Below are 144,179 nucleotides of genomic sequence, written 5' to 3' on the forward strand. Positions count from 1 at the left end.
TGGTTTGAAAGCGCTAGAAGAAAAGACTGCTAAGTTACCAACTCCTTCTTTCGCGAAAGTGCCCATTACGCGGGGAGCTTATATAATTGGAACAATTGATGAATGTAGAAATGCAAACTTTATCAGGGGCAAACGTATTGTCATTATTTTTCTCGTTAAACACTCGTCAATTCACTTTTGTCAAAATGATTGGAGTATTTTTTTTTGTCTCCCGATAATTTGCTGAACTGCGCAACTATAACTGCAGTTTTTATGTCGGAAAAAGTGCGTAAACTTGCTCCGGTATTGTCTTATTTTTTCTCCCGGATATGCGAGGATTTAGCAGCTGTCGTCAGTAGCCCTACGCAAAATATCGCAAGACACTGGAAAGAGTAGAATCGGATCAGAAATCAAGAAAATAAATAAGTCATGAGTATTATTTTATTGATGGCTTAATCGCCGTATCGAGCATAACTCCATTTGAAACATTCTTTTTGATGAGTGCCTATTATAGGACAAACAGTGCTTCCATATAATTATTGTGAATTGGTAACAGCTGACATTCGTTAACAGAAATATAGTGACCCTACGCAAAATTACTGCGTTGCAGAATCAAGCACAAGAACCAAGGGCTGTTAGTGTGGGAAGGTGAGCATTCCGTACACCGCTTTTATTAGCAAAAGATGACGTACTAAATAATAGAGGTAAGTAGAAAAAAAAGCAGTATGGCGATTATTACAGGACTTTAGTCTGTATATCATGCTTGAAGAGAAGAGCCGCATTAAACTTTTTCAGTACTATTAGTCTCAAGCACTGTAGCATGTATTTAGCATTAATATTCTTGAAAACATCTCAGTTACCGCAAGAAATAACAACCGGCTTCTGTCTACATACCAAAGGAAAATAGTTCCAAGGAGCTTTTACGTTGCGCTCGCTAACTGCGTAGTTCAGCTACAGCACAGCATTCCAGATAAGATTATAGCTATTGACCCTATTCTTTTAAAATAATTACAGCTAGTGAAGCGTTTCTAGATTTACTAGCACACACAAATTAATCACGAAGCGTACGGATAATTGGGTTCGGAACTAACACTTATTTAACAGGTATTTTCAGGCATCTTCAACTCAGTATAATAAATCAATACTTACTTTTCTTGCCTTCTTCTCGCATGAAAAAAAATCTTGAAATTCATTTTGATTAAATGTGCAGAAACATTGTGTAGGAAGAGTGAAATACTGCTCATAGCAAGAGCTCTCAAATGTGAGCTCCTACTATAATTCCAGTGCGTGAGTTCACAATAAACTCTTGTCAGCCAGCAGGATTCTTTACTCCATATGTCCATACAGAGATGAATAACGCGTTTCGTCGTTGCCACATTTAGCCAATTATTAGGTCTTTGTTGTACAATGTACCTCAAAAGCAAGGTAACATCAGTACTCCATTAGTAGCGACCAACATAGCACATGACCATAATATATACTTGCGGAATCGACGGGTCAATGCACATTATGGTGTAAAGTTGGCCTATAATGACGCAAATTAGCCGTGACGTCAAATTCATTTGTAAACAAGTGGTGATGCATAGGATATAGATGCATCGCTGTCAAAAATTTAACAGCCCTGACCTAACTGCACACTGCTGTTTTCTCTAGGTCCAAAAAGGGCGAAAAAGCATGATATTTATGTTTCAAGAGCTCGCATAAAAGAAATGATGAGGGCGCAGCATGCTGACTTGGACGCCTTTTTTTTTAATTTTCTAGTATTTTGCAGTTCGCTAAGCAAGCCCAGTAAGGAAAAATGTAGAAGGGCTAGTTTGCTTCTAGGCAAATTACGCACGAAAATAATAATATTATAAAACGTGCATGCGTTGCACACTGTGCCCACGAAGTTACTTGACTAGTTCGAGTTGAAGTGGACCGGGCTAAGATACAGCCATATATCCCTAGCGCCATAGCTGGGGACGCAGACGCAAACTGTGAGCCACATGGCGGCCACGGTGCCTTCAGCACCACGGTTCCTACCACCTAGCCCAAATTGGCCGCCGGTCATTTATGATGGGTTGGTTGCTTTGTGCCATTAAATTCCGTATATATGTTTATAAGCGCCATATTTCAACTAAATCCTGAATTAATCAGCGGAGAGTCGATACTCTCTAAGAGAACAAAAATTTCTTATAAAACAACAGCTTTAAATAACGGGTTTATGTGTCATTGAAATATATCTTCGAAGATATCTCCCTAATATTACCAATTCATCTAAACATTTATAATGGTTCTTTTAATCGTTCGCACATCTTAGGCACACCTTTTCGAGCCTGTCAATAATTTACGGTATAGGAACTGAAGCGCATTCGAATAAGAGCCGAAGCTGCAGAGTCAGTGAACTTTCTTGCTCAACATTGACAGAGACAAGCTGCAGGCAGGTCTTTTTTTAGGCGTTTGATGCGTGACAGGGGAACAGAGACAGCGCGCAAATCCTCTCCCTTTCACTGAGATTTCATGGCTGGCGGATTTGGGATCCGCGAGAACGAAAAAAAAAACAGAGATTCCAAATAACTTTATCAACAGGCAAAATACGAGACAGAAAAGGGGAAAAAAGGGACTGCAGAGGCTCAGCAGTTGCGGGGGAATACACATTAAACAGAAGTCTTCTAAACGTTTTGACCTCAGATCAGATTAAGCTCTTTCAACCGTACTTGTCTTGAGAGTTTGGCTGTACTTGCAACTATATTAGCTACTACATTGGAGCACCTGCCAGAAAAGCTTATTCTTATTTTGTGTGCAGAAGAAAACGAAGAAAACTGACATGGAATTAGGTTCGAAGCCCGACAATTTGATTTTTCTGCTTTTGCTTGTAGTTCAGCCTAAACACCTCATTTTGTAGATTGGTTAGTTGAACACCGGTTCTCTTCGTGAGCTTTGCCTGTCTCGCTTGTTATTGTTCGCCGGAGTGCGACCATCGGCCAAAGAGTGGCCTTAAAGATAGGTGTTCACCATGTAGGGCGAGCAATGGCGCATATTCTAGCTTAAATAAACGTCAGCAAGCGACAGTACGACTTCATCTGTAACAGAAGTTTACAAGTTGCGCCACCGGTTTCGCAAATATCGTTGAGAGCAAATACGCTTTCAAAAAAAAAAGGTTCAGGGGAGAGAGTGAATAACATTTATTCACTCTTCTAGCTTTTTAACTTGCAGTCTGGTGGAAATGAGCATCGCATGTTTATAAAGCGAAAGCTTGTACTAATTCCCTTTGTAGCTTCTTCGACGTGTGTGCGTGTTTGACATTGAACGGAGGAAAAACCACGTGGCAGCTACCACGTGATGCAATGGAAATCGAATGCAATCGACTGCAATGGAAATTATTAAAGTTACAGGAAAATGGAAGGGCACTGCGGCGCGAACGGTGCAGCGACATGCGTTTTTGTGACAGTGCTGGGGCGGATACTTCATGTTTTCATGATAATTGCCAAGAAAATCTAAATATGTATTATTACTGGACTTAGATCCGTTAGTGAAAGGAATGCACTCTTAATTATTGCACAAGCAGAGAAAGCATAGCATTTATGCTTATCTTCCCATAATTGTTCGTCAAACGAAGACGTGCAATTAGCTTGACAGCTCTTGTGCTACCTTCAACTGTTGCACTCAAACATTTCAGCATTTATAACTTACTGTAGTTTACTTGCCATAAAATAAAGCCGTTAGGATTTTCCTGAGGCCTTCCAGCGTGGTGTCCAATCTAGATACAGGTAGTGACGCTCTCAAAACATGAACTAGAAAACTGGGGTGTTTCCGCTGGCACCCCTGTGATTAAGTTCAACATCAATTATTATCCGTCTCCACATACCACATGGTTCTTGGCATCTCGGCCACTGCCAGAAGAAAGCGGATTTTGGCTAACTTCTTAGACAGTGGGTGGTGCGGCGTATTATATTTACGAAAAATAGCATTTCCGTCATGGGGTTCTAGACCAACGCAGATGACTCAAGTATGGAAATAAATATAACTAAATACAGCGAAGTTCAGATCTGGACAAAGAGAGACAAACCGGAAGATGAAGAGTGGATAAAATGTAGATGTGCTGTGGCACTAACTCGAGCTTTTTGTCGAGCATATCATCTTCCGATTTACTCGCATATAATTATTTGGCGGTCTGGGTACATGAGGGAGTACTGCTGGGCGGGAATCGGACAAAGTGGAGCTTTCCCAGGACTGCAAGCCAGACACAAGTGCGACATTACGCAAACATTAACCTGGTGAGTTTGGGTGAGATCCCAGTGTGTTTAAGCATATAATAGAACCTACAAACAGAAATCGTGAAATCTCGACTTACACCAGTTATTTTGGCTGTATTTAAGGGCCAGTGGTGTTATCTTGTAACCTGGCTCAGATGAGGAAGAAATTCATTATGAGATCAACGAGTCAAAACGTTTTCCGCATCAATATTCAAAAGAAATAAACAGTAATAGTCTCTATATTTTCTGCGTCATTACAGCTGTGAACGATTCAATTTAATCATTATGGCTTAAATGCCCAATCCTAAGGTACATTTAATTTTATTTCATGTGGCGAAAAACATTGAAAGTGCTAGGGCAACCAAAAAGCATAGGTGCATGAACACGACGCAAAAGAGAAAAACATGAAAATCAGCATTGAAAGCTGCTAAAAGAAGGAACGAGTGCTTCCTACGATCTCTATTATTGCATGGAATAAAACATTACCAGAAAGAATGAAGATCGCAAATAAAAAGAAAGCAATGCAAAAATTACTGCACATCAAGGGAGCTATAATCCATGAAGAGAAAAAGCTTTCCAAATGTGAAAGCCAAAGATTATCAGAACGAAATAAGAAGCTGAGTAAAAATTACAAGTGAAAAACCGATCAAAATGCAGCAACGGATGAAAAAATGTAAAGAGAGCTCATCCGTCAAGCGATAAAGAAAGAAATGCAATCATCTTATCCGACAGGACAGTGTTTAGTCTACAGTGAAAAAAATAAATAAAATAAAAACTGATCAAGCAGTTCAGAGGAGAGAGCACGAACCGTAATTCCTGGAGAGGCTGTGCGCACCTGTGTGCCCAGGCTGGGCCGCCGTAATTATGGGCTCAGTCCCAGCGCCAACCGTGGCTTTCCAGCCAGCCTTGCTCCCTTCCAATGGGCTCGCGTTCTCACAACGTATGCCATAGTGTTAGCTCTCCTTCAGACCCCGAGACCCAGACCTCCACTTCCCGCAGTCTTCTATCAAGTCATTCTTCAGTTTCCTTCCTTCCTTCCAATTTTTTCATTAGAGTTCTAGTTTTTCTTTAGTAGTTTTCTTCGCTTTTATTGACAGTGCTGTTTGCTGCCGCCGCTTTTCCCCCACCTGTCAAACATTACTGTTTTCCTAATAACCCTCTGACACGTTCACTACAGGAAAGTAGTTTATTTTTTCTCTATGGAACCTTAATCATCAGTTTAAATGACATAATGTGAAAATTAGCGCGTAACGCATAATTTTTTTAATATGTGCACTTTTTTTTCTTGCCGACAAAGGCACGTTCGAACTAAGTTCGTCAAAGCATGAAATTGGGCTAGTTCATGATTTCTCAGTGCTCATGTTGTGTTTGGTTATTCTGTACTGTTTTCCGCGCGAATTACTGTTAATTCGATTTTTTTACTGGATCTAAGTTTTCCTGGCTTGTTAGAAAAGTGCGTGACAACACGTTTCCTAACTGTGCTTCAGATTCCATAGTTGCTGCCATTTTAATAATCTCCGCTGTGCCACAACTTGGCTTCACGTAATTAGCCTATTTCCTTACAAAACAAACTTAGGAGGACAAGCCAGGAGATCAGTTCTTCTCAAGAAAAATTATGAGTTGTTTCCTGTTTACGTAAGCGGCATTAAATCAGCAGTAATGCTATGAGGTTGGTATGCTTCAGGCAAACCTATTCTTCATGTATCCTTTCTTTTTTTATCTTTTTTTTTTGTTTGGAGGGGGGGGGTGGAGGTTCGATGACAGCGTCAGAAATAGGGATGAGTGCGCCATTGAACTCCCAGCTGACCAGTATGACGTCATTGTTGGTGACACAGGTTTAGATTGTAATGATGCCTCCCTGACACACCAAGTGCCACCTGCAGGACCCAAGGCATGCGGGTTGAGCCCTGAAGTAGTCAATTTGTCCCATCGAACAGCAAGGATCTCCATCATAACCTATTTTCAAAGGTGCTTACAGTGCTAAGCATTACACGGAGTACACTCTGAGCCATAGGGTAGCTGACATCTGTCCAGAGCCATCGGTCAAAGCGGTCGAAACAAAAGATAAGAAGAGATAAGAAGACGCGTCGGCAGCCCTCGTTGTAACAGCCGCCAGAGAAGCATAATTCAACGAATATAAGCAATCAAGATATGCACAAATGCTTATTTGCACTTCTTTATGAACTAGTCCTTAAAAGTCCAAATTATTTTTTTTAGTTTATCTATCAAGACTACGCACACTTTGTTAAACTACGTCGAAATGATCGGGTAGCATTATTTTCAACTGACGGCAAACTCCGGTTGTTTATGTGGGTTGTTGTCTAGTTTAACTGATGTTTTCCTCAATATTGACTGCTATATTGGAAACTAAAGCAATGTGTTGCTAGTCTTCCGCACAACAATTTTAAGGAATAAAATACACTTCATATTTGCGTTAAGAATAAAGCGATATCGGACTTTGTTCTTTCCTATTCATTCAATCCTTGACAAGATGTCGCTGAGCACTGGAGCGACACATGAGCCGATGCTCACCCCGGACTTCTGACTAAAAGCGTTTCCTTCACATTCAACCTAAGTCGAGACGACATGGAATGCGAGCAGTTCCAAAGAAAACATCGATGGAGATACTGCATTTTGTCATGAATGCAACCTCGTCATTGTTTGCTGATATGTGACCTATCGAAGCACATGAGCTCGGGATGGGAAAGCGAATAAAATAAATCATAAACATCGATACTGAGGGCGCTGCAACCGCTTGGGTTCTTGTGCCTAAAATTCCAATTTTAACTGAGAATTCTCAGCCAGGAAATGGTCTGAAAGAGGTAATGTTGATAGGTGCTTTTTTAGGTACGATGAGAAAACCATCTGTTAAGAATTTCTGTAATTCCCGTTGCAGGGAAAAGCATTTTCCGGTTTGTGTGTCTTGGCAGCAAAGAACACTTACAGCCTTTCTGTTGTAGCATTTGTAAGACGTGTCAGATTGAGGTCGTTCAGGCGGGCAATAGCCTGGTTATCCGCCTTTTTCAGTTGGACGAGATGTTTTGCGGAATTCTTGCTTACCGCTTATAAGGATTTCTGAAAAATGAGATCCTTGCCCATGGTTAAAACCTGAACCTCTTTGTCGGAATGAAAAATTCGTAAATTGTTTGAAAGCAGGTTGTAGACAACAGGTTTCATAAGGCCCAGCTTGGCCTTCCTTGACTCCGAATGATGGTATCAACACACTTCGACGCCCTCGACATGTCGCATGATCGACGTTACCAAAACCAATTTTCAGGAGCACACAGGGACGGCTGGCAGCAAAACGTGGGTCAATACACCCACTGAGCAGACGGTAGCAGATCGCAGCGCAGTGCCAAACATTTTCTTCCGGCGAGGATGGCTTATTCCTTTTGGGAAGGCTTGAGAGAAGACTATTCCAACGAAATTCCAAACCTGCTCTTTTGTTTACCAGCCGTCCCGGTTTTGACGTCGTTGCCGACAATATCCAGCACCCTCGCAGACAGCTAGGGAGCATATCATTATCTTTTATAATCCACAACCATCACAACTGTTCCGTAACATCTAGCTTACTGAAGACTTGTTCTCTGCATCCTCTTCGCTTCCGCATTAGTAGCATGTTCCTAGATCACGCGTCTTGTTAGTGACTTCAAATTGCCACCAGCATTCCTGATACATTTTCAACGCCTTCTTCCGTGCACCATTCGGCGCAAGTAGTAATTTTCAGGAGAGTCAGGACCCGCTCAAGCAATCAAGATACACTTTACTTTTGCATCCTCTAGATTAGATTAATCTTTCGCTTCGATGATTACAGACTGTTCTCAAGAGCCACAGCGAAGCTAATCATCCAAAGATTTGCTTGGCGAGCATCTTTGTGTATAAGCTTGAATCACTTATCATATTCCATCAACATAGCTTGATTCTCGTTCAGCGCACCCTAAACTGTTACAGCTGAACATAGAAACTACTTACTTCGTGGTGTTGATAATGATGTTACATTACGAATGGCGCCATATGTCAACAGACTCACATAAGCCATAAAGCTGTCTCTTCCGTGGAAAATACACTAGGAAGTCAGCAACGATTAATGACGCTCATGCATATCCTTGTATGCGCGAGTAGCAGTAAAAATGATTACAAACCCATTTGTTGCTTTAGAAAAGCTAGAGAAATTAACCACATGCCTCGACATCTTTCTTGCTGTGTAACCCTAAATTAACAGAAAACCCACAGCCAGGTTCGGGTACTTGACCAGATAAATTATTAAGGCTTGCTGAGGCATAAATACGTCTTGCGCCCGTTCTATGTCCCTGAGATCTTTTAGAAACCTGCTCAATTCACGGTAAGCAGCTGAAGGACTCTTTCACGAGTGGCAGTCATCCTAGATGTGTTATAAAGCTTCCGCATTTTTCCCCAGCTTTTCTCTTCTTCTTTCGGTTCAGCAGCGTAAAAATTGCAGTTTCCTACCCTTTTTTAAAGCGATATATTCAGTTTTATTTCAGCTGGCTTTGCAAGAAATTTTATTGGACGCTCATGTGCAGCTTTGTTTTATCTTCAATTTGTCTAATTTGGAACAACACCATGTTCTCTTCGAAGAATGAAATTACTTCTTTATTGCGACGTTTCGATACAGCGCCAGATGAAATACAGCGCAAGAAGATGAAATAAAGAAGCCCAATAAAACCAGCATACAACACACTTGCCGTCAGCGAAATAAGCTCGGAACGCTGAGCAATGACTTTCCAAAGTGTGGAAACTATCAGTCGGCCAACCTAATCTAAAATAGAATCGCCTACTGGGTTTTCTTCGAGCGGCAGTGGAAGACAACCGCAACCATCCATCATTTTTTTTGGCAAGAAGCATGCCTTCATAAATCTAATAATGTTGCTCGAGCCACTAGAGCAATTACTTACTTGCTGCACCCGTTTGATGTATGTTACAAGCGGTGGAATGGCTGTGAAAGAAGGAACTGCTATGGCATTTTCGTTTTGGGTATCTGCAAAGAAAGTTGTGAAAAAAGCATTCACTGAGGGGCTGATGGAGTTATCCGATTAGGTACACAAATGTCGCTTATCAAAATCGCAGAAACTGAACAGAGCAAGAGCCATAATAGAGCCATTTTTCATGCGATGGATGATCATGATGAAAACATTCATTGACATTGGCTTAGATTAAGGGAAGGCTGCGATGGAGAAATAAAAACCACATTATTCGCACCTAGTACAGAATTGATCGCAGCTTTGCTGTTAATAGGCAAAAGCTCGAAAGAATTTGATTTCATATTTTCACTTTTTAGCCTGTTCCTATCCTCCCTTACAGCGCCGTACTTTGCATCGGGAGGATTTGTAAATATTAACCTGGCAATATATATACTTTCAATATGAATGACGCCATACTCAAGTTGGATTCTACGTTATGCAAGGCCACCCTCAAAATTTCCATTCACATCCAATCAGCGCCTACACTCCATGGCGCTCTTGTTCTTGAAAGCTATTTTACAAGAGCATCGCTGGTAACACGAGTATCGCTCTCCAGCTCTTAACAGGGGCAGTCGATCGTTCGTCGTGTCGCTCCTAATCGCACTGATTTCCTCGCAAACAGATCCCTCTCTCCACTCACAGATGATCTACGCATCGCTCTACGTTGGAATTGATGCGGTGTTATGTTGGAAAAGTTAGCGATTGTGGATTGTTTGTCGAAAAAGCCGCTGTTGCTAGGAGTGGAATTCTCATCTGCACTAATGTCGTGCAGAACTACAGTAGGGGCTGGCTACCGGATTCAAAATTACAGAATGTACAGACTTGACACTCAGGACAAGAATATAAGTACTGGCATTTAGGACAGTTCGAGTTAAGGCACAAGGCAGGAAGAAACAGTTATTTAAATATGTAGCTAGTTTTTTCGTTTCATTGAACCAGGGTGGTGACATTAGTCGAAAGCAAATAAGGAAAAAAATTGTAATTCTGCATTGTGACGGTTGTCTGTAATGTTTCCGCCAGCATTTGAGTAGGATCCCTTTATGTAGACCATCTTTATGTGGAAAGAAGAACAAATGAGCAAATTTGGCTTCAGTGCTTCTTGGACGAGGGTCAGGAAGGAGGTTTTCCGAAAACGAAATAAAGCCGTAGAAACAATAAACCTACAAAACGACGAGAGGATAGGTTCGTAAAAATCTGAATGAATGCAACTACAGGAAGTGGCAGAGAAAAACACAAACATTGTCGAGAATGCAAGAAAAACAAAACGCGCTTCGGAAGGCGGACGGAATTCCAGGAAACATCATTGTTCGGTTTTGTTCTCTTTGACAGTGAATGAATACCAGCAGTTGCCTACTCGGGCTTTACAAACCGTCCGTTCTGGTAGTTTGAAAAAAAAAAGTTAGCTGCATTTTTTTCTTGTCTTTTAGCTATGCCTGGCTCATGCATTCTGTGAATGAGATGAGTAGTGCAGCGGGAATTGTTCGCATGGCTGTCGGTCCATGAAGTGTTACGCGTGCTTACTTCGACTTTTAAGCATTCAAGCAGCGTCTTTAAACTGTAAAATGCCCTTTGAGAGGAAATGAAGCGCTCACAGTGAAGAAGAGGCAGTCCGGCATGCGGTCTTTTTATTGTTGCCGCACTATTGTACATTTTTACGGCTATATTGCTCTGTTTAAGGAATGCAAGAAAAGCCAAGGCATGCAGGAGAGGAAAGCTCCAAAAAAGAAACCAATACTGCAGAGGGTCATGATTCTTTTCACTCTATTCGCAATGTGTTTTTCGTTTCCATGATGCGGCTAAGTAGAAGACAAAAAAGTGCTGTTCCTTGCAATTCGTTCAGCCAGCACTGCCACTGGTGCTACAGGAGGGATTGAAGTACTTCCACGACGTTCGCGATAGGTGGGCGCTAGAGCACGTGTAACCTCTTTGTGTACAAAACTGAAGACATGTTTTGGCTGCTCGAAGGATATGAAGTCGAAGACAAACCAACCCCAACGGCGTTGAAGAATAGCCTTCTAAACGCGGACGGTTTTCTAGGTTTACAGGCGGCATTTTCAGCCACTGGTGCATCATTTGCAGGAGAGCTCTGTATTGTATTACAATAAAATATAAAATACGTGGTGATGCGCGACAAGACAAAATACTTCATCCCCGACCCTCCACATCCCTTCCCACGCCTAATCCACCTCATCTTCATTGGAATCGTTTGCTAGAAATATATTTTCTTTACAGAACTGTTTTTAAATTACCGACGATTCCATCTAAAATGACAATAGTGGCGTGGTGGTTATATAAACCAGACCATTGAAATAGGCCAACGTCAGTTTCACTACGCCGGCACCCTTTCAATATAACGCAAACACAAAACTTTAAAGACTAGTGAAAGGAAGCACACTGTGCAAACAAAAGTTATTTATTTCTTCCTTCTTCAGACCTGGTAGCACCTCTGGTGTATTTCCGCGAAGACACAATCACAAATTCAGTGTGCTCTCGCTGTGCTTACCAAAGACAGGGTCGAAGTGAAATCATGACGTCCGCGCTATTTTATCACTAGAGCTCAGTATAACGGGAAGCTAATAACAAAGCGATAACCTCTTGTGTCGTTCATTCACAGTTACCGAGGATTAACGCACGGACGCAATCAGGTTCCAAATCAGGTGGACTCTGTTCTATGCGCACTGCCGAACTTCGTGATGCTATCAGCATAATTAATGAGAAGTTGTTTTTGGGTAAAAAAAAATACTCTTGCTGCTAGACACGATGGCGTGCATTACCCTGCATGAGTGTTTCTTACGATTAGAATGATAAAATTTATATACAAAAATAAGTTTGCGACTGACATACATTCTCAGATAAGAAAACAAATTAAAGGCAGTTTCACACACTTAAATTTTACCGACTAAAGTTGCCGAAAAGCAGCTTCGCCTAGGCTTAAAGCTAAATCGCCCATTCTTTAAAATGAAAGCGCTCATATTGGTACCCTCATTCCACGACACATGAAGTAATTTTTGACGTAGAAATTGAGACACACTTTCTCGACAATTAGGGTCAATATTAGGCAATATGCAATACTTTTTTAGTAGTAATAGATGGATATCCTTCAAAACCGACATGTAATAACTTGGTGCATGGTTTCCACTATAAGTTCGGGTATTTAGTTGGTAGTGCTTACATAAAATTACATACTGGAAGCCATGTTTTGTACATCTTGTTCCAATTGTGTCGCAATACATTTCGCTCTATAAACAGCTACACCTTTCACGTACTCTTACTCTCATCTGCACACGTCTGCTTTCTGAAAGTCGTAGGGCACCCAATATGGGATGACAATTCGTTCTTTCTCGAACAGGCCTCGTTTTCTAGTTTACCAGCAACAGACAGAAAGGTGCTCCCTTCGATTTATTGCGTAGAATATTTCCGCTACAGGGATTTCTTTGAGTGAGCACGATTCGAATTTTTTCGATGTATTATCACTGTACTTAAGGAGGGTTTGCGGTGAAAGCGGAACCACTCAAAACTGCGATTCTGCAAGCGTCATAGGAAGGTAGTGATATTTACGCTGGCTGCAGCCCCTCCACAAATCTAAAGATAAAACCAATACCACCGGTGTGTTACCCAAGAAAGCACGACTGCAACGCTGGCATCGCGGACGGCTATCCATTTCCAACCGGCTCATTAGGCGCTCGCTTTCCCTTTCTACCTCTGGTGACCTATGCCTTTCCACGCTTTTCCGCGTCCCAGACCACACGACCAGCCGCGTGCGGGCGTAGGGCTGAGACAGCAGTTCCGTGTTAGCTCTCAGTTGACCGTGATGAGTACAGATGCACTTTTGTTGTTTGACACGATGCCAGGAACAGCGAGTCTGGTAAAGCGAGTCGCGCCTTGAGCTATACCGCTCCAGTTCATGCAGCTTTGTGGGAATGTTCCTTGCGGTATTCTGTTCGTAAATGGAAGCAACAATGCCGAAATAGGAAGCAAAACAGGTTAACCTCAAAGGCCGCAGAAAGCTGAGCCGGATGACGGAAGTATATGCTATGTAAACTGAGTCAAAAGAAAAACAAAACCGCAGGTGTAGCCTTCAACTCAAGAGCTCAGCGTCAATGGGTTGTTACATAAATATAGTTAACTTAGCATGCGGAAATAGCGCAATAATATTCCCTGAATCACTGGAGCATGATAAATATTGAAAAACGAGCTCTTAGAAATGGATATGCATGTCTACTTTTTCAAGGGTTTTCTTTTAATCCCGAGAATCTGACAAACATTAGGGGTGCTGACCGTCTTTTTGGCGTAAGGTTTTTTTGGCTTCACAGCAAGCATCTCGGCTCCTATGTTCAACGCTATGATACCAGCACAACACTAACGGTTAATTTTGAAGTGTTTTTCATATATTAAAAGCTTTTAGTTTGTCATTGGCATCTGGTACGTTTTAGCATCTTATCGGAACCGCATTAAGTCGATGCAGAAACTGGCGTTGTAATCTATTGCATCCAAAGAATATATTTTTTTCCAAAAGGTAACGAGTAGAGCGAAGAAATTCTCCAGCGCTCCAAAAAGGACTTGAACCGGTGCCGGGGCAAACAGTGCGGCTTTGACCTTCGATCATTCTGAGCACACGGCCTTAGCAACAATAATGTGCACGGAGTGCTCGATATGCTTACCACAAAGGGCAAAACGTATTAGCGAATAAATCGCCGTGGGTGCAATGACTTCCCCCATTTTTACTGCGCTGCCAATTGCTGCGTGAAATACCAGCTGGCGCCAGCGACCATGCTTGCTCGAAAGGGTAGAACATAAATTATTTTCCCCTGTCGTCCCGATTTTTTCGTCCTTTTCGTCTGCTCAAAACCACCGGCGTGAATGGATCTGGTCACAGCCATGTAATCTAGCCCAATAAGTGGAGATAAAGGAAACCTCTGCGATGCGGAAGGCAATTTCCCGTGGCTCCCCATGAACTGGAGAAAGCAGAAAAAAAGAACAGAGTTCATCGCAAAGACCGAAGATGAATTGGCAATAGCCGCAAAATATATGCAGGGAAAGCGCGAAGGACGACGTAAGAATTGTAAAGCAAAGAAAAGGAACACATAAAAACGCTTTACAGGAATATTGCATCAAGACATGGAGGCATTCAGGGACATCGATCGCAGTGGCCGACTGAACAGAACAGAAATATTTGAAGGTTGTTACGCGCCCTTCACCCAAAAGGACCATGTCCAGTGGCATTGAGAGCGTTGAGCTAGCATCATTTATAAGACGTCCTGCAATGTACCAAGGAAGTACTGAAATGCATTTATGATTTCGTTTACTATAGGTTAGTCGTTTTCATGACTCTATAAGCCAGCTTTTATGCGCCACGCATCATAGGAATGTCGACAGATAGATGGAAACGGAAGTATATAAAGTGAAGGAAAAGTACTGCCATACTGAACGTATGAACATTCTGAATATTGTGAGTTGGTTGGCAAGACAACCTTCGCACTAAAATGCAACGCGAGTGCATGCTTTGATTCATTCGCAATGTTCTGTTTTCGTATTCAGCGAGGGTTAGCATTTGGTCTCTCGTGCGTGGCTTTTTTCGTTTCGTGTGCAGTTCAATTGCACGACGCTATTTTTCGTGGCAGTTAATGTACAGTCTTTATCAAAAGTTTACAGCCCAGGGGGTCTACTTCCGAGCGACACTATGTGGCTCGTAATGCATTCCAAGTTTCCTATACTTGCTGAAGGCATACATCATATTGTTTGATGGAACTGTCTAGTTTCCATGCTCAATGTGGGAACCATAAAAGCAATCAAGTCAAACATCATCAGCGAACGGGCATGTGGAGAGGATTCCGTGTGCGTTTAGTGAGCACAGTTTTGGTTCCTTCCGTAAAAACTGCCGTATTTTCTCGTGCAGCCTTAAGTCCTCCTTCACGTTATCCTTCCTGCTATGCTAATAAAAACGTTCATTGCTGCATTTACGCGCATGTAATTTTGATGTAACTGACGTCCACTGTGGCAGTCATTGTTTTTTTTTTTAAATCCATAATATTGAGAGAGCTCGGGACCTCATCCAATAAATAAAACTTTGAACTGTTTGAAAGATATACAATGAAACATACTGCGAGAAATGAGCTGCGATAACTTTCTGTTTTGTATCACCACTCTCTAATGAACATTATGTACGCTTCCCCTTCGCAAATAAGCTTCTGTATCAATTCGGATGGCTTTTTTTTTATCGTCATCAATTCATAATAATGGTTTCTTAAGACCATTTCTTATCGCTGCTAGTAATTTCTTATTCTGCGCAGCGAGAAACGGCACCCTTGGCACAGCTTAAGATACCGCGAACCCTCGTGATTCTTCCTGCCATTTTAAAAGCAGGGAAAATAATTAGAAACTTTGAGCAAACAAAAATCACGCAGCGAAAAGCAATTAACGACATTGTCACGCTGGCGGCGTCCGGTGGAAATGTCATCCTGTCGTTTGAAAGCCCGGAGGTGGGCGGTGTAATGAGGAGCGATAGCCTCAACTTCTCGTGAAGTCCATGCGCAGAGTCAAAAGAAGAGTGCTATCTTGGTTCGACGACATCGCACCCTTCCTGCGTTTCCAGTCTGGTGCCACGAATGAAAGCGGCAAGAGTTTCCAGACAAAATGAAATAAACAACTCAACGTGCGAGGCATTATCTTGGAAAGGGCTCTGGGAGCATGGTACTAAATATGGAGAGGGATCGACGTACTGATTGCTAAATTATATTTTAAAATAATGGCTCAAAAGCTAAGTTATATTATTTCTAATAATTGATTCTCCAATAAACGTGCGGGATATGCCTTCAGAAATAAGGGAACACGAGAAAAAAAATAAATACCGAAAGTAATGATTTCAGTTGCAATGATATAGATGAGACAGCATAAAACTGTAATCACGAGATTTGAAGGTATAAAAGAAATCGGGTTAGAAAATATTAGTTAAAGATAAATAATTAGCAGATAATGATGAAGCAGAGATTCAGATACAAATTTTCTTTGAAAACTTAGAAAAACTTTCAAATTATTGGATGTGTATAGAGTATACGACATTAAGAATAATATTTTGTCTCCATAGCCTCTAACTATAAATAGGTGCCAATTTTCGATTAACCCAGTTTGCTCGAAGTTAAATGTTAAAACCCGCCGTAAAACAGGAGCTAAAGGGACCTGTATTGGAGGAAATATTTTTTACTTATGAGCAAATATTTTTAATATTCGTTTCACTATCAGCAAAGAGGTTCTCAAGGCGTTTCAAACAGTCAACTTAGCTGCTGGTATCGGAGGCCCAGGCGAATAGAATTTATGACCAATAAGATGCAGTGATTGCGAGCTATTTACAGAGTTTTAAACGGACCAGGATAATACTAGGAATGTGATACCGCTGCAATATTCAAAATCCATTCGTCATTTCGCTTTAATAACAAGCTGTAGCATAAAAAAGAAATAAATGTGGCCTGAAGCGGCCCTAAATTATTGAAGAACGATCCTACACCTTTTCAATAAGTGGTCCCTGGGCGCCGCCATAGTACTCACTGGTTCCGCTGCGGCTTCCACTGTGGTAACGACAAGCGAAAAATGCAGTCCAGCGAGCAAAATGGCGGCGCCCAGTGACCACTTATTGAAAAAGTGTATAGCCTAAAAAGCAAGGCCACCCCAAGTGAACATGAAGACATTGTTGAGAGACGGAAAACAATATAAGTAGTGTGGTTCTGACGCCCTTTTCGGGGCTGGTTTGTTGTTACAGTCTAACCCGAATACATATACTCGAAATAGATCGAGAAATCATTTGTTATATCAGTTATCCGGCTTATAATGTACAGAAAAAAAGTCAGCTTATCCTTAACGCAGTAGAAAAAATTTAGAGGCTAAAATATCCTTGAACCAAGTCAAGAGGGTTACCCATCGGCTGGCGTCGCATTTGCTGCTGCTTCGATCTTGGTTCGATTCCGCGCTTAGTAAGCTTCTTGGCAACAGGCTAGTCGTTGTTCGATATGCTCTCGGCATCCTGTTTGGCACGGCTGCAGTGTGTGTCTTTAACGAGAGTGGCTTCCTCTTCGCCGCGCCGACTCTTTTTGTCACGCCACCGGTTGGATCTGCCCGACACTACGCTCGCTGTCTCAGCCACATTCGCCCCGATGATGTACACGTCATGGCGTATCTGCCTAGCTTAAATTAAGGAGTGGCACCGACGAAAATTCACAAAGACGATAATGTCCACTGCATAGCGTGACCATTCGTTGCAGGTTTACACGAGGCGTGATGGTTTCAGTGCATTAAATATCATGTTGAAAAGAAAAAAAAATGCGAGAGCATATTTCTCTCGTGCGACTAAAAAGATGACGACAAAAAAAGCTAGAAACTGCCAGAGCTAGGGCCTCTCAATACTTGCTTCTGCCGCGGTGTGAAATCTGTTTTTTATTAGCAAGGTTTGGTATGTCCTACACGTATTTTTATGTTCCGAACAAATGTGCACAAAATGCATCGGGTGTCTTTAACAATCATATGGGGATAAACTTGGGAGACAGTCAGCCGTGCCAATCTTTACCATTCAGTTCGGGATGGAAAACTCGGCCTTTTTCATTTCTTTTAGCAAGATAGTGCCAACGTCCTTTTTTATGCGTGACCAAAGTTATGGGTTTCTGTGTAAAGCTATGCAAGTCCGACTGATGAAAGTGCTTCTTCAATTTATTGTCACCAGTGATATGACGTGCCACTGAGTGACTGGCTACTTTCATGAACTTGTTGTTTCCTTCCGCGTGTTGCAGGAGCAGTTCACTATGGAATACTTATGTTCTGTGACGAAGAAAAGAGTGTACTCAGATTTTCTTAGTAAACTTTCACTAATTCCATTGCACAGGACAGTTTACTATGAAGGCCAGGAAAAGATGTGTTAACAAGAGTTAAGAGAATGCCAGTAAGTGCTTGGGTGGTACCCGTTTTCTTTAGGTTACATACGAATACACTTCCAATAAAAGTTTTGTTGCATCAGAAAGACACATTTGTACCCTGGAGCATAATTGCTCGCTTATAAAAAGTAGAAACGATCGATTATGTATCGAACACACTGCTGGAATGCAGTATTCTATGGGTACATTTTACAGCGAACCTTAAAACAACAAGGTTGACGACTGGGCAAGTTGGTAAGGGTTCATATCTAACCAGCCAAATGACGAGACACCGGGAAGAAGAGGACAGGACAAGGCTGGACTAGCAACTGCATGTTTATTGAACGGAAGAAAACAACGAAGACTCCTTTCGAAAAGCACGCGCATAACCCAACCGGTGGAATGGCAGGAAACTGAGAGGAAGATGAAAAAAAATTCAAAGCCAATTCAAAGTCAAGGCCTAACTAACGACTTTTCTAATAGAGCGAATTCCTTACGATGAAGGCTAACCGATGCCTTAGCCACACACTGGTCCTCAGCCTTAGCAATGTAATATGGTTCAAAACTCTCGACAGAATTGTTTACCATTGCTGATATTACTGAAATCGGGCACACAAAGGGACGGGTCATGCTCCGACTTACACTCTCGTGATTGCACATGTAGCGCCAGATTAGAACTCGCCTTCCCTCCCAGAGAATTAGAGTGCTCCGTCAGGCGCACATTTAGACATCTGCCTGTCTGCCCGTAGTAGCACCGGCCACAATTGAGCGGAATGCGATAAACCACATTCATTCTGCAGGTGGTGAACCTTTTCGTATGTGACACTGCACAACGAAAACTATCACGAGCTACACTGTCGAGCCCCTTTGTAACTCTGGCGCACAAGCCTCCTATCTTGTTTCTCACTGTAAATACAACGTCAACGTCGTACCTTGCCGCCAGTTTCTTGAGTCGGTGCCAGGCGAGCGAGATGGACAGTTGAAAAGCCTGCCGCCAACAACTTTGAAATTTGTTGTGAAAATGCTTCTTCAACACGGTGATGGCAAGATTTACGTAATGCGGACTTGATGCATGCGACCGCCAACCCATCATTTACCAACCTCGAGTGGTGCGATTCAAAGCTAAGCAAAGGCTTCCCTGACCTGGGGCTGTAGCTCCAACACACGTGATTGTCTTCAAAGCACAGGTCCAAATCCAAGAAACTGTATATGTTGATCTTTAGGAAACTCATACGTAAAAGACAGGCCCTGACCTTGCTCTTTGAATATTCGTAACACATCTTGCGCCAAACTATCGAAACCATCCTTATCCAAGAAATCTTAAAACAACAGTTGCTCATTACGTAACATGGGATCAGATTTGTTTCCTTTTGATAGCAATGATGACGTGCCCTTAACATGTTTATCATCCCGAACCTTCACAGTCTCTGGCAGACCAGAATGACAGTGCGCCGTGCAGTACTAAGCATGCCCCAGAGTTAAAGCAATCGGTAATGTTCTTTACTCGAAGAGCATCCAGCACCTGATAAAATATATGTCACCTTGTTGTTTTACCGTGCGCCTACAATATGAAGCATTAAATAATTTTGATTCCAACGCCTTGTTGTCGTCCTAAAACCGTGTAGTCAAGTTGTTCCGTTTATTCGCGTTATTTGCGCTAAGCACCCGGTCTCGGTAAGCTCGGCCTCATCACTTTGTCTGCTGCGGCAGATAAAATTAACGTGGCTCAGACAGCAGCACGGACGCTTGTTGTGGCAGAAGTTTGCAGACGGTAAAGAGGAGACTGCTTGCGGCATAAATTGTTTAGTGGGTGATTTCGCAACTAGATGGCGCTGATAGCAGAAAGTGAACTGCGGTCGCTGGGAAGAAACCGACCATTATTATTGGCTCCACTAAGTTTATATCTAACAGCGAAAGTTGGAAGATAAGGCTCTGCGGCAGTTTTTGCGTCTTTTTCTGCGTCTCATAGAAATATTTGCGCATGACCACAATCATACCGGTGGAACGGAGAGAAATGGGAGAAAACCACGGGGGGTTAGCCTTGTTTAAAAAGACACATTTAATAAGCAAACAGAGAAAAATATTTTCGCTACTACGTTGCTTTCACATGGCAAAAACAGGCAAATTATTCCGCGTAATCGACTCTTAGACGAACACAAAGAGGACGAATTTGAATTAAATTACAAAATGAACACCGCAGAGACAATTTCCAAGAACGCTGTTGTCTCGAAACAAAGCCTTATGTTTTGTTTGCAAGTACAAGCTTACAATCAGAAGAGTTAGTCTGAAGAAAGACGCATAATGCTCATTGTACGGTAATTACAGTTCAAACGTTCGTAAGCAAGGCTTTCGTATACAGATGAACGGAGTGTGCCTAGTGCGTTAACATTGCACAAATACGCAAATGAAGATCACTTGCAGAGCCCTCAGGAAGGGACAAGTATTCATCGCATTGTACCGCAGCTAGGGCAGCACTGTACGAAAAAAAAAAGTAAGGAGTGAATAAAAAAACAGATACGTTTAAGCTGCCTTTTTTGTTGTACTGAATGGTAGAAAGAAAGGAAGCACCTCGCGTTTTTGACAGGCTACGGCCAGTGCCCCAGTCTTGCAGCAACTCACAACACTAGCAACAAAATTTGCTGTCGAACGCAGTTGTGGTCAACAGCACCCTCTTCCTTTTACCAGATCCAGATCAATATGTACGGTCACGGATCCGCGGCGGTGCCTGCGCGGTGAGAGACACCGCACCTCCGTTCAGCACATCCGCTCCGGCTGCTTCTAGAGCAGACGTGCCGCTATGCGGAGCTGGTACTGTTTCCGAATGTTTCAACATGAACGCGGATGCGAGCGGCTCAGCAGGCACAGAACCCAATTTCCCTGTTTCGTTCGCTATACCCTCTTGTGACGTAGCAGCATCGCAGGGGTTACTGTCTGCAAAAATGAAAAGGAAAAGAACCAGAAGAAAATATCTTTATTTTCATCCACATCCACAGAGACCGTATTTGAGAAAGCCTCAAGAGTAAAATTGGAAAACTTGACTCACAAGGAATTCAGCATGGGCTGCATGGTTTTCATTCCCGCCTCAAAATTCTAGGAAACAAAAAAGAAGCAAAAAAAAAACACGGGATTCGTACATCGAAGGTCACGGAGCATAATGAAAAGAAAATATGTCGATAAATTTTGTGCATCAAAACAAAGAAGTGTTAAGGCTAGCTTATTCGCTTTCACCACTACTTTGTTGTCAAGACATACATCGACGGTCGCACGAACCCGCTCGTGAATGAAAACTGCCGGGCTTGGTCAAGGAAAGACAGGCTTGCCTTGAATAATGCTGAACACCGTTGTTGTTTTCGTTAATTTTTGCTACGTAGATAAGCAGTCTAGCTCAATTCTGAATGCTCTGCATGATTCGCACGTACGATTTATACAGTGTCAGCAGTTATGGTGCAGTTTTTTCTTGTACTCTCCCCCTTCCTATTTTTTCCCCGTCTTTCACTCAAACATATTTCCTGTTCATTCTCATAATTCCTTGTGTTTTATTGGATGCAATTTCTGGATATGTTCTTTCCAATCTTCTTTCGCACCTTGTGACTTCAGAACAAGCGCAAGCTATTGCGACTACGGCGTGCCATCCCATGCGCCATTATATTAGCCAAGAGCGCATTGGAGCAGTCAAGCCCCTGTGCTAAATCACCAATTTAGCAGCTTTCTTTTTATGTGTAGCCTTGATACTAGTTTGAGTCTAAAGTAAAAATAACAAAAAACACGAGTCATATAAACGAAAATAATATTTGAAGAATTTATTTTTTCGCTAAAGGCCCCTTAAATGCTCTGAATGTAGCAGCACTCTTAGCCCACACTAATAACTGTCTGTCGGGAAATGTCGACGTATGGGCATGCATGCGTATTGACAGCTCGCTTGACTACTTAGGTCTCGCCTTGCTACATAATTTAGATAACTGTAATAGTCCATTGTCGTGCGTGAGTATAACGGCCCCTACAATCGGATCAGCCACAGTAAATAGGAGAGATTTTATTGAAAAATGGGATCAATTTACTCAGAAAAGCTCCATCTAATGTGACATTATAAGTCAGAATTGTAGGAAGCAAGGAATGGAAGAATGCCCTTTTATTACATTTCTTGGGCGCCAAAAACCGTGGGTGTTATCGTTCTCCGTCTGCACCAAGTACATTTTAGATTTCTTTTGTCGTAGAAAAGCGTCGCTCCCTAAAACACCCGCACCCCCCCCCCCCCCCCTCCCCCCTGGGCCTGCGCGTCGGTTTCCGAGAATTTGACAAGCGCTGGCGGTCACCAGTGGTAATGATGGTGGAAGACGCCTGCACCAGTCACAAACATCCGCGGTGAAACGAGAGGAAGGATCCCCCAGGAGCCTGGAGAGGAGGATTTTGAGGGAGAGCGCGACATTGAAGCGAGCCGATCGACGCAACAAAAAAGAAGAGACTGGTGTCGGGTGCTATGTCGAGAGGCTGCACCCTGACAGAGGAGCAGTCGTGCTGCAATGTGTATATAGCTGTAAATAAATTCTGTATTCTGAATTGAAGTGAAATGTCCAGATTAATCGGGAGAGGGAGTGAATTTGAAGAGAAGAAGGAAACGAAAAGAAAATTCTTTTGTAACTCACTTCTTTGACCATAAAAGTATTATATATGAGTCCATTTAGCTCGAAACTTTCAACTGAAAAAAATGCTGATGGCTAAAAGACATCCCAAAAAGACAGGCTGCTTTGCCGTCCTACAAGCTGCCCCTTGCTGGCGTGCGGTATAGATGACAAATCCTTTTCTTTGCACCTGTAAATATAGGGTGCAACCAAATACTCATGCGGCGCAATGCTCTAAGGTGCGAAACGCGGCAACAGGAGTATTGTCTGTTTGCTCCCACACATAGGTGTCTCAATGACTTTATCAGATAGTAGCCCTCTAAAAAAGCAACATTGAGAACTTGTGAGTACCGGATTCTGGAGCACGAAAAATGACAGCACCAAGCGAAAAAAATGAAGGCGAGAGAGCAACTTATCAATTAAGATTCATAAACAACTATTTAACAGCATCAGATTTCCCGGTAATGCTTGATGAGGCTCAAAGAACACATACTTGTGGACCCGCTGGTTTAGGGTTATCATGAGAGGTTGCGGCCAGTTACTGCACCAGGGTGGCCAACTCCTGTTCTGGTGAGAGAGTGCGTTGCCGGAGGTGTTCACTGGCATCACGTCGCACCCCGGTCCTTTTTATGCAATTGCATCGACGCGCGGATTTTTTTTTCTTTTTTGTTTTTTAAATCTGGTGGAGAATTGCGCGGCAACGGGATTTGAACCCTGGTCCTCTTGCACGCGAGGCGGATGTTCTACCGCTACGCTACGGTAGCGCGGGCGTTGAAACCTCGGCGGTGACGCAGGCATTGCGAAATCAGGGGGTAGACGAGCCGTACGTGAAAGTGCTGGAAGATATATATAGTGGCTGCACAGCCACCACAGTTCTGAATAAAGAAAGTAACAAAATTCCCCATAAAGAAAGGTGTTAGGCAAGGAGACACAATCTCCCCAGTACTATTCACAGCTTGTTTAGAAGAAGTATTCAGAGACTTGGAATGGGGGCAGTTAGGGATAAGGGTAGATGGAGAATACCTCAGTAATCTGCGATTCGCTGATGACATTGCCTTGCTAAGCAACTCGGGGGATGAACTGCAAATAATGATTGATCACCTAGACAGGAAAAGTGGAAAGGTAGGCTTGAAAATCAATATGCAGAAGGCTAAGGTAATGTTCTACAGCCTCGGGAAGGAACAGCAGTTTACATTAGGTAGCGAAGTACTGGAAGTAGTAGGCGAATATGTCTACTTAGTACAGGTAGTAACCGCAGATCCGAACCACGAAAAGGAAATAACAAGACGAATAAGATTGGGATGGAGCGCATTTAGCAAGCACTCGCCGATTATGACTAGCAGCTTACCGGTATCGCTCAAGAGGAAAGTATACAACAGTTGCATCTTACATGTACTCACCTATGGGGCTGAAACGTGGAGGCTAACCAAGAGAGTTCTACTCAAGTTGAGGACAACCCAGAGGGCTATGGAACGAAAAATGGTAGGGGTAACATTAAGAGATAGGAAGCGTGCAGAGTGAGTCAGAGAAATAACTCAAGTTACCGACATTCTAGGGGAAATTAAGAAGAAGAAATGGGCATGGGCAGGACATATAGTGCGAAGAGAGGATAACCGATGGTTGCTTAGGGTAACAAACTGGATTCCAAGGGAATGAAAGCATAGCTGGAGGCGGCAGAAAGTTAGGTGGGCGGATGATGTTAAGGAGTTCGCAGGGGTCAAGTGGATGCAGCTAGCACAGAACCGGGTTAATTGGAGAAATATGGGAGAGGCCTTCGCCTTGCAGTGGGTATAGGCAGCCTGCTGCTGCTGCTGCTGCTGCTGATGATGGTTTAGGGTTTTCTATAATATGCATATTTTATTTATTGTCCCCATGCTGTCGCCCTAGCGGCCATGAATATCTTTCAGAGGCGAAGAAAAAAAGGCGTTAACGGTTCCAGAATCCAAAAGAAGCACTACATATGCTTTTTCTTTGAAGAGGCAAATGGTTTTGCAAAGACAATGAGCAGCGATGAAATTACATCTGACGAAAAAAGTGCCCAAAAACGTTTTTATCACATGTAGCCACGTTTTTATTGTGAACGGCGCAAGATTTGTCATTTAGTTCTTTCTTAATAAAGAACGGTTAAGCATGATTTAAAGAATTGACAGTGAACGTGTTAGGAACTGCAAAACGACAGCTAGTGAGGAATACTTGACGTTCTTTTCTTTTTGTGGACCCGGCCGTTCGTCATAGTTTCTGAGATTCATTGAAACAAATGTCACCAAAATCTTTATTCTCTCAAATTAATATGTATCTTTGATCTTCCCCTCCTTTCATTATTTGAAACATCGCTCGGCAGCGTGTTGCTATGGCGATGAAACACAAATGGCCATATTTATGCTATATGGGCGCTGGTTAAGAGCCGAAGGCGGCCGAAATTATTCCTGCAGGGCTTCCAGTTACCAGAATATGCTCTGAGTGGAACTCGTTAAATATATGTTGTAAGTAAACATGTGACAAAAGGAATGGATAATACGCTCCCGCCGGAAATAGCTACCACTTATGCGCATGAAAGTGTAATGAACGTTTCTGTGATGTTACCAATGCCTCATCATGGCTTTCTCTTTTTTGTCAGAGCACTGTTGCAGCTCTGTTTCATTTGATACTTTATGCTTCGCAGGCCTGAAACAATGTTAAGGTAAAATAAATATCACAGGAAAGCAGCATTGCAGGAAGTTATTACGCTGAAAGCTGCCGCCGCGGCCACTTTTTCAACGAGAGGACACTCATGATAACAAGTAATAAGGCAGTGGAGAACAAGAACGTGTTTCGGGGATCACTATGGCCAACTTTGTGCATAACTTACCGTTGAGATTGAACGATAGCAGTCTTTTTTGAACTCGAAGCCAGTTCATTAGCGATGTGTAGCGCACCTTGTTACGCAGACAAGCTCATCGCCTTCTTAGCAAATGCATTTTCCAGCGCTTCTTTATTGTATTTATTTTTTTATAGTTTAGCTACAAAGGAAGCAAGTCAAAGTGCATCAGGTATCAACTTGGTTCTTAGGCAGACACTACTTCAGTGTGTTACTGCCATTAGGCTTATGCTAAAATGATACAGGAACCTTTGGAATAACGACTATTGCATGTCCAAGAGCGGCTGGAAAATCGTACGTAACGCTCAAAGGAACCTGCGCTTTTTTTATCCTTCCTTTTCGTGAGAACAAAGTGGCAGCCATTTATTTGAACAAGAGATAAATAGGCTACTTTTTTTATTCAATCTACAACAGTTTAGTTTCACAAGCACGTAATTCTATATATTTGTGTTAGCGAGTGGATCTTAACTTCAGATGATGGAAATTTTCTGCTCTGCCCACGCGAAATTGATAGCATAGGCGAATATTGATAGGCTTTTGTTTTTCATGACAACTGATCGCTCTCGTTTATTGCTTTCGCGTTAATCTATTCCCTTCGATGTAAAGCCCTAGAGAAAAAGTAGGGAATACTTAGACTCCTTTAAGGTATGACAATACAGCGTTAGCGGCTCCCGACTGCGACTTTGTCTTGCGGATCTTCGTTCGCCTTCATGCAATTTACTGGCATAATAATTACTTCATCACAGCTTCCTTCATGTCACAACCAGTCATTATCCAACAGTCGTACCCTACCAGATTATGTGAGACCACGTGCAATAGGTATAAGGCCCGGCCCTTATACCTATGTCGGCGCTTCGCTTTAACGAAGCCGTGTGAAGTGCCTGCGGGGCCTAGGATAATAGCCTACCTTACATTATCCAAGCGCCCTGTAAGTTTAGATTCCCACCTCATTTTCCAATGTAATGAAATACCCAACTTGGCAGCTCCTGCCAACTCGGCCATGACGTGGAGTGTTGATCGAAACCCGACGTCATCACCACCGAGTATTGTCTGGGAACTGTGATCTAATAGCTGCCACCGGTCGGAGACGCTTCCTTGACGTTTTGCTCGAAAAGGTCGCACTGGGGACGCGCACGGCAAGACTTCCGAAGCACCAACATCAGGTTTTCTGTAGAGAGAAACATTTCAGTTCTTAAGTGAAGAATGCGCTCCCTACGATTGCTTGTTCGCAAGTGTTCTACTGGTAAGAGCAAAAACCCATGAAAAGTTATCAGGGCGCATTCTATAAGAATTAATTACCCATTCGGTCTTCTAGGATTGGTCGCTCTTGTTGGGCTACCTAGCTGCTGCGTTCAAATGGGATATAAACGAACTGATATTTGTCAATCACACATCACCATTGGCTCCATATTGTAGCCCATGGCATATGGCAAACCGGGACAATGGTCAACCGGGACTTTCGGCTAGTGGAGAAAGCTTTTGTCGAGGTAGCGACCAGGTACTTTGTGATTTTCGTGTTTCACCGCTTGCTTCTTTTTTTGTACAATATTTTACCATTCCGCTCGGGCCCACCAAAATTTCTTTGTAAAACACGGCCCCTGATTGTCTGTATTGTTTGAAAACATACCTCATCACGGGCCCTGTTTTTGATCCTGTTTGAGAGTAACCAACATTTAATGAAATCCACGGACAGTTGCTGGTTAGACGTCAGTATCTCCTGGTACGAGAGGTAGAGTTAAATGGGTGTGCTATTAGCGATCTTGCGCTGTTTTCGAAAGCGAGCAAGTTCCGTTTCCTTTCATATATTGAAAGGTGGGTGATGAACACCAATATACTGTTGGTGGTAAGGAATTTTTCCCCTGCGGAAAATAACATATAGGCCACTAATACTTCAGGTTCTATTAGAAATAACCGTAGCGGTTCCCATTAATGCTTAAGGTACCTTCATCAGTAGATTTCTAAGTGTTTTACTCCTTACTAATCTCGATATAAATACAGACTTCTCTTATTTGTACCGTTGGCATTAAGCAAGGTATGAGGCCATCCCCGCCGTGTTTTATTATCGCAATCTCGTGTCTTGCCAGTAAATATTTAGAAACCCACATCGGATGCAGCAATCCCTTACAATTTTTACTAAAATATAGGTCCATAACATAGATTCGATTGAGCACATTAATATATACGAACGCTCGATATCAACTACTTGTTCAAGTCCTAGTTTGGCTTCTATCGTAACTTCAGAGTGTTTCTGTTCATGCCGTCTTGTATACACACCCTACTGTGCAGGGTGCTGGCAAGAATATGCGAGGCTAGGCTGTCAACGTGGTCCAGTCAACACTGCATATAGGTTTTATTTTAGCTTCCTCTCTAGATTATTACAAATAACTTTCTTAAATAAAGTTACAAAAATATTAGTACTATTGAAGGTAGAAACATTTAAACTTCATTCCAGTAATACAATTACAGCACATCTCGATTAAAATTATGCTCTGCAAGTTTACAACTGCCACATTAAGCTGAAAGTTCTTTTCTTTGTTGGCAATCTGCGCGATTTCTACATGTGATTTGCGCGTTTTCACCTCAAAGCTTGTTCCTAACCAAAACATACTCGTCGCCAGCCTTTTGAAAACAGCATGAAGTCTTACACAGCCTTTGTTAAGGGAAAGCGAGCTGCATTCCAACGCTGAAAATAACTGCAGCTGGCATTTATGCTGAAAATAAAAAGATTCACAGTACCAGTCAACCCTATGTAGACTCGTTATCACAAAAAAGGGAAAAAAGCGAAGCCCTGTTTTGAAAATAATTTACCAATGCCGTCCCAAAAAATTTGCCTCAACCGGGACGTTATTCATTTCCGATCGCGCTTGCGTTCATGCAACAGAAAGCGATAACCACACCAGTGTTTCGCAGAGAGGTACGAGTCATTTGTACACGGAGTCGCCGGCGTAACTTGACAGAGACACCGCTGCAAAGGCAGGCTATGCCAGCGTTTTTTTTTTATATATCCTATATGTTCGGCTTTCATTTCACAATAACGCTGGGTGTGCAAAATGACTTGAAAGGCATGAATCACATTGTAACTTTTCGTTACGCGGCAAATACGAAGTTCCGCTATCCACTTAACCAGATCATTACCAATAATATTTTTTTTGTTCGATTCCCTGGGGCAGTTCTCTTGCCACTCCTCTGTGAAAGTATTCGCTTCGCTTATGGTTTCCAGTGTGAATATATTTATTCGCTTGAAGAACTCGTATCAACCAGTGGAGAAGCTTGCGAAACTAACCCAGAGAAGCGAAGTGCTGCTTTATCTTATTATCCAAAGCCGCCAGAAGAATTCCTGAGCATCTGAGATTGAAACTACTCTTGCACGCAAACAGAAAAGCTAGTCGGCTCGGTCGTTTATCACAGTATCTAGGTATAAAATGATATTATCAATAGCCTTTTATTTATAAACCATTTTATTGTACACTTTTAGAGTTTTTGTCACGTTCAATTTTTAAAACTGGCGCGACTAACATACCGCAATGTACGCCACCCACAAGCCTGTCTGGAGAATTCGTACTCTAACAAACCATACCACAAAACGAAATGTAATAGAAAAAAAAATACAACGCTAAAAGAAAAGCATGTAACGAAGTACATAATAAAGCGAAGACGTTACACGGCAGAGATGCTATATGACCACTAATGGTGCGGACAGGGGCAATAGGAAGCTAACTTGAATAATTGTGCTACGTAAATAAAATATAGATACTAGGAACTTATCTTACCATTTCATAATCAGCGTATAGTATACCGCCGATTGGTGTCACAGGGTAAAATGTATTACAAATACTAATAGGAAAAGTGCTTAACTGTAGTTAATCGACATGGTGCACATTACACATACATCGGGCAAGTCCCAATATGGCACGTGGTAACCCATAAAATCTCATAATTCTCGAAATAACAAGTCTACTGCGAATGAAATGCATTTACCAGCAGTGAACCGAAAATACAAGCACGCTGTATAAATATTCGTCGTTTTTTATTTCTCTCAAAGAGTGTCGGTTTGCAGTACTGACGTCGTGAAGCAACACCCACACGACCCAGCAAGGAGCCCCTTTAGGGAAAATAGAAAAGCTCATTAGTGCCAGAAATGGAAGGCAGCATGGGAAAAGAGTTCGCAGTTCACTCCCACCTCCCTTAACAGAGAAAAATCGTTTCTTTGCATACAAATAGGCTGCGCAATGCGTGAACGCACCAATGAAAAGAAGATCTAACCCTTCACGCGTAAAAATCAAACCAAAGGAAAACTTAGTGTTTACTTTTTTTCTTTTCTGAAAAAGTTTACTAGCATCCTTTTGACGTGTAGCTGCGAAACATTCTTTCTATAAAGCAGTCCGTTAGGTTAATCTCCATATTTAAGGCGTTCAATTTAATATAACGAAATGTAAACAACTTGCTGAGATCGCCATTCGTCTAAGGAAGAAAGTTTCTGATAGATCGCAAATGAAGAAAATTCGATGTTTGAATCCGTTGCGTAAATCATCCACCTACCTCTTCACTCCGGAAATATCCGGGCCAGTGCTCGACAAAATTTAATTGGCAAAGAACATAGGATTTCCGCCGCCGTTGTTTTATGCAATGCTTACTATTTTTACAAACGTGCAATGGATAACCTGATGCAATAGGATGGCAGCTGCGATTAATTTGCAAAGGGCGGCTTGTTTCCCTTTGCTGCTCGAAGCTATAGCAGCCGTTGCGACAGTTCTGCTTTCACTATGTCAGTATTTCATGTAAGCGCGTCAGATTCGCTGATGTCGATGGGTTATTTATTCTTGTGCTTCAAGTGCCTTTTTAACAAGAAATAAAGCAATTGGTCGAGAATTGTTTGATGTTGTGGAGCCGCTGAAATTGTGATGTCAGTTTAGCACCATCGTGAGACTGAAAACGGTCAAGCTGCCAAGCTGCCTCTCATTCCACATCATCCTTCACCAGAGGTGGCCCTAGATTACGGGGAGCCCCTACTCACCAGTACCTCCGAGCAGGACCAGCGCAATATTATCACCGCTCTCGCTAGGATAGCCCTCCAACGGCTTTCTCTGCTTTGTAAGAGGACTCTCCGTACATTGATGGGGCTCTGAGTTGCCGCCTTAGGGGGCTGGGTCCACACCCTAATATTGGCAATAAATGTTTCCGCCATCGCTACCGCCCTTGTCACGCGCTACTAGCTGCGCGCGACTTCAGTTTATTGCTGTTGTACATGCAAGCGAGAACGCGAATTTTGACGCGGTGACACAGATCTGTTTTGAGCTGTCGTGAGGCACGATCGGCGAGAGCAACTCAGTTCCAACAAGTTAGAAATTTTTTGCTCTGTCGCTGCCGCTAGTTGCCGAGTTTGCTCAACCGCTTGTATGTGAAGCGGACATTAGGCTCTAAGGATAGTGACGCTTGCTGCAATAGATGTTTTACCTAACAAAAAGACACAATTAGGACTTAGTGTTAAAAACACTTGCTCAGATTATGCAGATTCAGAGTCACAATCCATTTTGTGAAACGCTTCGGTATCGGTGAAGATCTCTTTTTTGCTCGAGCGCAACAACAACGCTGAATGTGCTCGCCACCACCTCACCTTAATTGACGTTAGCGATATTGTAGTGGTGACCATTTCCCCCGTGCTTACGTGTAAAGTTTCCGCCATTGAAAATTGTAATTTGGATGTCATTAATAGAAGAAGTGTGGCAGTTTCCTGGTGCTGATTTCATTCCACACATAATTAAAAAGGCGGCCGAGCCCGCTTTCCTAGGACCATACTACAGTCGGGTCTCTTCACACAAACATTTGTACTACCAATGAGAAGCATTTTCATTACTGTGAACAAAATTAGGTTTTACACATCTCTGTCTAGTCGCTCGCCATGCCCTCAATTGTTGCAATTTCGCACCAAACGCTTAAAGTAGACGATAGGATGCCCCACAAAAACAGTTACCAAGGTGACCAAATAAATTTTGCAGCAATCAGAAGATGCAGGAGTAAACTAATTAAGTGTTATCCACCCGAGGAGGTAGATTACGAGCTGGGGCAGTCCCACCGCTGATTTCAGGTAAGCACTTTGTTTGTACGCGAAGTTTCAGTCACGGTTCTTGACTAAAAAGGCACAGCATTCCCGGAGGCTCTCATGCTAATCACAGTTTTTGTCTCCTTTTTTGTTTTTTCATCGCCAGCTTGCAGCCATCACACTGGTCCCCCTCTTGCAGTCACTGGCGTCCAGTTTCTCAGAACATGAGCATCGTGGGAACGGAGACGCTATCGGTGACGGTTGTCAGCGACGTAGTCGTGGTGGTCACGACGGGCGTGGTGACGACAGGGACAACGGGGACCACCGGCACCACTGGAATAACCGGTACCACCTCTACGACTGGCACAACGGGAACTACGACCGTGGGCGGAGGAGGCGGTGGCTGGATAGTTTCGACTGTGCGAACTGTTTTCACGGTCTCTACGACCACCGGAGGTGGCGCAGGTTCTTCTACAACGGTCACCACGGGCACCGTAGTGACCGAGACGGTAGAGGGCACGCTGGTCACCACCGTGCGAGACGAGGACCGCACGAGTGGAGGGGTGCTCCCGCGAGTACACTCCACTATGAGCAAATCAGGGTTCGACATGATGCTAGCTGTAAAAAAGGCAGGAGCGAATAAAGAAAGGCCTTTCCTAGTTCAACAAGGCGTTAAGATTACGGTCTACACTCAAACCAGAGTAAGAAGCGGAAGAGTAGCACCTGTGTTGTCGGCAGCTAGACAGACAAACACACTATCAGCTTTTCCTTGTCTTCACCTCCGGTTGGCTTCAGATGGGGCAATGAACGGGGCCGCCTAATGTTCAGCTGCGGAGTGTGAAAGATTCACGGCCACCCAAGAAACAAAAAAAAAAATGCATTTTCAGATTACAGCGGCAATGTTTTAAGTACAAGTCTAGATGTAAAAAACTTGGGTAGTGTAAAAGAATAATTCGAGCTAACGCTAACTGGGACTGTGGAAAGAGCACGTTCTAATGAGTGGTTCTAATGCTGGACTCACGGTTTTCACACTCATCATGGTAAGCAAGCCCCATCGATAATACTTTGTAAAATACAGCCTGCTAGCATTAGTAACGGCTCAACCAAAAGTCATTCCTGCTCTTTACTCCGTTAGCGGTGCTGACCCAGGTAGTAAACACCTAATAAGTCTATATGGAGTCTTTTTAGGTCGACTTGGAAGTGACCCACACACAGACACGCCTTCATCAGAACTTTAGAGATGACGAAGACTTGCTCTTCGTTGTCGCTCTTCTGCATTACTATCCTATTCCATCGGCATCAACCAGTATTCACCCTTGCGATAGTTCATAACGTCGACGTCTTACACGCCGGCGCATCGATTTATACATAATTAGCAAAAGTGACAGATGAAGTAGCAATCGCGTTGGCTATGTCTCCTCACACCGATCCAAAACACATCTTCACCGAATGCAAGTCAGCAATGAGTTCGTACAACGTCGCGTCTTCCCCAGCGAAAAATGAATTCATACGTCTAAACCCCAACCGTCGCGACTCAATTTATATGGCCTCAGACGTGTCTTATTGCCGGGAAATGAGGCATCTCATGTCAGACCCCAGCGTTTCGCAGAAAGGCCGTGGCCCTCGACATGTGCAGCCTGCATCCCTTTGCCGCTAGAGAGACGCTCTTCTTGGTAAAAAAGATCTCATGGCTGCGCAATCACTGACTACTTTAAGGGATTCCAGAAAAGATATCTCCCGACCCACGAGGGCAAGAGATAACCTGAAAGTTACTCCAAATTAACATGTGCGCAAAGCCCGCATACATATCGCACCTCTACCTTGCTGTAGATAAGAACATATATAATCATTTTTGGCAAATGCTAAGCGAGCACACTTGTCAAATAATTAATAACGAATATCATTTGGTACCATACTGCTCAGTCCTTAGCCTGAATTCCTTGCAAGGATAATCTGCTGGGCAGAGGATACTGCTGGAGGCTCACGGGCCCGGCCGGGCTCTTGTAGTTCTGACCTTTTTGCGGTGCCTAAGATCGGCCCAGCCCTACTAGCATGCCCTCCTTTCCTCTAACATTCTACTTGGTAGGCAGGGGAAATAAGAGAGGGGTTGCACGAGACAAGATAAGCTCAAGGGAAATACAGTGTAAAGGTTACGGAGTCTAAGACCAAAAATAGGAAGTCAGTGTCAGATAACGGTTTACAAACCGAACAACGCCGCAATGAATGTGGTGAAGACACACCATAAGGGGAAGATCTGACGTTTACCAGCTGGCTTTATTTACCATAGAGTAAAATAACACTACATGAGAGATCTTTGAATGTTTTACCTCACTTCAAGCGTTAGCCACCAGAGCCGGGTTGTGCGGCGAGCCGTAGCACGCATAATTTTCCCCGAGATGCGAATCTCGCTATCGGTGCTAGCTTGATTTCCTCCGAATTCTACACAGTAGCTCAATTAGAGATCTCGGAATAATAATAATAATTGATACCCAGAAATGTGGCGCAACAAACACAAACACAAGCGAAGAGACATAACGCGCACACTACTAACTGTAATATGGACCTGACACACTTCCTCTTCACCACTCTTCTTCTTCCACATCCAAGTTCCCAAGGACGCGGGATCGAATCCCTGCCTCGGCGGCAGCTTTTCGCTGGAGGCGAAAAGCAAGGCGCCCGTGTGCTGTGCGATGTCAGTGCACGTTAAAGAACCCCAGGTGGTCGAAATTTTGCGGAGTCCTCTACTACGGCGTCTCTCATAGCCTGAGTTGCTTTGGGACGTTAAATCCCACAAACCAAACCAAACCAAGTACATCTTCTCATCACCCTCTTCTTTGCCAAGGAGTAGTGGCACTTTCTTCTCCGCAGGCAAAGAGGAGGATGATGAGAAGATGTACTTGGGTGTAGAAGAGTGGTGAAGAGAAAGTGTGTTCAGATTCATATTACAGTTGGTAGTGTGCGCGTGTGTTGTGTCTCTTCGCTTGTGTTTGTGTTTGTTGCGCCACATTTCTGGGTGTTATGCAGCACCAACAAGCCATTCAAGCTATTTTTTAATAATAATTGGTTCACAGGAAGGGAAAGGCGCGGTATCTGTCACACACGTGTCTGTGGACACCTGAACAACGCCGTAAGGGAAGGAAGGAAGGTGGGAGTGAAAGTGGATAGAGAGAAAGGAGAGCCGTAGTGGAGCGCTACGGAGTAAAGGAGAGCCGTAGTGGAGGGCTACGGAGTACTTTCGACCACCTGGGGGTCTTTAACGTGCGCTGACATCGCACAGCACACGGACGCCTCTTCGTTTCGCCTCCATCGAAATGCAGCCGCCGTTAGAGATCTCGGAAAGAGAAAATGGTGCCGTAATGGGGGGCAGTGGAATCATTTATACCACCTGGGGATGTTTAAACTGCAATAACATCGCGGAGTACATTGATGCTTTTGTGTGTCTCCATCGAAACGTGGCTGCCGCGATCGGGTTCGAACGTGAGTGATGATGACGTGATCATAGCAGCATAAAGAACCCTAGGGTCAGTATTCAAAATGGTTGGTTTGGTTGGTTTGTGGGGTTTAACGTCCCAAAGCGACTCTGGCTATGAGAGACGCCGTAGTGGAGGACGCCAGAAATTTCGACCCCCTGGGGTTCTTTAACGTGCACTGACATCGCACAGCACACGCTCGCCTCGCTTTTCGCCTCCATCGAGAAACGGGCCGCCGAGGCCGGGATTCGATCCTGCGTCCTTGGGAACAGTAGTCGAGCGCCGTAACCACTGAGTCACCCTGGCATAATGGCAGGGTGGTCTGTATTCAGAGTTCGCTTAGCGACGCTATGGCACCATATAGCGACACTTTCAATAATGAAGCAAACTCTGAATACAGCGTTTGCTTCATTATTGAAAGTGTCGCTATATGGTGCCATAGTTTGCTTCATTATCAAAAGTGTCGCTATATGGTGCCATAGTGTCGCTATCGTCCTGACCTCGAGTCATATGATTGATGGAAACGCCGGAACCGGAAGAGCCTACCACTTCTGGTTTTGGCGTTTCCACCAATCTGATCATTTCAGGTCGGGGAGATAGCGCTATCGATAACGAGGCAAACTCAGAATAACGGACCCAAGAGGTCAAGATTATTCTGGAGCCCTCCGCATTAGCAGCTATTTGTTCTCTCCCGCTTTACTTCCTGCTTTCACTTTCAACGCGCTATCCGTATCCACCATAGAGGGACAAATACTGAGCCTTTCCTTTCCTCTACAACAATTTACAGTTGCGGCAGTAATCGGCGCAACGTTTTGTTCTGCAGGCGAGGTGCGAAGGAGACGAGTGAGTGGAGTCTCGTTAAACGCTTCGATAAAATTGGAAGTTTCTGTTCGCCACGCTTGGAGCACTTAGCGTTGAATGCGCTTGGCGTCACCTTATTAATCTTTCTCGGAAGCGGCGGCGGTCGTCCTGCGGAGATCATAATAATAATTGGCTCACAGGAAGGTATCTGTCACACGTGTTTCTATGGACACCTAAACCGCGCCGTAAGGGAAGGAAGTAAGGTGAGAGTAAAAGTGGAAAGAGAAAAACAGCATCCGTAGAGGAGGGATACGGAGTAATTTGGACTATCTGGGAATCTTTTAACGTGTGCTTACATGGGCGAGGAGGGGGCTGGTTGGTGGTTGCTCCTGGCCCTACGGGGCTGGGATTGATAGGTCACTAGCGCTTGTGGCGGGGGCTAGCCTGCCACCCTTTTTTATCTGTTGTAGGCCATAACTGCACCCGCTACCACCTCCCCTGGGCTGGGGAATGTAGGTCACCGCCGCTTGCGGCGGGGGCTAGCCTGCCACCGAATTTTTATCTGTTGTAGACCGTCATTGCACCCGCCACCGCTTCGGTGGTGGACGACGGCTGTTGTTGCGGTGCGCGTCTTTCTTTCCCTCTTCCTTTTCTTTCTTCTCTATTTCCTCTTGTCTGCACGAGGCAGCGGAGGTGGCTCAGCTACAGAGCCAGTAGCAGGCCCGTGCATTTTCTTTTCCTTCTTCCTACAGCCACAACAACAACAACGTTTCGGTGGCGGACGACTGCCATCGCGACGCGCGTCTTTCTCCCCCCTTTTCTTTTTCTTTCTTCTCTATTTTCTCGTCTGTCCGCACGAGGCAGCGGACAGACGAGAAAGACGCTCGACTACTGTGCCGGAGTACCCGGGTTCGAACCCGACCTCGGCGGCTGCGTTTCGATGGAGGCGAAACGAAGAGGCGTCCGTGTGCTGTGCGATGTCAGCGCACGTTAAAGATCCACAGGTGGCCGAAATTACTCCGTAGCCCTCCACTATGGCTCCTCTCTCTCTATTTCCACTTTCACTACCACCTTCCTCCCTTCCCTTACGGCGCGGTTGCGGTGTCCACAGAAAAACAAGTGAGACAGTTACCACGCCTTTCCCTTCCTATAAATCAATCAAATCGGGCAGCGGAGGTGGCTCACCTACAGAGCCAGTAGCAGGCCCGTGCATTTTCCCTTCCTTCTTCCTACAGCCACAACAACAGTATCAGGCCCGTGCATTTTCTTTTCCTTCTTTCTTCGGTCGCAACAAAAACCTGTGCTGACATCGCACAGCCCATGGACACCTCTTCGTTTCGCCTCCACCGAAACGAAGCCGCCGTGCCACTGCAACGTTTCGGCGCGCCTCCCCTATGAGGACGCACGTTTCGTCGACCGGAGGGAGAGAAAACATTTTTGCAATGAATGTGTATGTGCGTGCCTGCCTTGACACCATGTGAGACACGGTGCGCCCTATATATCCAGGGGTCGCGTAGCCTCAGCAATCAGTGTTGCAGTTGACTCGTGAAGTGCACCTCCTCGGTTTCCGGGGTCAACCCGCTGTTTGTCCACCCAGAGATCTGCCAGGAAGCGGCGCCATTCTACGGAAGGAGCACAGCGCGACTCTGCAGACGTCGGTCTGTAGCAGTTCTCGGTAAACAATTTGGTGTATCTAGTGTTTATTTGTCCTGATATTTGCGCTAAGTATTGGTGTGAATTCCTCTGCATCGTTTTTTTTTCTGTAAAACTTTTGTTTTGCTCGTTAACTTTGACTCCAAGGTTTGTCAGGCTTGGCTCGGAAAAAGGTGGGCACCACACGGCCATTCCTATTTTGTCAGTTCAGGTAGCTGGGTTCCAGCTGAGCTTGTCAAGCAAGTCGAGGGTATCTGTTGTGAGACCGGAAAAGCTACCCCCCCACATTCTAAGATTACCTGCGAATGTGCGCACCAACTAGGCGCATTGTTAATAAATATGCTATCAACGGGTTACAAAATTACTGTTAAACATAGAAAATATGTAAATTTACTAAACGGATATCCCCAGGCTCTGGTTGTAATCGTTACAATGCGAAAGAAATCAATAAAATAAATATTGAACTAACCACTGTGCCTTACATAAACAGAGCTGCCTCTGGACATTCGGCTCAACGGCGTTCAGCCCCTCTAGTTTCTTTCTTGTCACGTTCCGTACACTTCTGTTAAAACCCAAGCCGAAATTGGGACATGGCGACTGCTTCTAGGCCGAATGACCTGTATACGCTCTCGAGTAAAATGAACTTTAAGTGTCTGACTCCTCCGTACACATCTCAGCTATACCGTGAGGGAAGAGAAGAAATAGGGTCTAACAGAAGAGATATCGCACTGTCAGTTCAGTTCAGGCGTTCAGTCGTGTCCGACTCTTCGTGACCCTATGGACTATGTCACGCCACGCTTTCCGGTCTCTCACTATCTTCTTAACATCACATAGCTTCATCTGCAATGCCTCGAGAATGCCATCTAACCATCGCGTTCGCTGCCTACCCCTTCTCCGGCGACCCTCAACCTTTCCCAACATCAAATCTTTCTCCAGCGACTCCTCTCTTCTCATCAGATGACCAAAGTAGCTGAGCTTTAACTTTAGAATTTGACCCTCCAATGAGTAGTCAGGGTTTATGGTCGACAATATCGACTGATTTGATCTTCTGGCAGTCCAAGGAACTCTTAAGAGTCTTCGCCAGCACCACAATTCAAACGCGTCGCACTGTAGGGGAGCGCTATTACGTCGACATATTTTCCATCGCACAATAGATGGAGTCTTGCAGTCCACTTCTCTTTAAAATGCGGCTGCCGCGGCCGGTGTTCATCCTGCACATCTAAGCTTCACTGTCCAACTTTCTAACTCTTCGTAGTCTACTAAACAAGATAGAAAGAAGCCGTAGTAGTAGCCTCGCTTGAGTGTGTTCCCATGGATCTGTGTAATTGTCCTGACATGGAACGACACACGGATATATTCGAACAGAGTAGCAGTGACCAGAACGTTATTCCGGGAACTATCATCAGCTGAACTGTCGAACGCACCCTAGTCACTGCGCGACCGCAGGCGAAGGAGGCTATCACATACACACCTTGTTTTTAGTTTGATATAAAAGCGGCCAGTGCGAAAAGATATTTATTGGACACAGGGCGAACACCTCTTCTAAGCAAGTAAGTCATCATCTTCCTCGAGACGCCTTCATTGCGTGCAAGTGCCATCATCTTCAGTGAATTAGTGTTTAGCTTAACGTGATGCCACCGTTTTACTGTCAATGATCGCGGTAAGAGGAGTGCTCGTAATGGAAACAGGCGTCGTGCCTATCAAATTATAAGAGAATCGAACGTTTACGCCCGCCGCCCTGTCGCAAAAAGACGCAAACGTTTACTTACATATAGGAAGGCACAGCGCAGGCCACACGTCCCCAACCCTGCAGGCCTACCGCCAGGTCGAGCGGACACGGGCTTCTTCGTCGTCGTTGCCAAGTCGGATTCAAAATTCCCGCAAGAAAAAAAAATCCTGACGGAAGCTGTAGTCCGTAAATCATTAGTTGCAATGCGAGGATTAGATTTTCTCCCTCCAGATATCTTACTCCACCCAATACTCAGACAAAACTTATTAGGCACATTTTACAGCTTATATGATCCATTCAGTCAAAACATGATTATTTACACTTGTCCTTATATTCATTCCAGCGCTGCTGAAAGTGCCCTTCTTTCGAGTCGTGTTCTATTTCGTCATTTTTGTATTGCGACAGCATGGCGTTTTGCCGTGTAAACTAAAAATACTGTGGCAGGAACACTTCCACAAAGAACAATGGCCGTCTAGCCGATGTGAATACAACAAGATGAAACGCTCAAACCACGGCCGGCCTGAGCCAGCTCGCTTGCGGGCTTATGCATTGACCATTCATTTGAGGAGCCGTCGCATCAGTTCAGAGGATACACATATCTACTGAAAGTATCCTCGCTTTGGCCACAGTGGACTACCGAGCACCTATTTGGTGCACAGTCTTCGCAAGAGCGATTGCGGAACTTCTGTTTTAGACAGTCTGCACACTGGCCATTATCTAAGTTCACGTCATGGCATACGACGCTGGCCGATGTCCAGCCTTAGGTTCACGCTCAGCTAAGGCCGCATCAAGACCTGTATGCGTGGCCAAAAGAGTTTATTTTTTCAGTCACTATTTTCCTCCTTGAAAAACAACTGAGTTTTGCATTTCTTTATTTGAAACAACTACCAGCTTTTTAACAGAACATTGAATGTCATCATCATCATCATCAGCCTGACCATACCCACTGCAGGGCGAAGGCCTCTCCCATATTTCTCCAATTAACCCGGTTCTGTGATAGCTGCATCCACTGGACCACTGCGAACTTCTTAACCTCATCCGCCCACCTAACTTTCTGCCGCCCCCTGCTACGCTTTCCTTCTCTTGGAATCCAGTTTGTTACCCTAAGCGACCATCGGTTATCCTCTCTTCGCACTGCATGTCCTGCCCATGCCCATTTCTTCTTTATTTCAACTAGAATGTCAGTGATTTGAGTTATTTCTCTTACCCACTCTGCACGCTTCCTGTCTCCTAATGTTACCCCTACCATTTTTCGTTCCATAGCCCTCTGGGTTGTCCTCAACTTAAGTAGAACCCTCTTGGTTAGCCTCCACGTTTCAGCCCCATAAGTGAGTACAGGTAAGATGCAACTGTTGTACACTTTCCTCTTAAGCGATACCGGTAAGCTGCTTGTCATAATATGGGAGTGCTTGCCAAATGCGCTCCATCCCAGTCTTATTCTCCTTGTTATTTCCCTATCATGGTCCGGATCTGCGGTTACTACCGGTCCTAAGTAGACATATTCGCCTACTACTTCCAGTACTTCGCTGCCTAACGTAAACTGCTGTTTCTTCCCGAGGCTTTTGAACATTACCTTAGCCTTCTGCAATATTGATTTTCAAACCTACCTTTCTACATTTCCTGTCTAGGTCATCAATCATTATTTGCAGTTCATCCCCCGAGTTGCTTAGCAAGGCAATGTCATCAGCAAATCGCAGATTACTGAGGTATTCTCCATCTACCCTTTTCCCTAACTGCTCCCATTCCAAGTCTCTGAATACTTGTCATGAACCACTTAAACTGTATACAGTTTGCACCAATATAGCTAAACCGGCAACAACAGGTTACGAACATTCCTCGCAGCTTCAGATGCATAGGGTGAAGGGATGAAGAATTAGTTATGTACGCAATACGGCTGCTGTAATAGCATGCATTTGTAAGATACACACAACGAATTACAAGTAAAATATAGAAAACCATAAGGTTAACCTGGTTGTACCAAATGCGATCATTAGGCACATAGACCAGTACTATACGTAAGTATTGAAGCCATAGTATCGAAGAAGAATTTCACGAAGCAAGGCATGGAGACATAGATTTATTAGATGTGTAGTACCATGTACATGTGACTATACCTCGATTCTGGCTTCCTTGAAATCTATTCGGTGTTCACATATACGCTGCCACATTTGGAACGGTTTAATTGTAGTTATATTCCTTCCTGCCTAATGCTATGCGAAGCTTGGATATATATGATGGAAGGGAAGAGTTGGAGTCTATGTAGTATTGACCACAGGCGAACGTTTAAAGCTGCGCTAAGAAAGGCACATTAGTATGTTATCTAGATATCTAAAGCGTTCCTGCTATAGTGATAAAAATTACGATGACGTTGTTGTGGTCAGTGCCCGTTTTTGAAGTTGAAGTAAAGGTGACTAGTAAATTTATGCGCTTGACGTCCAATATTCACGACAACAATAGATAGTAAGTGGTAGAACGACAGTTTGCGTGAGCGTGGTATAGTATAATTAATATTTTACCTTAATGAGCTTCTGACACCTAAAATCACATTAAATTTTTTTCATGCGTTTATAATTTGGGTTTGGAATGTTAATGGTAATAAAAAGTTACTCTTAAATACTTGCCAGTACCGCTTCAGAGGAAAGGATCTAACAGTTGCATCTTACCGGTACTCACCTAAGAGGCTGAAACATAGAGACTAACAAAAATAGTTCAACTCAAGTTGAGGAGGAGGCAGAGAGCTATAGAACAGAAAATGACAGGTATAACGTTAATAGATATAACGCGGTCAGAGTGGGTCAGATAACTCGAGGTAATGGCATTCTAGTGGAAATCAAGAAGAAATAGGCATGGGTAGAGCATGTAACGCAAACAGAGGATAATCGATGGCCGCTAAGGGTGACAAATTCGATAACGCTGAAAAGAAAACGTAGCATGGGGCGGAAGAAAGGTGGCAGGATGAGGTTAGATAGTTCGCATGATTCAAGAGGATGCAGCTAACAAAGGACTGGTTTTTTTCGAGGAATATTAAAGAGGCTTTCACCCTAGAGTGAGCAAAGTCTGCCTGATGATGATGGCTCGAGTGAAGAAATTGGCTATTTTAGCGAGTTACCTACAACGAATGTCAAACTGTTGATTGTCTTGTGCCTTGGGAAGAAAATGACCCACGCGGTTTTATCTGCGTTCAGCTTTAATTAAGTTGCTTTGTAGTAAGCAGGAGGCAGGATTCTCACTTCTCTCATTGTGGTTTTGTTTAACTAAAGAAATCTCGCAGAATAACTAATAAAGACGCTGTCATAGGCGTAGACTAATGCTTGTGGAGAGTGAAGTACGTGTGGAAGACCATTTAGGCAAAGCAGAAAGTATATTAGACTCAGAACAAAACCTTGGGTTACACCATACGTTACACTTTTGACTCCTGATATGAAATAATCGATATGCATTCTGCCTACGGTGGGATATATAGCTAACATAGCCTCAAAATGGGGTCTGTAAATATTATTTCGTATAGGAGGTAGCGTTAAGAATGATTCTATTAGACACGTTTTTTATCCCCACCTACAGAAAATTATATGTATGGTCTGCTATAGATATTTGGCCCAAGTATTTATAGCTGTTCATGTAGCAGTCTTTAGGCTTTGCTATAGTCTGCTATATACTGTGCTATAGAAGTCTTTAGCCTATACTATGGACTTGCGGCTGCCTGTGTACGGCACTCTTAAGTATTTTCTATGGTTAGGTATAATTTTTTCTTTTGGTCAGCTATAAAAAATACTCTGTATTCCGGCTATAAGCAATAGGCCCAAATAGCTATATCTATTCATATGACATTTGTTTAGCTTTTGCTATAAAAGTTTTCACCTTTCCTGCAGACTTGTGGTTGCCTGCGCACTGCTGTATATAGCATTTTGTATGGTCAACTATAAACCGATGGTTACGTAGCTTGCTTACGGATCTCTACACCCATGTAGGAATCGCCCTATATCTCTTCCGACGTTGATTTTGCATTTAGTGCGCATATAACTGAACATCGGCCAGTGGGCACCACGACAAAATTCACCGTGGGTCGGAGGTACACTTCGCAGGTGGACTTCCATGCGGTGCCAGTATTCTCCCAGTTGCACCAAAACTGGGACGTAATCTGGACGTCGTACATCATAAATAAATAATTGGTTCTCAGGAAGGGAAAGACGCAGTATCTGTCACACTTGTGTCTGTGGACACCTGAGCCGCGTCGTAAGAGAAGGGAGGAAGGTGGGAGGTAAAGTGGAAAGAAAGAAAGAGGAGCCACAGTGGAAGGCTACTGAGTAATTTCGACCATCTGGGGATCTTTACCGTGCGCTGACATCCCACAGCACACGGACGCCTCGTCGGTTTGCCTCCATCGAAACGCAGCCGCCGAGGTCGGGTTCGAACCCGGGTATTCTGCGGTTGATTTCGTACAGTACAATTTAGCGTATCATATGTTATACACCTGCTGGTCAACCTCTAAGAAGCTTGCGGGAGGGATTCGAAACGAAGGTATACATACCTTCAGCTGTGTGTCTATGTGTATGTATTCATGCATGTCTTGTCGCAGTTCGTATCACAGCTCTGAAGAAACCGTTCGGTGCACAGAGTTCCTGCGGTGTCATACGATTTCTTGTTGTACATAGCATACGTCTCTTAGTCAATTTTGAGGCTAAGTCGTGAGAGTGATTCGAACCGACGATATAAGTTCCTTTATATGTATGCATTCCCGACTTCTTATGCATGACTGCTGGTCTATAGCTGTTTTTATACACAGTATTCTAAAGCCAGCTATGCAAATTTACATAGACTGCAGTTCGCATTTACATCTCTGTGGGACGTTAAAGATGGTTCGTTCTGTCACTACAAGTGTATAAAGTCAGGAACATACAGTTTTCTTTAATAGCTATCTAAAACAGTTTATGTGTCTTGCAGTCTGCGGAATTAGAGCTAGCTAAGGATATTTTGTGTGATTCAGAAACGATAGCTGTTTATAGATATTGCTGTGCATTTAGTGGCTGGCTATGAAAGCTCATTCATAAACATAGCTGGCCATAAAATTTTCCATTGAAACACATTGTATTGTGTAATGTGTTGTGTGAAACCCATTTTTGTATTGCTTTAGACATAACCAGGGGATGGGAGTCGTGAGACAACACATTTCACCGCAATCCCACCATTTCTCATTCCTTGTTCTTGATTTAGTGAAGGCCTTACTGTGGCGGCTCAGTTGTTGAGACACCCGGCTACTCAACCGAAGGTCTCATCTCAGAACTCGATGGCTGGCGGCTGTGTTTCGAAGGAGGTAAAACGGAGAGGCGTCCGTGTGCTGTGCGATGTCAGTGCACGTCAAAGATCCCCAGGTGGCCGATATTATTCCGCAGCTATTACGGCGCCTCTGTCTACTTTCTCTCCACTTTCCTCCTCCACAGGGAGCGGTTCAGGCTAACCAAGGTACTTCGTTGGGCTAGTCGGTACTTATTCATTATTAATTTAAACAGCGCGAACACGAAGACAAAGGACAAGATTAAAGAAATCCATAGTACATGCGCTTACTCACAACTATGCCTAAGCCATTTACTCCAAGGCCCAGATAAAAACAAACATGAAGAAAACGAAACAATCTTGTCCTTTGTCTTCGTGTTCGCGCTGTGTAAATTAATAATGTTCAGGGCTACGCAGAGAAGTTTGCAAAGAAAATTACAATAAACCAATTTTAATTCAATTTATTGCAGTGTGCCCGACGAAAAGCCCACACGCTTTTTCACTTGTCTTCAGCTCAGACATAGAAGCGACCTTATGCCTCGCTGCATTGTCTTTTTGGTGTTGAAAAGACAGTAGCGCTTGTACCGCCTCTGTTCCTGCTCGTTTCAAGCGGTTCAAAGCGCCTATCCAGGGTCTCTGAGGCCATAGCTAGAGAGCTGCTGTTTCCAAAAAACGACCTAGATGGCGCCACGTGTTTTGTTTTCTAAAAGGAAAGAACACAAAGAGGAATTGGGCGCCTGGAGAGGGGACAAGATTTAGCATCTCATCTCTGGAGACAAACGGCGAAGCAAGGAGGGCCGTAAAGTCCCAATGAAAGCAAAAAGTTAAGCGGAGAAACGACGGGTATCTGCAATCTGTTTTTGCCAGCTGAAAAGCGCTCTGCCGTAGAAGCACGAGATTGCACGCCCATTCCAGCTCACTATTTCTTGGCTCTTTGTTTTGTTCTCGAGGCGGGATCTAAGAATAAATTTCTTCCCTGCTGCGAAAACGTATTGCTCTCTGTCTTTGGTACGGTTTGGAGATTTCTGTGTAGATGTTTGCTTAGCTCATAGACACCACTGTGTGTAAACTCTGTGTAAGTAAGCGGCTAAAATAAGTCATTATTATATATATGTGATGAAATAGAATATTTGTTCTGCAAAAGCAAATATAAAGTTCAATCAAAATCACGAGGTAATAGATTCAATGTTGATATTTAGTAGCGCGGTCATCACCATGTAGTAAGGCTAACGCCGAGCTTTGTTTGCATGGTCTCATACTGCTCATGTGGATTCAGTTCTAGGATGTCCAATATTGAGGGTACGGCTTAAAATAACAAATGAATGAAAAGTTTCATAATTTATCTGCAATGCTTCGGATGCTACATCCAGCAGCCACAGCTTTGCACATAATTACTGAGTGTGAACTGAAGGAACTCAGACTTCCTAACGCTTACTAGACAGCATTTCCAACACTTCCTCGTAAAATGTTGCTATGGAAGCATTGCTCCCTGGGTGGCAGCCTAAAAGGCGGAATGTTTCTCATTTTTGACACTGTGGGCTCCATGCACTCGACTGATCGGAACGGTATTAAATGTTAGGCTCTCCAAGGCATCATGGTCAACGCAACAGCGTATTCCAGAGCAGTGCAAACTGATTTTGAAAGGAAAAATGCTCTCTATCGTATGGAATATATGGTGGGACCTTCGCTTGCTTAGTATACAATAACCGGTGTTTATTCTTCCGATAAATCCCAGCAGGCTACCTATCTGTAAAACAAAAATCTCTACGGTAGACTACTGGCTATCCATTCACATACGGCGGGAGAGATTCTAAAGTGGACCCCAGTACCACCAGGTACCGGCCGTTTGAAAAAAACCTTGCAAGTTTCCTCCGGTCGCAGCTCGGTTTTTCTGTAGTACACCTAGAAAAAGGGCCGTCTTCAGTTCTTCTCTCTTCGATGGATACCAATCACTTCAGCTAGCCTAATTTAGCCTTACTAGACAAACATATAACTGAGCCAGACTGATAGATTCTTAAGCTGCACAGCCGTACAGATATCTTTCATTGGGGACTCGCTATAAGTATATTTGTAGATATTCAAGCTATCACATGAGCTCCTTTGATATTGCTACAATTAAGAGCATTAAATAATTTGCTCAATATTCTGCTCAACCGACCTTCAATATACAGCCAAAGCAAACAATTGTTATTGCGTCATTCTCAATATGCCCTGCTTTTTGCCGCATCGTCAATAGCTTTGAGGAAAGAAATATGAAGCGTCGTTTTTCAGAACAAAAATAAAAAAAAATTACCAGTGAAGTTACTAAGACGGATCACTAGAGCATGGTATCTATATGGGAAGCAAGTACTTGGTTGCCGAGATTTTAACTGATACGAGCAATGTGACGACATGCTTTCCTCCATAGCCGTTGCATTTCCACTGCCACGTCGAAGCTCAATTTAATCCCTCTACTTAACGACCGGATGCGGTGGTTCATGATACTTGTCTTCTTTCCTGCTTTCTCTTCCTTTTACTCGATAGTGTATAGGACACGTTCGGTCGACAAACCGGCAATCCAGAATTGAGAAAGACGTCTCAGAAAGAATACGAAGTTCAAGAAAACAAAATTCTGCGTAATTGGGTTTCTAACCTAGGCCCTACGCATGACAGGCGGCGGGTGCAGAATAGCCCACGTTGTCGTTTTTATTTTTATTTTATTGCCTCCTTAAAAATAAATGCAGTGCAGCCTGTTAAGAACGAATGGACGTGCCAAACATGCTTATCACATCAATCTAAGTGTTATTCAATGTAGCCAATTGCAGTGGATAGTTCCAATTGCTTTAGAGTGACGCCTAGTGAACGCGTTTTTCATTTTATTACATCTATTTTAACCTTACAGGCCGAAAAACATTACGTAGGGAAACGGCAGGCACAATGAACACACACACATGCCCACCCCGCCGGGGTGGCGCAGAGGTTACGGCGCTCGACTACTGTTCCCAAGGATGCGGGATCGAATCCCGGCCTCGGCGGCCCCTTTTCGATGGAGGCGAAAGGCAAGGCGCCCGTGTGCTGTGCGATGTCAGTGGACGTTAAAGAACCCCAAGTGATCGAACTTTCCGGAGCCCTCCATTACGGCGTCTCTCGTAGCCTGAGTCGCTTTGGGTCGTTAAGCCACCTCCCCCCTACCCCCCCCCCCCCCCCCACCCACACACACTTAACGCTGTCAAAACTAAACAAAATAAATATCATCAAAGGCTTAAAGAAGTAAGCAGTGCAGAAATACAGAAATCAATGCACTTGCAATGGAATGGCACAGGTTAAAGGCAATGCATGTGGCAAGGTAAAGCCAGCGATAACTCTAATTTCAGTTTCAACTGCTTCAGCGCACCAGGCGACTGGAAGAAAGTGTTGTTTGTCGAAGGATGGCTCGCTGTTGACGCGTGCTGCGTGGTAACAGGTGGTGGGGGCCCAGTTATCTAAATCACCGTCATCGGGAAGTATTACTTTTCCGCCAGGGGTGGTTCGAACTGCGGACGTTTAAAAAAACTTTCCTCAGTCGAATCTTGTATTCGACTCCCTACCTCCACCTGCGGAAACAGGAGGAGGATACTCTCGAAGTTACCCTCGGTAAAATCATGAAACGAGCACTGGACCTCCCGGTCTCCACCTCTACCAGCCGTCTCGTGGCGCTGGGTGTGGTGAATACTTTCAAGGAGCTTCGGGAGGCCCACCTCACCAATCAGTACACGCGTCTAGCAAAGACAGAGTCTGGTCGCCGTCTTCTTGCCCGACTTCACATCCAATACACCAAAACCACATAGGAGAGATGTCGCATTCCCGAAAAATGGAGATGCGCCCTCCATGTGCGGCCTCTCCCCGCCAACATGTCCAAAGAGGACCATAATGGTCGGCGCCTGGCGCGGGCAGAAGCCTTGGACCGCCATTATGGAAGCAAACCAGGAGTTTTCTATGTGGACGTCTCCGGCCCAAACCCTAGGGGTTGGTACACAGCCACGGTCATCCACAAGGGCAAAACAGTAGATGGCCTTACGTTCAAGGCCCAGTCACCAACCCAGGCAGAAGAGGTTGCCATCGCCCTCGCAGCCTCTGACTCCTCCTCCAAATACATCATAACCGACTCGCGAGGGGCTTGTCGGAACGTCCAGCAAGGGTGGACTGCTCCCTTAGCTTACCGCATATACCGAAATTGCAGTCGAGATTCGGATCCCGCGTACCGATCTCTCGTTTGGGCTCCAGGTCACCAAGGTCTCCAAGGGAATGAGGCAGCCGACGCCGCCGCCCGCGCGCTCTCTCTCCGGGCATTTCCCACGGGACCCGACGCGGACCAGGATTTTGATTTCAGCCCAGTTTACAAATTTAAAGAAATATGTGAATATTACAGATCTACGCACCAAACTCTTCCCACCCCGTGCAAAGGGCTGGGGAAGGCTAACGAGCGGGTGCTCCTGCGCCTACTCACTAATACAATGTTGTGCCCGGCTACTCTAAAACATTTTGATCCGCAATTTGACGGGCTGTGCTCACACTGTGGGGAGGTGTCTGACACCTACCACATGGTGTGGACCTGCCAGAAAAACCTATCTTTGCCCCCTATCCCCTACCCCACCCGAGAGAACTGGGAGGCGACCCTGTCCGGCTGCTGCACCCTAGAGGCCCAAAAGGTCTTAACGCAGCGTGCCCGGGCTGCGGCAAACGCCAATGGAGTGCCTGTCTAGGCATCCCACCTAGTGTATATACCTCTATGTATTATAATAAATGTTTTCACCACCACCACCAGCTGCTATGAAATGAATTTTCGGTAGCGTCTTTTCCACAAGCTGCCTCACATATAGAGCGGAAGTTACGAGATCTCTCCGCTTCGAAATGACTGTACAGGGCAGCGATCGGCCAGCGCGCGTCCTTGATGATGGGCCGCAGTGCGACCAGCCGAGGGGATAAAAAACAGACCGCAGCCCGCCCGCGGCAGTGCGCTCTGGCGAGTTGCAGTCTCTCCAGCAACTCTCGCGGCCGCTCGATCTGGGAAAGTGTTTTTTTCCACCGAGCCCGTGATCAACTTACCGTTCCTTCCTCATCTTGTACGACCGTCGCCCAGCGTTCCGCTCTGCGACTACGACGCCTCATCGAACAAGAAAGTCGTCAGAATTCCGTTTCGCCTCAGACTGTCGGTTAATTGAATATTGTCTTCACCTTTGTTTAAGCCTTGTTCTGACTTAGCACTTTCCGCGGTGTTTTCTGTGTAACACTTTCCTCTACCTACCTGGAATACTTTCTTTGTTATCTTTGTAGTCGTGTTTTATCGCAGTGTTTGTTCATTGCCAGTTTTTCCTCTTGTGAGTTAACAAGTCATCTTTTATCACTTTTGTGCCGTGGCGTTTTTTTTTTTTTGGTCGACCATTATGGAGTGTAATTTGGACTACTAGTTACAAATATCCAATTCTCTGTAAATAAAAACTGGCTTTCCTGAACTTATTCCCCAGTCACACACCGACACACGTACTTTACAGGTTGATCGGCCTAAAATTTAACTGTGTTCTCAAACCTTGTAGAGGGACGGCAGGTAACCGTAAAGGGGATCCCACGCCTCTGCTGACCGTAAAGGTGGTAGTTTTTGATAGTCTAACATGGGGGTAATGGGCTTCTATGGAAGTTTCCTGCTCATGGGAAAGCTACCGAAATATTTACATGTTCTGAAAATGGCTGCAGAGTTTTATACATAATGACTTGCGATTGTTGCATGAAACTATGTTCCTTGGGGTGACATTGCAGTTAAGGGCCATGTCAGCGAAAAAAGAAAAGAATTGTTCATAGCTAATGTTGGAGACTTGATGCTGGTAATTGTAAGTGCCCGATATACTGTGCGGAGACACAGTGTCTCTTTCGTGCGCTGGAGCATCTAAATGGACGCCCACTGAATGAAATCAAAATACTACGTCACTGGCCGCGGCTATCGTCGGCGATGAAGGCCTCCCAGGCACTGCTCCTCTTCATGAAACCCACGGGCATGATCGATAGGCTGTGGGTTTGCTTTGATGGGGCGTGATATGACTGTGACGTGATGAGATGTGACGTGAGATGGCTGTGGGGTGACTATACTGAATCCCTTCCCCCCCTTCCCCCAATGCAGGTTAGCAAACCGGTTCCTTCTTCCGGTTAACGTCCCTGCCTTTCCTCTTCCTCTTCTCCTCCTCCTATTTGGGTGGCTGTGATTAAGGTGCATATCACGTACTAACGTGTCTTTGCGGTGTGTACTGATCTTGTAGAAATAAAAATGTAAGAGCCAAACTAATATAACCAAAAATTATTAAACAAAGCCCCTTTAGCACCCCCAATGCGGTGGTGCTAAAGGGGCTGACACGTGTACCTTTAAGGCAAAGCTTAAATGCCTTCGTACCCTACGGTGGTGGCTCAGTGGTAACGACACTCGACTGCTAAATCCAAAGATACGGAATCGAATCCTGAACACGGCGACCACTTGTCGATGGAGGCAAGAAGCAACACGCCCGTGTAGTCTTTGATGTCAGTGCACGGTAAAGAACCCCAGGTGATCGAGCCTTTCGAAACTTGCATTACGGCTTCCGTCCTAGGGTGAGTCGTTTTGGGACCCTAAACCCAATATATCAATTTAACCACTAAATGATCTCCTAGTTTTTCTGTTTTTCTTTTCTATGATTTGTCTGTTTCACGGCCCTCGTCGCTACTGCACCAGTAGTAACAGCAGTGATGCCTCTTGTAAAATATATATATATATATATATATATATATATATATATATATATATATATATATATATATATATATATATATATATACTGTATATAACTCGTCTTAAAAGCACGTTAAAATCATTAACTAGCGTATGTTATCTTTTCAGCATGCTATTGAAGATTTCACAATTTTCGTTCAAAACGTTTGTTGCCATTGTGATATTCGTCTCGTCGTATTGTTCATCGACGGGCATTCGCCAGTTTTTAACCTTATATTCACTTTCATCATTACCAACATTTCTCCTATGTTAACAAAAAAAAAACCGTTCTCCCTAAATTGACATTTTCAAAACCTGCGATGAGCCAAATGCGAACTGTTTCATTGAAGTACGACTACTACCTTCCTAAAATAAAACCTATATAACCCATTCTACTTTTGCGTCACCTCTTACTCCTGCCGCTTTCTCTCTACCAATCAGATTCATCCTAACTAGTGACAGTGCCGATAAGCTACCTATGCGTGCCGCTCCGGTTGTCGCGCGCAGTCATCGAGTCGGCTTTCACGGCTCGCTGGAGTCGCGGTGATTACGCCCTGCGACCGACATGCATATCGCGCAGCCTTTGGTCCCTGCGTTACGCGATTCGATTTTTCAATAACGTGCCGCGGCTCGCCGGCGGGCGGTGGAGACTGATTGCCATGGCGAGCGGGCGGACGCGCACGCTAACGATCTCGAGGCTTAGTCCCCCTGCGAGCTCCGATTAGCCACCACCTCTTCGGAGCTCGGCGTCGGAAGGCTTTTTCTTCACACTTTCCAAACCGTATTTTGTTCTTGCCATGCTCTTGCCATGCTGGCGCCTTGCTGTCGTGGATCTCTTCCTCAGACCAGTATCTGAATCAGAAGTCGATTCGTCCTTGAATGTGCACCTCCCTAGTGTGCTCCACACTTTAGCTGTCGGCGCCGCGGGCCATCTATCTCTCGCAAGAAGGAGGAGAGAAAGTTAGACTACATTTTATTTCACCCGTCGCCTACGATCCGTGGCGCTTGCAATGGGCGCCTGCAATCGGCGGCCTGACACGTCTCTACATGTCACCGGGTACTTTGCGAACGTACTGGACAAAAGTCTAAAGGAAAACTGCCTGCATTCAGACATGGGGCAAATAAGGGGAAGCGAGTCATTCATTAAGGGAGGTAATAGGAAGCCTTCTGATGTATGCAGTAGGCAAAGAAAGTTTAAGTTGATCGGCAGCACACAATCGTACATATTTGTAGTAATACGCTAGCCTTCCCTTCAAAAATTGGAGTATGCCAATGTTTCTCTTGAATCGCTCATGGGGATTCTGAGTTCGATGCTGACGCCTTCATTTATTACGCCCCTGCATGCGCTCAGGAAGGCAGTGAAGGGCGCCAAATATTGATAAACAATTACGCCCGGAAAGGGAGGTAGCGATTAGCACAACAGAAAATCTTTTCAACGTTGAACAAGAACCGAATGCGTTTTCGACCGCATGAGGCGGGAAGAAAAGAGTCGCTCGAATGGCTATATTTTAGCCTTCTAGGAGTTCTGCACACGACGTGTTGCGGCGCTTTGTCGCTTTGTAGTGCGCCGATATTGCATTGCACGTGGCAGAGTTGAGTTTCGATTCCTTGTAAACTCGGAGAAGCGTTGCCCTGCAGTGGAGGATGTGATCAGACTGAAAATGATGGTATGGCCAGATGAGGGCACCATACTCTTATGTAACAGGTATTCGCGCACTCGCCCCACATAGCTGCAAAAATAGGTGATTATAGCAGCAACAATATGTCTTTAGCCTAGACTTCATAGACTACACTAATTCATGTAAAGTACACTGAAGGCACTGACCTAATCTCGTTACATCAGGCGCCACCAAGGCGGCATATTGGTTCGTGCGCTCTAGAGCTAAGCCCAAGGACGCCGGTTCTATCCCGGCCGCCGAGGCCACTTTCCAAGGCTCCCGTCTACTGTGTGCTGGCAGTGCACGTCAAAGAACCCCAGGTGGTCGAAATCGAAGGAGCCCTTCACTTAAGTGTTCGCAGTTACCTGAGTCGCTACGTGATGTTAATCTCTGCAATCAAACAAAACAAATCTTGATATACGAAAGGTGCGTTATGGCGAAGAGCTGGCGGTGTCGCACACTTCTCACTTTCCAAACTGGAGGCGAAAAGAGCCGCCTCAGAAGGGCCACCGACCACGGTTGACAGGTGGCAAGGTGGACAGAGCTGTTCTCTACCTCTCCAGAGGAGGGTGAAAGGTGGCTTCCCCGGGGCATAGTGTCTATGTCCCGAATGATTGCCGAGACTGCAGAGGGCATCTATACATAAATATAGGCGCTGCGAAACACAGGACGCTGTTTCTCGAAACTGAATCTATTTTAAAGGCAGGACATATTCTGACTTGTAGCTTAGCATCGGTTGCACATCCACATATCAATACACTGTTTATACTAGTTTAAGGGCAGCAATTTCTCATCTTTCTTTATTTTGTTTTGCACAAAGTTTAATGAGGTGAAGCCTGTACTCGAAGAAGGCATTTCTTACAACGTTTAAGTATCATATTAATTCAGATAACGCGTGCCTCGTCTATGCGCTAATACGTATTTTGAGAAGAGTTGGCGTGGTCCTCGAAAGCCTTTATGACGATAATTAACTGAAAACCACTACGAAATTCACGAAACTTCTGAAGCCATTGTGCACAGCGGCCGTTCCATCATTATTACATGACGTGCACTTGCAGTTGATCATGTTACAATTATGATATTTATGAAATCGGCGATAGCACCAGAACATCTTCCGCTGCAACAGCTACTGGCTTACCGAGAAAGTTACCGGCTAGACCACTAGTCAACCGCTGCCTACATGCTGGTGCGGGAAACACGGTTGCAAGCGAGTGCCGCTATAGTGTAAGCGTACTTCATTCTAGTTCTCAAGGTGCAGACACATTTTGAGAAAGCCCGCCGTAGTGGTGCAGTGGTTATGGAGCTAAGCTACAGTTCGAAAGAATGCGGGATCGAATCCCGGCCGCGGAGGCCGCTTTCGATGGAGGTGAAAAGCAAGGCACCCGTGTGCTGTGTAATGTCACTGCACGTTTAAGAACACCAGGTGGTCGAAATTTCTGGAGCCCTCCACTCCAGCGTGTTTCATAGAGTGAGATGCTTTGAGACGTTACACCCCGTAAACTACACCAAACATTTTGTTAAAACACTTTTGTAGGGTAGCATGCACAGCATTTATAGGCTCTGTGGCATAGCTGAATAGTGACGAAGCCTTCGTTCGAAATTCTTAGACACACTCGCAAAAGAGCCAGCCTCTGTCGACAAGGTTCTACGGTGTGTCGCAGGAAATCTTCCGGCCGCTCACCGCAGAACGTTTCATGCATTGAAAATTATGCATATATAAGGTAAAACTGCGGTTTGCGTAATTTGATTCAAACAATCGACTGCAAAACCCACGGAGGAGCTCTTACAAAAGAGCGTCCTTTACTCGAATGTATACAACATGACTTACATTACATCTCCATAATGCTAGAGCTGCGACCTTGAAGGCTTGTATTTTTCAGCTTAACCCTTATAAATTTCACCGTGATGAGCGAACTTGGCTGTGTATGTTTATTTATTTTGCCCTCAGGGTATACAAAGTGCATTACAAAAGGAAAGGGCAATTCACAGCGATAAAAATAAACAAATTATAAATTTTTTGGTTTCTCTATGAACGAAGGTAATCGATTTAGCAACACATTCAAGGACTATTTATTGAGCGCTTACTGCCCAATGCACATGCGATCACTGAAACGTTAATCATTTATTAACCTCGATCGAAAATGTAGCCACATGCGCACGACAAAACGCAGCAATTTCAAACCACTGACGTTTTATTTGCGCTAACTCGCTTATACTGCGACCAAGAAAAAGTTTTCTTCGTCCGAATAGATGATAAGCTAGCATTTTGTCGCCGTTATTAGTTAGGTTTAGTTGCGCGCTATGGGTTGCGAAAAGGAGAAGTGATTAATGTAGTGCCGGAATATCTTCCCGAAGCGACCGTAAACCCCTGAACACCCGCAAAAATAAAATAATTACATCTCAGGAAAAAATGCGGCCTATCTTGGCTGAAAGATATCCAGCAGACAAATTAGATCCAAATGTCCAGAAGGCCAATGCATAGTGATCTTTGGGCTTATGGGGTTCCAAAATGCCCGTGGCGCAGGCGAGGCATTTCGTAAAGGGCGCAATGCGTCTTCATTCGAGTCCCCTTGCACGTTTTCCTGCAGTTGCTGCAACACCGCTGGAGATCACTTTGCTGTCGCTCGTGGTGTCATCACTGGCGCCCCAAGCAGTTGTGGGCGTTGCGCAAGCATCTCTTTAGGTCCCGCTTTTTGCGACGCTGTCTAGTTTTTAGGCTGCCTTTTTTGCTTTGGGTTCTACCACGCAAGTCAACAATTTTCATATGACCTTTAGAGCTCACGAATTCAGCTGCCTGAGATGTACACGACGTTCGACATGACAGGAATGGCTATCCCGGGAACTTCGCCGGGAATAGCATTCTAGAAGCAAATAAGAATGTAGATTGACAATTAATTTTCTTTGTGGACGTGTTTTATGAAACATATTATGTCGGCATACCACTCTCTTCTTTAAGTGATTAGTCGACTAGACAAGTTTTACACTAGCTGTTAATATGGCATGTGCACCGAAAAGGAAAGATATGACTACTAAATGAATAAAACGCTATGAGTACCTCTAAAGTATGCAAGTATATATATCAGAGCAATTAATTGTGGAAGTAATGGATGCAATGAGTGAAATTGCACCTACACTCCCATGGACTGTGATAAAGCCCAAGTAGACATTAGGGCCAACGCGATGTTTCATTTTGAGCGATCGGATATGAAGTTACTGTCCTTCTCTTTGTTGGGATGAGAGCATGGGTGCGAACTTCTCAGTGAAGAAAATGTTCCCATGCCGTATTGTTTGCAGAAGACACCATTGTAAATCGAGGCGACTGCACACGCATACAATACCAAAGAAATAATGGCGAGTTTTCTTTTGTTCGTCCCTTCTGGAGAGGGATATAGTCAGTCATAAGCGAACTCCTGACAGCAATTATAGATGAGCTGCAGCTTCCCTCATTTGGAGGCACGTGAAAAGGGACGTCCTTCCGTATGCCCCATGCATTGAGCCGATAGTAGTAGTATTCGGCCGGAATGCATCAACGACACTTTGTGTACGAATTTTACTAGGTTGTTACCCGCATAGGAGCCAATCCTCTTCCAGGACTCGGCCTACAATTACTAAATCTAAAGTTTTGTGGTACTGCCTTTCTTAAGCAACAAAATAAAGAAATAATAGTTCACGAAAAGCAGGCAGTGAGATTGGATGTTGCCGCAAGAAAAAAAGATTATTTGAAGTTTTGAATTCATAGACGTATAGCATGGGTTCTTTTGGTTAACAATTATTTCATTAAGCCACGCATACACACACAAAAAAAAAAAAAAAATTGCAGACGCTCAGATAGTCTGATGCGATGAACTGTATCAGTTTTTAGGATGACGTTTTTCGGATTTTATGCTTTTCTATTTGATGCATACATACGTATTGCTATTCCATTTCAGAGAATCCCACTCTTGGAAAGTTACGGCAATTAAACTGACTCTAGCTTCGGTAGCTTTTATGGGCTGCTAACGCGTTTCGGCTCGTCGTTTAAGGAATGGTACTTTGTTTTATTTTGTCTGAGAAATGAGATACATTACGCGGTCGTGCTCTTTCCTTACACACGTAGCTCAGTGCACCCCCCCCCCCCTCTCCCATTTGCTAATACGTAACTAAGGAGAACATAGGAAAATATCCTGATTAACAACGGCACAATAGAGCTCCCTCTTCTTTCCAGTATAACTGCTGCAAAATCTGTGGGGTCACATTTGCGAATGTATACGGCAAAAGCACAGCGCAGTAGAAAGAGTCTTGAAGGGGTCGCACAAATGATGAAACGTTTGGGGCAGGAGGCACCTAGCAAAGCTCTGCCTTTAACGGTATGACGCGACAACATTATTGGTTTATTGGTTCGCGTATCTGCGGCTGCCTTTGCAGGTCCTCGTTCGAGTAACATTAACTTTGCCACCATTTGCGTTTTGACTACCCTCTTAATTTGTTTCTTTATTGTTTCATACATAACATACCCTCGAGGTGTTTATTACATTATGTGCAAGGCCTCCGACGATATCAAGTGCCGCTTTAACCAAGCGTAACGAGCATGCCTGCATGTCTGGCTCAGAATGGGTTGCTAGAGGGCTCGACTCCTATCTCACGCTCCCTTTGTAAAGGAGCCGCCCGATTTGGCAGCTCCTGCCAACTCGGCCATGTAACCTGGTCTCATGACGTCGCCCAACCAGCCAACGTAGCAGTGTCCGGTCATGTCACCGGACAACTACCACCTGCCATTTACGCATGCATATGATTTTCACTGACAACGCTGACTCTGACACCGCCAAAACCCGCGACAACACTGACTTTTATGAAAAGTGGGACCATTGAGGCCTTTTTAACAATATATCGTTCATATGTCGCAGTAAATGACCAGCTCTTAAGATTGTCTACCATAGAAAAGGCGGAATCAGGCTGCCCTTAACTGTACGCTGGCTTCTGGAATAAGAGCTGCGGCAAACTGTCAGACCATAACCTTTAATAGAGAACTATGTGCCTGCTTTGACGTAAGCCACTCTTTCAGCCTACTTAAATCGCATCTATAAGCAACTCTCTGTATTGATAAATGTTTGCCCATTATTCATAAACACCCCGAGCTCCGGTGTTAGGCGGCGTTTTCAGCAGCCCTCATTTCCGGCTCGTATTCGCATCATTATGCTACCCGCATTGCGACTAGGGCCCACGTGAACTTTACCTATCGGGTGGTCATGCAAAGACCCGCATCTTGGCGAAACTAAAACCCTAAGCGTCGCTTGCAACAGCAGGCTAAGGCGAACAGATGCATCCTCGGGCGACGGCAATCTTGAAACCCTCTTCTCTTGGGTCCTCCACCGCTCGGCGTTTCAGTTTGTTCCGGCGGTTCTCGGGTGGAAAGAACGGGTTGAAGAGGGGAGGAGAGGGGTGAAAGGGCCGCGCTGACGCATCTCTCCTAATTTGCACCGCCGGCCAGCACAATTACCGCTCGCAACGCCTCTCCGGGACCTTGCCTCATATCTCAAGGGCGGCTCAGGCCGGAAATGAATTTTCGTTGTCACCTGATAAATGATCGCGGGACTTGGGACCTCGGTCTGCCGGTAATTACTTCTTGTCGCCCGCGTCCGCACGCGAACTCTACTCAGAACGCAAGTCGAGGCGGATGCAAGCACGTGCCCAAATTCTGTGCAGTAACGCGTTGACAAAGTGTTGTTTTGTTCAGAGAAGTATGTAAACTGGGATGCCATTGTATCGCAGCACTGGTTTCCTTCGATTCCATGTTCCGAGAGAAATTCCTGCACGACGTTTCTTTAGCATGCGTTCGAGGACTCATAACACATTGCCAACGGTCACAGTTGTGGGGATCGAAGTTACGGAATATGACGCAGTGGCAAAAGTTTGTAATTAACCCATCATACAAAAGCCCCTTATTGTATTTTGGAAACATTGTGAATATTTTGGGAACATTGTAAAGCTGAACATCTAAACAATACGTTCATCATTATTATCATCATCATCAGCCTGCCGATACCCACTACAGGGCGAAGGCCTCTCCCATATTTCTCCAATTAACCCGTTTCTGTACTAGCTGCATCCACTTGTCCCCTACGAACTTCTTAACCTCATACGCCCACCCAACTTTCTGCCGTCCCCTGGTATGCTTTCCTTCCCTTGTAATCTATAGTTTGTTACCCTAAGCGACCATCGGTTATCCTTTCCTTGCAATACATGTCCTTCCCATGCCCATTTCTTTTTCTTGATTTGCATTAAAATGTCAGCAACATGAGTTATTTCTTTGACCCACTGTGCACGCTTCCTATCTCTTAATGTTACCCCTACCATTTTTCGTTCCATAGCCCTCTGGGTTGTCCTCAACTTATGTAGAACCCTCTTGGTTAGCCTCCACGTTTCAGCCGCTAGGTGAGCACAGGTAAGATGAAACTGTTGTATACTTTCCTCTTGAGCGATACCGGTAAGCTACTAGTCATAATCTGTGAGTGCTTGCCAATTGCGCTCTATCCAAATCTTATTCTTCTTGTTATTTTCTTTTCATGGTCCGGATCTGCGGTTACTACCGGTCCTAAGTAGACATATTCGCCTACTAATTCCAGTGCTTGGCTACCTGACCTAAACTGCAGTTCCTTCCCGAGGCAGTTGAACATCACCTTAGTCCTCTGCATATTGATTTTCCAGCCTACCTTTCCACTTTTCCTGTCTAGGTCACTAATCATTCTTTGCACTTCATCTCCTGAGTTACTTAGCAAAGAAATGTCATCAGCAAATCGCAGATTACTGAAACAATACGTTAGATATTGCCTAATGCCTCTACCACCTTGCACGACGCATCTGTCCTTGGTTTGTTTTCTGGGCGCTTCTATTCTCAACCGTTCTACCTTAATGTCACTGTAATTCGGATTTGTATTTCAATAAGGATGTAGGCCCAGGTGACAGGGTCCTCATTTTTTGCATCTACTTGTACCTAACCGATCACGTCATCAATACACTACCAAGATTAAAGGATTCGAAAGCAAAATTTAGAATTCGTCATAAAACTGAGGCTTTCAAAAAACATTTAGCACTAGAAAACTTTACCCACAAACTGGTGTCCGACGGGCTCACCAGCCGCTGAGCAACTGATGCCTGTTTTCTGCCTGCCAGACGCCGTCGGTGCATGTAACTAAATCATGCCAAAGTTACCGCTGTTCTGCAAAACGAAAACGTAGTAACAGGAAGACGGTCACTGAAGCTTCGGTTTTAAGGGGAAGCGAGATAGCGTCAGTTACACGTGTCAGCAGGTCGTTTCCCGGATCCTCGTTTGGTACATGCACTCTGCTACTTCTTTATGCTATCACTAGTCCCTTAATTTGTGCCTATTTCATCTTGCAGATACTCAATAGCATGCAGTTGTGAACTTCCTAAGAATGCGAAAGTCCACCCGACATGAATACGTACCTGTATAAAGTTTAGGCAAGCCGTAGGAGAGTGCTTGCGTGGCTTAAGAACGACGTGCGTTGCTTGTTGGCAAAACGCCCTGCAAGGTTACATTATCATCTCATCTTCCCATCCCAAAGGAAGAACTAGTCTTTCAGAATTTCTTGCAGATTGCATTCAAATCATGCGACTGATATCTCTGTCGGTCGTAAAGAGCAATGCATCTATTATAGCGAAAACATACGACGTCCTTTATTAACATTCCCAATGACAATGCAGTTATTTTTCAGTTTATACTTCTATGTTCTCGTCGCATTTGCTCAAAAGTTTAATTGCATTTTTTTCCTCATAAAGGGTTTTGCTCAAATGTTCTGAGCATGCTGCTGAGCCGCTCTTTTTTGCTCATTGCGAATGTATTTCAGTAATTTGGATTTTCCAGTCATTCTTAGCCATTTTGTTTCTTCCGCATTTTTACAGTGATGCTTTAGTTTCTTGTTCATTTAACAGTCTCATTTTGCCCTCACTTCTTTTCTCAAGGAAAATACCGGTAACTTCCTCTTCCTACTTTTCCACCTGACAACCATGGAAGGTGGCTCTTTCGTAGCGCATTAAAATGAAATGTTTAAAACCACGTCTTTGTGCAGGCTATCTCAAACAGCCGCCAACAAACCATATATTTACCTGTCTCGTTGCAAGAAATGCGAGAGTCCTTTTTTGCTGTTCTGTAACGCTTTGTTCGACACATTTGCAAGTCGTAATATTTTAATCAAGCCTATAAAAAGATTACAGACATGTGTACTGCTTTCTTTTTTATGCTTTTCAGATTGAGTATCCTCAGCTGAAACAGCGTCATATACGTGTTGACCGACAGTGAATGCTTAGTATATTGAACTCCACTCATCTGAGCAGCTGCTTTCTGGTCACTGTTCATAAGGCGCTGTGCACAATGACGAATCGCATTAAGAAAGCAGCTATTCGTATCAGGCACAGTGCAGGATTTTCAGACTCTATAGTCACATGCGACACATTTTGGTTTTCTTTCCGGTCACAGCGAGAACTGTGAAAAGAACCATGCGATTTTTGTCTTTGTGACCACCTGTTATTTTGATGTGCAATTGTTTGCCATATATAAACATTTGCTATTGTCATGACCACCCACTCCTGCCTAAGGCCTTGCGTGGGGTTGGCAATACTTGTAAAATAAATAAATAAATAACAATATGAGAGCGTTAGCTTTATTTGTTGTTCGTTTGTGTCGTGGCGTCGCCGACGCAGGCGTCTGCATGCGTCCGCCACGCTTGCCAGGCGGTAAAATGAAGAGATTGTAATTCTGATTTCCATCCTTTTGAGCAAAGCAAGCTAAACATGGAGAGGGAAGAGGCTGAAATGATGCGAGGCAACGGGTGGTCTAATGGCCGGGTAATTTATTGCGAGAGGAGGGGAATGCGCCACCTCAGAGGAGCTGCTGCGGATAGGACTCAAAAACTAGCTATACCGTGAAAAGAGAAGGTTATGAGAGAAAGGCAGTGTGCTATCTTCGGGTGCTTACCCCGGAAAGGACACAGTGGTGACTACCGTGGAACGAAGATTTCATGGCGATGGCGAAGGAAAGAAGAGGGCACGCTGACCAGATCGAGAGTCTAAATAGACGTGCAGGCCTGTTGTCCCTGCTGTAAGGGATCTTAAGAAAGTGCCCTTCACTAGATTGCTGCAGTCACGAGCAAGTACAAATTAACCTCCGGCTGGCTCATAACCTGAAGGATACAAAACACATGCCAGCGAGCACGCACACACGAACAGCACGCACGCACACGCCCACACGCTCGCGCACAAACACACGTGCACGCACGCACGCGCAAGCACACACACGCGCACACGCACGCACACGCGCGCGCCCGCGCCCGCGCTCAAACACACAAACACAAAACAGAACATGTCCATCATAAAGTATTTTTCTCAGACCCCTGCTAGCGCACAAACATACACGTTATATGTTCGTAACAGTATTTGTTTCTAATGCTGAATATATAGAAAACGCTGCCAATGTAAACAACTTCGCCATATCCCTGTCACTGCAAAAGATGATGGGTGTGCGATGGGGGATTTCTTCTGTTTACAAGAATACGGTATTGTTTTCTCAGTACGCATCTTTTCAGTTTCTGTAATAACATTTCTAAAACCATTGTTTCACCTTCTATTTTACTGTTCGGTAAATTTTAACCATCAAACGCTGCTTCTGAGTCTAACCATAGGTTTCTTTACCCTTGGCTAAAATGTACCTTTCTGAACCTAAAAGACGTATTCATCCCAGATATTCTTGCTTCCTTTACCAGTGGCATTTATTTCAATCTTGTTCTCCTCAAGAGAGAGGCCACGATCTCCAAAATAAGTTACCTTTTTTATTCAATGCACAGGCTTTTTCACGCCTTTCTTTTTGCCCTAGCACCAGTTAAAATATATTCGAAAAAGCATGCATTCTGCTGTACACTTTTTGTCTTTTCTTGCAACTTCCTTCCCTTCGACTCTCCTCTAAAGATGCAACTATCCAGCTTGCACGCTCGTTGCGCCGTATGGTACCTTTGCCTGTGCGCATTTGTTAGCGGCGAGCAACGCTGCGCTGGAAGCAAGTATGTCGTCTCTGTCGGGCAGTGGCGTGGCATCACCTTTCACCCTGCCGGAATGCCTCAAGCCTGCCTGGCTTGCCGTTCTCTTTCCTTTATCTCCCATTTTTTCGCTTCTTCCCTTTTCTTTACTGAGACGCTGCGGAGAATGCCAAGCGCGTGAGGAGCACCTGCGCCGTGTTATTGAAGTAGGGAAAGAGAATAATCGTTCTCCCAGCCCGAACTCTTCTACGCGTTGATGACAGATTGCGAAAAGGTCACGTACGTATATTAAAAAGTATTCGGCTCAAGTGCAAGAAAATATTTATTGCGAAAATATTGAGACTGGTATTCCTTCGCTCAATTTTTGCCTGTACACAGAAATATCCGAGAATAAAATAAAAGATGAAATATGTGAGTGAAAAAACTTAGAGTAAGGAAGAAACTTAGTTCAGTGTAAATGACCACAATTGTTCGGAAAGACATAGAAACTGGAATCTCTTCCAGGTTTGAGGAGGGATGGACATTTATTATATATCAAGAGCTTCTTCAGCCGGAAAGGCAACATTGCTGCCATCAGCATTTAAACTAAAACCGCAAGTTTCGAACTCTAGCTCCCCTTGCAAGGGGGGGGGGGGGGGTTAATTACTCAAATTAAGGCATAAGCTTGTCTTCTCATTTTGTTTCGTTAGCATTGTAAGAAGTTGGGGTAAACGTATTTCTGGTTATAACCACAACCTGCCAATTTAGTAGGTGGAAGAGTGAAAAGAAGCAAATACCCATCTCCACTTCTTCCGCTGAGGAGGGAGAGGTCGGAAGATGGTTGCGACGGGAAGAAGCCCGTAAAATGACTTGATAAACCGCAATATTACCTAAGACTGACTCAGAAAATAAAAAAACTCATAATAAGTCACTAAAGAGCCCAAAAAAGCTTCCTGTCTGGTTGCTGAGTGAATTCGAGAAAACAGTCAACTTATGCGAAAATAAAAACATAGCAAAGATTAAAAGGCAATAATTAAGAAAAAAAGAGAGAAGGGAAGCAGTGAGAAACTAGAAAGTTCACTTCTACATCGCAGTTTAATAATAAGGCACCCCTGGAACTCTTTTCTCTGTTTCATTTCGAATGAATGACACAAGTGTTATATCTGTAGTGATAATTTCATCTTTGTTTCATGTGATCGTTATGTACGAAAAGCAATATTCTCTTTTGCGATCTAAAGACTCCGGGCATGCATCGGAGCTAAAATATCTTTTCCCTTTTAATTTCTAGAGTTTGCCCGTTCGGTGTTGTGCCTCCCGTGTGGAGGAAAATTTGCAGTAACCAAGTATAACATATTCCCAGCGATTATAGATTTTAACCGTGATTAGGCGTATGTACAGCTAGAAAAAATATGAAAGGGAGCACGGGAGCGCGTGGCCTCCGCGCTTTGCAATGCGCTGCCACCAAAGCAAGATGAGAATGGGTGGCAACAAGGGTATGCTCGGGAAGAGCAGCCAACCAAGCTTACTTTGGATGCGTCTTTACCACTGATTCTTATCATCTGTCATTGACAGCCCATTTGAAAGAGTGGAGGCCACGCGCTCCCGCGTTCCCTTTCATATTGCTTCTAGCTGTACTTGGAAAATATAAAAGAACCCGAAATTTACCCCAATTAAACCTAGTTATCCGAAAGCAAGCTCTGTTAAGCATGGCTGCATACCGGACTGGCGTCTGCGGTGGGAACGTTGATACACTCAAACCAGCCGGCACCTTAACACTGGCGAGACTGAGCAAGAAAATGCCTACGAAGCAGTTCAATCTCAGCCTAGTCACGTGGTTAGTGTACGTTAAAGAGCTCCAGGTGAACTAAAGTTTGGACGCCTGCACTAATACGGCATCTCTTGACGAAAGGCCAAGTTCAGAATAGAATGACCTTGCACCCACGTGTGGTGGTGATGATAATGAAACTTTATGACCAGGGGATACGGAGAAGCAACCAGAACTGCCTACGCCGATGCTTCAAACGATTGCTTAACAAGGGTATCGTACATGCCATTTACATGTCACCCATACCCATATGAGATTAGCGGCCCGAGTCGCCAGCTGCTTCCAATCCGATCATGTCATTCAGTCTCGTGACATCACACATCCCGCCCGCCAATCACAAGTTTTTATCAGTAAAAGTGAGCTCCGGTGAGCCATTGCACTTACAACCTGTAAGTGCCTGGCGGGGCCACCTACCAATTCACTCCTGCTAGACGCATGCGCAGAACATTTCGAGGCCTATAGAGGCTTTATATGCGACATGCAAAGATCCGCTGCTTTTAGTGCCTGGCACTACTAGCCGCAATCACCGATTCCGCCGATGTCTGTCTGAAGCCGTGCAGTCTCTCTCTCTCTCTCTTCGTGAACTTGAAGTGGAGAAAGAGAAGGTGGCGACGCGCGCATCGCGCGGCTCAGCATTGAGGGGGCGGAGCAGCCGCACAACTGCAGCATAAGCCGCTCTCTCTCTCTCTCTCTCTGTCCATCCGTCTTTGCTTGAACTTGAAGAGGAGAAAGGGGAAGTGGCGATGCCCGCATCACGAGTCTTAATACTGAGGAGACGAAGCGGCCGCATAGATGCACCCAGTGAGAGAGAGGCATGTATGTTGCGGGCGTGGCGGCCGTTACTGGGCAGCGTTGTACAAGCGTTTGTTACTACGGAATACAGTGTACTAGATGATTCTAGTGGTCTGTACTCCGGAGTGAGCAGTCATGTGTCGCTCGCGCGTCCTCAACTTCGGCATCTCTCCCCTCGCGTAAGTCACTATTTAGCCTTCACGGACAGGAGACGTGCACGCGCGGTGCTCCCTGGACCTCGGCTCCGAGCCGCTCGCAGCGTCGTGAAGCAGCTTGTGCTTACATCTGCGCCTAAGCAGTGCTACGAATCTACTTCGCATTTGATTAACTATGCAAATCAGTCGTAATTTTTCACTTACCAACTACCACTTGCGCGAGGCATGCTCGAGATTTTGCGAGATGCGTAGCTTCAAAACGGTCGACGACAATGTTTTCAAAATCTACAAAAAGAAGCTTTCTATTTTTCCTATCTTTTCTGTGAATTCTATCATGTCACACTGTATACGAAAAAAATGCAGTCACTTTCGAATAGGCTGAATATTTTACAAACGCTTGCTTTCGTGGAGACACTGGCTGCGATGCCTAAGTACCGGTGCTTATACTGCGTGAAGCATTTTGGGGTGATTAGCATTAGCAGTGATTAGCACCCAGCTGTAGTGAAGACCCAACGTGAACGCATTCGAGGTTAGCAATTGTAATCATTTTTGTTCGGTTAGTGAAGCTAACCATAAAACAACCGCTATGTTAGTCTCTAAAGCAACGAGCGTAATCATAATTTTGGTAAACTACCAAAGCTATCGCCTCTTTCCTGGAAAGGAGTGGCTGGTACAAAGAAAAGAGCTCAAATAATACTCTGCTGAGCGTATATACCTACAAAACGATGAATTAAAGAGTCTGCAGCCCCTAGGAACTGCATGACCGGTACCGCAACTGCGGGCGGACTTATCAATTTGTGTGAGTGACAGGCTTAGACGGAGGCAAGGATCTTGTATGATATAGCTGATCATTTGTATGACTTCGGAATTTTCTATTTTAACTGTACTAAAATGCGTAGCTCAGTGCGACTCGTCTCAGTGATGAGGAAATCCCGTGATGAGGGTTGATCTTATTACATTCCCTGCTGATAATTTCCTCATAGTAAAGCAGCCATAAACCTATGTGTATAAATCTTCGTCAATAAAGGATTTCTTCTTTTATTGTTCTTCTCTTAACCTTTTTTGCCGTAATCATCACCAGTAGAAACATCTATCATGCTTCCATGATTGACAGTATGCCTGAATAAGTAAAATGAATTCGCAATAAATATTTGTGGAAGCTTATATACAAATGTGGGCGTAAATTTCTAATGCTACTCGACAACGATTAAAAATGACCCTATCCAGTGAGGTGTAAGATAAGACGAAAGGTCTCCACTCTTCATTTAATTGCCGGAATGGGCAGAAGAGATGTATAAAGTTTAATTTCAAACGATATTTTTTGATGGTATATCCATCATGGTATATCCATCATGGCCAAGAGCCTTTGTGGCTGTGAAGACAATTTCATAGTGACTACGCGAGCAGGTAGATCTAATATCCGCATTGTTATCGGTACAAAAAGTAGCTTGGACTGCTGATACAATTCTATAGAAATGAAATAATTTGCGATCCTTCTTGTTGGTGATCATCATTTGTCTAGATTACGTTAGCTTTGGCGTCTGGTGCTAAATAATCGCGGCTGTATTGCATTGGATTGCGAGTAAATGTATTGCTTAGGTTTCAACCCAATCCTGCGCGTACAACTTTGATACTGGTTTCGACGTGTCTTTCTCGGTATTAAAATGTTTGCTACTGTGCTCATAAGCAGACTCTCTTGAGGCATGCAATGCAGTGTTTTATATTTCTAAACAAGAAAGAAAGAAAAAAGGGCTTTAGACTGGGACTTTAAACGTGCTTTGATAACTGCAATTTGTTCAGACATGTAAGCACATCGTGTCGATTGCAGCATGCGCACAGAACTATAGATAAGATGTTTTCTTTTCAGCAGGAATTTAGGTTTTTCTCCTCAACGGGTTTTCACTGTCATTATACCTTGAAGAAGTGAGCCAATAACAATGAACTTTAATCGTTTCGTGGAAGGCTTAACTCAGGAAACCTTCCTCTGTCGATAAATCGAATTAACCATTGTTGAGATGCAGCTGCGTATCAAAATTCCGGATTCGCCGTGTACGTATACTATATATTATAGACGGAGAGTCAGTGAGTTGTCACTGCCGTCATATTCTATAGCGCTATCTAAGTATTATTTGCTTAATAGAGGCACCTTTATTTGAAGAAAGCAGACAGCCTTTTTTTCTTTTCAGAATAATATGGCTTTGACTCCAAATCGCACTCCAATAGCAACATAAAAAATAATTAAATTTTCAATACCGATACCGATACCTATTCAGATAGTCGAATAATATCCCATGCATCTGATTCGCTGCAACTGCCTCACGTTTATTCTACCATGCACGTCATTTTTGCTATGTATCAGCACATAAGTCGTTGTGAACCTACACTAATGCGTAACACGCGAATGGTAGAATATGGGCCTTAAGTGCGTCACTGTTTACGGCAGGCGCCATTGAAAAATAGCCTTGGGTTACTGAACGTGCACTGACATCGCACAACACACTGTCGCCGTTACATCTAACCTTCATTGAAATGATGCAGCCACGGTCAGGATTCGAGACCCTTATAGGACAAAATGAAAAGAGTATTTGCCCAGCTTCGCTGTGACGTGTCACAGTGCTAACACATGCCAAAGACTGACATCAGTGAACGGAAGTAGCAGCGAAAGTTGGGAAGAACTAGCATGAAAAGCTAGAAGCCCTTGTGAGCATTAAGTTTATTCAGATAAATTTCCTCATGTCTTCAAACCGGTTTTACTGAACATGCACTCAGCTTCTCGCGCCCGACACGGCTTGAATGCCGCCCTCTTTCGTTCCCAGCTTTGACACTGTGAAAGCGAAAGGCACGAGTGGCGATGTCCAAGGTTGCCCTGCACCCGTTCCTGATGCTGTGGGAGGCAAAACTTCAGACAAGTGTGCGAGTGCAAACTGCTTCCGCTGTGGCGAATCTTGTACTCTTGACAGCACGTGAGTCCAGTACCAAGCTCTCGTTCCACGCATCTACATCTACGTCTTACCATTACCGAAAAACTCTTGAAATTGTGGCGAAACTAGATGCAGGCTTCCATTAAAAGCCCTTCCTTTCTTTTCTCTCTTTTAAGTGCACAGCACTCAACCAGATTTGAGCGGCCTTGCAAAACACGTTCATGCACCGTCGATTCTTTCTGCCCCAAGGAATTTTCACGCTTTTCTGCGGCTGTGTCGAGTTTTTCTTCTAGTACTGGTTTACCGGTATTTTCTTACTTAGCACTTTTTTTCTTGCCTCCAAGAGTTCTTTCATATGAATCACTCTTACCATTTTTGAGAAAAGAAGCTCGAGTTGGTGCTTAAATGGTTTGAGGCCTACGGCCGGTTTTCAAACAGTTTAGTTCTTCTCCTGATATGCGCCGCTAGGCAGAAATCATTTTTTCGTGCCAACAATTCAATAGCGTTTGGAATATGCATCGGCATTACTTAAGCTCTTTTCACTATCGTAACCGAACAGTGGCTACTGTGCTATGAAAATGCTAGAAAATAAGAATCGAAATCGGAGGGACGCTTAGACATTACTGTAAGAGTAGCCGCGATAAGGCCGTTAACTAGGCCTTATTATTCTGCAATTTTTTCTATTTTGTTTATTTAAGTTTGGCAAATAATGCACATCAAATAACGGCATACATTTCGAGCTACATACGAGTATGTCGTCATTCAAAATTCAATCGAAAATTAGCCTGTAACTTCAATAGCAAATAGGAAGCGAAATGGCATGACGCCACCCTGAACGCTGAACAGAAAACGATAGCATCCCGATTTGGTTAAGAATTCACGTGCGTTTAAGCGAGTAGATTTTCACATTAAAACTACAGCGTACACGTCGGCTTTCCTCTTACACTCTTGCTCTATGGCATGGTAAAAAGATACCCAGTTCTATTTCCAGTCCTGGGCCCGATCAACAGTTGCACAACCGTGACACGCAGGCTGACATCTTTCGCCTTTGTTGCACAGGTATTCTTTGCTGCTATGCTCTACAGCCCCAGCTAAGCGGCCAGCTCAAACACCGGGATTGGCTGCGACGGTCGTTCTGTCCTGTCGGCCCGGGTGTACTGCCGTCGTCTTGAGGGAATGCCAATGCATGGACACTTCATCGCTGCCGCCCCGTTCATCGCCAACCAAGAAACCCCGTGTTCAATGACCTCAACATCATCGTCGGATATAAAAGGCCGCACTCATGGAGCACCGCCCTGTGGGCTCGACACAGGCTGACAGAAAATTGTTAGTCTGCGTTTATGTGCATCTTGCCTCCACTCCGTCTTTGTATCGATAGCGCAGCTCTTTTCTAGCATCCAATTATGAACCAACTAGCTCAACAAGTTCTACTGCCACATTTAGCCTTTTTTACAGAGGTGAGTAGTTGTGAATCACTATTTACCAAGAAGACTAGTGCAGCTAGTGCACATTAGTGTTGACTGTGCAGCTGCCGAGCCCTTAGTATCTTTTTGCTTTGTTCTGTGAGTGTATTGGTGCATTCACCTGCTTCTTATTCAATCAGGAGACATTGAAGAGAACCCCGGCCATAATAGACTCAGTGCAAGCAGCCAAACTGACGCTGCACTACAGGCACTTCCTACAAAGAAGCGGGTCAAAACATGACCTTCCCGGAGCTTATATCGATAAGCACTAGTCTAACGAAAACCAGAGCAAACCTTAAATGAATTGATCACTCGCATAGGTGATGCTGAAGCTTGATGCTTGTCTATTCCTCAAGTTCATAGCAACATCGATCAGATGCTATGTCCATCTGCTGAAATTTCTAAAGTTCTCACTGATATTAATCATCGCCTAAATGACGCAGAATATCGGTCACGTCACCAAAATCTTGTCATTAATGGCATTGCCGAGTGTAAATCCGAGACTTTGAAGGACAACGAAGAAGTTATAATCGAGTTTTGCAGTACGGAACTAGGGGTCGAAATCAACCCAAATGAATTCGAAAGAGCAAATTGCAATGACACAGTGCCTTCAGACCAAAACTGACACCGTCCTGTTTTGGATAAATTCACGCTTTCTAAACCAAAGGAGCACATTCTGTCAAAGGGGTTCAAACAACAAGATACGCCTAAGAGCATTGGTGAATACTTTCGCACGCAACCCACTCGATCCGCACAGAACTACCACGCTTTCCACAAAAAAGGGCTTCCGATTCAGTCTCCGGTACAAGAAGTTGGTCATAGACACAAAGGCTTATTTTTACAGCAGGTCCTAAAAGGCTCTGAAGGAAATAAATGCTGAATAGCTACATAAGTACCTTCTGTAGAGACGTGTTACTAGACAATTATTTGTTCACCCCTGAAGCCGCACCTAAGAACATATAAACAACGCTTTATTTTCGATTCTTTACATAAACTTTAACAGCGTTCTGTAGAAGCAAGTCGATATCAGCCCAGTAATCCAACCTTTCGAATGCGACTTCATTCGACTCATAGAAACACTGCTCACGCCCACTGTCAAAGACTTGGAAAATTTTGTTTGTTCGCCTGAATTAATAGCATATCGGCAAGATTGTTTACCTTGTAGAGGCGTTAGTGTTATGATAGCGATAAAAAAGGAGTTTTGTCACTCCAAATTGCTCACTGACACACCCCTAGAAATGCTTTGGGTCGCTTGAAACAACTCGTGTGGGCTTATTGTGAAATCCGTGTTTACCGTCCCCTGATACTTAACATAGACTTCACTAAACGCTTGAATGACGCCCCAAACTACCTATATACGAAGCACCTATGTGTAAAATGCGTTTTTTTTTTTTTTTGTGATTTTAACTACGCAAACATATCGGTTGAAACTTCATACCCAACTTCCAACGAATGCACCTGTTTTGTGAAGTGCTTATTAGACTAGCAATTAACGCCGGTAATCACTCAGGCTATTAGGGAAAAAAGTAACATCGCAAATATATATTGAATCTGCTTCTAACGGCTGCCCCTTCTTGTCTAGTCTCCTCTCATTACCTTAAAAATATAAGTTACCATAAATTTATACTTTGTAATTTTACATTCCTGCGTGATAAAGAAAAACCTACGTAGAAGGAAATACGCCTTTACGTAAGCGATAATTACCAATCGATAAACACTGAGCTTCAAAACTTCTATGCCCCTTACAAAAGTCGATTCCCATCACATTCTACTGAATAAAACACGCATCTTCTTAAAAAAAAAAAAAAGCTGGATGACTTAATTTCAAAGTTCAAAACCCATCACTATTGTCAAACTCAAAGCATCCGTACCATGGTTCAATAGCGCTAACAAAAACTATATAAATAAAAGTAAACGCCTCTACAGGAAGGCAAAATAAAAAATACTCCAATCATGTGGGAGGCATACAACAAAGCTAACAAAGAAACCACGGTGTGTGTACGCAAGGTGAAACAAGCTTTTCATTTTTTTTTTTAGCTAAGATTATCAAATTTCTTAGGACAACCCCCCCCCCCCCCCCCCCTCCCCTGTTAGTTTTGGAAAGCAATAAATTCCTCGTCACACACTGAGGCTATCATCACTACCAGCTGGAATAAACCGTTCAAGGACAGTGATTCCGTAAGAACCTTCAACCGGTTGTTTTGCTCAAACTTCGCACAGGAGCCCCGCCTGAACAATTCAAACCCATAACACCCTCTAATAAAAAACTAAAGAGCACTGCAGGATCTGCATTGGAGTAATGCAAAAGCACGGATTCTACTGTCGGTTGCTTCTGGTTGCTTCTAGTAACTTATTTTATTTCTTGTTTACCCATTTTAGTATTTGGTAGTTTCAAATTGCGCGCCAATCCCTTCCTATGTCCTTTTTCGGCTCCAATTAGGGTTGCGTAACGTCACATCCTCTATTTCACATTCGCTTCTTATTTACCCATTTTACCCTTTGTTACTTTGTATTGTACTTTGCTTTTAGTTTCCAGTTTTTCCTTGTTTTGTAATGCATTACGCAGTTTTCCATCCACTGTTCGGCGCATGTTTATCTATTTTCCGTTATCGTTTTTGCCGCTGTCAGCCAGTGTCCATAATCTATTTAGTCCCCCTGTATAGGCATTGTGCCGAGTATGGCTCACTTTTTGTTGTTGTTTCAGCTTTGATTATCCACCCCTCATGTACCGCCCCTTACTGAGGTTTTTGAGGTTACAAAACCTAAAACAATTAGCTAGTGGTTTAACTTTGGTTAACCCTGGAGGCAATCGACACCTTGATGTGTGCAAACTGGAAATCCGGAGGACCAGTTCTGCAGATTCTGTAGTGATATAGGAACGTTAAAACATATCCTCTGGGAGTGCAGCCACCCCCGGGCTACAATTTATTCAAGGACGCAGAAGCATGGGAGACCGCGCTTCATAGCGAAGACCCGGCGACACAGGCCAACATTGTCCGACTGGCAACCGAAGCGGCGAACCGCTTTGTCTACTAGCCCCTGCCTCTTGGGGTGACATCGGGCTCCGTGGACGCCTGCGAGCGGTGCCGGATCTCCGGTGTCGCCCCTTCCGGTCAATAAAAGTTTTCACCACCACCACCATGGCTACGCTCGCTGCCAAGTTTGGCAAACAGATTGTGCGTTTTTCCAGATGTAAAGCCCGTTCTTCATCGGTCTCTTCGGCACGCTGCCTTTTCAGGGCCTCATTCCAATGTGCCTTTGCGTTCCGACTTACTACTTTAGCAGGGTGGTCTTCTTCCTCCATTTCACGCAGTGTTTTAACCTAGGCAGGAGCACGAGGGCTCCTATTTATGCACGTATCTCTCCCGCAGCGCCCTCTACTTCCAATTCACACTGACGTCACACCACGTGATTTGTACAGTGGTCACGGGCCACGATAGCCTACGTGACTATGACCTAAATTCACATGACGACCATCTGGTTTCTTACAGAAGTTAAACCTCTGAATCTGAATAGAGAGAACGGTGGTACGTATTTGGGGACATCTTTTTTCTTTTATTTTCCAAATGGGGCTATTTTGATAACGCATGTTCTAAGAAATGCGGGAACCACTAAGAGAAATCGGAGCATGCTCGCCCATCAGCCTCAAGGTAAAAACCACGCGTACCCGATGGCACCGCATGTCAGCTTGGCATGGACAGTGGTCACGGGCTGCTTTGTGGCCTTCGTGACTATGCCCTAAAGTCACATGGCAACCACACGGTCATACGACCTCGACCTTTATAGCTGTCACAGGTCACTTGGGAGCCTACGTGGCTATGCCCCACAGTCGCATGGCGACCACCAAGCTTAGAACACACGTTTGACCTCTAAATCTCCCACAAGGTGAAAAAAGTGCATACCTGACGGCTCGAACTACCTGGCTTAGTGAAGCTTTCGCTTCAGTAAATAAATAAATAAATACTTAATATGTGACCAAACCATTTTTGTACGGCCTACGGTTCACCAGAGGCAAGTTGTTGCCCTTCGCCATGCCTCAGAGGTCCATACCGGCTGCAGGCCACGAGCACTGCTTGGGAAGTGGAAAAAAGGAAAACGTACTGTGCTGCTCAGAGCTGAAGGGAAGAGCGCAGCAGCGGCACATTCCGAAGCGAGTCGGCGCTGGAACGGCACACTCGAAGACCACACATGAAGAGCGCAGGAGGAATGGAGAGAGCGAGAAAAATATACAGGGAGAGGCTGAGATGCGTAGGAGACTGTTACCTTTCCCGACAGTACCCCACGCGCGCGCCACCAATTCGATTCTTTCTCTGGTTGCTGCGTTTCAGCAGTGCGGCGCCACAATCGCACGTGCTGATGTTCAGCGCCAGTGTCTTGGGATTCGTGGTGCTCAAGCTGCCTCACGCGCTATCTGCTCTTTGCACGCACATACAACACACGAGTTCCTGCACCCAGATACAAGCAGGCGAACAACCTTGAGCCCGGATATAAAACTCTATAGACAGGGAAAAAGGCGTTATTGTTGCGGTCGGGTTGCGAAATCATAACGGGTCGCCGCGAATTGGAACGAACAATGATGGGTTGTGGACGAAATATAAGAAGAGAGGAGAGGGAAGAACAAAACAGGTGCGATAAACCTGCGGGTGGCGCGAACGACGGAATGCGGGCGAAACGATGTGCAGCAAGCGCGGGAAAGCTCTGAAAAGCTCTGGAAAGCGCGGAACGTTAGAAGCGAAAACGGAAGAGGCAGTTAAATGTTAGACCTAAAAAACAACCACGCTACAAAAATGCGTCAGCATTCGAAAAGCGATAAAAATGATACACAATGGGGTAATGTTTGTGAGCGTGTGAGAAAACAAAAAGAAGGGTACGTGCGCCGTCAGCCAAAACTGAAAAGAACGGTCGCCAAAAGGAGGTTACGAGAGAAGAAATGTACGCAACCTCCGCTCTCTAAACAAAAAAGTTCAAGATCGCCTCATGGTAAAGACGTGACAAGTACTCAATAGAAAAAAGGCCAAGAAAAAAAGGAAAAGAAAAGGAAAACTTCACGTCAAATATGTACAGGAAGAAAAGATCATTAATGGGGCGGGTACGCTGCCGTTCTGAAGGAATTCTGCACACACGCAAGCAGAACAGCGTGTATTAAAGAGCCAGTTTTTCAAGACCGAATACAAAAGGGGAACGCTCGGTTTTCATTGCGATGAACCTGCGCGCGCTGGTGGATGTTGGGGGTTTGCCGAGCAAGTTCTTCCCCGTAACGCGCTCGGATGCGTTTCAGCGCCCTTTGCGCTCGCAACGCGCTTCGCCTTTTCCTCCGGGGGTCCTTTGTGCAATTGCTTATATTTTGTTTATCGTTAAGTGGAAGCGGATGCCTTCGACCTTACGCAATGCTCCTCCTCAGTTCTTTCTACATTCGGGACGCCATCTGGCCGCGGTGTGATATTCCTCTCATCCGGGGACCCGACGTTCCGTTCCTCCTTTTTTCGCCGCCCTCCGTCCGAAAGCGTTTGACGACACGGAGGCCATCGCCTGAACCAGAGCGCGCCTCGACGAGCGCACAAAGGAAACAAATCCACTTTTTTTAGCTGAATATTTTGTCTGTAATGCTTTCCTCCACCGCATTCACTTGAATGCGCTTGCCTCGATAAACACTGCATTGTCTGCAGCCATTGTGATGCGACCTATATTCTCGAGTTAGGGCCCGCAGTATTCTTTTGTACTGTTTTTTTTTTTTTTATTTAAGCTACCGTCGTCCTTGTTAGAACTTTTTGTCACCACTAGCCAACCTGCTTCTAGGTGTCGAAACGATTTTTTTTTTTCACTCCCGTTCAGCTGTAATGAACGAGTGAACCTGCTTAAAGCAACATCTAAATGTCTGTTTTAATTACGATCAGCAATGGCTCTATATACCTTAAACTAAATCTTGGTGACACAAAATGGCGATCAAAGTTTGTATAAAAAAATTAGCATTGTTTTAAACCTGGAGTTACGCGAGAGCATATTTGCATGGCTACGCTTAGGTTCGGCTTGAAAGTGAAGACGTGGCTTTTGCCCACAGTAATTTACCCTATAGTTTCACCATTATTTATGCCATAGGGGGCACTTTTGAGCACTAAATAGCGATGAGGCGAAAGCCTATATGGCGCGGTGGTCCGAAGCCCTCCACTACGGCACATCCTTCTCTCTGTTTTCACTCCCACCTTCGCGATGACGCGATAGCATAAGCTACCAGCCAACATATAAAACTCCGCTTTAACCGAGCCATATGAACGTGCCTGCGTGGCCTAGGGATAACATGAATGCTAGGTTTTTGGCAGGCTGATTGTGGTATCACCTTCCCATATGAAAGACAGGCCTGAGTTGGCAGCTCCTGCCAAACGTAATGTCAGGATGCCCTACGTTCAGTTAGTGTTCGGTTATGTCAGCGGTTAGCTACCACCTTCCACGACTTCTTTCTTCGCTCTTTGGGCAGGCAGGGACAGGCAGGCTGAAATGGCGAGACTGTGGCCAATGCAGCACTCGATGCAAAACCGAGCGTTTCGGCGAAACGTTTTACGCAGGCGTTCTGCAAGGATGTTGATCTTTGGATAGGATGAAGGAAATGCCAGTCCATGATAACTTTTGTGCTCTTTGACTCAAAGAAGCTCCTCGCAAAAAAAAAATTGCAACTTTCGTAGCCTTGCCGCAGGGCCTTGCTCTTCCTGCTTCAACGTAATAGGCCAAGTAGCGGGTCCCGACATTATACACCTCGTGCCGGATGTTGACGTGAGGCAAGGCGCAAGTAAGTCACAGAGATTTGTTGGATTGATCTCGTTGGTGGTTAGATTGGCTGTTGAGATCAAGCAGGTCTCTATGGCGAAGTCTTACGGTATTGGCACTCACTGCGATTCTTGACGTAGTGTGTGACGTAACAAACAGACGGCCCCAGCAATATTTGCTCTGAATACGGTGGGTAATAGAAGAATTGCCGAGGTGGACAGTTGTTGGCTCATATTGAGAGGCCTATAAGATTTCCTCAGATAGGCCCGTAGGATGATCACAAGGCAGGAAGCCTTGTTAGGAAAGCCCAGCACAATGCGTAATGATAACTGACAAACTTGAATTGTCGTTCGTGCTAATAAGGACGTCATTTATATCTAGCCCAGTAGATAATGGGACATTCTTGGTCATCCAAACTTAGGCTCGTGCTTCGTTAGCGAGAAACTAGCGTAATAAATAGTTTTTTGGTAGTCCGTAGCTTTTCGCAATACGGACGACGCCTGGCTGCTTGCTTCTGCTAACAATTTCAGTCTTGGCGGTCTCAGGGATGCGTCCGATGATGCGCTTTTCTCTTAAATTGCGCGTCTTCTTTTGTCACCCCTATCAAAGGTTACTTAATGCACAACACGTGTTAAACCAACCGTCGGCAAGACGAACGCAATGCAAGTAATCTATGCATAACTTTCTTGTCGAGAGGTAGTGAAAAGTGTAAGATAGCAGCTTGGCGGACTCTATCCTTGTTTCCGATAGGATGCGAGAAAAGCTTAGGCAAAGTAGTGCTTCCTTGAATTCAAGTTGAGCCCTGATATCCTGATTGTTTTCAGCTGGGTCAAATGATCGAAAAATGATCTAGCTTCTGTCCTGTTTAGGGAAACGAGAAGGCACATTCTTTTTTTTTAAGGTGGGCACCAAACAAGACACACAACGTGAGAAATACAGCATGGACGATTCCAGGCACTGCATTGTGCACTTCCGCCGGGTTAGGAGCAGACCGTGGTGCAGTAAAGTGCTTTAGACGTCTTTTTACTGCATTGATGGCACATGGCATGTTGAGTACAACCGGATACTGAAATGAATGCGCACTGCTTTTTGAAGATTTTATTGATATTGTTACGGACGGCAAGGAAGAAGAAACGGGCAGTGGCGCGGGCAGGAGCGCTCGCGCTAGGCCCGCGAACATTCAGTAAACGTCATCTACCATCGTCATCGGTCATGTTCTGTCTCCTGTCATCCTCGGCTTGCCGCTTCGTAACAATATGATCAGCGATATTTTTCGATGGACACAGGATAGTGCTTCATGAGCGATGCTGTGCGCCACCTCGTTGCAAAGACACCCATTGGAAGCAGAAGTATTTGCTTTCTAGGCTATGCATCAAGCACTGAGTGTTAAGCAACAACTTGTTACAGGGGAACCTATAATATAATATTTTAAATACATATTATGAATCCGTCTGTATGATATGTTGCACCAGGCGGCAGCCCAACTCTTGTAAGGCGGTATAAAATGACAACATTTTCAGAATAGTTTAGAGATTATGGAGAAACGGTTTGGCATTTCAGCTATTACCTAGGACTCAGGGTGCATAAAATTATTTATGTCTTTAAAGAAACATTGAGGACACAATCTTGTCAGTCTGCATATTAGAATTATTGCCTCAAATCTAGACAGATGCTACCTCCACTGACAACGGAGCTTTTACGAGCTTCAAAATGCTAACAAATCAAGCACAGCTCAAGCCATGGCTGGTGAATTGTCTAGTGAACTATGCGCATGAACATAATTTTCGACATCTGATCTCAGAGGCGACGCTTCAAGCGAAATTACCTCAAAATCTTTTAGTCGAAATGCGGCAAAATTATCAATGAACTTTGCTCGGAAAGAAATTCATTCTTTGCAGGCTGAGAAACGTAAGGCCAGTCTACCATTTTTTTTTGTGTGTTCCCAAGCTTGGAATACACTTTTTTCCTGAGCAGAAAAATATTTCAGTTTAATAAAATGATCTCCGTTAAAGTTTGACGCAAGCCTGTACTGATGAGGGTGCATTCTTTCAGTCGCACAGGAATACAACGCCCATCGGAACACACTTTTATTCGTTTAAATCAAGACTAAAATGAAGTGCAGGGCAAACTATCTCCAGCGGATTTCTTAGTACAAAATTCATGCATTGAAAATACTTTTTGCACGGGATTTCAACGGCTATTCAGTACAAAACGGCGGTAACCCGTTCATTTCGGCAAATATGGCACGAGTTCGAATCGTCTGGGGGAACGTTTTTTTGCTAAAATGTCCTCTTTATAAACGCGTCTCTTAGCCTCGGAGAAAGGACAAATACCAAGAAAGAGTGATAGAATTAATTTTTACTGAAAACAGTAATTTTGTTGAGTTGCCGGCGGTATCCTTTTGCAGTCTTTCCTTGAACGCGAGGAAAGGCTTCTTAAACAATCACAGACAACCGGCGACATCGAATCTGGTCGCAAAAGCATAAGACCCAAAATATTGCCAGTGTTTGCTTTAGGCAGCTGGTATTGCTCACCTTGCAGAAGACGGCACCCTGATCCCCGCAAATATTTGTGTCTGGACCTCTAATCGCGGTGCTCCCTTTTATTATGAGGTTGGCCCCGTCAGAGCGCCAAATTGAACGCACCTACGAAGGCAAGAAAACAAAACGTGTCTCCTTGGAGCCCCTGCTTCCGCTATGTTGATATTACAATGCTGATACCAAAATAAAGTATCCGCAAGTTTTGATATATTGGTTATAATACCGCCTACAGGCGACCTCTCGGTGCAGCAGCTGGTCTGCAGCAGCGACAAGCAAGCGTTTTCCAAAGGGCAATACTGTTTGTCCCAAGAGCACCTAGTTGCTTTCCTTTTGAGTCTATAATCACTATTCCTCTTCCAAAGTTTTGCAAACACTCCGGTGCGTAGCAAATTCCACTCCCAGCTGTTGGCACCAGGTATAAAAAAATACTCATCCCGTCTCACATGCACTTCATCCCGCTCATATACACGCTCCAGGGCTTGTCGGTGCCGCTCCTAAACAGTAGTAGTAACAGCCAGCAGCGCGACGCTGTATCCACAAGCGAAGCTGGCCGCGTCCCCTTCTCCCTCTGTGGTAGACGGCCGCTCTCAAGACGCTAATTAGCAATTCTTTCTATCTTTTTTCCTCCCTGCTCGACCCGGGTAGCTAAACACCCGAGCCGAGTAACGGCAGAGCCGCCACCGGAAGTCGGAAATTAATAGGGGAGGAGCCGCGAGCTCCTCTTTGCAAAGCCGGTCATTAAGCAGCGCGGCAAAGCGGCCCGAAGCAAGCTCGCCTATGCGCGCCTCCTTTCATCTCCTCGTCCATTCCCTCTCCCCTCCCCCACCTCCCTTTCCTCGCCTCCTCTACCCCCTCTGTCGCTCATTGCGTTCGGCGGGAAGAAATTGCTCGACCGGCAGCACTCGGTAATCCCGCTGATCCGGGACTCGCATCCCAGACGTAGCAAGCGGTCCTTGGCCTCCGTGTGCTCGGCCGCGCGATGAAGTACGATGAACGGAGGCTTGCACAGGGACAGTCCTCATTTTGTGTCCCGACCGCTTAAGTAGCAAGGTAAGCGGACAGAAAATAAAACAGGTTCTATAAGCTGCAGAAACCTCGTCTGCCCGTGCACAGCTTTGGTCCCACAACCTGTCGCTTTTTTGAGAAGCATAGAACCCGAACTGAAAGTCGCCATTACGCAGTCGGAGACCTATATAGAGTGAGCGGGGTCACAGGACACGAGGCACTTCACTAAGCATCAGGCCAAACAACATTCAGTGTGGAATAGACAGAAATCTAGTCCGTTGGCGACAGGCAAGGATCGGGGTTCTAATTCAGTAAAACATTGGGTAACCTCACAGCTCACCACTGAGTAACACGTGTAATCAAGAGAAGAGTGGAAGGGTGAGTATACATTCATAGAGCTTAATTATTTGGAGTTGAAAGGGTGACACTACACGTTTGATAGGAATCTGTGCACGCCGCCGACATCGGTGTTATATGCTGTTCCTCGCAAAATTTGATCGAAGTTGTACTCCAGGAGCAGAATATTAAAGGGACACTCAACTGAAATCGCAAGTGAGGTTTGACTTGAAAGTGAACGTCACGTAACAGCATACATAGTAGTTTTACCGAACGATTTATAAACTTACAAACTTGCGGAAAAAGCAAACTCCCCGTGGCGCCATGACGGGCGGGTTCCTTCAGCTGCCATGAGCGGCGTAAATATGAGAGGTCAAAAGGACAGCTACATCCCTGTCTCACTAAGCAACAGCCATTAAATTATCGTGACCTGATAACGGGCTGCGCAGAGAAGAATTCGACGTCTCATGTTTAAAACAGCGCTGAACTCAAGACAGAAGGTAAATCTACACGCCAACAAGGGCTCTGAATCCTTCTACGTGTGGGCGGGGTGAGTAAGTAGTACTCAATTTCATACTTACAACGGCATTAACATGCTTGCAGGATGGATGGATGAAGCGGTTGCTCGCTCTCTTCGTGTCGACTACTGTGTGCAGGCTGCGCGTGTGATAAAATTCCGAAGTACAATAACCGTTCACTTTTTCGTTTAGCTGTACCATACACAGGAAAGTGCATATATGCACATTGTCAACGTGCGAAGTCCCAAGCGAGCACGCGGTGTTCCCCACCTTTCTGCTTAGCAGGAAGACGATTAGGCTCTAAGATATGCCTGCGAATAATCACACGCATGCTGCATCATCTATTGTTTGACTTATTAAAATCGCACTCAGATCAGGTCTCCACACATGCAGCACACGAGGTGTCGATACGCAAAACAGGATTTGCCGCGAAAACAATATGCGATCATCTCGTATGTTTTCAGGAATCTTCTGCGTGATTTCAAAAGCGTAGAAATTGTAACAACGGCAGCATTCAATCTGAAGCTCACGATGGTGTTGTTGTGGGCTAGTTGTTGTAGCGATGCGAAAAAAAAAAAACAGCGCAGACATATAACGATGAAAAGTAGAAAACCAGAGACAATGACTTACAACTGAAGTTCATTCGAGACATGCATCAAAAAAATGTCTTGAAGTAAGTTATTGGATAAATTATCGCCAGGTCTTGTATGAAGACCGAATAAAAGCGATAAAGTTATAAATATTTTGAATGACAGAGTGTAAACAAGGACCAATATTGTGAGACTGGGCGATAATTTAAATCTGAAAATGATAAGCTACGAGACGAAATATGAATGGCAGAACAACTGCGGTTGGGTAAAAAGAAATTGTGTTAGGAAACAGGATTAGATTTATTTTAAATGAGATAAGATTGATTCTTTTGATAGGTTGTCTCCTGTTAGTAGGATAATGAATGCAGCTACATGTCCCCACAGCTCCGAAAAAAATAGACTTCATGAATATCTCGTCCGCAATTTTGCGATATCTACTCAGGGTGATAGGCGACAGATTTTCTTAAATATAATTAGCAATTTGCTGCCAGTAGCCAGTCTAGGATGATTAGAGGGTTCCCTCTGACGCTCATTGATACATCTTCCTGCTCGTCTAATATAGGAGGGACCACATGATAGGGGCACGCCATAGACGACAGAGGTCACACATGGTTTCGATAATGGTGTTATATGCTTAACGGTGGAAGTGCTTTGGCAGTACGTTGACAGTCTTCTTCGCAGAAGCCCCCTAATTTGCTGGACGCCGAGAAGACCATAAAAAGTCCGAACTTTCCGGCTATCTTCTTCATTATATGGCTTGCTTTGTGTGTTAAGGGAATGACGACTGCTGGAGATCAATGCACAAAGTTGGTAGTGCGATGGGTATAGTGAAGCTATAACAGTGATTTATCTGGCCCTTTACACGACTCTTAACTCTGACTCAACTGATAACTTGCCTCACGACTACCTAATATGTATGTATTAAATTTAAATCATAAGGGTTGCCTGCAATCGTACGTAATGCGTAATTTCTAAAAAAAAAAAAGAAACACTACACAGCGACAGCACAAAACTTCATTTTATAAGCAATGGGCGTCCGATGTTTTACTCAGCTGTGGTTTCTAACAAAATACGTTGAGCGCCACAGCTTGTCACGTGCCTTTGAAGACTCCTCCATGTTTCCGAGCACACTTCAAGGCAGCACATAATACACAGAAGCCAACACGTCATCGTCGCCAATGTATACAGTGCAAGCGCGATGAGCTATTTGTTCTGTAATCGGCGGCTGAGCTCGATAACTGCACGTAGTTCCTTCAGCTACCATGAAATACACTTCTATCCCACACATTCGCTGCAGTGGGACGCAGACGTACGACCTGCACCAGAGACAGCGGAGAGCGTGTGCCTTTCGTTTGAGGTAGGAGGCATAGAGAGGCGGGAGAAGCTGTGGCCTGTCGGCGTGACAGCAGACTCCATCGTTTGGTTGAGAAGTGCCGTAGCATTTGTTCCCCCGGAGCGTGTATGACACACGTTGAGGATCATGCATATAGCTCGAATTGCTTGTCCTGTAAGCGTAGCGAAAACAAACGCTTACGACTAACGTATAAGCAATCTCGTGGGACAACATCCAATGTACGGTGGGGTCGACTGTCAAGAGGTACTTTTCTCGGCTTCTGCTGAAACTTACAAAGTATGATATTGACAGCTCAGTGCGATTTTAAGGCGAAAGCCTTCTAGGCACATGACTGACCAGCGTGCCCTGTCACGTTTCTGTCGCTTTATAGCTGTCAAATAAACAGATGGATGCTCTAACTTTTAGGAAAAACAATCATTCCCTGCCGGTATTCGAACCCTACCCCTCCGACCCCCAGGCGAGCGCGTTAACAAACTAAGCCACGCCGGGCTTTTTTTTTTTTTTTTTTGCTTTAGTACCTGGTCTTGACACATTGCGTTTCACTAAAGCAATATCAACAAAATCCCACAAAACGCTATTTTCATATGACAAACTAAAATTCACAGATTCACAATAAAGGCTCTATTCTTGAGGGCCACTCGGGAGGTCCTGCAGCAGTTTCTCATGCACCTGACGTGGCTTAGTGGACATGTTTTTGGCAATTCGCGAAGCAACGCCGGGCGCGTGAGGAACTCATCTTAGTCCTTCTTGGCTAGTGTCTTGCCAACGCGATTATCATGGAGACCGCCGCCGCCGATGTCATGGTGCATTCAAGCAAAAGCATGACGCTATGGGAGAAGGGAGAAGGCAGCAGCGCAATGACGTCGTGGGGACACAGTCTTGAGCTTCGAATCCGGTTCAGGTACTTCCGGCTTGTGCCAGAATGTGGCTATGCGAACGCTGCGCGATAGGAGCGACGCCATACTGCCAATCCCAAACTTGACTGAGCACTGCTACGAACGCGGGCCAAGGAAAAACCAGACAAAAGCCTTTATAAGCTCATGAGTGTACGTCCGTACATCCGTCCTTCCGCAGAAAGTGTCACAAATAAATTTTATAAACCGGTAATGTCAGAATTTGTCAAATCATTGAAGAGGTGTAAAGAGCCAGTAAGCAGTCACATTTAGTAAATATTGGGCAAAAGACAACAACCGTCCTCTAAAAGGTCTAGCTCCATCGCACTTCCGTGGTCCCAAGTCGTTTTGTTGATGTGTGTGTTAATTGCTGTGTGAAGTAGACGTTTCTTTTGCGTCACTATGACGTTTGCTGACTGGGATTGGCCTGATGTCAGTGCGTGCCGGCGGCGTCCGCTATTTCTTAGTTTGGAGGATTTTCCGATGATTTTAATGCAGTTCGCCGGGCAAGCTTTTTCTCCAATAGAATTCAGCCGCGAAATTTCACAACTTGGAGGTCAGCGAGCAGAAGTTGGGATGCTTTCGTCATACAGAGCAGCTCGGACCACCGTGTATAGAGAGGCAGGAAGCGAGGATGTGCCGGTGGTTACAGGGAGCAGAAGCGGAAAAAAGAGAAGGGTGATGCGGGTTGCCGATCAAATCCTCCGATTTTGGCGGAGAAAATATCGCTGCTCTACAGAGCGATCGGTATCGACCATTGATCCCAATCTGTCATTGAAACAGATAACTCTCGCTCCCAATATGTCATTGGAATACGGTCATCCTTAACAGAGCAGAAAATTTTGATCAGGATATGCCATTGGACTCCACATATATACCGTTTTTGGCACAGCACAGAATCCGTGAAAATTAGCAGCAGATGTTCAAGATTTATTTTTTTTACTGTATGGAAAAGTTTTCGAACCAAGATAAAAATTTGCCCAAAGCAAATCTTCTAAAAAAAAACGAATTGGAGAAAGCGCTGCTTTCCTCGAACTTTGCATTCAAAAGAATAAAGCGCCCACTCCTCAAACCAGACCCAGAACCACATGGCAATCCTGCATTGTCTGAACTTTAATTTTCTCCTCGTCTATTTTCGTGTCTAGCGTGCGCGCGTTTGAGTGCTTTTCTGCGGCTGGTAGTAGTATTTGTGATCATAAGAGACCGCCTTGGTTCCTGCACTCTCGTTTTCTGCTGCGACTTGTGTTTGTACAGTTTTCAGACGTAGCAGGGAGTTTAAAAACATTCCTTACAGATATCAAAGTCTGGTTAGGTAAACACCAGGTGAAATCAGGGCTCGAGTTATTCCCCGGCAAACAGCGCTAGGTTAATGGAAAATGAAGTCATTCTGAACAGAACATTTACTTCCGGGTTTCGCAGCAGCTTGTATAAGTTCATGTTTGTTTTGAAAGGGGCCTTATAGTTTGAAAATCTGCCCATTAATCTTGTGTATGTGTTCTAGAGCATGTGTGCCAGTGCGTGTGTGCCATTGCATGTATGGCCATGTGTGTGTGTATCTGCGTGCGTGCGTGTGAGCGTGTGTGTGCATGTGTGCCAGTGCGTGTGTATGCATGTGTTTGTGTGCCTGTGCGTGTGTGTGTGTGTGTGCCTGTGCGTGTGTGTGTGTGTGTGTGTGTGTGTGTGTGTGTGTGTGTGTGTGTGTGTGTGTGTGTGTGTGTGTGTGTGTGTGTGTGTGTGTGTGTGTGTGTGTGTGTGTGTGTGTGTGTGTGTGTGTGTGTGTGTGTGTGTGTGTGTGTGTGTGTGTGTGTGTGTGTGTGTGTGTGTGTGTGTGTGTGTGTGTGTGTGTGTGTGTGTGTGTGTGTGTGTGTGTGTGTGTGTGTGTGTGTGTGTGTGTGTGTGTGTGTGTGTGTGTGTGTGTGTGTGTGTGTGTGTGTGTGTGTGTGTGTGTGTGTGTGTGTGTGTGTGTGTGTGTGTGTGTGTGTGTGTGTGTGTGTGTGTGTGTGTGTGTGTGTGTGTGTGTGTGTGTGTGTGTGTGTGTGTGTGTGTGTGTGTGTGTGTGTGTGTGTGTGTGTGTGTGTGTGTGTGTGTGTGTGTGTGTGTGTGTGTGTGTGTGTGTGTGTGTGTGTGTGTGTGTGTGTGTGTGTGTGTGTGTGTGTGTGTGTGTGTGTGTGTGTGTGTGTGTGTGTGTGTGTGTGTGTGTGTGTGTGCGCGCGCGTGCGTGCGTGTGCGTGCTAACTTTCGCTTGGCAGCTTCGTGTTTATCACGCATACATTCACACGTATTATGTGAACATGAATATTTACAGCTACGAAGAATGAAGCCCAGAGAAATTGCCTCTGCTGTTTATCTAATCACCCACGGCGACTGAATGCTCACTGCAATAGGTGCCAGCACGGCCTCCACTCTGGTCTGGTCAAAGCTGGTGAAGTTTGTGACAGAAGACCCCGATAGCAAGCTTTTTATGGCTTTCGAGGGCGACGCATTCAGCACCGGTCAGGGCCGCTGTGCCGCTGTCAGATCGGTTTGGCCACATGCCCGCAAAGAGGCCTCAAGGAAGAGCGCGTCATAAAAAGAACTCAACGCAATTTCGATCAGTTACCTGCTAGGTGTGTGAAATTCTTGACCTCTTATTTTGCAGGCTTAAGACGAATCACTATAGTTCCGAAGTCACCCCATGAGCGCGATAGTAATAAAGCGGTGGTCTTCAGTACGCCTTACTTTGTTCTTGGTTGGGTTTTAAGTAAATGTGAACGAGCTGTAGCGAAAAGTCGAGGCGCTGTTCTCTTTATGGGTACGTGGCAGCGCTGAAAATAGTAGTTTTTACGTCACATGGAATTAGCTTTGGCAGGCTTCTTTCTCTTCCACGAATAACATTTTGGCGGTTTTTAAGTCTAGAAAACAGGATTGCAGTGACGGTTTCAAGCACAGGTTTCGGTCAGTGTTTTTTTTTTTTTTTTTTTTCAAAATTTCCTTGCTTTCCATCTTTTTTCTTTTTTGCTTTCCATAGCTTGTTAACACAAATGAAATAACTCCATCATTTGTCCCTGATGCGACAAACCACGAACTACGCAGTACAAAAAAAAAAGGAACTAGTTTGGCGTTCTTTCTAATGCGCATCACCACGTAGCCAACATTCGTGGAAAATCTCGCGCCTACAGTTGTGCAGATTAACGATCCGCTAGCGGTATCATGCTGTCGGTCAAGCTGAGCGCACAGACTGAAGCCAATAGAGGTTACCAATCTTTAAGAACCTGCTTGATTTATAGGAGGAAAACGAGATAGCATTTAAGGGATTTTTTTTTTGTTTTTACATTGACAGAAAATCACAGATTAAAACTTACTATGTGGGGTGTAAAACTTGAACTGCCACAAGCGAGGCAGGATAACTATTTTTTACGCATTTTTTCGTTGTTGACCGCGGATCATTACTGATATTTTCCAAACGGCACCTTTATTTGCACGCAGTACGTCCTTATGGGCGTAACATATGTATGTTTCGAAATTTGATGTTGCTGTGCTCTCATATTTACTTTAAAATACGTCGAGCCCGTATTCGTTTTATTCAAGGCATACTCTCAAGGATAATCATCAAAAGGTTGTTCGAAAGCTGATTATCAAATGTGTATAGAGAAAGTAAAGTTTTTGAACCATTCTAGTGAGTGCGCATAAGGCATCAACCGCGCTTATGCAGTAGAAGGAGTAGAAATGGGGACTGAACGTTTCAATTCTTGGTTGTCTTAGATATGCTCCAAGCAGTATACTTCGAATAAGGTCGGTAATCATAATGCGAGACATACTCATACATAATGTCATGAACACGCATTTTTGCAGATGATTATCTCGAGTCTTAAATGTGCATGTTTTTGGTATTGCGAAGGCGCTCCCTTAATATGCTGTACTGATGTTACATCGCAGCATGGTTCAATACATGCGAAAAGCGGATAGTAATGCCCTGTCGGAGACCTCATGCAGTTTTCTATATTCTTTAGAATATTGAGAAATAACTGCAGTTATATAAAGGTTCAATAGAATATATTCATCCTAGGAAAGTGGTTTCAGTGTTCTAAAGCCTAATATACTGACGCAATAATACTACGATATGCAGGAATGACTTTGATGAATCACTGGAGAAAATAAGAAACCAATAACAATGCGTGGCATCTTCCATCTGCCGAACAAGAGACGTTGTTTTAAGCCTATCTATGCCCCTTGATGCTAAGAAGGCATCCGGACCCGATGCCATTTCAAGTTCCTTTCTCAAGACTTACGCTGAATTTTCAGCCCCATTTTTAGTACTATATAAACAATCCATAGAGATTGGCACCGTACCCGACGACTGTAAAATCTCACGGGCTGTTCCTGTATTCAAGAAGGGTTGCAGATTAGACGTCAATAATTACCGCACTATCTCATTAACACCTTTCGTTTGCAAACATTTAGAACACATATCGGTTACTCAACTACCTAAAGTTGTGGGACGGAACGAAGTATTAACCAATGCGCAACACGGCTTCCGACAAGGTTTTTTTCACACCTACACAATTAGAACAGTCGATGAAATTTCTAAAGCCATAGATATTGGATGACAAGCTGACATAGGTTTCATAGATTACTCAAAAGCCTTCGATAGAGTGGCTCATATTAAGCTGATCACTAAAATGCAAATGATTGGTGACGTTGCAATTATACATTGGACATCTTATTATCTCACCAAGTGCAATTAGTTCGTTACTGTTGATGGTGTTAACTCCTGTTTATTAGATATGCATTCTGGCATTCCCCAGGGTTCGGTTTTAGGGCCTACACTATTTAATGTTTACATAAATAATATGGTTCAAGCACTGGAACCAACGATTTCAATGATATTATTTGCCGACGATTGTATAACTTTAAAATATATTAAAACTGTTTATGATCAAATAACTCTAAACGAAAATTTACAGTTCTTGGAATGATGATGCAATGGATGGGCAATGGCCATTAATTTTGAGAAAACTGTAGTACTTAGCGTTACAAATGAAATTATTAAATTTGAATTTCAATGTAACATAAACAAAAATCTAGACGGGTAGGGAAATGGCTATAAATACTCGTGCGTACAATTACTTCCAGACTAAAATAGACAAAGCCCATTGACAATATATGCTCTGCAGCACGTAGAAAGCTGGGGTTTTTATAGCATCGCATGGGTGAGTGACCTAGCCCATTAAAACATGAGGCATATATTAGACCCACACTTGAATACTGCCCGTGTGGCGTGGGACCCTTATACATCAAGCGACACCCAAAAACTTGAGAATATTCAACACTCAAAAGCCTGTTTTATTTAAAATCGATACAGACGCCGAGGCTCACCTTCATCTATTATTCTTCTTTCCGGCCTTGATCCACTGGATAAAAGGAGAATGAAAGCCCGACTAGCAGTTCATCAATCGTCATATTTTTCCAGACTTGATATTAAACCTGAAACCTACCTAAAAAAAGGTTCCTTCAGATCCTCTTGCCATAAGAATTGTACTGACTTATCGCCTATATTTTCCCGAACTAATATGTCCAAATTATCATTTTTTGAACAATCGCAAACTGGAACGCCCTAACGATTGGCTCGCCGTTTCTTTCGCCTCCCAATTGAACCGTGATATTGTTGCGAAGAAGAAGATCGGCAGTGGCGCTAGAGGAGCCCGCGCGCTAGGCCAGACATTAAAATATGTTTTGAAGGTTTAATCTGTACATAATCTTACTATTCTCCTACTGCGTGCGTTATTATTTACTCTGTTTTTTTTTTCGTTTTTCATATTTACATTTCCTTCTCTATTCCCTAGCATTTATCTCTATTTATTTTTGCGATGTAGTTATACATCTCAAAATCTAATATTTCTGCACCCCAAGTCTTGGCCGATCCCCCTGTGTGGGTATGTGCCATCAAATTAGAGGAGAACAACAACAACAACAAAATAATCGTTCATTCTGTCGCCATGTTGTGCCGTCTTCTTTGCTTGTCACCACGTAACATTTTAGTTTGAGGTGCAGCGCATTTCATCCCTATCCTCGCCTTGGAGCATCGATACCATTGGTAACCCGTGACCATCGACCGAAGGGGCTGGAACATCGCCGAGCAGCTTCGCCTCAGCCCTGCCCAGACCCGACGAACTACCACCACCCAGACCCCAGCCCGGATCTGAAGACAAGGAGAACAGGCAGACCGACCAGACCCGAGACGAAGGACCCGAAAGACCCGGAGGACCCAAAGGAACCGGACATGTACACGCAAGCCCCGCCCAGCCACTCGTCGAGACCTCGAGCCATCGGTCCCATGGACTCAGGTGGCGGATGGTTGAACAGCTCCAGGGAAGGCGGATCACCCAAGCATCATCGTGTTCATCATCTTCAGTTGTGGCAAGTGCACCATAATCTTCTATCTTTTCTTTAACATCTACACCATCATGTCACCATCGATCGCTCGGTGGCCCCGGGAAGTGTTGCGAAGAAGAAGCTCGGCAGTGGTGCGAGAAGAGCCCTCGCGTTAGGCCAGACATTAAAATCATCGTTCATCCTGTCGCCATATTGTGCCGTCTTCTTTGCTTGTCACCACGTAACATGTTCTACTATGCGTTGCTTTCTTTGTGTTATCAGTTCATGGCTGTGTGAAATTTTTTATCGTTTTATTGTTTCCGAGCTGCATAACATCTATTGTGTAAGGCCTCTATTGCTTAGGCGTGGTATGCCTGCAGTGTTTTTAAGTAAAATATTCATTTCGTGAGACCACGTCTTGACCTTATGTTCATCGGTTTTAGAGAGGGTTCATGGTATCTAGCATGCAGCTAATGTGTCATGCACGTCATTCTCGCTGACGAAAAATTAGCTTTGAATTCCATGCAGAGAAGAGTTTTCAGTACTCAACCCGACAGTGAGCAATTGAGTAGCATACGTGCAGATAAATATACTATCCCCACCCACTTGTGAAGCCTATGTAAATGAGAATATAGGTACCTTCAACTAATTCAACTTGGGAATCTTTTGCGTAGTTCGGCATCAGCAGCATGGCCCACTACTCTACGATGCGCAAATGGACAGCAAGTTTTATACTTTTGGCCTTTCCAAAAGTGTCAGCTGGTGCCGCTGCTTCAGCTTAGTGGCCAGACTTGTGCTGTGTTTCAAATCTCTGGAATAGGGAATAAAAAGGCGATTACGTCCAAGAAAATACTCACCAAGTAGAACTTTCTGCTGTGCTAGTTGACTCATATTTAACTGAAAGAAGAAGCGTCAAAGCAACGAAAGGCGAGACAGGGAGATCAAAGACAAGCCCTAACTGACAACTGACTCTGAGCATTAGAATGCAGTTACCAGTGACCGTTTCTCCTTGTCGGTCGCTCTCCAGATTTTTTTCGTTTTTTTTTGCTCTTCTCCTGTGAGTTAAAAATACTACTTGTCTCAAAACGATTCGTCTAAGGCATAGCGGAAAGACCACGTTTCGAAATGGGGCCCGTTTTAGCTCTCTGAACAACGGGCAAGTCTACTCGAGACGTATATATTAAATTGTGTTCTCGCCTGCCCTGGTTTTGCGTTTCACAGTTGTACCCTTGTTTAAAACTTTATTTTCTCCTCTCGTCTGCACGTCTGAAGAGCTCGGTTGAGCTTTTCAGCGTCCTTTCTTTTAGGAGTATTCGGGTTTTAAGCTTTAAGTTTTGAGCGGCAGTCAGCGTAGTGTGAAGAATATACCCCCGTGTATAAAGTTTGGTTTGGTTTGCGGCGTGTAATTTCCCATAGCGACTCTGGCTATGAGAGACACCATAGAAGAGGACTCCGAAAATTTCTACCACTTATGTTTTTTTAACGTCTACTGACATCGCTCATCACTGTACATAATGTGTGGCCACTTCTTAGTAGGGGTAAACAATGCGCATCTGTGAGCAAGTCCATGCAGACTGCCCACAACACGTATGCATTGGAGGACAAGATTTCTACCACTAAAATAAAAAAAAAAATAGGTGAATACAGCTTTTCAGCATTGGTTTGGTTTGGTTTGTGGGGTTTAACGTCCCAAAGCGACTCAGGCTATGAGAGACGCCGTAGTAGAGGACACGGGAAATTTCGACCACCTGGGGTTCTTTAACGTGCATTGACATCGCACAGCACACGGGCGCCTTGCTTTTCGCCTCCATCGAAAAGCGGCCGCCGAGGCCGGGGTCCGATTCCGCGTGCTTGGGAACTGTAGTCGAGCGCCGTAACTACTGCGCCACCCCGGCGGGGCAGCCTTTCGTATAAGCGGCATTTATCAAAGGACATCATCTAAGGACGCTTGACTAGTGACTTGTCTATGCCCATGAAAACAAGATGTAGACAACACTGCGTTACTAATAAAAAATGCTTAGCGAACAGCAGTGATGTATATATTTCTCTTTAGAAAACGTAAAAAAGCAGGGACCGAATTTTAGGGCTTTAAAGCAGTAAAATGGGCTTTTGCGATTCAGGGCGCGGCAAAGTGGGCTACATGTAGAAAGGAAAAAGCAGACAAAACCTGCAGACGAAGCCCACATAGCAAAAACAGGAACAGGTCCACAACGATTCATTTTTCTAATGACATAAAGCAAGCCACAAAGATATGCAGGATGCTGTGAGTTTGGCTGCAATCGGCGCAGCTGGAATAGCCGCTGAGCTTAGCCAACTGCGTACCGAACATGATGACTACTTTAATGACGTCTTCTAATAAGATCATATGTTAAACTTGGTTCTTAGAAAGGACATCTAGAACGTGCCCAAATAGGAGAAAAAATAGGGTACACTGAAGAGCTTGTCCAGTTTGTCCTGTCTTGTCGTCGTCTCCGTTTTTTGTCCCTGTGCTTTGATTTACCTAACCAACGCGCGCAGTCCTATTCACTTCACAAGATCCAGCCAACTTGTTGTCTCCAGTGGTTATTTGCATGTTGAAATGGTGCTTAGATTAGTAATGCAGAAATATCAATACTATCAATAGTTTGGTCACTATTGAACTAGAGATGGTAGAGAAGCTATTGATATTATGTACTATATAAACCTATGAATATTAATATTGATAGCAATTTTGATATTCAAATGACAGTGCTATAGATATTACTACAGGTAGTAATTTTGATAATGATATCGACAGCATAAAATCAATCGCCCGAACTAAGGCAATTCGTTAGAATATACAGCCTCCATCACAACTTTTTCTTGCATTCTTGGCTCCTTTTATGCAACATAAGCCTACCAACAAAGAACAACTCATTATCCACCTCCGTCTCGCCTCACAATATCCGTAGTTTGTTTTGTTTATGGCTGATAGTAGTTACGCTTCAAAGCAATTCTGGCTATTAGGGACGCCGAAGTTGAGAGTTCCGACCACCTGAAGCTCTTTACCATGCACTGACATCGCATGGTGCATGGCATCCTTGGTTTTCGCCAGCACTAAAAAGCGGCTGCTTATAGACCGGATTTTAACATTCTCCTTGAATTCGGCATTTGCGCACACTGACCACTTACGTTTTCTCACAGGACTGCAGATAAACGTGGATACATATCATGCTAAGCGACAGCATGTGCGTGTGTGCAACATTCAGTCGCTTGAGAAAGGTTTTGCTGGCTGATTTTCATTTTCAGCCGCTTAAGACACACCGTCTTCGTGCACATGCAGAAAGCCCGGAATACATTTAGCAAGTCATTTAACCTACTGCTTCTTTGATGGTGCCTGAATCTCATTCATTTGCAGTCTGGTGCCATAGCGTACCGTTTAAGAGCTGGGTGCGCAAAGTAGCAAACTCACTCGGTTCTTGGGTGTACCCGGATACCTTAATGACGATGCATTTCATAGTGCGAAAGGGATTCACACCATGCGCTCTTCTATCACAAGGCGCCGATAACCAAGCACTTGACATTTTTGCCTAAGAGCATGTGAGTTTATTATCCTTAGTCCGTGATTCTCCTGTTTCGCCACAACGCGGAAGGCCGTCGCTAAACCAGAGAACCACAGAACGAAAACCAGTATATTCATCTAACAAGGAAGCGTGAACCTAATCATCACGAGTTAATGATTTACTATCTTGAGAAAAACTAAAGGAGCCCTACCATCGCTTCCCGAAGTGCCGAAGTGCGTACGAGCGCCCGCTGGCAAAGGAACCCTAGTTTCGTGAATGACAGCCTGCCCATGGGCCTATCATTTATTTGCTTCGCCAGCTTGTCGACGAGGAGCGATGAACGACGGGACGGCATCCATACCATGCATGCACTTATCCGGTCTCTGCACCAGTCTCGAAAATTGGATTCATTCGTCAGCAGGCGCTTGCATGCAGTTAGGCGTTCTGGTAAGTTGCGACAGTACAGTCTTGTGGTAAACCCGGAATACCCACCAGCTAGAAAACGGCCGTACCATACCATACCATACCATACCATACCATACCATACCATACCATACCATACCATACCATACCATACCATACCATACCATACCATACCATACCATACCATACCATGCCATGCCATGCCATGCCATGCCATGCCATGCCATGCCATGCCATGCCATGCCATGCCATGCCATGCCATGCCATGCCATGCCATGCCATGCCATGCCATGCCATGCCATGCCATACCATACCATACCATACCATACCATACCATACCATACCATACCATACCATACCATACCATACCATACCATACCATACCATACCATACCATACGAAAACAACCGCGGTGGCTCGGTGGTTAGGGCGCGTTCGGCTATTGATCCACGGACATGGGACAAAATCCTGTGTCCGTGGGTCAATAGCCGAACAGCTGGGGCGGGATACGGATCAAATCCTTGCCCTGGTGGCCGCCTTTCAATGGAGGCGGAAAACAAGGCATTCATGTACTGCATAATAATTGTGCACGGTAAAAACTTCAGGTGGTCAAAATTTCTGGAGCCGTCTACGTCGTTTACCACAGCATGAGTCTCTTTGGAACGTTGAATCCTATTGACCAAAACAAACTACACCAAGGCACCCTTTGGATCTAGCATACAACCGCACTTCCGAGTCTTGCATTGATCTTCGCTTTGAAAGCGTCAGCGCTACAGACCTCTGAAATTTGAAACAGGCTGTCGCTCTGGCCTCTCTAAAACTGACCCTTCCATGCGTATATATAGACAGCCTCGCTACACGGTTGAGAAGCTGACTCACTGCACGGTATACTTTTTTAGACATTTAGGCTCCACGTTTTCCCCAGTTCACTCCAACACAAATATGAGGAAGGCGTAGAATGACGAAGGCATCCAGGTTGATGATAGCATAATTGTTGCTGTTCTTTTTTCATGTTGGGGAGAAAACGCTCAATGCAATAAAATATTATCCGGCTCAAAAAAAGTTACTCAAATTTTTTGTCAGAATAAAATACATAACAAAGCTCTTAAAAACCATTTAAATGTTTGAAAACACTATTATGGTACACCTTTTACTCGCTATGTTTTCTTTTCAACTATATTGTTCGAAGGCGGCACGAACTGCGGTGGTGTTCGAATTTCTCAAACGAATCTTCGTCCACGACCGGTTTTCGGAGTGCAAGTTTTTCAAATGAAAGCGCAAATCTCACAGACCATGTCAAAATACGTCGCCGAACGACGACATCATCGGAAAAGATGTCCTTTCCGCGACGGAAAAAGAAGGCGTCAGCAAGACCAACTACGAAACAACAAATCGTAAACAAAGAGCTGGCATGATGAGCTACGCACTGACAAGAATCATAACAGTCTGTCTTGTGGTTCACTCTTTTTTTTTATTTCTCTTCCGCGCTTCTTTATAACGAACTATGACGTTCTCGAAGGATATGATTGGCTGGCACAGCCGAGAGCTGACGCCGCTTTCCTTTCATAAATCTATGCATGACGTTACACCGCCAAGCAGCACTCCCAGCGCAACGACAGACAGACAGCCAGCAGGCAGTGCTTCTGTCGTCCCGTATTCTACAATATTCTATAATATTCGGTGGTCTCAACTTTTACCTATCATTTATTTGCTTCGCCAGCTTGCCGACGAGGAGCGATGGAAGACGGCATCCACCGCTCACTCTCCTGTCGTTGTGTCTTAAAGCTAGGATGCTATATATGAATGGGTAGGGCGCGCTAGCGTTCTTCAATAGGTTCCTCCATCCTGGCCCGCATACCCTATGTTTTGTTTTCGTTTTCGGAAGGATAGGCATCGTTCGACCGAAGAAGAAAAGGCTTGGTGGTTTCGGCTGTGGTCGAGTCGGTCGTCGTCGTTGAGGTTTGGCTGCTCTTATAGCGTCTTTCTTCTTTTCCGCCCCTCTTTTACGGGTCGCAGCAGCAGCAGTAGTGGTAGCTGCTGTTGTTTCTGATATTTCAGCTTGGAAGCAGCAGCAGAAGCCGCAGCCGCGCCGGTAGATGCTGCGGCATATACGCGGGGCACAGATAAATCAACCGGAGTGCGTTCCCCGGCACTGCTATAAATATCGATCACATATCTCTCTCGAGTACGCGCACGCGTGCGCAAGCCTGAATCCGCGGAAAAGCGGTCCGCGGTCCAGCACCATCGGCACCGCCGGCACCACTCTTCTCCGAGGGCTGTCGTGTCGGATTTTCATGTTTTACGGATCCTGCACCGCCGCGCGCCGTTCCATTTCCGGTCGGGGGGAGGGGGGGAGGGAGGGGGAGGATGCTCCGAAACGCGCTTTCAATCCTTTTCCGTTCCGAGGTCCTTTGTTGTCTTTCTATACTTTTCATCCGCCGCGGGCAGCGATGCGCATCAGTTTCATCCTTGCTTTTCTAGGGGAGATAGGTGGCTCTGCTTAAGGCTTTGCTATGTTTTCTTATTGTCTTTCTCAATCTCGATTTCTCTCGCCACAACGAGGGCTCGTTGCTTTATCGCCATCATTCCCGAAGCCCAGTGTTTCCGCATAAACATTGCGAATAGGAAGAGCGTGTCCTCGATAGAGGCGTGCGGTAATTGGCTCCTCAGGCAAGGCGACGGCCTTTCTTTTTCTCTTTTGGAAATACGCTGAAGAAAGAACTAGCAATTGAGCGATATGAACGACATTTCTAAACCTCTTTCCTACGCGAAATCGACTTCCCTGCGTCTGAGCACAAAACCTATGTGGGAGAGATAGATAGGAAGAAGCTCTTGTTTTAAAGTGCGCTGTATGCCAGATGCCGGCGTCCTAGAAAGAAAGCCAATCTGTGCGCTGTCGCGCACATTACAAGGACCCAATCATGATCTATGCATATTCGTGGTGGTAATTCTCGTCTCCCTCGGGCCTGCGTTGTTTATAAAAAAAAAAGGAAAAGTGATTAGTGATGTCAGGCAAATGTCTTTCAAGAACACTTTCGACTGTTCGCATGATGTACAGTAACAGTTGTTAAGAATGTGTCGCCCTTTCATAGAGACGACGGTGTCGAAGAGGCAAAAAAAAAAAAAAACTAAACAATAAATGCAGTGCGAAACGTTCAGCGGTCACACTGGAGCGACGTCAGGCATCACATTATGACAGCGCGTCATGCAGCACAGATTGCCTATCAATACCTGGTCCGAGTTCAATAACGTTGCGATGGATCCACTGCAGCTTACCCGCTGAGCTAATGCCTGGCATAAATACTTGCAGCCAGAGGAAATAAATTGACTGGCGTTTACTCTTCCCACAATTCCAGCTGGAACTGCAATAGAGAAGTGTCACGTCATTTTGTTTCGTTAGTATTGCTTGCAGAGTTGCGCTTATTGCTTTTTTTTAACAATTATTTAAAGCCATTGAGTACGTAAGTGACAGTAAGCAGTGCTGAGCTACGTGCCTGGATCAAGAGCTCCAATACTTGCACAAAGTTTAATCTAGCATCACCTTGTGAACTCTGCAAACATGGACATTTACAAGTCCGTTGAACTGCTCTCAGACTTGATCCATCGGGCATTTGCGTAAGGAGGGCTCATTAATAAAACGAAATGCCTTTTTTTTTCTGTGAGTCAACATTTCGGTAACGCGATCACATTGTGGTGCTCAATCTTCGTTTATTCACTATATTGTGACTAAAGCTGCCAACTTATTTAAACCTTAGGCTATATTTTTATTCTGCTGTAGGAGCAGAGCTCAAAGAAGCCAACAGAAAAGGTTGTCACTTCAAATAGAACAATAAAAAATTGTGTCAATCTGTTGGGTGTGCTTTATGTGAACAAAATATTTTGCTCACTAATATTTTGCGAGAAATTGAGGGCAAAACATAAGTTGCCTGAGATTTATTCGGGATAACTGTCAATCCAATTCACATCACATTATGTCGGCGGCCTTATTGAAAATATTTTTTTCATCACTGGTGTTATGCTGATTGATGTAATATTTATCTCACTTATTGATTTTTTTAATTATTGCAACTATAAGAGAGATGTAAATTGATTTACAGGCTATGATGGTCCCAGCGCTCAGCGGGCTGTGCCCAACCAAACACACTCTCAGCTTCTGCCTCCTCGTTCTTCACTATCCCTACAGAGCTGCCACTCTGTCATTTACGACACTGCAGAACGATTTCATACAAAGTATGCAACTTTTTTTTTTTTTCGAAAGAAAGGAACGGAAAAAGAGCCATACGCCACATATACGGTAGCCCTTTTGAAGGAAGATATGGGGCTATTCAAAGAACAACGTTACTTCAACATCATTTTTCTGGGCGCCTTCAGAGCTGGTTCTTTCGTCCGAAAATCATGGCATAAGTATTGCAGCCTACTGAGTATGGAAGCTGGCATGAGTAGGATGACACCACAAATCATTACTTCGTATCTTTGCTCGACCTCGGCTAGTTATAAGGCCGGTGTCTCTCAACCTTAAATTACTACCCACGTTCACAGTGACTTGGGAGTTGGGAGTTCAGCGATCCGGCTTACTCCACAAATTAGGCTTCTTCTCTCTTGCAAATGACTCTCGTCTAGAAAAAATGCAAAAACTAAAAAAATGGAAACAGAGCCAGCGAGGAGACATGAACAAGTTGGTAAGAGCGATTTCGAGTCGATCAAGACAGCGCAAAAGAAGACAGCATTGCACGTCCAGGGGAAAGAACGCTTCGCTCGAGCGCTTGGGCAATCACGGTCGAAAATCTCATGTCGCAATAGGAGGCCCAACGAAGAGGCTAAAGACGCTGCTCGAGACACGAAAGGCTGCGCGCGAGACGGGCTTGTTCGTCGCGCTGAGACGTTGCCTCGACGCCAAATGTCGCAACCCGAAATCTCGGATTTGAGAGTTGCTACCCGCCGAGTATTATCTTTGATTCGCTGGCTCAGCACTATGCGGTGAATCCACGCGTTCACGAATGGCGGAGAACGTGCTCTGTTGCTTGCGCGTTCGTGCACGCACGCACATGAAGACAGACAGCACACAGTCATTAAAGAACCGAATCAGAGGTCGAAGACATGCTGTAAAGATTGCTACACCGCCAGACGTATCACCCAGCCAATTCGAGGCGCCTTTGAATTGTGCCAATCGTTTGGCGGATTCTTGTTGCGTCGAGTTTTGTGCAACAAATTCAAGCCCTTGGCAGGGAGACGAAAGTCGCGGTGCTTTCCATTCAACGAAGGACGGTGCACAGGCCGCAGTTCCTGCGAACGATTTTAACATGCACTCACTAGGAGCCAACATTTATGCAGCAGAAGTTTGGATACAAATAAGGTGGCTGCCTCACATTGGAGTATTTAGCACCCCGGTCTTTCTTAATATCCATGCGTAACAACTGCAAGTAAGCTCTTTGCTCCTAGGCCACTCTGCATCGAGAAACGAACTTCATTTCGGTTTCTTCGATAGTGCATTCGAAAGTGGGATCGAGGGGATGTTCCCTCTGTTCATATCAGCGTTTAGGCAAAACTTCCGAATTAGGTGTGTGAATAATTGGGGATTGCGAGGGCAACCGCAACAAGAATGCTCGCATTAAAATTTTTCGTTTATGTTACCAAATTAAGAGGAGATTTCTTGAGGTAGAAGTAGGAATAAATAACGGGACATTCGCTTCAAGACTTAGGAAACTTTAAGAACACTACATTCGTATGTAGTTGCCTAACTATGCCCTGGTTAACATGCAGACGGATTTCAGATGCTAAGGAGCTTAAAAGTTCTGCGCTCATATTTCACGCTCGTCGCGGGCATTACGCAAACACACTCCCTTCGCAGGCGCATATACTTCGAATATAATGTACAGTAAGCTGCTAAATCCTGAATGCTGTAGCAGACTTAAATGTCGCAAAGCTCGGATTTTTTACAACCTTGTTCCCAGTGCGAAGAGAAATCTATTTTTCGGGCAATGACACTTCTGCAACTAGACAGAAACAAGAACGATTACTAACATTTCTCATTTTACTTTTTTCAGCCGTTTTCTCTATCAATTAGAGAAAAATCCACTATCTAAATTTTGTTTATCATAATTCCTGCTTACATTAGCAACAACCGTCACAAATTCCCTTTCTCTTCTATGTATGGCGGTTATATACTTCCTTTATTATACACCATCCCGCGTAAAACAAGAAGGTAGACGTAAAATGAAAAAAAAAATGAATTAGCAAAGAGACATCTTTCCCACAACTGAGTCGGCTTTCTTTCTTCATTTTCCACCTTTTATGTGACCTTCCTTTTTACAAAATGAGCGTGTAGTTTTCTCGCCTTACATTTTTACCGCTGCTTCGGCCTTCTCGTCTCCAACCGTGAATATCTATGAAAAATAGGTTTCCCAAATGTATGCGCATTTGGTGCGACTCCAGGCGCACCCATTACGGGGATTTGCATGGATAACGCTGATCTCTGGAGCCCGCGCGCAAGTAAGCAAAGAGGCCGTTCAGTATTTATTGTGTTCGAATAGTATTTTTCTCTTATACCTTTCTCCATATTCGCATGCTTGCTCTCTGCTTTCTTTCGCCTATGACTATTCCGTCTTTTAAATCTTTCCCTTCCTTCCCTTCTTTCCCTCTCCTCCACTCCCAATTCCCTCGTTCACCAGGCGGCGCAGCAGTTTTCAGGACCATTTGGAGCGCTGTTACTGTAATAGCGAAAAGACAGAATGCGGAAGTTGGTAAAAAAAAAAGGAAGAATGAAAGTTCGTATGCATGATCAGGCACGGCCCCTTTCGCCAAATATATATAAAATATATATAAATAAATAAAAACGCGAGCGCAGCTTGTCGGTCCCAGTGTGTGCGCGTGCGTTTCCTATGCTGTTGTGCTCTTACCGCAACCTCCGGCCGAATATTTTTGTCTCTCTATGCATTGGCTTGTGGGAATGCATAACCTTTGGAAAAGTGGTCGAAGAAAAAAAAAAAACACAGCTCTATTCGGCGGGCTTGTTAGCTTTTGTGAGTATGCTAATGCGGTCACTGAGAGGCACACGCAATAGAGGAACGAATGCAACGCGTCCGCTTAAGTTCATTGGCTTGTCGCCATGGAGTGATTTTTTTCGTTATTCTATATTGCTCGCTGGTGATTTGCAATTTCTTCCCATCTTTTTTTAGAGGGGGGGTGGGGAGAGGAAGGAAAATGACCTCAGCAGAAGTCATTGTTTGTTTGCCTTTTTGTCTAGGTCGCGGCCTGAGCGCTTCGTATGTAGGTCAGCTCCTTTTATCTTGTTTTTTCTCAGAGAGAAGCCTCCCTGCGGAGTGGGCCGTCGTTAGCTGAGGCCTGAGGCCATTTGCAAGCACTTCTCTTGCAGCGCCGTGCTTTACTTCTCAGTGAAAGGAACATTAGCCCTTAAGTGAATGCGACTGGCCACCTGCGATAAGTGCCTCGCAATATGTTCAACTCTAAAATGCCACCATTTCAGAGCGCCGTACATTTCGAAAGCAACTGCTTTAGTATGCTTATTTTGTCGCATACTTGGAGGTGGGGTGCGGAATGCGAATGTAAATGCGAGAAGTCAACGTACACTCCACGGGCGTTCATGGGGCGAGCAGTATGGAGTAGCCAGAAACCACTTCCGCTAAAGCGCACGCGGGTACAGTATACGAAGCGGAAGTGACTACGAGATGTGTTCGTCATCTGAGCGCGGAGGAAACATAGTGTCTTTTACAGGGAGCTTTTGAGGGGAACTCCTGTTTATTATAGCGAAAGCCTTAATGCCTCATGCTCACAGCGTCCTGTCCCTGTATAGCTTTCAATCGGAGGACTGCATCAATTGAAACGCACATCATAATTTTCTTTGTCTACTGTAGCGAAGATAGTTAAAAATAAATCTAGTCTCCACCGAAAATCAAATCTTCATCCCTGGGATCCACAGCCGAGCGCTTTAACCAACTGCGCCACGCCCGCGGTAGTGAAGCCTCAATCATAATTCTCTGTCTACCTCCACATGTCTGTCTCCACTAGCAATGAAACCTCCATCCCTTGGATCCCCCGCCAAGCGCTTTAACAAACTGCGCCTAGCCCGGGACCTTAAAACGCACGTCATAATTGTCCTTATCGACATTGAGGATGATAGTAGCGATGCTAATGCAGCTGCAATAAGTGATAATGAAAATGATAATATTAGCAGTGATAATCATGGTGCATTTAGTTTATAATGATGGTGAGAGCAAACGTGATTCACCGTGAGCGCCAGTAACGCTTAGGTTTTCGCATTTATTTTATGTAATGTAGATTCCACAGTGCTCTCGGAATTTTTTGGAACCCCCGCTACGGTCCGGGCTGAGTAGACAGGGAATCGCTGCAAATGATGGGATTATTTGGATAAAGCAGACGTGCTCATTCTGGGAGTGCAGCAAGCCATGCGTAATTGCTTTTTAAGGACTGCGTGTTTGGGGAAAACGAGAAGCACAGCTGCAAAGAGCAAGTCTAGAGATACCCTTTAGAAGAAACGGTTACAAGGCTTGTCCATAAATGCGGTACTGCCACAGTAAGAGCAAAACATTAATTGTGGCTTAGCTCTGGTTAAACGGAGGGCTAGCGAAAGCTAGGGACTATGGTTAAGCTTGGAAATTGGCGGTGGCTTAGCTCAGCTAGGTCAGGATGTACATAGCGGAAGCATGTGTGGCTGGCGCTGGGATGCCTACTCCTCTGCAATCCAATATAATCCCATCCAATCCAGTGCAATGTAATTTTAGCCAATCCACTCGAATATAATCAAATCGAAACCACTCCAGTGTAATCCTATCCAGCCCAATCAAGTACAGTTAATTCCGGCAAAATACAATCCAATCCAATCCTGTTCGATTCAACCAAATCGTGTTCAGTTCAATCCAAACCAGTCCAGTTCAATCAAATCCGGTTCAAACCAACCAAATCCAATCCAATATAATGTAGTCCAATCCAATCGTTTCAATGCTGAGTACACGCTCGCCCGAAATGCAGCGCTGACTAGTCTATCATTATCACCACTGACATCCTCACGCTAGAGAAAGAGAATTAAGATGCGCCATTCACGATCCCGGCCATGGCTCTACGACTGCGTACGTGCGTATGCAGGCAATGCTTTCGTGGCCATACGGTCAGCACATACTGCAGCGCGGCGTCTGGCAGTCACGACGGATACGGCCCTTTAATTTCCACCGTAGGCACGTTGGCACCCGACCCGATACGACGACAAGAGCTGTACCGTCAACGAACCTGAAGAAATCTGGTAGCGACTCTGGTGTGACCCTTTCTTTGAGTATAATTCGCACCACACGCGCGGCGGACTCCGTCAACTCGAAACCGCTTGCCTTCTATTCTTCCAGCCGGATGTCGGTCACTTCTGCATGCTCGCTCAGTACCTTTCTCAGGGCTTCGTCCGGCAAGTCGAAAGGAATCCAGTGAATCTTTTCTCTAATCTCTGTACGTACCGGGTCGATGACAGCGCAGTACCTTTCTTTTACATCCGTACCGGCGGCTCGGATCAGCGTTTCCTTGTCTACGTACGTGCGCAGCTTTACCAGGCACATGTTTCCCACCTGGTACGGCGCGATCCCTGAAACAGCCTTCAAAAGTCTCAGTTCTTTCAGTGGTGTTTGAAAATCCTCGGTGCGGTACGGTCTGCCATCTACTTCGCAGTGTAGAAACACGCAGTCACTGAGGGCTTAGTGCAAAGGCAGCGACGGCAACACAAACCTGCACCCCGCAGGGGGGTTATTCACACGCGCACCCTGGCGTTCGCCAGTGGAAAGTCCCGGTCAGGGGAGAGCCATCCTGCGTCCACTTCCCTCCTCTCGAGAGCTCGAAAGGGAAACATATATTCCCCCATGTATTTTCGACGAAAACCTTTTTCTTTCACCTCCACACAGGTACCTCACCAGAAAAATTTGGCTGAATAAAAATGGAATTTATGTACCATGGGGCACGCAGTGTTTTTTCTGCAAAAAAAAAAAAAAGAGGAGAACGTAGAACCCATCTTTATTCACTACAATAATGCCGTGTACTTCTGGGATGTGCTGCAACGCACACTGAAGAAAGATCTGCCGCTCACATCACATGGAATTAGGCATTTGTCTGTGACGAATGCAGAAATACCATACGATACAATTTTCCTGCTAGGTTTGCATACGGTGTTGCACAGTGTAATGGCTTTCCGGCACTGTGATCCTGGGACCCAATCTCTACACGTATATGTTGTGAAGAGCGGGACAAAAATTCATGAAGTACTGTTCGACAAAGACTGCAGCTACGAAACTGCTGTCCTGTTTGAAAAACCTCAAGCAAATAAAAATGTTAAATTACACACTGCCAGTTATGAATGCTAGTAGTGTGTGAAAACATGGCATGTATTTATTGCAATGTATTATACATGTATTATATTGCAGTGTTCTTTATTGTGTTATATTGTATTATATATTGCATTGTATAGTATTGTATTGTGTTGTAGTGTTTTGTTATATTTTACTCTACAGCCTTTAAGGCAATAACGATAAGAAAAAAGTCCTGAACGTGGAACTGTTGGGTAAAACGCTCTGCTGGGGATCTGAGGGGCGGAGGTTCGATTCCCGGTAGAGACATCTGTTTTTATCTTTTTTTTTTTTTTTATGAGGAGACCGTAGCTCCTCTTTACGGCGTAGCTGCAGCCACCTGAGGTCTCTGTTTGGCTGTCGGAGGCGATTTTTGTTCATCTTAGACGAATGCACTAAAACAAAGGAGTACAGTGATAATGTGCGCAGTTACCATAGTACTAGTAAAGCAATGAACTACTAGTAATAAAGTGTGTCATGCAAAGACGTCATTTCTTTACACCTGTCAAGCTCTCCTTTAACGGGGGCATTAAGAGACATTGTGGAAAACAGTTAGGTTTATATTTTAATGGAGAATACTTTAGCACTCTCCGATTTGATGATACGTTGCCTGACTGTGTAAACTCAGGTTCCGAAGTTCGAAGCAGTGTCATCAATAGCTTAGAAAGCCAAAGCAGAATGGTGGGTATAAAAAAGGAACAAGACGACAACAAAACTTCCAGCAATATCAGAAGGCAACAGCAGTTTACAATTTTTAGCGAGGAGATAGAAGTGGTTAAAGAATAGGTCATCTTAGGACAGGTAGAGATAGGTCTGAACATCGATAGTGAATTTTACAATAACGAAAATTAGTTTTATGACCAACTTCGAGAGTTATAACTTACGTAAGCTAGACTGATAAGAGTGATAAAATACCGAGTGCTGTTTTCGCCTAGCCCATCCGAACACAAACTGGTCGAGGAGCACACATTTGGCACCATATTTTTTTCGCAACAACAAGAGAATTCTTAGTTTCATGACTGCTCAACTGCAAGAATGGCAAATACATGCCATCCATATTTTTAATAAATTCAAGCATATTTAGCGATATTCGGCGTCGTGATTTCGTTACATGAGTGGTAGATTTATTTTGATTCTCGTGATCACTCACGAACACGAACGACAAACACGAACTTTAGATCTCATATATTTGTAGATAAACAGCACCAAGCATGCACTTTATGGAAATAAAGAGATATTGTTGACAAAAGTAACAGTTTATTTATTTGATAACACAACTTGGATTCACATAACCAGAGTGTTAGAAACAGTAGTATCGACTATAGAGCTAAGCTTTTGGGCATATTTATTTAATCTTAGCTAACACTCTGCGAAGAGCATTCGTTGACGAGAGGAGGTGATGGGGAGGGTGCAAGAAAGGGGATACATAGAAATAATAATCCAGAATAACGGTACAAGAAAGGAGCACAATGTTAATCCAAAAGAGGGCATATAGGGCAGTGAACACGAAAATAGGACATACAAACAAAGGGTGTAAAAAATAAAAACGAGAGGTAACAATCTGCAACTGAGACAGTGGCACACCAGGAAGCATTAGAAGAAATAGAAATCGTAGCACAAAATACGTAACGATGCTAGAGCTATAATGATAAATAGGTGGTTTCTAAGCTGTGCAGCATCTGATAAACAGTTTTTATTCCCAGGAAGATCATTCTGGAAAGTAATCGATAAAAAAATTCAGATGAATTAAATGATTGAGCTTTGCGCATATTTGGTTGGAGCTGGGATGAATATGCAGAATTGACCCGTATTCGCGAAATGGCTCGAAATGTAGTTTAAGGAAGAAGACTTTCTTGTTTCATGAGTGGCTTGGAGAGAGTCATCAGAATGTGCCGGCAGAGTGTGTCCTCGCGCTTTAAGAAACACCCTTATCCTTACCCCGTTCCCGCACCCTTAAGAAACACCCGCACCCATCCGCATCCTTAGGAAACGAAAGATACTGTCGCTACAATGCCAGCTGCCGTGGCCAACGCACGCGAGTCCTGTGCTCTCACCGGAGCCGATCACGCCTCGTTTAAAACTAGAGCCCTCTCTCCGCTGTGCAGTGAACATCGTCGCCTTCATGAGCTTCAATATGCTCTGCTCAGCCTTTAATGCGGCAGCCTCGTCTCCCAAGATGCCTCGTCTCCCAAGCCTGCGTGCCGGGGGGGGAGGGGGGGGGGGGGGGTGATCGAATTCTTCTAGGAGCAAACAAGCTTTTTCCGATCAATTCCTTTAAATTGGGTAGCTACGCCATACAGATGCGCTACCTGGGTGAGTGCGGGCTAGGTTCGTGAGCGTAGTGTCGGACGAATGCCCTAGGCGGCGTGACAGAAGAAAAAAAAAAGAAATTACGCTAACTCGCTTAGTGTATAAGCAGCAGCAATGCACAGGCTTTCGCATTTCTCCAGTTCAGGTTCTTTAGTGGTATCAAAGCTTTTAGTAATAGTCACTACAGACGTTATGCAAGTGTGATAGGTACTTTTAGACCAAATCGAATGCTAATTGAATATTTTTAATAATATTTTCATAAACTGCCAGCAATTGCAGCAAACCGCAGAGCGATTGGAGCCGTGCCGTGGAGGGGCGATATCACCATTTCAGTTTTATCTATCGGTGGCATAGTAGGCAATACTGATCTCCACTAGAAGTATACAACAAGGTGCCGGTATATTATTTTGCTTTATTGTTATAATGATTGAAAATTTACATTTTATTAGATGCCAGCAGGAAATAAACTAGCGCCAAGCCCCAATAGAGGAGAATGGCGAAGCAGCTTTTGAGCTAGGACCTCCTAGGATAGCATTGCCAAGTGGTGGGGACAGTATTTAGGATTGTCTTGCAAAATCTGAATCTTTCAACGCCACCCATTCCTGGAGGTCATCCATACATGAAAGCCATCACGCGAACAGTACGCGGTGCGGCGCTGTATTCTCTGTAAACGACCGGCTGTTCGCGGCAGCATACTTTATGGCTTCGGTGTTTACCCTATTTTTGGTTTGCGAAGATCGTGGATAAACATTACTGCCACTATATTAGGCCAATTATTTGAGAAGCATTTGAAACCTTGAGAACATATTTGATTCAGTGTCAAATAATTTTGGAGCTAAGGGATTCGACTTGTGCCTTGAACTTTTTAGAATAAATTTCAAATCGCTATACGAAAAATATCAATGTTTGCGTACCCCTTATAACTCGCGCAAAATGGCTCCACGTTAGGTGAGCTAAAACTGTTTCCGCACAAATTTGGGTTATCTCGATGAGACCAGGAAATTTTTCTAAATGCGAAGAACCTACTACTACCCCGGGCTAGAACTAGTCTTTGTTCGGTTCCTTGATGTAATAGTGTATCCACAAGCAAGACTTGGCGGCTCAGCAAGCGATAAATCATATAAGATATCAGTCCAGAACAGTCACATTTCAAAATGTAAGAACGCCAGTGTGAGCAGGAAGAGATCAGAACGTACGACCGTTAGTAGAAAGGTGAGGTAGTCAAAGAAACCAAAATATTAGTCTGTACTTCGTTGATGTGATATCGACATAACTTTCCATCAGAGCAGGTGTAACCAAAACAAATAATTGCAAAGAGAGACACCCTCTATAGGCTGTGGCGCACAGAATTTCGTCGAAATTGTTTCGGAGACCACTACAACACTTTGGCTCAAAGCACTGGTGATAAAGGTATAAAGCTAATACACTACTAATTACGTCCATACGCAGTGCGGGCTTTTTCTTCCTCTTGCGGCCATAGCACCATACACTCAAAATCAATATTTCAATCAGAAATATTGTGCAACTCGCGGCTCTCCTCGTGATGAAATTGCGCTGTCTGCCATTGATCCAATCACTACGGGTAAAAAGTTTCGTTTGCGGCACTTAAGCTTTGGACATTTTTTTTCCACCTGCCTTTCATCTATTACTCTTAAGCATGTTTGTGTCAGTATGGCTCACTGGGCATTCAGAAGAGTCGTCCCACGCACCTGCAGCAAAGTGCTCCGCGGCACACAAATATATCAAGCTATTTTTGTTTTTCTTAGAAAAAATATTGGCAGCCGCCAGAAATTCTAGCTGCTCTTATATACAAGCCACGTGTCTTAATGCATTCTGATCCATTTGCCTGCGGGTTCAGGTGGCTGCATAATATATACAAGCTGAGTGGATGCGACGTTCCAAGAGAATTAGGCATATTACCAATGCGAACTACTCTCGACTTGCTGTGGGCTTTATACTGCATTGTTACTTCTGTGCGATGCTGGAGATATTGAGCCCTCACTACGTCGCCAGACCGCATCCTGGTAGTCTGCAATGCTGCGTAGTCCTCAGACGATTCAACCTCTTTGCGTGCTAGCTGCTTGCAACCAGAGCAAAATCATGCCTGCACTCGGCTTTTTGGGGAGCCTATTTGGCGAATGAACCCGGTTTCTTGCCCTTCTGAAGAGCCCAGTAGTGAGAGCAATGTGGCGCACCCTCTCCGAATTTCTTTTTCGGATAGGTGATTGGCGCCGAACGCTTCGCATCGCGTGGTCTAATGCGTGAGATCAGAGCGATGCCCTTTTTTCTAAATGCATGTCTAGATACCACTGATAAAAGAAAGTCAAAATAGCTCACATCTGACGCTGTCATGATAGTATCCTGGAATGCCTCTTTTTTATTATTGCTATGTAGGTTTTTCATTTGCTGTACCCTAGTGTAATATGCCTTTTGTCTGACCTCGCTTTTGAATTTCGTAATTGTCGATTGACCTGTGACGCTGAGTAGAAGTTCTAAGCACGGTTTTCAAACGTCACAATTTGCAATAATAATGCTGTTCGACCACGGAGCATCTGGCGTTGAGTATAAAGAATGCTCATAAAAAAAAAGCCCTCAAGGAATAAGTTCAGCCTTGGACAAAAATGGACGCAAGATTTACTTACAATATAAAACCCCTCTAGCCGGCTACACTGGTGCAAGCACGAAGTTCTGAATTACAAGAACATCTTTACTTAGCCTACAGTCAAACTAAGATACCCCAGACCGGAAAGGTACGGATAACATTTTTACTTAAAAAGCGCAATACATGAACATTTCTGCGATTTCAAAAGGATAGAAAATGTTTCGCCCGTGACGTAGCTCTATCCGTCTGCTGTCATGCTCTCAGTGCTGCACTCGTTAATCCTGTAGGCCTAATCTGCTTCATGTCGAACCAGCGCTGCGTGTCGCTCCAAAACTAGCCAGTGCCTATCATCAGATATTTAATCCTGTTACTAGTAGACTGCAAAGCAGTCATGTTTAAATCGAATTATATACAACTGTTTTTTTTTGCAAAGCTGTCAGCAGCAAAGCGAGCTGAGCACACCAGGGGAGGGCCAACGCATGTCCTCAGTCATTGCGGTTGGCTTGACTGCACGAGCGGTGTGCTTCGCGGGAAATGAGAGGAAATGACGGGACGCTCGAGCACACCTTGAGCGTGCCTTTGTCAAGTGGCTTTGAAGCTTAAGTTCTGCATCGGCCTTCCTCCACCCAAGCCATGCGCAGCAGACCAGTCTCCGCGCGCTAAAGGTTATCGCTTCGGAGCCGCTATAGGAAAAGTGTCACAAGCATGGATTCTGAGGGTCGTTCGATATATCGAATGCTCAGGCGAAAGAGAGTTGAATAAATGCGAGCATCTGTGGTATGCTTTCGCACGATGTTTCCAGATACGTTCGAGTTGGTCAATATGAACAAGTCCATATTTTGAGACTGGATTTTATATGCATCACTTTCTTGGTGGAGAAGCAATGCTCCAAGTATCACACAACACGGAACCCCCTTGGGGCCCGTATGGGCAAGTTGGGCTTGGACAACCCCAATTATACACATGAGGGCCTCGCTTAGGGATCAAGAGGCCAAAACCAAATTCGGCTGGCTCCTATTTTCCCCATTTGGGCGTCATATAGGCGTGGGTAGAGCTAACTGAGTGCATATTGCCACATCTGGACCTCAAAGGGTTCCTCTCGGGGAATGTTAGCGCCAACGCAAAGCAAATTCGGCCCTTGTATAGAAAAAGCCTATAGCTAATATAAATGCGGCTGCCCACACAAAAGTCCAATAGGTCCCGCATGTGCCAAAGGGCGGCTGAACACAGGCATGCCCGCACGTTGCCTACGTGGGTTTCTTGGGGGATACTTAAAAGAAGGTCCGACGGAACTGTGGGCTTAATGCATAAAACTTCTGGGCTAATCTAGATGGGGCAAATGGAGCTGCCCACCGAAAACATGCTGTTTTCCGAGTGCTGTGGCGGGACTGAAAAGTGCTTATACCCGTTTCTGCCCCATTGGTCGTTTGCAGGGAACTTAAAGGCAGATGCGACGCCAATGTGGACCTAAATAGAAGTTGGGCTTGCCCAAATGGCGCTGCCCCCTCAAAAGCCGAATAGGTCTCGAATGAGTTGTGGCCGGGCTGGAAAGTTGACATACTTCCCACGCTGCCCACATGGGCTGCGGTTGGAGTATATTCGTATTATATTCGTATGAACTTTTATTCGTATTTTATGAAGTTATAATTTGATGAGCCCAATTGGGGCTGCCCATGGAAGGCCGCACTGGGTCCAAAACTGACCGTAGGCGGGCGAAAAAATCCGAACCTTCCCCATCCTGTATATATAGGGGTGCTATTTTACTTATGTAATTCATATTATACGCGCCGGATATCGCCTCTTCTGGATCTTTAACATAACTGTTCTTAGCATATTTATACCGTAACTAAAGGATACATCTTTTTACTATGCCAACTATGTTAATTGCGTAGTATTGGCAAACAATATGCTGCAGGAACTGTTCCGCTCAACGAGTGTGTACTAACTACTCGCGAATTTCCCTGCGCCCTTTAGACATATTCATCAGCATCACCATCAGCCTGACTATACCCACTGCAGGGCGAATGCCTCTCCCATATTCAATTAACCCGGTTCTGTGCTAGCTGCATCCACTTGACCCCTGCGAACTTCTTAACCTCATCCACCCACCTAACTTTCTGCCGCCCCCTGCTACGCTTGCCTTCCCTTGGAATCCAGTTTGTTACCCTAAGCGACCATCGGTTATCTTCTCTTCGCACTACATGTCCTGTCCATTTCTCCTTCATTTCCGCTAGAGTTTCGGTAACTGGAGTGATTTCTCTGACCCACTCTGCACGCTTCCTATCTCTTAATGTTACCCCTACCATTTCCCTTCCATAGCCCTCTGGGTTGTCCTCACCTTAAGTAGAACCATCTTGGTTAGCCTCCACGTTTCAGCCCCATAGGTGAGTACAGGTAAGATGCAACTGTTGTATACTTTCCTCTTGAGCGATATCGGTAAGCTGCTAGTCATAATCTGTGAGCGCTTGCCAAATGCGATTCATCCCAATCTTATTCTTGTTATTTCCTTTACATGGTCCGGATCTGCGGTTACTACCTGTCCTAAGTAGACATATTCGCCTACTACTTCTAGTACTTCGCTACCTAATGTAAACTGCTGTTCCTTCCCGATGCTGTTGAACATCACCTTTGTCTTCTGCATATTGATTTTCAAGCCTACCTTCCTACTTATCCTGTCTAGGTCATCAATCATTATTTGCAGTTCATTCACCGAGTTGCTTCCAAGGCAATTTCATCAGGAATTAAATCGCAGATTACTGAGGTATTCTCCATCTACCCTTATCCCTAACTGCTCCTATTCCAAGTCTCTGAATACTTCCTCTAAGCAAGCTGCGAATAGTACTGGGAAGATTGTCTCCTTGCCTAACTCCTTTCTTTATGGGAATTTTACTACTTTCTTTATGCAGAACTGTGGCTGCTGTGAAGCCACTATATATATCTTCCAGCACTTTCACGTACGGCTCGTCTACCCCCTGATAGACATATTGCACCGAAATATATTTTCAGACCAGCATTTAGGGAGCAATCTCGGCTAGTCCTAATTCTTATAGCGGAAGGAATAAATGTGTCATGTTGCTGAGTATTTAATACAACGTAAATAAATTGATCTCACTGTTTCACACGTTATGGAACTGGAAATTGGACAGCCCCGAAAATACCAACTTCAACCCATGAGGGCAACACGTGGGCCAGGCCAAATCGGACTGGCGTTCGCAAAGCCCGCGCCGGGACAATTCGGTTATTGAAGAGATTAACCGACAGTGGTATGAGAACAGTGATCGGGGGAAGGCGGGGGGGGGGGGGGAGGGGGGTATCCGCCAGTAGAAATGTAGGATCCATTAGTTATTTTGTTATGCGGCCCACATTTGGCTATCTGAGCCGAAGCGCACCGCCCTATTTGGGCTGTCCACACGGGTGCGAATTGGAACCGATCATGGTAAAATAGGAAAGCCCACGCGGGAAACCTCTGCGCACGAGTTGCAAATCCCGCGTGGGGCTCATATGAGCTGCCCCATGTGCCCAGCGGGAGCCCCACTACATAGCCATTTTGTGCTACTCAGGATACTTTCACAGAAGTTTTGAAAGTTTCAATTCCAGGCCTAAATAATGAAGCGAGAACCGATCCGTAACCTTCCCTATGTGCTCGGAAAGAAATATGTCTTGAGATGACACCAGGATGAAATTTAAAGACGTTATTTTAAATAAAAACATTTTCGCTCTTTACAGGAGCAAGGTCTTTGAAAACGGAATATGTATTGGTGTCACTAAAATAATGCGCTAAGCCGCTCCAAACGATCAAATGATTTTCCTTGCACGAAAGCTGCAGACATTGCGTAGTGGAGCCCTACAATGCATTCCTGCCTTATGAAAAACAGAAACGAAAACGAAGCGTAGCTGTCTTGAGGTGCTGTCATGATTCTGGTTACGAACACAGTCTAGAAATGCTTATACGTATGACGGCCTATCTTCCACAGTGTCATCTTTGTCAACTAAAACACTATTCAGTGTGTGAGCAGTATCACGCGTCCATGATATATATTATTCTGCTCTAGTTATGAAAATATACCGGCAGGGGTATCAGCCTACAACATCGGTATGTGGTAGGCTCCCATCTTTTAAAAGCCAAAAAAGCTTAAAGTTTGGAGAAAGACAAGCTAGGAGCAAAATGGATTCTTGATCGTTCTTCGCACTTCCGTAATTCCGCCGAACAAAATATTCATGAATTTGCGCATTCTACAGGTACTTCATGAGCAGCATGCTAATTCTAGCCCAAAATTGGGCAATATTAGCATGTTTTGTCTGGATGCCTGAGGCAATACGTTATTTGAAGACCTCCCCGATCATCTCAAGCACGTGAAATAATTTTGTAATCAGTCAACGAAAATGTCCCCAAGGTGAATGCTTTCAACGCATAGGCTGTTCTTTATCTCTAAATCGTTTTTTCTTGAAAAATTACCACATATTCGTAGCGAATCAATCAGATTCGACTACAAGAAGAAAAAAAAGCTCAAATGGTCAGCTTTACTACAATTGCAGCTCGGGTTTCTGGATCGGGGGACAAACATGAAGCCTGAACTAAAGTGCCGTTTGATGGCGTTCACTTTTGCTATAGCGCTATCGAAAGCTCAGTCACGCGTGCTTGGCCACTCATCGATAGCCGGTGGGTGCTGCGGTTCCCTCTTGCGCGGTCCAGCCGAGACACAAACCACAGGCATGCGACGGTTCCAAAATACCACGACCCAAAGCTTGAACTACAAAAAAAGCGGACAGCTTTCAGAATCTTGCAGAACAGCGGGAAAGGCGTCTCCCATCTCACGGAAAGAAAGACAGATGCAGCAAAATAAACAATGAAGGAGTGATTAGGGGGAAAAAGATTGGCGACAGAAGCAATAGAGGAAGAAGTTGGTCAGAGAACAACATCAGGGATGGTAGCAACCGTCGCAGAGCGGGCGTGCATCGCTGCACTAAAGCGAAAAAGCCAATTTCGTCCGTAGCGCTGCTACCATTTTCCACGAATCCGATGGGCACGCGCGTTGCGCCGAACAAAAGAGGAAAAACGAGCGATCGGTGCGAGAGTTGTGGTGCGGCACCGGAGAATGCGATGTCGATACAGAGCGCGCAGGCAGTGGCGAGGACCATCCGCGTACAGCACCGGTGCTCCGCGTATGTTGGTCTGTGCGTGCGCGGGTTGCCTGCGCGAAACTGGGTGTGCAGCAGTGACGGCGACTGCAGCAGAATCGATACCGCGGAAAACCTCGGCTGCGATAAGGAAAAAAAAAAATGTAACTTCGCCCCTCCCCTGCCCAAGTCCATCGCGACAGATGGCGGTTGTCGCCGCGAACGCGGCGCAACCGGCCGAGGGTGAAATTGACGATATCTCGAGCAGCGCACCGCTTTCACGGGACGCGGGTGTCCGCGGGCGCTCTCCCCTGACTGTAGCCGCCGCTGACAGGCGAAACCTTGGCCGAACGAGCGGACAGGCCATCGGCGGAGGCCGACCTCTCGACGCGTCACACGCCCGGCGATCGCCTGCTCGTATTGTGTGTGGCTCCTCCTTCTCCCCTTGCCCTTTCCTCTTCAATTTAATTTCCCCTACCCTCTTCCCTGTCATCCCCAATCCCGGAGGCCTCTCTTGGTTCTCTCCCTTTTTACGGCTGCCTGAGTCGCTGAGTCTCGACGCGGCCCGGTGGCTATTGTCGGCGGAGTACGCGGATGCCGCTGACATGACCACGTTCGGGCCGTTCAGGCGCGATTGAGGAAACCGGGAGTGATCGAGGCATGTGAAGCGGCGAATGGGACGGGACTGGTCACGAGTTCCGAGGATCGAAGGAGGCTGTCAGATGGGCAGGCGGAGCAGGGTCGCGACGAGCCCGACCTGATGTTGTTGTCGTGAGCACTTTCACCGCAGTGCCCAGCGGAGCGTACTGGCTCTCTCGTGGATAACACTTTTTTCTTGCTGGAATTTTGTGGCAGTTCGAGCAGTAAAGCACGCATGTTACGGATGCTTGCTTAACCAAAGCTAAATGGTGAACCGCCAGTTGACAGCCAAGTGACAGCCAGTTCATTGTCTCTTTTCGGCGATCTCGTATACAGCGGAGTCCGGTACAGAATAAATGCGCATTTGCCGGCACAATAGCCGCTTCACTGCTGCAATGCTGGCCGCCTGCCTCCGAGAAAGAGGGATGATATGGCTGCTCCATTGTATTTTTCTAAGTTTGCCCCTAATGAGTGTAGAGTAAATGATTGACCTTGTCAGAGCGTAAGTGGTTATAATGTTTTGTGGTCTGTCCTGCATGTCTCATTGGATGTCTTGCAGGCTCATTCTCAGTTTGTAGCCTCATATAGCCTTACTTTATTGCGTTCGCAAGAATGCAAGTGATAAAAACTACGCTCCATTCAGTCATCCCTATAGAATTGTTCGTGCAGGCTAATTCCATCGCCACCATTTCGCAGGATCGAGCTTCGACTCGCGCTTTTGCAGTTGTGCTGAGCAGATATAACGCTGCGTTTTGATAGCGTGTGGGATTGCAGGAATGGCGGGATGACGTTAGAATCCAGATATATGTGGAGCACATGCAAGCATTAACTAGCTCATTACAATTATACTCGCTACGCCTTAACAAAAAAAAAAATCGACAGGCTGTGTTTTTGGCGCAAGCACACACTGTGTGTTTTCGTACGCACCCTCCTTATTCATAATCGGACGTTTCGGCATTTTTTGCGATCCTTGAAAATTTCGGGCTTCCATATTTGCAGTTGCCCAAGGGAGAGTGTGCCGGGAATTTTACATACAGATCAGTTATATAAAGTTGGAAATGATTCTAAAGTTAAAGGGCATGATAATCGTTATTTTTCTTGCGTTTGTCATGACCCAGTTTCATGAAATTTTACTGTACAATATAATCTCGGTTTACAATTTTTAGAAAAGTGCGCCCCTTTATTTGCGTGAGCTCTTGTAATAATTGTTTGATCTGTGAAAGCAGTTGCATTGACTATCCGTGGTTTGTTAGAAAGAAACATTTCACAATTTTACTCTAATGAATGGTTTTACTCTATGGCACTGCTACACACATGCATCAGTTTTCTGGTAGCTGAAAGTAGCTTGAGGTTGGTGGAGGATAGCGCAGGGTTGATGAGCAGTCCCCTAACTACGGGTGCGAGGTTGGTGGGTGAGAAGTGGCGATTTGGGGGTGCCTCAGGAGGTCAGCTGACTTTCCCTGTACGCCTTGAAATTCGATTTCGCCGTCGCTTTTCATTTCCTACAGCTGCGCCGAATTTTTTTAGGAGCAGGCGGGGGGGGGGGGGGGGGGGGGGTACAAGCTTTGTCTAGGGTGAAGGTAGCTGGGTTGTTTCCGTATAGGGCTTCTGGTGGATAGACCTGGCTGAATGGTGGGTGGGTTGCCCCTCGTAGGATGGGGTGAACAGTATGCTCATCGGTGCGGTTCAGAAGTGTCAAGACTTCACCCTCTGAGGTGACTGACAGACGGTTGTGGGTACTTTCGTAGTGCACACTCGTACTGTTATTCCGGAAAAAAAATCCGCAGTTAATCGTTCGAAACGCCAGGTATTCTGGAATACATATAACCAGAAAAAAAAAATATATAAAGAACACCAGCTCCGGGGCGTACTGTTCCTTACTGCATTATTTTTGTTGCCTCTTACGTTTCCTACTGAGCAATGCCTCGTGAAGAAGACCAATGATATAAACAACGTGATATTTCAGTGCACGCTCGAAGATCCATAAACATTTAAATAATAGCTGTACCATTTCATCCAAGACGTTTCATAAACTGGCTCATCTGTGAACGAATAGGGTCACGTAGTATTGTATGCTTTACGCTTATTCATTTAGCAGGAACGGAGGACGCCTTTCGATTGAAAAGAAATGTAAAGCGACTCTAAATCACAAAGCTAGGGCATCAATGAACAATTTCTAATTAGTTTGCGGAATATTGACCCTTTTTATATATTAAGGCTGCAAGACGGCAGGTCACTTCGATTTAATGTTTGAGCCAATAAATGACAATCGGAACAATGTGTTACATTTAAGGTTTCTACGCTTTCTTATAACACATCACTTTCAGTATCTATTCGGTAGTCAAAGAAGAAAAACAAAAAGGCGCTAAACGCCATAGACGTTTTCAATCTTGGAGACAGTTTAATGCTTTCTTAGCTATTCAATATAAGAGAGAGCGTGATACTAGTCTTAAATGTTGCCGGCTATCTATCGTTCTCAGAAAAGAAAAGGCGTAGTAAACACTGAAAACTTTCATACATATGCGGCTGTTTGCAGAGAGATTGAAGAAGGGATCAAAATAAAGAAAAAAATTCAGTACGTTACGGCAAAATTTGAATGATTATGCGTAACTTATCTTTCCTATTCTGCATTTCTTTCCCTCTTGACCTCTTTTCAAAGACTTACGTTTCAGATTTCAATAACACGTAGCTGGTGTGAAGGTTCAGTGGCGGAAGAATTTTTGGAGCTTTATTTTGTACTTAACTTCAAGAAAGTGCTTCCGAAACAAGCGTGAAAATACAAAGAAGCCTTCTCCATCGCGGCAAACTTCTTAATATAATGGTTCTTGAAGCAAATACAAACTTTCAGCGTTTTTCTCTTGCTTCGAGGTTTTTTTTGTCCCCTGTCTTCCATGGCCGAGAAAATGGCTGGGGATCAAAGGCAGACACCTCGTCTGCTGCTCACTGCTCTTCCTTGACCCACCTTCCACCTCACCTTTCAACCCCGACCTCAAAGAATTGGCAGGAAGTAAAGCAATAATAAGCGCCAAAGCGCCGCTAGGCTCATTCTGTTTGAACAGACCCGGCCTGCCCTCGCTAGCGACCAGGGCGCACCACAGACGAACACGCACCCAGTCACAAACAGAGCACCGTCGAGTCCCTAAACAAACATTGGACGCTGAGCGCAGAATGAGAAACAACGGCACCTCTTTCCCTCTTTCCCTCGCACATCTCGCTTCTTCTGGACAGACGCCCAGCCTGGACAATACCGCGCCTGGGACACCAGGAGGAGGAAAACACGTACGTGCGGACAGCAAAAGGAATTGGTTTTTCAGCTGAAGAAAAGCTCGTGTACTGAAGGGACGGCCGCAAGACGGGTGAAAAGGAGAGATCCCTAAGGGGAAAGAGGGAAAATTGAGCCCGCAAAGAAGGAAGCCACTGGTGGGTGGGAGGAGAGAAAACCGAGATAAACGCGGCGGTTCCAGAAGACACTTTGGAAAGTGGCGGACAAAAGCACGCTTCACAGTGTATACCCTCTGGCCGGATTGCTCTTCGATTATCGGAAGAAAGATTCTGCAGCGCTCCTTCAACTGTCTCTTTCGGGTTTTGTGTGCGTGTGCGTATGTGTGTGTGTGTCCTTAGCTCGACCGTTTCCGGGCGAGAAGAAAAAGTGCCGCACCTTATTCCTCCTTGCCGCCGCTCTGTCGACGCTGCCAATCAATGTTCTGTCGCGACGTGCTCTTTTTCATTAGCCTTTCCCTGCTCCCGCCATTTCCGCCGAACTCGCCCTAACCTGCGATCGGAGTTTTTCTTCAAATTAGCGGCCGTCGCTCTGAATTTATCGATCTTGCGAGACGCTGGTCCTTGATCGGACCGGCCTAATGATCCTTTCCGAGCAAGAGAAACCGGATTCCTTTGCGGCGAACTTTATTCTTGCCTTGTATCGTTTCGTAGCTTGATAGCTTCCTTTATAACGACGAAATGAAAGCACAGTTTCTTACTGCTTGCATTACCCACCTATAGCAGATCCTTATAATTCACGACGACTTGCGCCGTGATTTATACCTTGAGGTGCAAAGGCTAGTGGGTCATTCTCATGTCTCGCTCTTGATGCATTCGTTAGAGCTAAATGTGAGAAAAAAAAACATCCCTTTCAGACAAGCGGAGGTCTAAAAATAGAAAAAAAAAAACAATTTCTGTGTTTATTTCGAAACATTTATATCCCCGCTGAAATTCTCTTAGTACTTCTCGCCTTTCGCATCGCCCATAGAACTGTTGACTTAGTGGCAAAACAGCAACAACAATAACAAAGTATTCAAACCCAATAACTTCTTGTTTTTCAATGGCGTTGCCGCTTCGTAAACTCAGCTGCAACGTCATTTAACGTATTCCCCCAGGTGAGAGAAAAAAACTTACTACGCTTAACAGCCCTTCCTGGGCGCTGTTCAAGGGTATGAAGCGCCAATCTTTATTGTTGTTTCCGTTTTCTTTTTTCAGGGCCCGAATTCGTCCTGCAGTTCTTTTCAGCGAGTATTTTAAATATTGTTACTTAGCTGTATTCGCTGTTCATGATGAGGATGAAGAACTACGACAGACTCCGAGAAGACGACGACGTTGAGAGTTGTGAAATCGGTGCTCTATCAACGTTGTGCGGACAGCTTTCGGACTGTAGATCTTCCGCGTAACAATATAGTCGGAATCACTGACTTTGAGAAAAACGCCTTTTGATGTTTCGAAACAAAATATCATGCATGCACTTTACCTCTCGCTTAAACACTAATCGCATAATCTATGGTTTTGTCACCTCACTCATGTACTCACTAGCGCACATTTCTAATATACCACATTTAGGGAAAGACCACCAGACGTGGCTGTAAACTTTGTTTTAAGCAAGCCGTACGGACGTGCCTAAATAGCCAAAAAACACCGTGTTTGACTTCAGAATTGAGAGTTTCAGATGTTGCGATTTTCATCTCACATTTCCATTTCAAAGGAGGTAGCTGAGTTGATACCTCCTGCCGATTCCGCTATGTCATGTGTTCTCGGATCATCACAGCAGCCGCCCACCAGTCCCTGCCCGCCCATGGCAGCTACCAGCTATCCCCGTCCAGTGCCATGACCGTGAGTTTTCGCACACAGCAGTGGGACACTACCGTTAAAGCCAACGGCAGGTCTTCTGGAGATAGTGCTTTTCCTGTCACTATGCTAAAATGTGAATGGTTGCGTGCACTATGGTCTAAACTATGCCGCCAATGGTTACCAAACAAAAGTTTAGAAAACGAAAAGGCGCACACAGTCGCGGCATCCTTCGGGTCGATTGGTTTCATGACCTCTGACCTATTTTTGCACTCAGTATGCATGATGAGCCGGATGTAGGAATCCCTAACGTGAGGGAAGCCGGCGTTGCTTTCGGGAATGTTTCATTTTTCATACAGATCGGCTTAGTAGCATTTATATGCGTGACATATTGGTCAGCATTATATGCGTAAGCAGATTTTTAATCGTATAACTTACTCTTACTGATCAAATCGGGTACAGTGTCTGCTCTGGGAATAACCATCATTCCATTTATTCAGGACACCTAAGCTGGTTAACTACGGATCCTGTATGCAGATTATGAGACATAACGAAAACTTTGCGACAGTATGGGATTTCAGATGCTTTCAATTGCAGGTGCTTTGTGTTCATAAATTTTATGGCATAGAAAACATGAGTGTTATTCGCTATCAAGGGCTAGACTGCACAGACATCCAATGATGTGAATAATCACTTCGTTGTCTTCATAGCTCGCAGACGTAGCTCGGGAGCGGGTCTGATCGCAGATAGAACCGCCCTTGCAATAAAGCATCAGCAGTTTAAGTAAAGCATATCATTTGAATACCTGTAAAAGAGAACACACTATAGCGTAGCAATGCATAGTATAGCATAGCACAACGAGTGGTGGAGGTTGGAGACTGCCGCTGAGGTGAATCGTTGCGCTGAAGAATCTCATATCAATCTGTGCGCAACGTATTTTTTTTTTTTTTTTGTGCAGAGCCGAAAGTGAAAGGCTGGACTTTCGCCATCGTAGCCCACTTGGTTGGGCATGCATGCGCGACATGCGAAGCTTGTGAGTTCCCAGCAATATCTCTGTCTCTTCTGCCTCGTAACCAACTATTCTAGGGACAAAAGAACACCGCTAATATTTCTATTGATAAACACCGTGAAGGAACAGAACTCTCCGCTATACTTTCATTTCGAGCGTTATTGGCTTCATATATACACATCTATAGCATAGCACATATCATGCCGTAGAGTAGCATGCCCAATAATATAATCGTGTTGCACAGGTTGTAGTATTATAATGTAGTACACCCGCACCATCCCTGTAGTGTGCTATACAATAATATAACAAAACCGTGCTATACCATACAATGCCATACCTTATCTTACTATCCCTTGACACGCCAAGCCATGCCATGGCATACCACATCATGTCATCCCATCTCACGCTATACTATACCGTACCAAATAATAATACTTTACTACAATGGGCTTCCCCTTCATGGATGACTGCCTTGTCGTGGCGGAGGGGCTTGCGAAACTCGATGAAGTCGTGAGCTCTTCTGTGTAGGGCCACCCAAGATAGACAGGTCACGGCAGAGCGTTCTGACAAAATGTGATTCACTGGAGAAGGTAATGGCAACCCACTCCAGTATTTCCTGCCAAGAAAACCCTATGGTCAGTCACAATACCAGTAAAGATATGGCGCCGGAAGATGAGCCCCCCCAGGTTGGAAGGCGTCCCACATGTTACTGGGGATGAACAAAGGGCGATTCCTAGTAGCTCCAGGACGAATGAAGCGGCTGGGCTAAATCCAAAAGGATGCTCAGTTGTGGATGTGTCGGGAAGCGACCGGAAAGTCCGATGTTGCAAGGAGATATATCACATAGAAACATGGAATGTAAGGTCTATGACGCAAGGTAAACTGGATGTCGTCAAGCGAGAAATAGACAGATTGAACATTGATATCTTGGATATCAGCGAGCTCAAGTGGACCAGAGTGGGAGAATTTAACTCCGGCGACCATTATGTCTTTTATTGTGGGCACGAATCCAAGAGAAGGAATGGGGTCGCTCTCATAGTAAACAGAAGAATGGGCAAAGCAGTGCTAGGGTACAACCCCAAAAACGACCGAATGACTTCACTTCGGATCCAAGGTCACCCTTTCAACATAACAGTTATCCAAGTCTATGCACCGACCACTACTGCTGATGAAGCTGACGTTGAGAGATTTTATGCGGACCTACAATGCCTTTTAGACCGCACCCCATCATCAGACCAGACGTCGTTTTTCTCATAGGAGACTGGAATGCTAAGGTCGGGAGTGAAGAAATATCCGGAATAATAGGCAAGTTCGGCCTTGGCGAGCCAAATGAAGCTGGGCAGAGGCTAGAAGAGTTTTGTCAAGAAAACAACCTGACCATAGCGAATACTCATTTTCAACAGCACAAGAGGCGCCTGTACACATGGACTTCACCGGACGGTCTGTACAGGAATCAGATCGATTATAATCTTTGCCGGCAGAGTGGAGAAGCGCTATACAAGCAGTAAAAACAAGGCCTGGGGCCGATTGTGGCACCGATCATCAGGTTATTGTTGCCAAAATTAAGCTTCGATTGAGGAAAACGCAGAAAACTAGAAGGCCTTTCAGGTATGATCTGGTTCAAATTCCATTAGAATATGCTGCGGAAGTGAGGAATCGATTTCAAGAATTAGATCTTGAAGACAGAGAGCCCGAAGAGATGTGGACTGATGTTCGTGATATAATACAAGAAGTTGCTACTAAGGTAGTTCCAAAGCAAAAGAAATGCAAGAAAGCAAACTGGTTATCTGAAGAGGCTTTGCAAATAGCTGAGGAAAGGAGGATGGCAAAAGTTATGGGGGAAAGAGAAAGATACAAGGTTCTCAATGCGGATTTTCAGAAAATAGCATGGAGAGATAAGAATGCCTTCCTGAACATACAGTGCCAAGCAGTTGAGGACGACAGCCAATTAAGGAACACAAGAGCTCTGTATAAGACAATCAAAGATATAAAAGGAAGCTTCTGTGCTAAGCTGGGCGTGATAAAGGACAAACGAGGCAAGGACCTCACTGAAGCCTCAGAGATAAAAAAGAGGTGGCAGGAATACAGAGAAGAACTGTACAAGAAGGACCCGAATGTGCAAACCCAACATAAGACGGTTGTGATTACTGATCTCGAGCCGGGCATCCTGAAGAGAGAAATTGAATGGGCCTTAGCCAGCCTTGCTAAGAACAAAGCTAGCGGAATTGATGGCATTCCAGCTGAGTTGCTTCAAAACCTCAACCATGACGCTGTTAACAATCTGCATACATTATGTCACAAGATTTGGACAACCCTGCAGTGGCCACAGGATTGGAGGAGGTCAGTTTACATCCCCATTCCAAAGAAAGGCAGTGCCAAAGATTGTTCCAACTACCGCACGATCGCGCTTATTTCGCATGCTGGCAAGGTGATGTTGAAGATTCTCCAAGGAAGGCTGCAGCAGTACGCGGATCGGGAGCTTCCGAACGTGCAAGCTGGGTTTCGCAAGGGCAGAGGAACTAGAGACCAAATTGCCAACCTTCGCTGGATCATGGAAAAAGCAAGAGAGTTCCAGAAACCCATCTACTTCTGCTTTATTGATTATGCGAAAGCGTTTGACTGCGCAGGTCACAGCAGATTGTGGCAAGCTCTCCAAGGGATGGGAGTTCCAATTCACCTCATCTGTCTCCTCAGGAACCTGTATGAAGGACAAGAGGCCACAGTCAGAACTGGGCATGGTCTTACTGATTGGTTTCCGATTGAGAAAGGAGTGAGGCAAGGCTGCATACTGTCGCCTTGCCTATTTAACCTATATGCAGAGCGCATCATGAGGAAGGCCGGTCTGGACGAGTCTTCAGCTGGAGTAAAGATTGCTGGAAAATGTATCAACAACCTTAGATATGCGGATGATACCACTTTAATGGCAGAAAGTGAAGTGGAACTCATGAGACTTCTGACGCGCGTACAAGAAGAGAGTGAGACGTTCGGGCTTAAACTGAACATTAAAAAGACAAAGATCATGGCGTCTTGCCCTATCAAGTCCTGGAGCATCAATGGACAAGAAGTGGAAGCTGTGACAGATTTTCTCTTCTTGGGCTCCAAGATTACCTCGGAAGGAGACTGCAGCCATGAAATTAGGAGACGCCTGCTTCTGGGAAAGAGAGCAATGGTTAGCCTTGACCGCCAAGTAAAGAGCAGAGACATCAGTCTGCCAACCAAGATCCGTATAACTCGTGCTATGGTCTTTCCAGTTGTGATGTATGGATGCGAGAGTTGGACTGTGAAAAAGGCTGACCGCCGAAGAATTGACGCGTTTGAATTGTGGTGCTGGCGAAGACTCTTGAGAGTTCCTTGGACTGCCAGAAGATCAAATCAGTCGATATTGTCGACCATAAACCCTGGCTGCTCATTGAAGGGTCAAATTCTAAAGTTAAAGCTCAGCTACTTTGGTCATCTGATGAGAAGAGAGGAGTCGCTGGAGAAATATTTGATGTTGGGAAAGGTTGAGGGTCGCCGGAGAAGGGGTAGGCAGCGAACGCGATGGTTAGATGGCATCCTCGAGGCACTGCAGATGAAGTTATGTGATGTTAGGAAGATAGTGAGAGACCGGAAAGCGTGGCGTGACATGGTCCATAGGGTCACGAAGAGTCGGATACGACTGAACGACTGAACTGAACTGACAATGGGCTTTCCACGGCGAAAAATTAGTACTTTGCTAGAGTTAGTTCGGTTCAGTCGTTCAGTCGTGTCCGACTATTCGTGACCCTATGTACCATATCACGCCAGGCTTTCCGGTCTCTCACTATCTTCCTAACATCACATAACTTCATCTGCAGTGCGAGCCGATCATCGGCATAAAGCTGGAATTCAAACATTTAACACCGCTTAAGCATTTCAGTCTTTCGCACCTCTTGCTTCACGTGAACGAAACCACCTTCCTACTGAAATCGTCGATATCAATAATAGCCAGTATTTAACCCGCGCATTCGTTAACATTAATTGCATAGCCGAATATTTTTGTAACACTCACCGTTTTTGTCTCTATTTTCTCTGCATTTGTTCTTTGGAACAACTTTCTTTAATGTCCTCTGTTCTGAGGGATAAAAAAATAATATGCCATACTATGTCATACCATGCCATACCATACTACGTCATGATATACGATACGATACTATGCCATACCATCTTATCCCATCCCCACGCTATAATAAACCATATCATACGACACCATAACACAAGACCACACTCTAATTTCCCTCCTATGCCACAAGAATCATCATCACCGATGCAGAATTCAAGATAAACATATTTTTCAGAATAATACACATTCTCTAAACATATTAGTGGTCTTGTGAGCACACAATTTGAGTGCCTGATTCTCAAAACATAATTTCCGTTCGTTGACTCGTTTTCGGCTGGTAAAAAAACTGCCGACTGAGAACGGGCCGAAGATAGCATACGAGCATCGATTCGTTATGCGAGTGCAACGTGCACAGCAATGCGCATGCTCTGCGTTCTCGTTATATGATGTTCGTATGTGCTCTCACTATCGTCTATACGATGCTGAGCATTGTCGAGGCTGGAAATTAATCAGTACTTTCAAGAAAATAAATGTGTGTGAGTAAAAATAATTTTGTTGCTTTAAAGAAACCAGTGTAGTTACCGGTTTCAAGAAATTTTATTACTACTTTCACTCCTTTTTCTACGTTAAATTTTCATTTCATACAATTCTGCACGTACGTCCTACGATTTTTATTTTCAAGCGTGCTCCGTTAAGTTATGTTTAAGCTGGTCACCGTTGGTTACGTCTCCCAAAAACCCCGACTGGGTTGAACTTAAATAAGTTAAACAAATTAATCGCTTCTCGACAACGCTGCACATAGCCTTCGCCAGCGTGGACAGCGAACGCAATTTGCTAGGTCTGCGGCCCGAGAGGCGCCAACTAATGGTCGACGTGAGGCAATCCTCGGCACCATGGCTTGCCGAGCGAAGGCGCCCGAGCAACCGCCGCCAAAAATTAATTTGTGCGCGACCGTTAAACTTCCACCTAACCTCATCTTTCTTCCCCACGGCCTCCTCCTTGAGAGCCAAGAAGCTAGAGCACGTGCAGGCCATCACCCAGTTATTGAGTTAGCGCTGGGAACAATCTTCGACGCAAGCGGCTTTTGCTTTCGGCCTAGCGTGAACCTGTTTCGACAGCGACTCTGGCATAGACAGAAGAGGACTCCGAGCAGAGGGGAGGAACGGGCTTCGGTTGAAAGGGCATACAGCGAAGACGGGCGCATTCGCTCCACATCCGCGAGTCGCAGAATGAAAACCTAAAATCAGGTTTGAAAAAGAGATTGAATGCAGGTAGGCGAAGCTGGTTGGGAGACGCGCGAGATGCACTGGGAGACGAGGCTGCGATGAAGCTGAAAGGAAAAAAAAAACGCATTGAGAAGGAACGACAAGACGGGAAAGAAGTAGGAGACAAGCTCTAGGGAGGGGTGTTTACCAGTGGCACGAAATGCGAAGGTAATCAAAAGTTCTCCGTTTACCTTGCCACGAGCGTGGCGTCGCCGGAGGCTTCGGTCGAGGCTCGTGTGCAGCCGCGTCTGCGTGCACAGGCTGCGAATTGTGCGAGGGCTCCGGGGAGTCGTGTTTGCTCTTGCAATAAATCAGTTTGCGATTCAAATACAGCCACAGGTTTTTTTTTTTTTTTATTTCCTCTGCACACCTAGTGCCTTCATCCCTCGCTTCCATATCATTATTTGTGAGAAGACAAGTTGCTGATGTTCATTAAAACCTCTTGAGGGCCTCAAAAGTTGCTACTTTGAAGTCATTGAATAGCAACACTAGCAGTACAGATATGAAGGGAACACATTAATATTCTGAGTAGTATAAGCACTTGTTGACAACGCCTTACTTTAGAATGGTGCTATGTAGTTGGGATTATGTGAGTTTTATGTGATTACGATATTTTTTGTTTTATAAATTTCCATATATCGGACCCCACGAAAAAACGGAGCATCGCGTAGCAACTAGGGCGCAGCACCGGACCGATGAATCGCGAACTAAAGAAGTCATGTCTAATAAAGCTGCAATGTGTGGATATGCAGAGCAGCCTGCTTGGTTACTGAGCAGCAACGCACCTCGGAGGGAAGAATAGCGAAAGGGGCTCTCGCTTGTTTATATTTGGAAGCGCGGAAGGAAGGAAACATGTACCAGGATTAACGTCTCGCTCCTTTATCGTGCGGTACTTTAGCCGCTAAGCTTCAATAATGAAGCTTGTCTTCCACGCAGGTATTCAGGTCCGGGAAAGCGTAAGGATTTTAATCACAAAAGAGTCTCTCCCCCGCTCCCCCCCCCCCCCCTCCCTCCTGTTGGTCGGCCTAGACAAGCGAATATATCGACCAACGGAAGCGAGGCTTCGCAACTGCTGGACTGCGGGGAAACTATTCCAAGATTGAGAACGGTACTTAATCCGGACACATCTTTTGTTTGAGGAGCACAGCCGATTATTATTTTATAAACAGTGTACTATTCTATGCCGCTACCCACACGACGGCCGCATAACTGCGTTTGGGAACCACGTGAAATGTTGGGGCGTTATGTGCTTAAAGACTTTGTGCACATTCAGTAGTAGTAAGAAAATATTGCTAAAATGAGAGTCATGCTTCTCCTCTAGAAACCGCCGAGATAATTTGTTAACCGCAGCTCCTTCAAGCGGAACAATGATTTGGTTATCATTTCGTGTAAAAGCTATGGCGGTACAAGTATGAAGCGTGGAGGTAGTCATAAATCTAATCAGTAGGAATAAGACGTTGTTATGATTTCACTCAAGCGAGGCTGTAATCAGAGTATCGACAAACATGCTTTTAACGATATCTAGTTTCCCTCCAAATATTTAGGGTATAGCAAGCGGAGGCCTTCGCCAGCATTTCCCTAAACTTGCTATATGCGCCTTTCCTTCTTCTATACCAACTGAACAGTTTATAAGCACGGCCCCCGGTAGTTACCCTCCTATTTAGGTTTAGTCCACCACCGAAGAGGTGGCGGGTGCAATGACGGCCTACAACAGATAAAAATTTGTGGCAGGCTAGCCCCTTCCGCAAGCGGTGGTGACCGACCTCTCCCAGCCCTATCAGGGCCAAGACCAATCACCCTCCCCCTGTCGTCCAAGGAAATTTTCGTGCCGTTGTCGTAAGCTAAAATGCCAAGTCTTTGGGGAGGGGAGGGGGCAATTTGGTTACATATTGTAGTCAAATCACTATTTCATGCATTGAACATACAAATAGGAAACGATGGTATTTCCTCTTTCAATGATGCTGCACTACCCCGATGCTTATTTACCTAAATATTAGCATGTCGATGTAACCCTGAAAAAACAACTGCATCAAACTAGTTTCGCAAGTCAACAATAATTATTGCGCTTGTCCTTGCTTTTTTGTCTTTACTCCAGCAGGAAAAGACGTATTCTCCGCCAAGAAAAATATATTGTATTATTATTCTGCTACCTAATGACAGCTCCTCATAAACTTAAGGAAAAGTATGAGTTGCCACAAATTGCATTGATTGGCAGCGTAGCGTAGTCTTCTGGATCTTCGTCTGAATATCGATGTCAAATTAAGCGTTTTCCATGCATAGACGACATTTGTATACACTTTGTTGGCCTTTTCGTTTTGCGTTTTACATGCGTGGTCGACATCTCTATACAGATTCTTTGCAATTTTCGTGCAAAATCTCGATGTTTGACCAAATAGGTCTCTTTGAGGTTAAAGCTCGGTACTCTACCAATTCAGCCGCAGTCGTTTATTTGTAATCAGTGATCTTTTTAGAGATCGATAGCCATTGGAATTTTCGCTCTGCCTGTTCAATTGCAGCCGTCCCACTAGTTTTACAACCGCTTAACGACAGAAGTGGCGAAGTCTTCGGCTCTTTGCTGCTGACTCTAAGCTATAAGGCACATGGTCTCAGGCGGTGTCGTATTTCGACTCATGAGAAACACAAAAACACACATTTGAAGATGGGACCTCCTTGCATGCAAAATAATTTTAGATGGTTTAGAATACATCATTCAATAATCAATACGGCTTCTCTCACAGCAAACGAGCCGCTTAGGGATGTTAAATGCACAATTAAAAAAATTTGGATCTGCACCTGCTAAGGCTTAGATAGTGTAGCGTTTACTGTCATGCTTTATTACGAATCGCATTCCTGAGGTACTTTGGTTATCTTCATTTTTCCCTTCACTGTCGCTGCTTTTAACTTTGAGGGCAAGGAATTATGCCGCTCCGACGTTGAGTGACGCAGGCGGTTCTTGCTTAGCAACGCACCCAGACTTCCTAGACAGGCAGCAAAGGCAGCCGTGTCGCTGCTTTCATTAATAATTCTCTTCCGTCTTGGCTTCACTTATGCTATATGCGTCTGGGTTCGACTTCGGGTGAGCGTTCTTTTTTCGTACGAAATATATGGCAGTCCGCTGCTCCCGCTGCACGGGTTTGGTTGCCGATCTGGAGAAGGTAAAAATAGTAGCTGATTGAGTTGCCAGGGGTTTAGAAGGGCGCGATTCGGAGAACGAGAGAAAGAATAGAAATCGAGACACTAAGAAGCGTACCAGGGGAGGAGGAAGAAACCTCGCTCATGCAGCAGTGAGATATGGCCATGCCGTCCATATACCTGCCAGCGCCGATTCCTCGGAGCCACTGCCGTCCCGTTTGTAGCGTCGCTGGGCTCTGGCTCAGACCAGTGCTCTCAAGCATTGCCAGCTAGCAGCCCCGGTCTCACCGGAATAGAAATGTCGAAGTCTGACAGGCACGAGATACTTTGATGAATCTCTATCATGCGTCAAAGAAACGTTAAGCATGCAGCAAAAGAGCTCCGGAGCAAAGCACGGCGTGCCTAGACAGAAACTTGCGGGGAAGATAAATGAAGCGCCTTAGTCTGCAGATTTTTCGGGCAAGACTGCCAAACACTGCTTTTACAGCATTTTCGGCGCAAATGCGCGCTTTTTAAGCCTCCCCCCCCCCCCCCTGCCCCCCTTCGCTTGTCCGCCACACTGGAAGTAAAAGAATTGCCCAAGCAAGTCGCTGAAAAATTCGCATTCCTTACCCAGCTTGGGAAACCGAGGAGAAGAGCAATTAGCCCGCTGTGCATGCTCGGCTACGCTTGTGGTCCTTTTTTTTATCGCAAGAAAAAATGTGCGAGAAACGCCTTACCGATACCTGCCTCAGAAATAGGAAATACCACCCCCTTGTGGTCCGCCCCTTCATGGTAGATACACATATTAGCATTCTGGGAAGCCCTCCTCTCAACAAAAATTGCTGCTCCTAGCTGGTAATCTGCGTCAAGCCTGGTCCGCATGGAGAGCTTTGTACTGATGAAAATTCAGACCACACGTGAGGAGTACACCGACATGCCGTCATAACTGCAGAATGAAGTCTATACCACCAATCGTCTAGCTGTTTTATTTGACATTCACACGCCCCCAGAAACACAAAGGATTCACGCGCGTTCTTTGATTCAGTACAACCAAACCTCATTTTAAACGAGCCAAAACACAACACAGAGAAGAAAAACAAACAAGGTGTTGGGAAATTTGGTTCATACTTAAGCAAATGCACAGCGCGAAAAACTGTGCAAGAATAGAAGAACCGATAAACACAAAACAGCATAACACCAGTTGGTAAAGAATGGCTGATGTTGAAATACACTATTGGTTGGGTTGCTTCAAACGAATACTTGGCTTCCAAAGCACTCGCGCAGGATTGGGGCTAATTTCACAGAAACAAATTCGATTGTTGAAGTCACATTCGGAGTCATCAGCATCGCAACTGCTTAAACAAGTAAACCTTCGCTCGATCGTGGGCTCCAAAGTGCAATCTTCGAACTCAGATCCGAGGGTTCAAGCGCATTCCGCGGCCATCCCTATTTCGGTCGCTTAACGCAACTTTCAGATGAGAACAAAAAAAGCAACGACCATAACTTCGAAACCCGATGCGCTCACTGCCAGGCCAATGTGGTTTAGTTAGTTTCCAACGTTACATGCGTTGTGCAACTTTGTTGAATGCGGTACGAAGCAATTTGGAACTAATTAACACACCAAGGGCATTGCTAACCGAAATCCCGCTCTGCAGCACGTTTGCGAAACGTAATGGAACATTTATCGAGCTTGTATTGCTGAACAAGTTTAATAGAACGTGTGCCGAAACCTTTTCCCTGGAGAGAGTTCGAAGACGAAATCACGTGCCTGCAGGCAACACTTAGTTTTTGTTTGTTTCTCTATAGGTTTATACTCGCCCTCCAAAAGCAACTTTCGTTGATTTCTGTCTAGATCGCCCTCTTTATACCATCCTCAAAAAAAAAAAAAAAAAAAAACAATTACTAGAAACGGTTATACTCCTATCTGTTCAATAATGACTGCACACACTCGGAAAATGCGAACACTTGCCACAGCATCAGAATCACCCCGGCCATACAAGCTTATAATAACGCCCGAGAAATCAACATTTGGCAATCATTACAAGCGCCTGCTATGTGCTACATGATCACACTACATAGTTTTAAAGTTACGTGAAAAATAACAGGTTGCACAACGGTCTTTAAAATACTAAGGCGTGCGTGAATTCGTAATATATATTGCCGCGTACTAGCGTTTATTTCTTTATGGCAACCGCCGCAAGGAATCCGGCCTTATCGGCTTTCTAGCACGCTGAATTATCGAAGAATGCCGGAAGCATTTGCTCCCATTGAGCATGGCTTTACCATTCTTTTTTTTGTCACGCAAGATGAGTCGAGACGCATCTAGAACGACTGCAGCCACTCACGCCTGCTTCCACATTGCTCCACATTATTTAGACACCTTTGGTGGCTTTATATAGATATTTATTTGCAGACTTTAAATTGAGCGCTGACGAGAGCAACGGCGCACTCGCAGTTCGACGACCGAGATGCCCCTTTAGCTGCTATCGCCGCCGTTGAGTTGTTTAGTTATTTGATGGAGCACATCAACCCGATAAAGAGCTCTTTTGAATAATACCACCACCACGTGATAGCATATATATATATATATATATATATATATATATATATATATATGTGTAAGTGCAAGTGCAAGTGCAAGTGCAAGTGCAAGTGCAAGCAAGTGCAAGTGCAAGTGCAAGTGCAAGTGCGAGTGCGAGTGCGAGTGCGAGTGCGAGTGCGAGTGCGAGTGCGAGTGCGAGTGCGAGTGCGAGTGCAAGTGCGAGTGCGAGTGCGAGTGCGAGTGCGAGTGCGAGTGCAAGTGCAAGTGCAAGTGCAAGTGCAAGTGCAAGTGCAAGTGCAAGTGCAAGTGCAAGTGTATGTGTATGTGTATGTGTATGTGTATGTGTATGTGTATGTGTATGTGTAAGTGTAAGTGTAAGTGTAAGTGTAAGTGTAAGTGTAAGTGTAAGTGTAAGTGTATGTGTATGTGTATGTGTATGTGTATGTGTATGTGTATGTGTAAGTGTAAGTGTAAGTGTAAGTGTAAGTGTAAGTGTAAGTGTAAGTGTAAGTGTATGTGTATGTGTATGTGTATGTGTATGTGTAAGTGTAAGTGTAAGTGTAAGTGTATGTGTAAGTGTAAGTGTGTGCGTGTGTGTGTGTGCGCGCGTGCGTGCGTGTGTGTGTGGGGGGGGGGCGGGGGTCATCATGGATAGTTCGTTGATGAGTACGAGCAGGACGTCTAAGCATATGTAGTATTCATTTTAGCATGCATCGATACAACAGATGCATGTGCGTCACGGACGACTAAAAATAATTTTTTTTGCTCAGTAGCTAGTTTGAATTTGGTTCGCAGTTGGCGCGTTTTCCTCTTCACGCTATGAATGGCACAGCTAGATCTGGCGAGCCGTTTCCATTATTACCAATGGTTGCCTTCTTCGTTCAGTTCGAATCCGCACAGCTATGCAATGCGTTTTGGAGAGTTACCTGGTCCTCATCACGATAACCACGCAAGCCTATAGCAAAAAAAAAAAAAAAAAAAAAAAAAAAAACATACGTAGCAACAGATCAGTGTACTAAATATTAAAAGGGATGCCAAAGGAAACTTGTGAGCCGGCGTCTCAAAAAATGACTTTGAAACACGAGCGCAAAGTACAGTGGTGCTCTGTGTGTACCGGTCGTAAAATGAGCGTAATTCGACAAACTTATTTCCTGCCGAAAGTCAGCGATTCTTATTGGCTTGCGAAATTTATGCACAACAATCTCGTCTGATCCTGGCCTCGTGGGTTAGCACGACGGGCTATCGATAGAGCGAGAACATAACCTGCTAGTGACACTACGTAAATGTTTTGTAAGCTTTCATCGCTAGGTCGTATGCGCTAAAGAACGTCTGGTTGGTGTGCCCTTGATATCAGAGCATTTCATTTCACAGAGATTTAATAACGTTGCTAGCTTCCAGAAAATTTCCTGAGCGCGGAAAATGAATGGTAAGCTATTGCATCTCTGCAGTCACCATTAACTTAGCTTGTTTTGTAATGTTTTATAAGCGAAACGGCAGGTCCAGAGCATATGCAACAGCCGCCCTACTAAATTATTTATGCTCTATCGACATTACCAGAAACACCTTCCTAAGCTAAAAAAAAAAGAAAAAAGAAAACTAAGCTGGCCAATTCACCATTCGAAACATTTAATGCGCCGTTTCTTCCAAAACCAAGATTGACATCTGTCGGACTAAATCGGATACGACGGCGGGACTCAGGCCTGCTATTGATCTACGAGGGAATGATCATATTCACGCGTTAAAACAGTATTTAGACGACTTTTAGATGCAGCCGGTCGACAAGTCCTTGAAAGCTATCGCTTCGTGGTGTGGCTGGAAATTTTTTCTGAGATTGCGAGTACATTTATTGCCAGAAGCAGATATACCTGGCCTACTTATGCAAGCAATCTTCCTTTTGCATCTCGCAATCATGTGCTGGTGCACCGTCTCTGGTTGGAGTGACGTGGCGTTGCGATATAAGCTGCGCGGGCATCTCAAGCGGACAGCTTAAACGCCGGTCAACGCGCCTTGTTCTCTTTCCTTTTTTTTTTTTTCTACGCACTGTAACAAGGTATATAAGTGAAGCTCGTCATGCTTCGAGGGGCTGATTCTCCAAAGACATGGATGGTCTGGTTGTTCACGAAGACGCTCTGATCGGACGGCACGGGAGAGCCTGAGCATCCTTCATCGTAACCATGTTAACCGGTCAGAGGCTGTCATGGGTGCAGTTATTATTATTATTATTATTATTATTATTATTATTATTATTATTATTATTATTATTATTATTATTATTATTATTATTATTATTATTATTATTATTATTATTATTATTATTATTATTAATCTCTGCGATGCGAATCCATGTGTTTCCGACACTAAGTTGAGTTTGCAACTCTTTGAAGATTGGGTGATGATCAATCGCAGAAAGGCGCCACTTGCTTTCTTCATGCATCTTCCCGGCACTATAATACCGTCGAATTCTGAAGTTACGAACAATTAAGCCGTAAGTAATTTTTTATTTTTATTTCTTTATTTGCGTTGCTTTTCTGTTTCGGAGTCCAGCGACTCAGTAAAATACGCAACGTTGCCGCTATTTTCAGCTCTACGTCATATGAATATCAATCATGGGGAATAAGAACCAGTATTTTATATCCCTGGAATACATTCCACGCCACAGCGTTAAGCTCCCATTCGTCCGAAAACTCAGCGTTGCGGGAGGCATGTCGAGAAGTTGAGAAGCGGCCGGGAGGGTTGACGTTACACGGATCGAAGTCGATTAAAACACAAAATAATTTGTAATTATCGTGATTCAAGATTACTGAAACTCCATTACGACTTGTAAGAATGTAAGGGAATCTCATGACGCGCAAAAATCATAGGATTAGTTGGAGATAGAGTCAGGACCACCAATGTCGCGAGTCGCATAAGCTATTATAAATATAAAAATAAAAACTGTGTACTCTGTCACAGGAAGAGCACCCTAGTAATATATAGCACCATACCTTTATGGTGCCTGGAAACGTTCATAATTATCATCATCAACAGCAGCAGCCGGACTATACCCACTGAAAGGCAAAGGCCTCTCCCATATTCCTCCCATTAACCCATTCCTGTGCTAGCTGCATCCACTTGACCCTTGCGAACTTCTTAAACTCATCCGCCCACTTACCTACCTGCCGCCCCCTGCAACACTTTCCTTCCCTTGGAATCCAGTTTGTTACTCTGAGCGACCATCCGTTGTCCTCTCTACGCAATACATATCTTGCCCATGCCAATTTCTTCTTGATTCCCACCAGAATGTCAGTAACTTTTGTTATTTCTCTGATGCACTCTGCACGCTTAATATCTTTTAAACTTACCCCTACCATTTTTCGTTCCATAGCCCTCTGTGTTGTTCTCCAGTATAGGGGGAGAAAAACTGGAAGTCATGCAAGCAGCTAGAAGTTTTGTTCATGCGAACAAACATAGTTTCAGAATACAAATATAGGATGCCGAATTTAAGACAGTTCCTCGTAAAGACAACAGCTCTAACAATGCAGTGACTTAACAACGTGCTTGGCTTGGCATATTTAACTTGCAACTTGCGTACGACGCTTGACTTACTTAGTTCGAGCCGGTATTCATGCCGTAAACCCGACGACTGAAACCATACATCCTCGCATCGACTATGTCGCACCAAGTTGCCCTTTTACAAGAGGTTTCTTTTTTTAATAGTTCATAAAACAATCCTACGAGAGGACTGATCAAACTTAGTAACAACTTTTCCTCCCCGCCTCTATGCTTGCGCGGCACGGGTGCTTCTTGACGATCCATAAAAACCGCTTTGCCAAACAAGCACCAGAAACAAGGTGCGTTTTTCGAGCTCTTCTTGTGCCCGCATTCCCTGTTCTCGCTTCACGATCCACATTCATTCACTCTCTCAGCCTCAAAAGCACGCCTGCGCTTGGAATGATAAGAATAACATTTAGCTCAGTTCTGCCGCGAGCGCCCTCACTCGGAGCCGGAGAAAAGTAGGCATTAAAAACCTGGTCGTTACTCGTTGCGCCGTTGGGGATTATTTTTGCCGTAATCCGGAAAGAAAAGAGGCCTAAATGGCACGGCTGAAAAACAAAGAGCGGCAGAAGAGCAGGCTTCAGTCAGACGGGGATTGTATAGAAAGAGAAATATCGCCGCTTTCAGAAAAAAGCCCTAGGCCTACGGCCAAAGCACGGTTCCAGAACCGCTCATTACTTATACCGCTCTTCCACGGAACCTTTCTCTGGAGAAGCAGCAGAAAGTTTCTTAATTAGAACGTATCCCCTGTCGGAATATGGCTGTTCTGACGGATCTCCGTTCTGAAAGGATAATTTGTTCACGGCGCGCGTTTTTCTCTCGCTTTGTCCTGGCTACACACTGTTGCTTCTTTTGCGGCCTGCGGGGCTCTCGCTTTAATGTTTTTCTTTTTTAACCTTTAGGCGAATCATATTTGTCGGAGAGGAGCTTTTAACTTAATTGCTAGACTGAACAGTTTTGCAAGACGTGCATTGTACGATGACGAGCATGGTAATAAGAACGGTCGCGAATGCGAAAGAGTTCGATCCACGAAATGAAGCAAAAATAAAAGGCAGTGACCCATGCGACCTAACAAATAAAACAGCATAGAAGAGCACTGAAGGTTACGCTCCTAGAAAAACACTGAACTAAGACGGCGCAAAAAAACTGAAACGAAGACATTGTGTAATGAACACGCTGTTTTCTATGCCTGATCCGAATTACCTTTCCGGCAGCTCGATTTATTGAACTTTCTGTCTTTTTGAACGTAACATTTTTTTTTTTCAATGTGTTTTACTGATCACTTTAATCCCGGACCTCATTTCTTCTCGTGCTTTTCTTGCGCGCTTCTAGAGGAGCTTCGTTTGTGAGTCGGAACCGCTGATTTTAATTACAACCCAGCAGCCGCGGCTGGCAGATCCGTCTGTGATTGTAATCGGGCGTAATTTCCTGCGTTCATCGGCCTGCCTTTCGATACGGCTCGAGCTTGCAGAAGGGGCTATGTTTCAAAGCAATTGCGCACCTAACAAATCCAAGGAAGGTTGCCAAATGCTCCGGGCGGACAAGAAAGTATGCGCAGTTTAGTTACGCGCGTATTGCAAAGATTACTTTGCAGTAACAGAACGTGGAGATAAATTTATTGTCCGGAATGGAAATCTTGCGTTCTACTCAGACCTCTCCCAATACAGGTTTATTTCGCCTCATAGGTTGATGACTGGGCAAGTTGGTAAGGGTTCATATTTAACCGGCCAAAGGACGAGACACAAAGAAGAAGAGGACAGGACAAGGTTTGTCCTGTCCTCTTCTTCTCTGTGTCTCGTCCTTTGGCTAGTTAAATATTCGCCTCATAGCTTGTTCATGCACGTTGATCTCTTCTATATCCGGAGTAACAATTCAGAGAAAACTGCGAAGTCCGCTTTATACACGGTTTCATATGATGCTCAAATACCCCGCTGGGGTGGCGCAGTGGTCACGCTGTTCGACAACTGTGCCGAAGGATGCGGGATCGAATCCCGGCTTCGGCGGCCACTTTTAGATGGTGGCGAACAGCAAGGCGCATTTGTACTGTTCGATGTCAGCGCACGTTAAAGAATCCCAGGTGCCCGAAATTTCCGGAGTCCTCCACCACTGCGTCTCTTATAGCCTGAGTTGCTCTGGGACGTTAAACCTCACCAACAAAACTAAACCACGTTGCTTAAATGGCGGATTTAACAATCGCCTGTTGAGTATAAAAGGGGGAAATAGCAAATTTCGACACAGATGACCATATTGTGCTTCTATTACTCACAGTGAGGCAGAATCTCACCGCAGAACATCTTGAATCTCCAAACATGTCGACACATATGCAAGCAAACATATTTTCATCTCACGCGCTCCACGAATTTCGAAGTCGTTTTTCAAAGATGCCAAAATTCTAAAGCTTGAACGGTGATTGCAAGCATGACTATTGGCTCTAGCTAGACGGAATGGTGCGATGGATCGAATGAAGGTCAGGAAGTCAACTTTGACAGCTTTTAGTGCGTATGAATATTTCTAAAAGTACGCTTCTTGCTTGCCTTTCAGTCGCTTCGTCGTAATGCAGGGAAGCGCGTCCGGAAAGACCGCGCGAGCGACCCCTCCCGGAATGAATGAGCGTGCCCAGCAACAAGTCTTAATTAAACTGCCGACCTCATCGAAACACGGCGAGCGTCGCTCCAGCTCGCCCGAACGTGACGAGCATTCGAGACAAACTCACTCAATTCTAGCTACAGATAGAGCCCTTTGTTTCAAGGCATTCTAACTCTTATGCCCCTAGGTTGCTTCGCAGCGCTCAGCTTCACTCGAGATTATGTCAAACGAGCCCGTCTGCAGGCACTTTAGTCCTGGTCATATTTCCGTATTATTCAGGTACATTTTGTGTTTATGTATATATAAAAAAAATCCAGTAGGTTTCAAAGGGCCAGTTTACTGAATAAAGTAGAGTGTTCGACAGACGCAACTGTTCCTTTTCACCGTTTATATTGTCGTCAGTTTCGGGAATGTTTCTGTTACTGAGCATTTGTTATTGCACCAAAGTTTACTTGAAAATTTTACATGTAGCCTTTAAATAGCTCTTCTTTTGCTTTGTAATTTTGGACACTGAAACAGCAATGCATCGGCCTTAAGCACAGCAAAAACATCTTCGGATGTTTTTATTTATTTTATTAAGTATTAATATTCGCCTCATGTGTGAGGTTGTTGCAGGATTGCGCTAAGAAGCACTTATAAGTGAGCGTAATATACATAAATGCATAAAGCCAAATGAGTAAAATCTCAGTATTATAACTGCACTTCGCAAATTGAACAGTATCAAACAACATGAAGGAACAAGAATGGCAAGAGCAGCAGCTGCGATAAATATATTACAAACAAAAAGTTAGAAGGTAATTCAGTGCAAAATAAGCTATAACAAGGCGAAAATAGTGCTATGGTATCACCAGAGACTACACAACTGCTAGGCATAACCATTCAGAGATGAGAAATTAAAAATATTATCGGGCAATAAATTGCAACCACGAATTACTTTTGCGTATATGTTCTGTGAGGTATTTAGGATATTGTGTCCTATAGTAGTAGTTTTGAGTTGTCGACAGTAATAAATACAGGTTAGGGTCAATGTTTAGTGCTGCAGACAAAAAAGGAATAAAGAAATTTCAAGAAGGAATTCTTGTCAACAAAGCAAAGCGCAAAAAAAAAAAAAACACAAAGGACGAGGAGGGTACAGGACAAGCACTGCTCAGGTAAGAACTGTTCTGTAGTAGCTCTCTTTTTCAGCAGGCAGAACCCAGAGACCAAGTATGCGACTGGAGCGCGCGGCTACGTCTCTCAAGGGACTTGGTCTCTGTCTTCTGCCTGCTGACAAGGAGGGCGAGTTTGCTGTGCTCAGGCAAGAGCTGTTCTGTAGTAGCGCTTATCCTGTCCCCTCCTCGTCCTTTCTGTTTTTTCTTTTTTTTTTTTTTTGCGCTTTGCTTTGTTGACTATGAACCAACACGCCAAAACATTTTCCCTTCTGAAGGGAATTCTTGGCGCGAAACCTACTTATGGGAAGTCCAGCATTTTTTATAAATTAAGATGCGGAATCTACGCGTCGATATTTATTACCAAAAAAATTTATAGTCTTGCATTACACGCCTTCCAATTTAGATATCAAATGCTTTGTGTGCGGAAAGCAGCATAGTATGCTGTATTCAATGGCTGATCGTACAAGGGATGTGCACGCAAGTAATTTGGTTTCAGTTATGGCGGATCTAATGAAACGCCTCAGGGTGTTCCAGGGAAGACTAAGTAATTAAAAAGAAATAGTATGCTAAAAATAGAAACAAATCATCTGCATGTCTGCTACGGTGGACGCAATATACTGTAAAACTCCTAATTACCCAGCTAATGAACAAAAGCAACTAACTTTTTAATCAGAGTAATTAGGTGGTTAGTCCCAGTTGTAGTTAGAAGTCGTGAACGACAGGATGCGGTATCAGTTTTTTAAAGGCGAAAAACTCATTTTCGGAAGTTCTCCCGCGTGAACAAATCCGATGCTTTTCGGTGGCAAACCGAAACTCAGCGCAAGGGACGAGCAGGAACCGCAGCATAGAATTGACGTACAGTGACTGTGTGAGCGGTGGCGTCAGCAAGAGTAATAATGTTGTATAAAAGTACGATGGAGTAACCACGGAGCGAAACGACCGCCGATGCTTCAGTAAACGGCATAATCTAGAAGTTAAAATTAGTATGAAAGTTTCTAATTTTTCCGCTGATTGGCTTTCTTAAACACATAATATTTTATTATTAGTATTAACCAAAAAAGTCACATAAAGATTGTAACAGATTGTTTCCTTTAGTGTCATGTGGATAGCGTTGGATAGCGTAAGGAATATGTATGTGGATAGCGTAAGGAATACCGCTACTTCTGGTTTGCTTTGTGAATTTCCAGGTCATGATCAACACAACATTTAAGTCAAGTGAAAATGCCTACAGTATTGTTCTTTATATTTCAATATGTTCTAGTGAGTCGGATGCCTGAATGTAACAAGAACGCTTTACTATTGCACATGGTAACCAAGATATACATTAAACAGGCAAATATTTATTAATCGGCTAATTTATATATCGTTCTCTCATGTTGGCATGCGATACAACGAAACAGGTAATGAGGAACTCGAGTTCTCGCACTTGCTTCTTTTTCTTTTTTCCTATTGGTTGCGTAGTTAAAGATACCATCTCGGTCAGCGGCTTTGTTTATGATAAAATTGGAAACGAAAGCCACAGCTAAGTGTGTGTGAGCTGGTCAGGCGCAAAATGAAACATAGATTGACATAAAATTCCTACGCGTTCGCTGTTGGAGTAAATTGTCTTAAAACCCTATCCGTCTCATAAGAAAATTTAATTTTCCCATGCCGTGATCCAGCCCATCGTGTCTTAACACTTTTCTTCCTTTTTACATTTTATATGCAAGCAGAGCAGTGATGTTTTTTTGGAAGGATGGTTGGAAGAAGAGCGTTTTATTAGATTAGCATTGTTCGCGCTGGGACCAATCAAGAGCCGGAGAAACTAGGTTAGTCTAAAGGCGAAACTGCCCACGCAGTTAATGTAGTAGCAGGACGCCAGCGCGTACACAGATACTTCTTCGCTGCAGCAACGGAAACGGCGGATGCAAATGGCCCAAGTGGAAACAAAAACGAGCGGAACGTCGTTCGATAAGGATCTTAACGCGTGAATAAACTGTCCCACAGGCGCCGCGCGTGCAATTTCGCTTCGCTATATAGCGTGCGATTGTTTCTTTTTTGTACTTCTCTATTGTCAGGCTGATGGCAAATGCTACATAGAGAGACAAGCAATCGCGCGACGCAGCAAGGGAAATGAAAGCCATTACCGCACGGAAACGACATTATGCTCATAGCGCCCCGGTTTGGTCATCGGAGTGCCTTCCTAAACTGGAGGAGATATCGTAGTACGAAACATGTTCGCAACGCTTTCTCTGGACACCGCCACGTGCGTATGGGACTCGCTTAATCAACAGCATCTTGGGTGTGAAAACAGACAACGCTTGCTTGTTTCTGCCCTTTTTCTTTCTTCTTTGATCGTTTGGCTGGGAAAGCACGAGGAAAATCATGCTAAACTACTCTTAGGATGAGTAATGTTGTGACTATTGTAACATTGGCGAGAAGAAGAGAACTAAGCTAGTTGAAGCAAGAACCGAACTTCAAATGTCATTTGTCATCTTGGATCAAAAACAAAACCGAATTTGTTCCAAATGTAAGTGCAATGCTGAGATCGAGCGCATAGCAGCGCTTCGGCAATCTAAGATACTGCAGAGACCGGTAAGAATAAAGAATTTCCTGTACTTGATCTTTGGAAGTAGAACCCTTTCTACTGGCATAATTAGAAACTAGAGTAAAGACCTAAGGCTGTTGTAAAATTTTACTATTTTAGATATTTCGATTGATCCAAAGAGGTTTATCCGCACAGATACATTCTATTCAACCTTGCTTTTTGCTGAATGACACTTGATATGGTTTTTTTAAGGAAGGAGAAATTCTCTAACTTCTTATTTCTTCGATATTCATCTCACATCTGATTCCACTCTTCTTCTATATGCTCTCAGATGACATTTTTTTATAAACATGCTTCCATTACTTATTTTAGTTCTTCACAATGTTTTATTCTACTCTAATGCAAGCGCACGCTTCAACGCATTTTAATTAGATTGAATCTCCACACGCGACAAGATCTACGTTGGGCAAGCCAGTAAAGAACGGCGAGTTAGTGCTTAGGCGAAACCGCGATGCGAAGTAAGCGTGTAGAGACGAACGACCGGCAAGTTCCCCGGTTACGTACCTACCCAGCGAGCGAGTCACACAGTTTGTGCACCTGCCCCGCGAGCGAGGCACATGGTGAGCCAGTGGCGAGTCGCGAGGTTACGTGCATACTTGCAAGGTCACTGAGGTCACTGATGCAGAACGAAATGACCTTGAGCTTTGCCTGTGAGAGATGGAGCTTGTATCCAAAGAAAAGAAGAAAGAAGAAAGGAAAGGCTGAACACTGAGGCCTTATCCCAATGCGGGGCATCTTGTGTTTTTATTATTTATTGAAGAACGCGATGCAGGCATGCCCCAAGAGGCTGTCCTCGACGGCGCCATTTTCGCTGTCTGGTTAGAATCGAGTGTAGTGGGAATTTCACCTCATGTGCCTCCTTTCAGTCAAGGTTCTTGGTGGTTGAGAATACGCATCCGTATTGGTTTCTGTAGAGACAGCTCCGCATACGCGTATGCGAGCGGGCAAGCGGCCGACGATCATGGCGAGGTGCCGCAGAGGCAGGCTTTGATTTCTGAGCAGTCTGGTTGAGAAGCCGACAGGAAACGAATGACGAATGTGTCCATTCTCTATCAAAGCGACCAGTGAAGAAGGTGTGGCTTACGCAGTATTGCTCCCGGGTATTGTGTTTCTACACATCGGAGAAACGCCGACTACATGAGGGTATGACGTCGACATATGTTTCTTCCATTGGGGTTGAACTTTCTGTCAGTAAAACTACGTTTATATCAGTCGCAAACACTGGGAGAAGGGGGGGGGGGGGGAGTAAATCAGCTGGAATACCTAATCGTCTAAATCTGTTCGGAACTCTACTTCAAGAAAGTATAGCAGTAAAACAATTGGGTTCACGAGTCAGGAGCTGGGGTGCCGGTAAAAACGTCGCCGGACTAAGTGTCCCCGGAAAAAAATAAATGTCCCCGGTAGAAACGTTCCCGGGAAAAAATGCATGCTTGCGAAGTAATTAAGAATGTCCCCAAAACGGGCACTGTAGTTTCTGCGCTATAGCGCAAAGACTGTTTCCCCGTGGCGAGCTGCAACGATGTATGTTAAAGCACTTCCACATGTCGGCTTGGAAATTGCGAACATCGAATTGATGTGGGCGCTTATAGCAAATAATGATGGCAGCGGTTACATGATTACAGCACCTTTTCTTCGCTTTGTTTCCGGGAAAATTGTGAGCTGACTATCGGCTTTAGTGAACCAGAAGCTTGGAGCAGTTCTTTAGGCTGGCCATGACGCACGACCGCCTAAGCCTCGACCTACCCTTCCTAGTACAGCTTATTTCTATCATTACCGAACCTGCAGCAAGGTTTCTACACCATCATCACAGGAAGGAATGCTTCTCGTCACGGGATGGCCTGGGAGGTAGTT

The sequence above is a fragment of the Amblyomma maculatum genome, chromosome 6 (assembly GCF_055883805.1).
Source record: "Amblyomma maculatum isolate TAMU_Amacu chromosome 6, ASM5588380v1, whole genome shotgun sequence".
NCBI lineage: Eukaryota > Metazoa > Arthropoda > Arachnida > Ixodida > Ixodidae > Amblyomma > Amblyomma maculatum.